The 144,179-nt window shown below is 45.1% G+C and overlaps 1 protein-coding gene across 1 annotated transcript; it reads right to left on the bottom strand.

The window, feature by feature from the left end:
* Nucleotides 1–41,184: 41,184 nt before the first annotated feature.
* Nucleotides 41,185–42,129, bottom strand: LOC122928243 (olfactory receptor 6C4-like). The gene has a single exon (XM_044280885.1). It carries the CDS (start codon nt 42,127–42,129, stop codon nt 41,185–41,187), a length of 945 nt encoding a protein of 314 aa, XP_044136820.1.
* Between the last annotated feature and the right edge of the window lie 102,050 nt (nt 42,130–144,179).

Raw genomic sequence — 144,179 nt, 5'->3', positions numbered from 1 at the left:
CCACCTGGATCTGAAATCTTTAGTAATTGCATGTAATAAAAAATTTTGCCGCTGAGTTATTCAACAAAATGTATTTGTACTGGGTGGGCCATTTATATGGATACACCTTAATAAAATGGGAATGGTTGGTGATATTAACTTCCTGTTTGTGGCACATTAGTATATGTGAGGGGGGGGACTTTTCAAGATGGGTGGTGACCATGGCGGCCATTTTGAAGTTGGCCATTTTGAATCCGACTTTTGTTTTTTCAATAGGAAGAGGGTCATGTGACACATCAAACTTATTGGGAATTTCACAAGGAAATCAATGGTGTGCTTGGTTTTAATGTAACTTTATTCTTTCAAGAGTTATTTACAAGTTTCTGACCACTTATAAAATGTGTTCAATGTGCTGCCCATTGTGTTGGATTGTCAATGCAACCTTCTTCTCCTACTCTTCACACACTGATGATGTCTTTCCCTCTTTATGCGCTGAAGCTGGCACGTTCCCTGAGTTTTTCCATCAAGATGGTGCACCACCACATTATGGGTGTCAGGTCCGAGCATTCCTAGATGAACAGTTTCCTGGAAAGTGGATTGGTCGTCGTGGGCCAGTTGAATGGCCCCCAAGGTCTCCCAATCTGACCCCCTTAGACTTTTATCTTTGGGGTCATCTGAAGGCAATTGTCTAGATAAGCTTGATGTGTCACATGACCCTCTTCCTATTGAAAAAACTAAAGTTGGATTCAAAATGGCCGACTTCAAAATGGCCGCCATGGTCACCAACCATCTTGAAAAGTTTCCCCCCTCACATATACTAATGTGCCACAAACAGGAAGTTAATATCACCAACCATTCCCATTTTATTAAGGTGTATCCATATAAATGGCCCACCCTGTATAGTGCCACCTGTTTTTTTTCTTTTCTTATTTCTTTGTCCTGCTCAGCAACAGTTATTGGAAGATGTGGAGAACTAACCTGCACAGAAAGGCTGATTGGGTCAAACTATGAGTAGGTGTCCAGGTTGTCCACAATAGAGACATTTTGTCTCAGGTTCAGAAAAACTATGCATTTGAATTCTTCAGTAAAGAACCGTTCTGATGCACAACTGTTTCATCCCTGCTTTCTGTACATCATAAGGCGTTGGCATCACAACAACGGGGATTCCGCTTTGCACAGTAAAACCATCAACAACAAGGGCACCTCGGCAGGTTGATCCCAAGAACCAGAGTGTTTCCCGAAGGGAAGAACTGGTCTGCCCTTCCCTTCATGAGGCCAGGGAGCTTCATAAAAAATGAGTACAACTACTAGTACACCTATGTGGTCACATCTGCACTCACACACACCCCTGCGCCATGCTGAATATTAGCGCGGCTTGTCTTGTGGTCGGTATTTATGGCACTCTGCATACAGTATGTAGCCCTGTTCAAATGTTCCTGACATTGCTCATGAAGTTGTGCTTGATCTGAATGGATAGCTGAATCAAACTTCCTAATGTCTCCAGAACTCCTGTGCAAACTAATTATTTAGCCAATTACTAAGTGCCAGATGAACTTACAACTTTATTTTTGTGTAATTTGTGTATCAGCATGTATCAGCATAAATTCTCTAAATTCCATGATTTAGTCTTCTCAAAGGAGCACCTCAGCTGATCGTCAGGTTGCTAAGAGTTGGACACCTACCAATCATGTATGATGACCCCTTTAACAGCCATGAAGATTCCTTCTTTTCAACCTTTGCTGGAAAATAACAGCAGTGCAATAATAATAATAATTCTTCCTGTTGGTTCTCTACTGACCATAACCAGAAGCAAGACCATGATAACTATCTGTGTGCCCTCTGCTGATCATTAGCAGAGGTATGGCCATGTGAGAGGCAGAAGGACATAAAGTTTTTAAGGTGCTGGTGAAGATCTGCAAAAAAGGTATGGAAGTGCACTTTTGTCAACTTCTGTGAGATTGTGCGTTTCCTTGTGCAGCAGCTGATAATGTTAGCTATAACATGACCAACAGATATGTCAGACATGTTCGATGTACTTCCCAGTGAACATCCAGGGCCATGTGTCCTTCGGGATCTGTTGATGCTGCTGAAAATGCAAGCGAGTTAAGCCAAGCTCAGCTGCCTCTATCTGTGAGCCAGGTATCTCCCTTCTGGCAGATTTTCTCCACAAAGCCAGAAGACAGAAGCATTGCACTGTGCAAGTTCTGCAAGAACAAAATAAGACATGGGCAGGCAAACACAACTTAGGCACCACAGCTCTATTGAAGCACATAAAGAGGCATTATCCCATTCCGTCGGCAAGCCTAAGTGGCAGCCAGCTACTGCAACAGGAGTCCCCCCATTTCCATTTGTGGCAGCCAGGGAACATCCATTGGAAGTATGGTGTCTTTCACAGTTTCATCATCCGTTTCTTCGTCTCAAGCTCAGACTCCCCTCCTTCTCCTTTGCTCCATTGTCAGCCATTGATAAATTAATGCATGGTCAGGAAACAATGGTACATGGCTAGTAGAGATGAGCGAATTTTTCAAAAATTGGATTCGGTCGATTCGCCAAATTTTGGTAAAAAATTTGCTTCAATCCGAATTTATTCACGGCAAATAACGTTAAAAAACTGCTTTTTCCGGGCTGCAGGTAGCCTTTATTTGGGTGTAGAATACTGTGCCTTTCAGTAACACGCATAGGGAGTCTGCTGTGGTAGTGAAATAATACTGTGAGTTAGTCTGACATGCAGATGACAGGCGTCGCTCTTAGAATCACTGCATACTTCACTGATTTGGGCAGTCGCGGAGCCAAAACTGACCAAATAACTGAAGTATCAACTCAGTCTTACAGGTCGATGTTAGCGTCAAGAAGAAGAGCAGTCCTTTTACACTCTCGCCAGCTGATGCCACATACGTGTCTACAGAACCTGTTCTATTAAACGCTTATCTAAGTAAAGCCCCCCTGACAGAGTAGAGAGGGAAATCCTGTGGTGCATGGAGATGGAGAGGGTCTCCGGATTCCCCCCGCACTATTTGGACGTCTCAGAAATGAACCGCTGCTCCTGGGAAGGTCATGGATCTTCCCGGTCATCCGGCATATATTCGCCACGCTGAAGGATTATTTTGAAAGTATATAGAAGCCACACGGGGCCCCATGCTGCAGATTTATCATGGAGACTTCATAGAGATTTTACCACATATAAGTACAGCGCTGAACGCTGAATAAATTTTGTTTTTTGACCGAAATATGTCACTAAAGATTTTATCACATATAACCGCAACAGTGAATGCTGAATAAATTTTGTTTTTCGACCGAAATGCATCACTAAAGATTTTACCACATATAACTGCATCGCTGAACGGTGATTTTTTTTTTTTTCGACCGAAATACGTCAATAAAGATTTTACCACATTTAACTACAGCGCTGAACGTTGAACAATAAATGCGTATATGTTTTTCCTTTTTGTAATGAAATAGGCCACTAAACTCTTTCACCACAAATAAATGCAACAGTGAAGTGCGTATATTTTTTCCTTTTTGTAGCGAAATGGGACACTGAACGATTTCACCACATATAACTGCAGAAGTGAAATGAGTATATATTTTTAGTTTTGTACTAAAATAGGCCACTAAACTCTATTACCACAAATAAATGCAACAGTGAAGTGCATATATATTTTTTTAGTTTTTGTACTGAACTAGGACAGTGAACGCTTTCACCACATATAATTGCAGAAGTGAAATGCGTATAAATTTTTCCTTTTTGTACTGAAATACGCCACTAAATTCTTTCTCCACAAATAAATGCAAAAGTGAAGTGCGTATATATATTTTTTCCTTTTTGTACTAAAAATAGGCCACTAAACTCTTTCAACACAAATAACTGCAGAAGTGAAATGCGTATATAGTTGTCTTTTTCCACAGATATAAGCCATACAATAACAAATTGCTGGAATGCCAGAGCTGTATAATGGCTATTTGGATCCCCAAATAATGTTTCCCTGCACTTGTAAATCACTTTTTTTTCACAATGAGGTTTTTCGAGCACTGTCCCTAGCGACTTCAGACGTTTCGCCCTGCACTAAGATGCTGTGAAATTATTCCTCACTATCGTTTTCCTGCAATTTGAATAATGTTTCCCTGCACTTGTAAATCGCTTTTTTTTCACAATGACGTTTTTCTAGCACTATCCCTAGCGACTTCAGACTTCTTTCCCTGCACTAAGATGCTATGAAATGATTCCTCTCTATCGTTTCCCTGCAATTTGAATAATGTTTACCTGCACTTATAAATCTCTTTTTTTTTTTTTGTATAACTCTCCCTAGCGCCTGAAACATCTGTCCCTGCAGTCAGAATGCAGGAAAATGTCTGAATCCAAGATTGCTGCTGTATTTATAGGGCTGTGATATCACAGGGCTGGTTGGCTGCATGCAGGCATGTCAATCTGGGTGATCCCGTCTTACCAGAGTTCCGTGCCCCATGTACTCAGTCCTCACATGTGTAGCTGTCATTTTAGGAAAATTGCGATTCGTTACCACGAAGTTCGAGGGAATTCGAATTCGTTGCGAATAAAATTTTTCCTGAAATTCTGAACTAATTCCCCTTGTCAGCTTTGTTTGGCTTATCTCTAATGGCCAGCAATACAATGATGTGCAAACTTAATTCCTACCTGGCCAAGTTTCTGGTGGTGCAGTCACTGCCATACCATGTTGTCAAGTCTGCTGCCTTTAGGTAGCTAATGATGTGCACTTAGTCTTGCTGGAAGATACCTCGCCACCATTATTTATCCAAAAAATCCATCCCTGTCTCTCTGCGATTCTCGCTGTGCAGCAAGGTTAATGCCACGTTGGACACCTGGAGCAGCTCTTAGAGTAACGGGCAGTACATGTGTTTCACGGCCCGCTAGGTCAATATTTTTTGTGGTAGTTGCGAGGCAATAGCGCGACAACAAGGACAGGTCCTTTTGACTCCCCCCAAGAATTAATTATCCTGGCCCCCACATCTGACACTTATCTGCCTCCTCCAGCTACTCCTCAATGGACATGCTCCCCTTCCCATATAATGACAACAGCTAAGATCCGGATCCCCAACAAACATCAGGAATATAGGATCCCTGGGACATTCACATGTTCTACATCTAATGTTGTTTATCTGATTCTCTGCACTAAATGTCCTGTTAGAGGCCTCTACGTTGGAGAAACAGGACAGAGACTCAATGCAAGGATGCGGTCCCACCGCTACACAATTAAAGAGAAGAAGCTACACTTTCCTGTGTCTAAGCATTTCTGTAGCCCAGGACACAATGTAGAACACATGAAAGTTCTCATATTAAAAGGTAACTTCAAATCCCAAAAAGCTAGAAGAATTTGGGAATACAAATTTATAACACTGCTTGACACTTTGAATACTGGACTGAATTTGTCCCCGGGATTTATGACACACTAGAAGATCTAAAGAGTCTTCTATAGACATAGTCGGGGCACCAGGTCTCTGAGATAACATCAATTTAGAGACCATAAAACTTTCACACCCCTTATCTGTAAGATAATTAAGGACTTATTCTCAAGATCTTTAATATGTTGTTCTGTTATTTATTTATTTTTTGTAGTACTCCTGATGAAGAGACTGGTGATGTCTCGAAAGCTCGCTATGTAACATCATTACTTCTATTTTTGTTAGCCATTAAAAGGTATCAAACCTGCAATACTCTTATTTTGTTTCTCTTAATGAGAGCACTAAACTGTCATCATATAGAAACCCAAAAAAGAAATCCCGTAGGGATACACATACATACACAAAATATGAAACTTTATTAAATAATTACATGCAAATAATTACAAAGACACATGATAAAAAGCAATAATCTAAATGGTAAAGCAGCAATACAGGCGGTGTTGCAAAATGGTAGCGCACACGCTGACCGGCATGGTATAAGGTCCCAAGATCCAAAATAAACTAGGCACAAATGCTATGAACAGCAGTGCCCAAAAAATAACTATGTACCAAAGGAAAAACCCTGGAATCCTATCTGATATTCCTGGGTGCTCTGTATAAAGAAACGTCCACACAAGATCTCGGCAGGCTACCAATAGTGGGCATACAGACAGCAGTCATCTAAGGGAAAATACCTGGGCTATGGTACAGAACAGGGATCCAACCTCCGGTCAGCTGTGAGCGCCCCCTGATGTACGTTTCGCTCCGCTTTCTCAAGGGGCGTATCTGTTTAATCACTCACCCACGTTATATATCCAGAGATTGATTACAGAACAAGGGCACCTGTGGATAGACCAATAGAATAGTCTCCCTTTGTCCTGGGCGGGGGGCCCCGCTGGCCGGAGGTGGTGCCTCGTCATCATGGTCATGTGATCGTGAGTGGACCACCCTCAATATTGCGTCATTGTTCGAGTCACAGCCATTCTCGCGATACTGTGCTCGGGGCGGTCTCACTCAACCTCGGTCACGTGATCCATATGTCAGTCAGAGACGCATAGTGCCAAAACCTTACTTCGAGATTCTAGTCTCGCAAGACCCCGCACATGGCATCATCGCTAGGCCGCGGTCACATGACCGTGACGGCTGCCACTTGGTCATATGATCACACCCAGGTCGTCTCATCCAAAGGGGAGACAAGATCTCAGTCACAAAGGTATGACTTATTCATACATGAACCAACCTCGAAGTGAGGTTTTGGTACTATGCGTCTCTGGCTGACGTATGGATCACGTGACCGAGGTTGCGTGAGACAGCCCCGAGCACAGTATCGCGAGAATGGCTGCGACTCGAATAATGACGCAATATTTAGGGTGGTCCACTCACGATCACATGACCATGATGACGAGGCACCCCCTCCGGACAGCGGGGCCCCCCAGGACAAAGGGAAACTATTCCATTGGTCCATCCACAGATGTAATCAATCTCTGGATACATAACGTGGGTGAGTGTTTAAACAGATACGCCCCTTGAGAAAGCTGAGCGAAACGTACATCAGGTTGCGCTTACAGCTGACCGGAGGTTGGATCCCTGTTCTGTACCATAGCCCAGGTATTTTCTGTTTTTCCCTGAGATGACTGCTGTCTGTATGCCCACTATTGGTAGCCTGCCGAGATCTTGTGTGGACGTTTCTTTATACAGAGCACCCTGAAATATGAGATAGGATTCCAGGGTTTTTCCTTTGGTACATAGATATATAATTTTTTGCCACTGCTGTTCATAGCGTTTGTGCCTAGTTTTTTTGGAATCTTGGGACCTTAGACCATGCCGGTCAGCGTGTGAGCTACCATTTTGCAACCCCGCCTGTATTGCTGCTTTACCATTTAGATTATTGCTTTTTATCATGTGTCTTTGTAATTATTTGTATGTAATTATTTTATAAAGTTTCATATTTTGTGTGTGTATGTATATCCCTACGGGATTTCTTTTTTGGGTTTCAACAGCAGCAGGGTACAGCATTGTTCCTACTACTTCTATTTCCTATCAAATGTGTCAAGTAAAGCCTTGTCGCACCGTGCTCGAGCTGATTGGCCTGAGCGATAGTAACCACACAGGCGAGCAGTTGCTAAAGTACATCAAGTAGTAAACATCCCACTGTCTGTCATTCTGACAACTCCAACTGGGCAATATGGTCCATGACAATAGGTACAGCATCGTGGCTACCCTGTACCTGGGGGAAATAACACATGCTCCCTGCATGCCGCATGTCATCAACCTTTTTGTGCAATGCTTTTTAAATAAGTACACTGGCTTGCATTTCAGCCATTCTTATGTGGTGAGGAACGCTCTGCTGGACAGCCGGTCACTAAACAGCTTAATCTGCAACATTCCATCTCTCTGGAATTTAACTTTGTACATACTCAAGCGTCTGTATGAGCAGCAGAAAGCCGTGAACAATTTTGTTGTGCACCAGACTGCCTTAGCAGCAGGGAGTATGTGTTGCTTTGAGGCCGTAAAGTTTGTCAGCACAGACAACTGTGGTATGTAAAATGACACCCGCTTCCCCATATATTTATCTTAGAACAGATGTAGACACTCATTCAGCAGGGGACGATGGTAGAAGAAGAACAGCTAATGCATTATGCTGTATGCTTTTGTTAGCTTTTGGGAACCCTCATGGAGGGACTGCTATGGAGGAGGAGAAGGAGGATGAAGAGCTGCCACTACAAGAGGAGAAGGAATCAGAGGCGGAGAAGCAAGAGTATGATGATGATGGCACTGACCAGGCACCCATAGGGGGCAGAGCCGGAAAAAAATGTCTCCTCGAGCACGCTGGCCAGAATGTCAAGCTGTATGCTCATTTGCTTACAAGTGTATCATTGACATCAAGCAGTCTGATGATTACTGGATCGCCATGGTTTTAAGACCTCACTATCAAATAAAAATGGGAGAATGTTTTCCTACCTCTGAAAGGGAGGACAAATTATGTTATTACCAGGAAACACTGTGTATGTAGCCTGCCGGAGCGCTCAGTGGGCAGATGCCTGCTACCAGCATGTCTGAAAGGGATGCCCCGTCCAACCTCCGCAGAGTCACCCCACTCTCATCACCACAAACAGCATAAGCAAAATCAGTAGTAGAAGTGGCAGCAGCCTGTTCAGTCTCCTCAACATGATGGAGTAATTATTCCACATGCCATGCCCGGCTGAAGCCAATCAGCAAGCTGAGAGTTCCCACCTTAATGCCCAGGTTCAGGCCTACCTGCAGTGCCCGGATCCGCAGGGGCAACACGTAAGGCTATGGGGGTAGTAGTAGAAGAGCAGTTAAAACAGTTAGAAGAACCTCCCTGGGCCGGCTGCAAGTGAAGGGGAAGACAGCACTAAATGCTCCAGGGCACTCTCTATTGCAGGGAACACCAGCCAAAGGAAGTTGAGGTGCCCTTGATGGAAATGGGTACGCTTATGGTGCTTTGGTGGCTGGCCCTGTCTTCGTGACGCCAGCACCATTAGGTGCAAAGATTGGTGGTGGAAAAGATGAGTAGTCAGTTGCAGTAAAACAGTTGAACCTTACTTGAATCACTTGTCTCCATGTAGTCAATACAGTTCATTTATAGGGCAAAGGTGATAATCCGAATAATATCCACTGCAATTCCTATAAGAGGCTTGACAATTGTACTTGTTCCTCACCTCTATTAACTTCCTTCTCTGAACTACACTCAGAAAATATTCACTTATCAACAACTTCCTCCTACTTCCTCTCTGTTATCTCTAAGTGATGCCAGCACCACCTAGGGGTGAAGGGTTGGAATGACACGCTAACAGTCTGTTATTGGAATATACAGGGTACATACAGCAATACATTACAATGTCAAATACATAAGTTTAAAGTGACCATGCATATCACTAAGTGGGGCACTGCATTCCCCACTGCTCTAACATAAGTCATCCTCGGCGTTGATCTTGCTGATGCTGTGGGTCTCTACTCCATCACCTGCAAAATATGACAACATGCGCCGCCAACACAAATATGCATACAATCACTGCTGAAAGGTACTATTATGGCACTTAGTTAACCTCATATAGGCAAAGAGTTATGCATAACAATACACATTATCAAACATTACATTTAACTTTTCTTTCATGGCGCAAGGGTGACATGGGGATTTGCATCTTCTGTGCTTGACGGTGTCAAAAATGGGCGTTGATTTTACAGTGGGGCAATATAGTCCATGACTTAGTGCTGAGACAAAGTCCATCCCTGATTTGGGGTATAAATATTTTTGCAATCCAAAGAAAAGTCTTTCTGGGCACATTACTTAAAGGGTTTCTGTCATCAAAAAAATGGGTATTAAGCTGGCTGATATTGGCGATGTGCTAATGTCAGCTGAACATAACTGTATTAGTGACATTGCACTGCCTGCCTCCGTTATTGAGAAAAACAAACTTTTATAATATGCTAATTATCCTCTTTGAGCGGGGGGGGGGGGGGGGCGCGTTGCTCTTGCATCTAGAGGCTCCATTCTCTCACCTCTTGATACTCCCTGCTAAAGTTGATTGACAGGGCCAGGCATCGTTGGTCTCCTCCAGCCCTGTAAATCCCATGCCTGCACCCTACCCGGCTGTCTTGACCTCCGGGGAGCACTGTGATATTTACTAAAAGGGACGGCGCAGGAGCGAGATTTACAGGGCTGGAGGAGACCAACGATATTTGGCCCTGTCAATCAACTTTAGCAGGAAGTGTCAAGAGGTGAGAGAAAGGAACCTCTAGGTGCAGGAGCAACGCCCCCCTGCTCCTAGAGGCTTGTTTGCATATTATAAAAGTACTTATTTATCAATAACGGAGACACGCAGGCAGATGTCACTAATACAGTTATGTTTAGCTGACATTAGCACATCGCTAATGTCAGCCAGCTTAATACCCATTTTTTGATGACAGAAACCCTTTAAAATTGTATAACATTCTTGATTTAAAGTCCCAGGAAACTTGAGAAGGGGGTAAAAGGAGATAAAATGGCGCAAACCAACGTAAAAAGTAGGATTAGCTGAAATAGGCAGAGTCAAAAAGAGAGTCCATTAGAAGGGTAGTAGGCTCAGAGGTGGACAGGGAACTGCCACTGAACAACAAGAAAGAGTCATTACTTAAAGGGGTTGTCCGGGTTCAGAGCTGAACCCGGACATACCCTTATTTTCACCCCGGCAGCCCCCCTGAGCCTGGCATCGGAGCATCTCATGCTCCGATGCGCTCCAGTGCCCTGCGCTAAATCGCGCAGGGCACAGGCTCTTTTGTTTTCAATAACACACTGCCGGGCGGTAACTTCCGCCCAGCAGTGTGTTCGGTGACGTCACCGGCTCTGAGGGGCGGGCTTTAGCTCTGCCCTAGCCATTTTACTGGCTAGGGCAGAGCCAAATCCCGCCCATCAGTGCCGGTGACGTCACCGGGGTTCCTGTCAGCCCCATGGAGAGCTGTCACTACCAGAGCTTTGAGACGTTCTCATAGCTCTGTTTCCACACCCCTGTGATGATGTCACTACTAGAGCTAGGAGGAGTTCTCTTCCCTGTTTCTCCGCCTCTGTGATGAGGTCTTTACTTTTGGTTTCCTTCCTCCCAGCTGTTCCTCCTGTGTTTGATTTCGCTGCCTTTAAATCACCCCTCCTCCTTTGTAGAGGTGCGGATTATACTCTTCATTTTGAGCTGTATCTCTCGCTTGAGTGTCTTCACCTGTGTTACTTCTCTTCACTGGATCTGTGTCCTGCTGATCCGAGTACTTCAGATATCGTCTGCTGACTTCGGATCTGTTTGCACTGCGGCTGCAGCACCTCAGTTAAGTGTACAGACATTGTGTTTATCTGTTCTTTGCTGACTGGATCCGAGGCGACCCCGGTTCCGTCCATATACTGAGCAGGGCACCGGTGGCCGTGCCCCTTCCACTATTGTAGGGGTTTCAGTGGTCTTCAGCCTCAGGTACGCGGGCATGTCTCGATCTACCATTCGGATCCGGACATGTGCATAGCAGCTTAGGGAGAGCTTTTAGGGTCTGGCAGGGGTCACCCTTATTCCTCCCTAGAGTGGGTCCGTCAGTTGTTTTTCTCTGTGTACACTCTTGTTGCTCATTTACAGCCGTGACAAGAGCCCCGGTACGTCACCGGAACTCTAAAAAATGCCTTTGCCCTGCGCGATCTAGCGCAGGGCAAAGGAGAGCATCAGAGCATGAACTGCTCCGATGCTCATGTCAGGGGGGCTGCCGGGGTGAAAATGGAGGGCTGTCCAGGTTCAGCTCTGAACCTGGACAACCCCTTTAACTAATGGGCCCCAGCTCCATACAGTCAATTCCCTTTAGTTTAGGGATATACATTGTTGGCCAGCCAGCCTACTTACTGATAGGAATCAGGTGAACTGGGGACATCCGTGTCCAAAGGGCTTCCTGAGTCCTATTCATCAGATCAGATGGTCATTAGTGATGAGCGGCAGGGGCAATATTCGAATTCGCGATATTTCGCGAATATTTTGGACGAATATTCGCCATATATTCGTGAATTCGCGAATTCATGATCTCCAGGCATTATTTTCTTGATTGCGAAAATTCGCATAAAATTTGCATACAAATTTTTCGCATAAAAATTCGCATGAACTGGTATTTCCACAAAAATCTAATATTCGCAATTACGAATATATTTTGCGATATTCGAAATATTCGCGAATTCTCGAAGTGCCGATATTCGCGATTAAAATTCGCAACTCGAATATTCGAGATCAACACTAATGGTCATTCAGAAAACACTTGCAGGATTGGGTTCCAGCCCAGAATGGGATAGTCTTACGCTTTCAATTTTCTGTTGCACAACCTCACGACGCATCCTCCTCATCTCCTCGTCCCAGGCTTTGAAGACAGTTGTGGGAGCAATATATTTCATCCAGGAATGTGGACGGGGGTTGCGGCCGCTGGTCTGGCTCGTGTGTCACAATGGCAGATTGCCAAACCACTAGCGACCCAGAAAACTGGGTTGTTTGTTGAAATCCAACCCGTGTAGACATGCGTGCTGTGGACCTCTGACCTCTGTTTTAGGTGTTCGGCAGTTGCGACAGTCCCCTCGGCTTCAGGCCTCGGTTCTTCCAGTCAAATCTCATTTCCAGGCAGGGGTCGGACCACACCGGTGGCATAGGAGCCTTGCTGTCTCTCTTCAGGGGTAAATTCTATCACTTTTCCCACCTGCAGATTATGCTGGTACTCGGGCAGGTATCCTCTCTTTACTGACTGTTTACAAAGAAATCCCAGCCAGACACTTGATCCCGGATGAAGCCAAAGCCTTTGATTTTGTCAAAGGTCAGGGCAATTCTCCACCTCCACTGCAGCGCCGGCAAGGAGTCCACCGGACAATCAATAATTTTTTTTGTTAGTTCCTCGTAGTACTTCTTTTTAATATGTACTTTCCGGTGACTCACCGTCCTCAGTTCTAGCATCAATCGCTGATGTGGCGAGTAAGTTGGCTCCACAGATGCGGCAGGCTGTCTCCGTATGGTGGCGGCTTGACACCTAGGGCCCTTAGTCTCGTGGTCCACTCTGCATTCTCACGGACCCGCTCCTCCTCGGACTGCTGGTTAGAGTCTGGGCGGCTTGCTCTCTTCAGGTGCGTGGGGATACGATCCGCCATGTTTGAATTCTCGTTGTCTCTTCCCCCGCAGCAGAGCGCCCCCTCATCCTCCCTCTCAGATGGGCTGGCATGCACAAATCTTTCAGGCCCTCCCCCTAGGTTCACCTGCATTATGGGGGCATCACAGCCATTTCCCACCTCACAGGGGGCGGTACAAGCTCCGGGAGGCATACTGTAAAGACTGTGGTGACACAGCAATATTTATCTTTTAAAGGGCCGACCACTGAATTTTCCTGCTTCTGAGGGGGTGTCACTAACTTTTTCCACAGTGATGGTACAGTAAAACAACAAGAAAGTTTTCAGGCGGCCATTTTAGATGCAATCTGAAAGTCTATTCAGTGACAGCAAGCAGTGGTAGTGGCACAAAAATATGCGATTTTCCAACTTTTGAAAATGAGATTTTGTAGTAGGGGTCTTGCAAAGTATCCTTATGTAATTTCAAGCTACATAAACACTTCATCAGCTCAATAAAGGTGTTTATATTTTCCACTGTTAATAAGAAGTTTAAGCACATTCAAAGTCTCTCTCATCAGACAGATATAATTCTGGGGTTCTATTCACACTAGGCGGAGAGGATTTTGATCCTGTTCATAACGCCAATTTTTAATGTGCTGCGACCGGATCCGCAGGGGCAACATGTGAGACTACGGTGGGCCGATGGGGGTAGTAGTAGTCTGTACTCAGGGTTAGCAGGGCCTGCCTTGGCCAGCGTGCAGTAAAGGGGAAGACAGCACTAAATCCACCGGGGCACTCTGTATTGCAGAGAACACCAGCCAGATGGAAATTTAGGTGCCCTTGTTGGTAATGGGTACGCTTAGGGTGCTTTGGTGGCTGGGCCCCTGTGTTTGTGATGCCAGCACCATTAGGTGCAAAGATTGGTGGTGGAAAAGATGAGGGGTCAGTTGTAGGAAAACATTTGTACTTTTACTTGAATCACTTGTCTCCAGGTAGTCAATACAGTTCATTTATAGGGCAAAGGTAAAAATCTGAATACTATCCACTGCAATCCCTATAACAGGCTTAGCAATTGTAGTTTGAGAAGTTTACTTCTCTCTATATCTGTCTATGCTTTGTCCACACTCTAGCACTCAGGTATTGAATATAATTACTCCCTCTGGTCAGTAGCAATCCAAAGAGCATCAGTCTTCTGCTCCATTCTTTGTGCAAGATGCTCACTGAAGAATTACGGTCCACAATGTCCGTAGAGTTATGTGGTAAAAGAGAATGTTGCGTACAGGCGCTTTTAGGCTTCTCCCAGGTCACTAGTGCTTGTGAAGTCCACTAGCTATATTCAGACGTAGACTCACTGGTCTGTGCTTTGCTGCTATGATACTGTTCTCTATACTCCCTTAATTTGATCAGGGCCAAGGGGTAAAAATAGCCGCTACATTGTGGACAAGACTTGCAGGGTACATACAGCAATACATTACAATGTCAAATACATAAGTTTAAAGTGCACGCGCATATCACTAAGTAGGACACTGTATACCTACGCTCTATCTAGTCTCTAGTGCCTACTATGTTCTCTGGCCTGGATTTCTGGGCAAGCAAAATGGAACAGTGGCCCAAACTGGCACAGCACACTCTCTTTCTTCTTTCTTGCCTAGCCTCTAGCATCATCATCTCACAGAGGGTTATTAGTCCCGTAGAGGGTGTGATGACATCCAAACGGACCAAGTTGTCTTTCGCCAGTGTCTAAAACATCATTTTTGTCAAAATGAATTATATCTGGATTAGGGAAGATTTTCATACTCCTCCGACTGAGGCCGATTAATTGATCTAGCCTCGCTGATGATGCCCGATCTAGCCACTATTGCTGTCTGCCTTACTGCCATCATGCCTGTCTACCTTCATGTCTTGCAAAACTGCTGCTGCTTCCTCCATAATGCCACTGCTACCTTCATGTCACTGCTGTGGCCTGCCTACCATCATGTTCTGTATGACTGCTGCCTTTGCCTCCATCATGCAACCGTTGCCATCATGCCACTGCTGTGGCCTGCCAAACATCATATTCTGTACGGATGCTGCTGCCTTCATTATGCCACTGCCATCTTAATGCCACTTCTGCTGCCACTCTACCATCATCTTCCGTAAAGCTGCTGCTGCCTCTATTATGCTGCTGCCACCTCAGCTACTACTCCTTGCTGCTAAACCCCTACTGCCGCCTCTATTAACAATATGTATTTGCCACTACTACCACCACTACTACCACTACTACTAGCCATAGACAATTTACAACAAACCAATTTTTCTTTTGACTATTAACACTTGTGCATCTTGTATTGGCAGGCATTTTGACCCTGTCAAAATTTTGGATGCTTGGTCCCCCAACAAGCCACTTTTTGTGTATCCCACAACAATGTGTGTGTTCAAACACCATTTACCTCCTACAAGGGAGACTAGAGAATGTTATATACCAATTTTTAGGGCAATTGGAACCACTTTGGTTCAACCTGAATCGATTTGGGTGTGACTCCGAACCAAACTTTTTAAACAATTTGGTGAACCTGAATTGAACTGAATTTCTACCACTTTGCTCATTTCTACTTGAGGACCATCAACCCATTATTGCATAATGCCGTACATGTACAGAGGACTCCTGTGGCGAGTCCACCCAATACGTAGCAGGTTCCAGCTCTATAATAAAGCAGGGACCCGGTTGCAATGACGGGGGATGTTGATTGCGCCAAACCCCATCATTTACAAAATAAGGATGGTTGGCACTCTAAAAACCCAGCAGAGTCAGAATTTTGGGAATCAGGGCACTCAAAGTTTCAGTAAAAAATAATATTTATTCCATCCTTAAAAGGGTTGTCCGTGTTCAGAGCTGAAGCGGGATATACTCATATTTTAACCCAGGTAGCACCCCTGATGTTAACATCGGAGCATCTCATGCAGGGCATGGGCTCTTTTGTTTACAACAACACACTGCCGAGCGGAAGCTTCCTCTCGGCAGTGTGTTCGGTGACGTCACCAAATCTGATGGGCGTTCTTAAGCGCTGCGCAAGCCATTTTACAGGCTAGCGCAGCGCTAAAGCCCGCCCATCCATGCCAGTGAAGTCACCAGGCTTCCTAGCAGCCCCATGGAGAGCCCGGTTTGTCACCGGAACTCCTGAAAATGCCTTTGCCCTGTGCGATTTAGCACAGGGCAAAGGAGAGCGTCGGAGCATGAACTGCTCCAATGCTCAAGTCAGGAGGACTGCCTGGGTGAAAATGGAGGAATGTCCGGGTTCAGCTCTGAACCCGGACAACCCCTTTAAGATGCACATATAGAAATCACTGCCAACATTTTGTGTCTGTCACGGAACTTGTTCACGGTCAAAACTGCATAGAGAAATGAGGTAGAAAGACGCCATCCTTCTACCTTATTTCTCTATGCTGTTTGGGCCATGAACGAGGTCTGTGACAGACTGAAACGTTGGCTGTGATTTCTATATGTGACTCTTAAGAATCACTGACACTGTGATGCAGAGAATGGATCCAAGAATAGTAAATGAAGAAGCTATTAGAGTTAGAAGATCAATTAGGCTAGTGTCTTGACAGACAAGCTTTAGAATTGGATCAATGTCACAAAAAAAATGCTGAATAACATTAGAACCACAAAATGGTAGGTTAAAGGTAAGAATAGTAGCTGGTAAAGTATCTGCAAAGCCACACAACCAAGAACCTGCAGCAAGGTACAGGATTACTCTATGGTTTATCACAGTAACATAATGTAAAGGTTGACATATTGCCACATACCTATCAAAAGACATAACTGCTAAGAGGAAGAAATCAATGGAACCTAATACAAAATAGAAATAACATTGGAAAACACAACCCCAATAGGAGATTGCACGGTTGCCAAATCCAACAATGGACAGAAATTTTGGTGCGGATTGTTGTAGTGACACATATTTCTACAATGGACAGGTTGGACACAAAGAAGTACATGGGAGTGTGGAGACTTGGATGATTTAATGTTAGAGCGACTATGAGAATATTTCCAGCCAAAGTGATCACGTAGGAGACTAGAAGTAGTGAGAAAATGAAGATCTGAAGAGATCTAGTATAATGTATTTCTATTAGAAGAAAACTTTTAGTAGTATTGAACATCTCATCAGGGTTTGGTTTTACAATGGTCACTGTCATAGTCTCCAGAAGAATGAAGTAGCTGTTATAATACGTGACTTATACCTGAAATATGAAATCATGAGTAAGCAACAAAAGGCATTGTATAAACATAATTATAAGAATGATCTATAAAGAAAGCCAACTTTCAACAAGGTCTCTGAAAAATGAGAGCTGAAATGTGGTTGCTGAAATCTAGTTGGAATCTGCACTTTTGTATTTTATTTTAAAAAATTTTTTTACGATTTTAAAACTAAGAAGAAATATAAATTTACAATTTCATCAATTACATCAAATGAGTGGTGATACATTAGAGGTATTACATATGAAATATTATAATGACACTAATAACTGACAACAATGTAGAGTAGGTGTCTTGAGACGGCTGCTCATCAAGGTTCATCAGCTATTGCATTCTTGTACAGTATAATTTGTAATAGCCACTACTGACATGGGAGATGGAAGTTCAAGGAAAACATTTTCATACATTTTTGTTGTGAAATTATACAATATTACTGGTGAACTATGTTCTTGATTAATTTAAACAAATGCACTTTGACTCACATTATCACATGGAAATGAAGCAAACTTGCAGCACAGTGGCGCAGTGGTTAGAACTGTTGCCATGCACTGAGCTTGAAGAGAAAAGGAGAGCACAGCTTCATAGGAAGGACTGTTTTTAAACCGTGGTAAGCTTGTGTGTTAGAGCTTCTCAATTGGAAGGGTTGCGCTGAGGGTGCAACACCCGATACAGGCCTGTATTATATTAATAGAGACTGGTGCTGCCAAGCTTCTCCTTCCAGACACGTTGTGCAAAGCTGTGGATATAATGAAGAAGAGAGCATGGGATACATTGGCAGCGCAACCTGGTAAATCCAGTTACATTGTCGTGTTTGAATATCCTTATTGAGGTTTCATCAGACCGAAAACAACAAATGTTGTTTTCTGAAACCATGGAGAAGGAGCCATGCTTCAGTCATTTGTAGGTGACCTCCAATTTTCTCCATTTTGACTTTGTCACTAGTGTTGAGCGAATCAAAGCATTCGAAGTGGTATTCAATCCGAAGTTTTGGAAAAATTTGATTTGCCGGAAAAGCTAAATTTTCTTGTGCATCGTGGCAAAAAATCAGATTTTTTTCTAAAATTGCTGCTGCATGTGTTACAAAGTGAAAGTAAGAATCCCGGGAATTAGAGATGTGACAAGCACTTATGTGGAAGGAACAGTGTTGTTACAAATACTTAAAAAAATAATATTGGTGAGGTAGAGTGTAAGAACAATGTGGTGTCTGATCTCAAAACTGTATATTAAAAACGCTGATGAGAAAGTAGCCTTAGTCTCAACAGGCAATCTAATATATTGCCGTGTTTATCTTGCTCACCTGCTGCAGCATTCATACTTAATTAGTTAATATATTTATATTTATTGCGAGTTAGACTCAGTCTTAACAGGCAGTCTAATATATTGGCGCGTTTATCTTGTTCACCTCCTGCACCATACATACCTAATCTGTTCTTTTATACATAGACTTACAGTGTGTCAGACTTAGTCTTAACAGGCGGTGTAATGTATAAGAAGAGTTGGTGGTAGGCCAGAATTGCTTTGACTAACAATCCAGCTGTACTGGAATGGTTGACTTGCTCTTTAACATCATCTCAGGTGACAACAGATACACACAGCCAAGAATTTGTGGCTTCCTCTGACACCTTGTTTACTTGGCATGGTGCAGGAACTGCCACTGTGTCCTCACCTGTCCTGAATCTGCCTCTTGCTTTTGTTGCTCCTTCTGCTAGCCAAGTAAGGTATGCCGCAGGCGCTGCTCCGCTTTTCAGTGAGGATGAGCTTTTTGCGGACAGTCAGCAATTACAGGCCAGAACAGACATGGAGGAAGGGTCCCCTGCAAACTCCTCTATTGATGATGACAGTTGGGTGGGAGCACATGTTTTGAGAGGTCAGGGACGTGCACATAAGACAGGTGAGGAACAAACCAATGTAGGCGACAATATTGTCGATCGCAAGAGGGAGCTGTGTGAAGAGCGGCATCATCATCATCAGTGGCAAGGGTGGCAGCATGCCCATAAGACAGCAAGTTCGAAGAGGGCCTGTGAGATAGCATGGTGGCATCATGCCCATCAGACAGCGGAATGGAAGAGTGCCTGTGAGACGGCAGCGTGAAAGCAGTGGGAGATCTGCAGCCAAATGCCTGAGGGGTTCTCTGTGTGCTACTCAGGAGACTACTAAGGAACCCACCAGCAGTGCATGGATTCATAAAGACAGTGGCAGTGTGGGAATATTTCATCAAGTCTATGGGGGATGATAGCGTGGCCGTATGCAGGATATGTGGGCAGAAGGTGAGGCATGGTCAAGGTGCTAATGTTGGCACGACGGCCCTGCGTCAACACATAGAGCATCATCATAAAGTGGCGTGGGAAAACTGTGCCACTCATTTAGTCTTACAGCCTGATGCATCTCCAGCAGTAAGAGCTCCCCAACGTCAGCAGAAGGAAGCTGTCTTTCCTACCCATCAACTTCTACATCATCTATAGCTCCTGCTGCTCCTCCTCTTCCTACTCCTCATCACTTGTTTTGTATGCTGTCATGTTTGTGTAGTGACAGCCGCATTGTCAGGATACGGCAGAGGGTATCCACGTTGTTAGACCCTCGCTATCGGTCAAAAATGGTTAGACCCTTGTTAGACCCTCGCTATCGGTCAACGCTATCGGTCAAAAATGGACTACTTCTGAGACTTGCTATGTAGTCGGTTGGTCGCCGTTTACGAACACCATCGCCTGTCCTCACACAGGTCTGACTCTACGCACACACTCCAATGCCATGACTGATGGTGGTTGGGGGGGCAGCACCAGTTCCATATGCAACAACTTCAGTTTGGAGTCTATAATAAGCAGTTTTCTTTAGCCGCCTACTTTAGAATCCTCCCAGCAACAGCAGCAGGAAATGCAGAAGAATCTCTACCAGCAGGTGGTGGCATACTTGGACTGCACCCTGTCACCCATGATCCAAGATCCCCTGGACTACAGGGCATAAAACCTTGAAATGTGGCCACAAGTGACCGAGCTTGTCATTGGCATGTTTTCCTGCCAGGCCAGTAGTGTGGCATCAGAGCGTGTTTTTAGTGCTGTGGGGGGCATAGTTACCCGTTAGAAAACTCGCCTTTCCTCTGAAAATATTCTGAGACTAACCTTCATAAAGATGAATCAGGCGTGGATCAACCAGGACTTCCAGACACCAGCGCCTGATGCAACAGAATAGATCATTCTGCCACTAATGCTCATACTGTAGTGTACTGGCACACTGGAATATTGTGCAAAATGGGCCATTACTTCTGGACACGTGCTGCTTCCACCATTCTGATGCTGCCACCCTCCTGATGTCACCCACCTGCTGTCTTTACTGCCATTCGTACAAAGGGAATTATTGGCCTACTGATATATACATGTGGATTTTTTTATTTTTTTTATGATATGCATGCCATGGGGCTTTTACACTGTTGATGTTGGGTTCTGCTACTACTGTGATCTGCCACTATCTTGTGCTGTATGCCACTGCTGTTGCCCCCTCCCTCTCTGTCATATGGCCACTATTGTCCCTGTTACTGCCACTGCTGTTGACCCCCATACCCACTCTATTATGGACCCACTATTGTCTGTGTTGACATCACAGGTTATATTTTTCTTTTCTTTTAAACTGTCAGAAGATCAGCAAAAAAATGAAAACAATTTAAAATAAAGGATCCTATATTTTGAGAATCCATAATCATAAGGCCTATTTCACACATCAGTGTTTTTTTTATCAGTATTTGATCAGAATTGGTAATCCAAAAGCAGGAGTTGATCCAATACACAGATGAGATGCAAATAATTCATTCCATTTTATCTCTGTTTTGGACCCACTCCTGTTTTTGGCTTACACATACTGATTAAAGATTAATGCAAAACACTGACCAAAGACTGACCTCCTGAAAGAGGCTTTATGGATGCTCAAAATACTGAACTGTTCTTTTTGTTTTTAGTTTTCTGTTCTTCTGACGGATTAGAAGAACAGAAAACTAAACAGTGATGTTAACACATTACTGCCAATGCCCCCCTTCCCCACTTTGTCATGAGGTCACTGCTTTCACTGTCTCTGCTATCTTCCCCACTCTGTTATGGGGCCACTACTGTCACTGCTGCTGCCACCATCCCCACTCTCTCATGGGGCCACTACCGATCCTGCCACCGTCCCCACTCTGTCACTGGGAGACTTTTGTCACAGTTACTGTCACTGCTGCTGCTGCCAATGCCCCCACACCGTCATGGGGCGACTACTGCTGCTGCCATCATCCCCACTCTGTCATAGGGCCACTATTGTCATGGTTTCTGCCACGGCTGCTGCTGCCACTATTCCCATCTAGTCATGGGACCACTTTTGTCATGGTTACTGCCACTGCTGCTGCTGTCACCCTCCCCACTTTGTCATGTGACCACTATTGTCACTGTTACTACCACTTGCTGCAGCCTCCCTTCCCACTCTCTCATGGGGCCTGTACTTGAATCTTAGGGGAAATGCATGGTTAAGTGCACAGAGATAAACTAGACCTGACACTAACAGTGACCTGTACTACTGATGCACAGCGATTCGACATGTGACCACTGTCACGGATGAGCCGCGAGAATATTGAACTGTCCTCCCAATATTATCAATATTACTCTGCCTTATTAAACAGTAATTATTTCCCTAGGCCCCAGAACCTACAATTTGATTATTCAGAGCGTCTTCTTCTGTTGTACCCAGAGAACAACATAGTCCTTTTGTTCAAGTCAGTCAATAGATGCCTAGCAGATAATGCAATTACAGCTGGCTTCCTATGGTTGACAAAAGAACTTCTCTTCCTGAAGAGATATCACAGCTAGGTGTGAAGACGGCACCTGGGGGGAGCCGATTGGTGTCGCTGCCATAAGCGTCTGTAAGATAACTTGATTCAGACGGCCGGCACCAAGGTTCCCAGATTGACACATGAGTCTGAGATATGATTTTTACCTTTTTAAGAGAGACCATGCATCTTACGGACGTAAAAATTACATCATCGTGTCACTCAGAATTCACTGGACGTTTACATAGGACAAACATAACTCTAAGATGTACCCAGGTAAAGTTATGGTGTTACCCCATCATAGAACCAGTTATAATAGTAATATTTGGTATCCCTGAACTCCATATTTTGTGGGGAATGTGAATATGTGCTTGTTACTTGTGTACAGCGGAGACATCCCGCGATATGGCACATGCCATATTTCAGAACTGACATTCACCTCAGGAATACAGCCTGCCCAGCAGGCGGACTCTCAATTCCCCGCCTTGATTCTAGGACCCTTTATAACACAGACCTAGCATCTGCTAAAGGAGTTCTCCACTTTTAACAACACCTAAAGAGGGCCTCAGCCAGAGAACCTGTGGGCTGAAGGCATATTACACTGGACAAAGGCTTCTTGGACTTGACCCCTGCAACGGACTATTTCCCCAACGGACATCTTTTCTGCGGAAACTAAGTATTTTCTTTCTTTTCTCTCTTTTTGTTTATTGGACTATACTCTCCTTGATTATTGTGTTAATAATTACTGTGCATCGTGATAATTTGTATTGTATATAGATATATAATAAATGACCTCCAAGTCATTTCTCTAGCCATATGCCTGTTTTCAAACACTGCAAAAACTTACCCTAGCCTCTCCGAAGGGAAAGCTACTCGATTGTGTTATCTAGATAGTTGGGTCCTTGCTCCCATAAATTGCAAGGTGGTGGCAGTTAAACTACCCTGTGTGTAGTTCCGGTCGCAGTTCGTCGCACGCTTACTTGCGGTCAATCGGAGGTCCACTCCCTGCGCTTTCAGCCTATCGACTGTACGGACTCAAGTTAGACTGTCGGTGTGCTGGAAGTGGCTGGGGGGCCTGTTTGCGGATTGACCACTAGGGGCGCTGTGACGGTTTCGTGACGTATTGTGGCCGCGGCGGTCGCAGTTCGTCACAACCACTATTGTCACTGTTACTCTCACTGCTGCAGCCCCCCTCCCCACTCTCTCATCGGGCCTGTACTCAAATCTTAGGGCACTGCATGGTTAAGTCCACAGTGATAAACTAGACCTGACACTAACAATGATCTGTACCACTGATGCACAGCGATTCGACAGCTAACAGATGGGATTAAAAAGCATGTGTTTGGACTGCCACAACATGCATTGAAATAATTTTTCTTCTCCACTTCTTTATTGGTGCTGCCTCCATTTCTTTATTTTATTCCACTAAGGTGACATTTGGACACAGCTCATGCAGGAGCACACACATTTTCTTTTGCATTACTGACAGGTGCTGTATGCTTTCCTTTTTTTTAACAGAAAGAATTAACTATGAATTTGGTTGCCCTGCACAGTGATGTAGACATTAATAAATTACAATTGCCTGTAATACTGACGGCACAGTACCTCCAGAACAGATTTAGTATGAATTTAGGTGCACTAGAACGTAATGCACATGGCGATATAATTCCACTGCACTCTCCCTGCAGTTTAAGTTTCAAGTCTTCACACTGAGATTGGGCCACTAACTGGGATGAATATGATTAGGCACAGTGGCCAGCATATACCTGATTTATTGCAATTCATGACAATTTAATTTGTAATGAATCAAATTTCTTGTTGAAGTTCGGCAAATCAATCAAATCAAATTTTTCAAACTTTGCTCATCACTATTTGTCACCCTCTTTTTTCACCTGGGATTAAACAGAACCTTTTCTAGAGTCATCACCTTTGCCTTGACTTTTTTGTTTTCTTCTCCGGGAAACATTCTGGTGATCCTGTAGATAATATGTTTTTCCCCAGTAAAACGAGCTGTATAAAATAAATTAACGTGACTCATAATACTTGAGAATAACTGATGTTCATGTAAGGTAAGTACAAGCTACATTTAAAACAAGAGCAAATCTAAACCTGCTGTATAAACAGAATAACCCTCACTCAAAGAGGTGTACGTTTAGAGAGGTGTAGTATATTTTGGGCAATAATTTCTTAAATATGTTGCTTCACATTTGCACATCTTTTGAGCCTGTTGCTGGTATGGCTCAGTCGGTGAATTATCCATCGAGAATAAAGCACAAGCATCCTAATGTCTGGGCCTGATGACCTCTCTCAATACAGTACAAGAAGTCTAAAAACTGTATTCTTGGTATATGGCTTGTGTCCTCAGTAAGCTTATAGTATCAGTTCCCTTCACTGTATATAACTTTGATATATCACCTGGGGATTTTCCTGCAAGCTAATAATTCCTCATGGGCCTTTATTCTTCAGGGTAATTGTGTATGCAATGAATTTTAAAAATAATTGTATTGGCAGTTTGTGTGGTAAAAGTACTGATAATAAAGAATGAAATGCCTATTGAAGAGAAAAATTATTTATCCCCCCCTTTTAGATGTTCCCTATTATTGGGCATTTGTTACACTGAATGGTTTCTAATGTTTAGGAAACACTAATGGCAGTTTTCTAAGTTCTACTGCTTAAACTGTCCTTCTCAAAGGAGATTTACCAGAAGGTTCTTCAAAGTACATTAAATGTTATAAACAGAGAGGACAAATTTTCATGAAATTTGTTTTAGCTCTGAATCACACAAAATGGTGTATCTTATAAAGCACTTATTAGTATGTAGGAGGCATGTGGAGTGGGGAGTGTAATGCTGCTAGCGGTGGCTGACCTTACCGCTCCCTAGTCTTCTTTCTGATGCCCAGTGTGCTGTGTCCTGACTGCATATAGTGTCAGAATGTAGTGCACATAGGGGTGCCCTATTATCTGACACTGTGCGATATCAGGTTGCAGTGCAGACTGAAAACCAGGGAGTGGTGAGTGCAAGAAGAGCATGCTGTCTGGAGCAGAAGGATGATGTAAGTTGTTTTATTTATTTTACTGTCTGATCTGAGGTCTGATGAAGATTGAGGGTCTGATTTGAGGTATAATAAGGATTGAGTGTCTGATTAGAGGGTCTGATTTGAGGTATGATAAGGATTGAGGGTCTGATTAGAGGGTCTGATCTGAAGTTTGAAGAAGATTGGGGGTCTGATTGGGGGGGTCTGATCTGAGGTCTGATAAAGATTGGGGGTCTAAACTAACGTCTGATGAAGGTTAGAGGTCTGATCTAAGGTCTGATGAAAATTGGGGGTTTTATTTGGAGATCTGATGAAGATTGAGCGTCAGATCTGATAAAAATTATTTTATTTCTTATTTTCCTCCTCTAAAACTTAGGTGCATCTTGTTATCATGTGCGCCTTATAAAATGAAAAAATTCTTGTATAACCATCTGAGATCTCCGATACTGCACTTAACTACTTTCAAACTCTTTAACACCAAGACAGCGCTAGTAATGTCAATTTGACGGCAACAACTTTGGTGAGCCAAACATTTAAGTGAGTGCATTCTGGATAAAGCACCATTCTTCCATTCTTGGATCTTGGGAGCTAGGTAATATGAAGATAAAAAAAGAAAAGGATATTTCTGGCTTGTTGAGGCTTCAGTGTTTTTGCTGACGTAATCAAATTTTGTGAAATCAGAAATAATCAAGAATGGATGAATAGCACTTTTGAAAAAATGTTTCTGTTCTTCAAGGGCTAATTTTATAGCCAGGATTTTCCTATCTGCAACCATCAACAACCACACAAGCGGAACATTAAAAAACTAATTGTGCATACTGGACCAATGGAAAGCATTGTTTGTGCTGGTGAATGAAGTAAGAGGTTGTACAATGGTAGAAAAAATCCTGATGTACTTCTTAAAGGGGTTTTATGAGATCTTTTATACTGATGACCTATCCTCTGGATAGGTCATCATTATCTGATCTCTGGTGACCCGACACCTGGGGCCCTGATGATCATCTGTTTAAGAAGGCAGCGGCGCTCCTGTGAGCTTTGCAACCTTCTCTCAGATTTTTCTAGGCCAGTGATGACACGTTCATCAGTCACATGACCTTTGAAGTGTATGGGGTTGAGCGTGATACCAAGCACAGCAGCAATACAATGTACGGTGCTGTGCTTTGTGAGCATGGAAAAGGCTCCGGAACTCACAGGAGAGCCAGTGCCTTCTCAAACAGCTGATCAGTGGAGGTGTTGGACCCCTACTGATCAGTTCCTATTGACTAGAGATGAGCGAAGTTGACAAGAAATTAAATTTTTAACAGCCACTTAGAAAGAAGTGCATCCGTCTAATGATGATGTCACCACTAGGGTTGAGCGTACCGAACTTTAGGGGTTTTTGTACCCAGATCCGAACCCGAACATTTTTGTAAAAGTTCGAGTTCAGTGTTCTGCAATTTAATGGCGATTTTTGAAAGGCTGCAGGGCAGCTAATCAACAAGCGTTTAATTAGTGTGCCCTTTGAATCCATCACAGCCATGCCTACTAATGGCATGGCTGTGATTGGCCAGTGCAGCATGTGACCCAGCCTCTATATAAGCTGGTGTCACGTAGTGCCGTATGTCACTCAGCTCTTACTAGTGTAGGGATAGGATGGGTTTTTGTGGGTGCAATGCAACATTTTTGTACCCTGCCCTGAACCCAGTGACACAGAAAAATAAGTTTTATCCGTCTGTTAGTTAGGTGGGCGTCGGTGGCCATTTTGTGCAAGTGCAGTGCACCAGCACTGCATATGTGCCAGGGACAATAATTTAATCCTGTTCTTTTAGTTCAGTGGGCAACATATACCAATTTTTTAAGTGCACCTGCACTGCATATGTTCCAGGAGAAGACAAAATAATATAGGGAATCGGTCTGTGAGTTCAGGGACCCAGGGGTGACATATTTACTTTTTTTCTGTAAAGTACTCGTGCGCTGTATATGTGAGTGTAATCAATTCTGTAAATTTATATGTTAGATTCTGGGGGACAAAAACATTTGTTTTTTGCTAAAAAGTACATTTGCGCCCTGCACTGCATTTGTGATGGTGAAAAAAAATCCGCTAAATCCATCTGTTTCATTGTGGGTGAAAAAAATCATATTTTTTTCTCATAAAGTACATTTGCGTCTTGCACTGCAAATCTGATAGTGAAATATAATTATTAAATCCATCTGTTTCACTGTGGGTGAAAAAAATTATATTTTATTTTGCCAGAAAGTACCTTTGCGGCCTGCACTGCAAATCTCATAGTGAAATAAAATCAGTAAATCCATCTGTTTCACTGTGGGTGAAAAAAAATCTTAATTTTTTTTTTTTATCAGAAGGTACCTTTGCGGCCTGCACTGCAAATCTGATAGTGAAATATAATCAGTGAATACAACTGGGACATTGTGGGTGAAAAAAAAAAACTGTGAAAGAAAGTCAGTTAAATCCATCTGTTTCACTGTAGGTGAAAAAAATAATATATATATTTTTTTGCCAGAAAGTACCTTTGAGGACTGCACTGTAAATCTGATAGTGCAATATAATCATTAAATACAACTTGGACATTGTGGGTGAAAAAAAAACACTTCTTTTTTGGCCACAAAGTACCTTTGCGGCCTGCGCTGCATATCTGACAGCCAGGCAAATAAATACAGTAAATCCATCTGTAGGATTGTGGGGTGACATTTCCACGGTTATCAGGCCATTCATTCACAAATGGCTCGGAGGGTGGGTTCCTGCACCAACATAGGCCAGGTACACAATTGTATAGCCAAGGAACATGTGCAATACTCCATTTTTACACCCAGGACATAGAAAGAAAAAGATAATTTATCTGTCTGTTTATTCTGTGGCTGTCCTTCCTACAGCAATTTTTTAGTGGGCGCAATGTAACATCTAAGATAAATATTAATAATTAAATACTTATTCTGTCTGTTAGTTAGGTGGGCGACAAACCAATTTTTGTGTGAAGTACACCTGCACCTGCATATGTGCCAGCGATAATAATATAGTTAATCCGTCTGTGAGTTCAGGGGTTGACATATTTGCATTGTTGGCTGTTTTATCCCCCTGCTCTGCATAGCAGACAGGGAAATAATTAAAAAAAAATTGTCTGTTACATTGTTGGGTGACATTAACCCATTTTTGCCTTTTAAAATCCGCTGCTCTGCATAGGTGACAGGGACCAAAATTTCAAAAAAAATTCTGTTCCATTGGTTAGTGACATTAACCCATTTTTGCCATTGAAAAACCCCTGCCCTCTATAGGTGACAGGAACCAAAATTTCTAAAAATCGTCTGAAACATTGGTGGGTGATATTAACCCATTTTTGCCGTTGAAAATCCTCTGCTATGCATAGGTGACAGGGACGGAAATTTCAAAAAATCATCTGTTCCATTGGTGGGTGACATTAACCCATTTTTTCAGTTGAAAAACCCCTGCTCTGCATTGCTGACAGGGAACAAAATTTAGTAAAAACGTCTGTTACTTCGGTGGGTGACCGCAAAAAATTAGGAGACCGTCAAATAAAGGATATGGCCTTGGTCGTGGTGCTGCTGATGTTGGTGTAGCTCCTGTTGCAGGGAGAGGTGGTTGATCTGTGCCAGCTACACGCACAATTGAAACACCTTCCTCAGGTGCGAGTAGGCGACAGAACCTTCAGTGTTATTTGGTAGGCCCGAATGCAGCTCTATGAATGGTGAGGCCAGAACAAGTATAGGCGATAGTAGATTGGGTTGCTGACAGTGCCTCCAGTTCTTTCACATTGTCTCCCAACTAGTCCCCTGCTGAAAGATCAGAGTTGGAACTTGCAGCCGATGTCCATCATTATTTACCTCACCCCCTTGCAAATCAGCCAAGCAGTCTGAGCCCCAAGTCATCAGAAGTCTCTTCTGCTTTTTGATGAATCTGCTAGCAGGGTTTCCCAGGGCCATCCACATAGCCCTGCTCCAGAAGTGGAAGAGATTGAGTGCACCGATGCCCAAACACTTATGTTTCAGGATGACTACATGGGAGGACCATCGCAGCACATCTCGGATGATGACGAAACACAGGTGCCAACTGCTGTGGCTTTCTGCAGTGTGCAGACCGACAAGGAGGGCAAGGGTGAAGACTGGAAGGAAGATGATTTGGAGAATGATGAGGTCCTCGACCCCACATGGAATCAAGGTCATGCGAGTGACCTGTATAGTACAGAGGAAGAGGCGGTGGTCGCACAGAGCCAACAGATCAGCAAAAGAGGGAGCAGGGTGCAAAAGCAGAGCTGCCGTCCCCTAGACAATACCCCTGCTACTGCCCACCGCACCAAGGGACCGAGCATACCAAAGCCAGCTCCAAGAAGTTCCCTGGTGTGGCAGTTCTTCAGACAATGTTCTGACGACAAGACACGAGTGGTTTGCACGCTTTGCAATCGGAGCCTGAAGCGAGGCATAAACGTTCTAAACCTGAGCACAACCTGTATGACCAGGCATCTAAGTCAAAGCACGAGCTGCAGTGGCGTAGACACTTCAAAAACCCAGAAAGGTCTCTGGCTCCTCCTGCTTCCTCTTCTACTGCAGTCTCGGCTTCTTCATCGCCCTCTAGAGTGACAGTGGCACCTGCCACCCCGCAAACAGAGGATGTGCCAGCAACGCCTCCACCTCGGTCACCAAGCATCTCCACAATGTCCCATGGAAGCATTCAGCTGTCTATCTCCCAAACACTGGAGCAAAAGAGAAAGTACCCCCCTACCCAACCCCGATCCCTGGGCCTGAATGCCAGCATTTCCAAATTCCTGGCCTTTGAAATGCTGTCATTCCATCTGGTGGACACGGACAGTTGTAAGAATCTGATAGCGGTGGCTGTCCCACAGTATGTTGTGCCCAGCCGCCACTACTCTTCCAGGCGAGCCATCCCTTCCCTGCACAACCAAGTGGGGGACAAAATCAGGTGTGCACTGCGCAATGCCATCTGTGGCAAGGTCCGACTAACTACGGATAAATGGACTAGTAAGCACGGTCAGGGACGTTATATCTTCCTAACAGCACACTGGGTAAATGCATCGGATAGCAGTTTAGCGCATGTCCTTCCCCCACCGAGGATTGTAGGGCGTTTCTCTTTGCATCCTGTTGCTTCCTGCTGCTCCTCCGCTTCCTCATCCTCTACCGCCTCCTCATCCTGTCAGCATAACACCTTCACCACCAACTTCAGCACAGCCAGGGGTAAATGACAGCAGGCAGTTTTGAAACTTATCTGTTTGGGGGACAAACCCCACACTGCGCAGGAGCTGTGGACGGGCATGCAACAACAGACCGATGAGTAGTTGGTGCCAGTGAGCCTCAAGCCCAGCCTGGGGGTGTGCGATAATGGGCGAAATCTTGTAGCAGCTCTGGGCCTAGCTGTTTTGACGCACATCCCTTGCCTGGCACATGTGCTGAATTTAATTTAATAACTTGTCCCACATTTCCACCCGATCAGATTTCAGCCATTGACCTCCCTTGGATGTGGTATCCCTTTCTCAGGCTCCCTCTCCAGCATGGAACCCTGATTCCTCATTACCCGTGATCACCATGGTAGGCGCATAAAAGAACACCGAAAGTTGATAGAGAAAATATCCAATTGGATCGTGGACATCACGGGGACTTGCGACATGGTAGAGCAGTATGTGTGCACACACCTACACGTACTGACTGATGGGTCTACTCTCTTCAACTTCTGGGTCTCCAAAGTGGGCACATAGCCTTAGCTTTCCCTTTACGCCTTGGAGCTGCTGGCCTGCCCTACAGCCAGTGTATTGTCTGAACATTTGTTTAGCATGGTAGAAGGGGGTTATCACAGACAAGTGCAGCCGCCTGTCCAATGTGGACAAGCTCACGTTCATTAAAATGAACCAGGCAGGGATCCCACAGAACTTCTTGTGCATATTTGACATGTATACTGGCCTCACCCAGCCATTGTTGTACTCCAGTGCACTTTCTATTTGTTTTATTTTTAATATTTCCCAATGTTTTGGGGTCTACCCAAATTTGAACCAAAAAACAAATAAAATAAAATAAAAAACAAAAAACAGTGTTGGCTACCTCCTCCTCATCCACCGCCGCTTCCACCTACACCGCCACGTCCACCGCCTCCTCAACCTTCTACTCCACATGGACCTCCTTCTCTTAGATCAAGATAATAATTTTCCTATTCACATTTGTTTGCAGAGCACTTTCCATGCTCTTAAACAATATTTTGCTGCCTTTTGCAGCCCTCTAGCCCTTTCCATGACTTTTTTAGAGCCATTTTAGTGCTCAAAAGGTCAGGTCCTCATTGACTTCAATGTGGTTCGTGTTCAAGTTCAGTTCAAGTTCGGGGTCCCAAACTCAAACTTTTTTGCGAAGTTTGACCAAACCTGTCGAACCCGAACTTCCAGGTGTCCGCTCAACTCTAGTCACCACATTATCACGCTTAGTGCAGAATCTGAGGAGGTCATCAGCATAAAAATTTAGTAAAACCTTTTTAATTCCATTGGTGGAGAAAACCCTAAAATTGTGGAATTCACACTTCTCGGCTTTTGCATAATGTTTGTGAGATTGCTTAAGATGTTTTTCAGATGCTTGTTTTACCCACAGATCTAAACTGGAATATCATTAATATATAGTACAACTGATGCATTTAAAAAGGCCAGGGAGATTTAATTTACAAAATTTTGGAAGGTATTAGGATAATTGCAGAGTTGCCAAATGATTGCAGAAGTAATGAATATGTGTCCATAGAACATGCAAAAAATGGTCTTGCTTTAAAACCCTTCTTTTGGGGGGTATTATCTCTCCTTGGGAAGAGAGCCTTAAATCGGCATGAGGAGGCTTAAAGGCCATACATGTTCCTCTGGAATTCTGGGAAGAAAGGGATGCAAATGAGCTCTTAACAAGCTCTGCCTCCAATGCCACCAGATGTAAGGCAGCTATCCTAGAAGTTAATGTTCGACCCTTTAGATAGGCCTTGAGACATGACTAGGATATTAAATAAGACAACACCTCATCTGCAAATAGCTGATGATCACCCCTCATCAGTGCAGAGCAGAGAGTACTGACTTAACTGGGCTCTCAGGTTCTTCTGTAGATGGTTTCTTAACATATAAGTTTTAGAGGCATCCAATTGTTAGTCATGCAGGGGTGTTGCAGTAACAGGAAAGAAATGAGAAGAGTCCATTTTATGAGTAGATTACATGAACCAGGGAAGGCCAAAAAGGATGTGGAATAAAGGAGACTGAGGATAGTCCATCAATATTAATATCCTGGAATACCTCTTTAAAGGGGATGTCCCACAAAAAATATTCTACAGTTTTCAAACCACCGCCTGAATCTGAATTATTTTGTAATTGCATGTACCATATTTTTCGCCGTATAAGACGCACTTTTTCTCCCCCCAAAATGGGGGGAAAATGCCCCTGCGTCTTATACGGCAAATGCTGTCAGTTTTACATCGCAAGAGCAAGCGGGGACTCGGGGAGGGACTGGGAGGAGGAGCTGGGGGCCGGCAATAGCGGCGGGGCGGTGCAGTCACTGTACTATAGCTCCGGTATACTAATATAATATGTCTTATTCAATTAATAGTTATTAAATATGCCTCTTTATGCCTAATAGTACCTTAAATCCTAAGCGCTTCAGTACAATGCAGGCCGGGCGGGCTGCAGCGTAACTCCCTGATGTCACGTGCCTGCGCCGCCTACTTTATGAATGAAGCAGGCGGCGCAGGCAAGTGACGTCAGTGAGTGACGCGCCGCGCCGGCCGCCCGGCCTGCCGGCATTGTACTGAAGCGGTTAGGATTTAATGTACTATTAGGAATAAAGGGGCATATTTAATAACTATTAATTGAATAAGACATATTATATTAGTATACTGGAGCAGCAGGGGATCTGTGGATGGCACAGTTATGGGCTGGGAGGGTCTGTGGATGACACATGTATAACAGTGCCATCCACAGATCCCCCCCTGTAACAGTGCCAGCCACAGATCCCCCCCTGTAACAGTGCAAGCCACAGATCCCCCATAACAGTGTCCGACATCCACAGATCCCCCATAACAGTGTCCGTCATCCACAGATCCCCCCATAACAGTGTCCGTCATCCACAGATCCCCCCATAACAGTGTCCGTCATCCACAGATCCCCCCATAACAGTGTCCGTCATCCACAGATCCCCCCATAACAGTGTCCGTCATCCACAGATCCCCCCATAACAGTGTCCGTCATCCACAGATCCCCCCATAACAGTGCCCGTCATCCACAGTTCCCCCCATAACAGTGTCCGTCATCCACAGATCCCCCCCATAACAGTGTCCATCATCCACAGATCCCCAGTAATAGTGCCATCCACAGACCACCATTAGTTCCAAACCCACCAAACACACAGCACACCTTTTGGTTAAAAATATTTTTTTTCTTATTTTCCTCCCCAAAAACCTAGGTGCGTCTTATAGGCCGGTGCGTCTTTTACGGCGAAAAATACCGTAATTAAAAATTTAGCCACTGAGTTATTCAATAAAATGTATTTGTATAGTGCTACCAGTTTTTTTTTCTTATTTCTTTGTCCTGCTCAGCAACAGTTATTGGAAGATGTGGAGAACTAACCTGCACAGGAAGGTTGATTGGGTCATGTTATGAGTAGATGTCCAGGTTGTCCACAATAGAGACATATTTGGATCAGGTTCAGAAACACTATGCATTTGAATTCTTCAGCAAGGACCGTTCTGATGCACAACTGTTTCATCACTGCTTTCTGTACATCATAAGGTGTTGGCATCACGACAACAGGGATTCTGCTTTGTATAGTAAAACCATCAACAACAAGGGCACCTCGGCAGGTTAATCCCAAGAAGCAGAGTGTTTCCCAAAGGGAAGAACTGGTCTGCCCTTCCCTTAATGAGGCCAGGGAGCTTCATAAAAAATTAGTACAACTACTAGTACACCTATGTGGTCACATCTGCACTCACACACACCCCTGCGCTATGCTGAATATTAGCACAGCTTATCTTGTGGTCGGTATTTATGGCACTCTGCATACAGTATGTAGCCCTGTTCAAATGTTCCTCACATTGCTCATGAAGTCGTGCTTGATCTGAATGGATAGCTGAATCAAACGCCCCAATGTCTACGGAACTCCTGTGCAAACTAATTCTTTAGCCAATTACTAAGTACCCGATGAAGTTACAACATGAGTGTTGTGTAATTTGTGTATTAGCAGCAATTCTCTGAAATTCCATGATTTAGTCTTCTACAGGCCTTGGTCACTAAGGACAGCTAATGGTAGATTCAGCAGACAGTGAGGGATCATGACAGTTCAAAAACCTAGCATCCAGAAAGATGGAGATTACAAGGCTAAAAGGAGCACCTCAGCTGATCGTCAGAGTTGGACACCTACCAATCATGTATGATGACCCATTTAACAGCCATGAAGATTCCTTCTTTTCAACCCTTGCTGGAAAATTACAGCAGTGCAATAATAATAATAATAATAATAATAATAATAATAATAATAATAATTCTGCCTGTTGGTTCTCTACTGACCATAACCAGCAGCAAGACCATGATAACTATCTGTGTGCCCCCTGCTGATCATTAGCAGAGGTATGGCCATGTGAGAGGCAGAAGGCCATAACATTTTCAAGGTGCTGGTAAAGATCTGCAAAAAAGGTATGGAAGTGCACTTTTGTCAACTTCTGTGAGATTGTGCGTTTCCTTGTGCAGCAGCTGATAATGTTAGCTAGAACATGACCAACATATATGTCAAACATGTTCGATGTACTTCCCAGTGAACATCCAGGGCCATGTGTCCTTCGGGATCTGTTGATGCTGCTGACACTGTGAGCGAGTTAAGCCAAGCTCAGCTGCCTCTATCTCTGAGCAAGTTACTCCCATCAGCCAGTTTTTCTCCAAAAAGCCAGAAGACAGAAGCATTGTACTGTGCAAGGTCAGCAAGAACAAAATAAGATATGGGCAGACAAACACAACCATAGGCACCACAGCTCTATTGAAACACATGAAGCGGCATCACCCATTCCGTCGGCAAGCCTACGTGGCAGCCAGCTACTGCAACAGGAGTCTTCCCTTTTCGGCAGCTAGGGCACATCCATGGGCAGTATGGTGTCTTTCACATTGTCATCATCCCTTTCTTCTTCTCCAGCTCAGACTTCCCTCCTCCTCCTTTGCCCCATTGTCAGCTATCAATAAAGTAATGCATGGTCAGGAAACAATGGTACATGGCCAGTAGAGATGAGCGAATTTTTCAAAAATTTGATTCAGCCGGTTCGACAATTTTTTTAAAAAAAATTCTCTTCTATCCGAATTACGTTAAAAAACAGATTTTTCAGGGCTGCAGAAAGCCTTTATAGGGGTGTAGAACACTGTGTCTTGCAGTAACATGCATAGGGAGTCTGCTGTGATAGTGAAATAATACTGTGAGTCAGTATGACATGCAGATGACAGGCGTCACTTTTAGACTCACTGCATACTTAACTTATTTGGGCAGTCACGGAGCCAAAACTGAGTAAATAACTGAAGTATCAACTCAGCCATACAGGTCGATATTAGCGTCAGCTGATTCTACATACGTGTCTACAGAATCTGTTCTATTAAATGCTTATACAAGTAGAGCTCCCCCCCCCCCCTTTCCCCCTGACAGAGTGGAGAGTTTGTCAGCCGTAAGTTTGTACACACTCCTGCTTTTGGGTGCCAAATCATAAGCCAATTCTGATGGGACCATACAGGCCTTACAGCTGCTACACAGACAGAATCCGTTGTGAGTCTCATTTTTCCTTCCTTCTGACAGATTAGAAGAAAGGTCAAATAAATGATGATGTCAGCCAGGTCAAAAGCCAAAATAATGGACCAGTCATAAAGTGGGGAGGGTGGAAACAGCATGAGAAGTACACAGAGTGGACCTATGACAAAGTGGTGAGGTTCAAGCAGCTTGAGAAGACCACAGAGTGGCCCAATGACAGGGTCTGGAGGTGGAAGCAGTGGTAGGCCAAAAAGTGGCACAATGACAGAGTTTGAAGTTGACAGCAGTATGAGGAGGACACCGAGTGGCACAATGACAGAGTCTTGAGGTAGCAGCAGTATAAGGAGGCCACCGAGTGGCACAATGACCGAGTCTGGAGGTGGCGGCAGCAGCATCAGGAAAAGGCCACCAAGTGGCACAATGACCGAGTCTGGAGTTGGCAGCAATATGAGGAGGTCACCGAGTGGCACAATGACCTAGTCTGGAGATGGCGGCAGCAGCATCAGGAGAAGGCCACCGAGTGGCACAATGACTGAGTTTGGAGTTGGCGAGTGGCACAATGACCCAGTCTGTAGGTGGCGTCAGCAGCAGCATCAGTAGACGTTCACCGAGTGGCACAATGGCTGAGTCTGGAGGTGGCGGCAGCCACAGCAGCATCAGGAGAAGGCCACTGAGTGGCACAATGACTGAGTCTGAAGTTGGCAGCAGCATAAGGATGCCACCGAGTGGGAAAACCTTTAGGAGTTCCCAGTCATCATGGATGAGAAGGAGGACATCCTGTTGTGCACGGAGATGGAGAGGGTCTTCGGATTCCCCCCGCACTATACGGATGTCCCGGAAATGAACCGCTGCTCTTGACAGCAGCTCCTGGGAAGGTCATGGAGCTTCCCGGTCATCCTGCATCTATTCGCCCCACTGAAGATTATTTTGAAAGTGTGTAGAAGCCACACAGAGCCCCCACGCTGCAGATTTATCATGGAGACATCATGGAGATTTTACCACATATTAGTACAGAGCTGAACGTTGAATCAATTTTTTTTTCTACCGAAATAGGTCACTAAAGATTTTTTCACATATAACGGCAACAATGAAGACTGAATACATTTCGTTTTTCGACCGAAATACGTCACAAAAGATTTTACCAGATATAACTGCAGCGCTTAACGGTGAATAAAATTTTATTTTCGACCAAAATACGTCAATAAAGATTTTACCACATATAACTGCAGCACTGAACGCTAAATAAAATTTGTTTTTCAACCAAAATATATCCCCAAAGGTTTTACCACATATAAGTGCAGCGTTGAAAGCTAAATACAATTTTTTTGTCAACCGGAATAAGTCAATAAAGATTTTACCACATATAACTGCAACACTGAACGCTGAATAAAAATAGTTTTTCAACCAAAATACGTCAATAAAGGTTTTACCACATATAACTGCAAAAGTGAACGCTGAATATATTTTGGTTTTCTACTGAAATAATAACTGCAGAAGTAAAATGCTTATATATATTTTTCATTTTGTACTGAAATAGGCCACTAAATTCTTTCACCACAAATAAATGCAACAGTGAAGTCCGTATATTTTTTTCCTTTTTGTACTGAAATAGGACACTGAACGCTTTCATCACATATAACTGCAGAAGTGAAATGCGTATATATTTTTCCTTTTTGTACTGAAATAGGCCACTAAACTCTTTTACCACAAATAAATGCAACAGTGAAGTGCGTATATTTTTTTCTTTTTAGTACTGAAATAGGTCACTTAAGTCTTTCACCACAAATAAATGCAATTTTTGTACTGAAATAGGACAGTGAATGCTTTCACTACGTATAACTGCAGAAATGAAATGCGTATATGTTTTTCCTTTTTCTTTTTACTAAAATAGGCCACTAAACTCTTTCACCACAAATAAATGCAGCAGTTAAGTGGATATATTTTTTTCCTTCTGGTACTGAAATAGGACACTGAACGTTTTCACTACATATAACTGCAGAAGTGAAATGCGTATATATTTTTCCTTTTTGTACTGAAATAGTCAACTAAACTGTCACCACAAATAAATGCAACAGTGAAGTGCGTATATTTTTTTACCTTTTTGTACTGAAATAGGACAGTGAATGCTTTCACTACATATAACTGCAGAAGTAAAAACGCGTATATATATTTTGCTTTGTACTGATATATGCCATCCTTTTTGTACTTAAATAGGCCACTAAACTCTTTCAACACAAATAACTGCAGAAATGAAATGTGTATATATTTTTATTTTCCACATACAGGTCCTTCTCAAAAAATTTGCATATTGTGATAAAGTTCATTATTTTCTGTAATGTACTGATAAACATTAGACTTTCATATATTTTAGATTCATTACACACAACTGAAGTAGTTCAAGCCTTTTATTGTTTTAATATTGATGATTTTGGCATACAGCTCATGAAAACCCAAATTTCCTATCTCAAAAAATTAGCATATTTCATCCGAATAATAAAAGAATAGTGTTTTTAATACAAAAAAAGTCAACCTTCAAATAATTATGTTCAGTTATGCACTCAATACTTGGTCGGAAATCCTTTTGCAGAAATGACTGCTTCAATGTGGCGTGGCATGGAGGCAATCAGCCTGTGGCACTGCTGAGGTGTTATGGAGGCCCAGGATGCTTCGATAGCGGCCTTAAGCTCATCCAGAGTGTTGGGTCTTGCGTCTCTCAACTTTCTCTTCCCAATATCCCACAGATTCTCTATGGGGTTCAGGTCAGGAGAGTTGGCAGGCAAATTGAGCACAGTAATACCATGGTCAGTAAACCATTTACCAGTGGTTTTGGCACTGTGAGCAGGTGCCAGGTCGTGCTGAAAAATGAAATCTTCATCTCCATAAAGCTTTTCAGCAGATGGAAGCATGAAGTGCTCCAAAATCTCCTGATAGCTAGCTGCATTGACCCTGCCCTTGATAAAACACAGTGGACCAACACCAGCAGCTGACATGGCACCCCAGACCATCACTGACTGTGGGTACTTGACACTGGACTTCAGGCATTTTGGCATTTCCCTCTCCCCAGTCTTCCTCCAGACTCTGGCACCTTGATTTCCGAATGACATGCAACAGTCCAGTGCTGCTTCTCTGTAGCCCAGGTCAGGCGCTTCTGCCGCTGTTTCTGGTTCAAAAGTGGCTTGACCTGGGGAATGCGGCACCTGTAGCCTGTTTCCCGCACACGCCTGTACACGGTGGCTCTGGATGTTTCTACTCCAGACTCAGTCCACTGCTTCTGCAGGTCCCCCAAGGTCTGGAATCGGTCCTTCTCCATAATCTTCCTCAGGGTCCGGTCACCTCTTCTCGTTGTGCAGCGTTTTCTGCCACACTTTTTCCTTCCCACAGACTTCCCACTGAGGTGCCTTGATACAGCACTCTGGGAACAGCCTATTCGTTCAGAAATGTCTTTCTGTGTCTTACCCTCTTGCTTGAGTGTGTCAATGATGGCCTTCTGGACAGCAGTCAGGTCGGCAGTCTTACCCATGATTGCGGTTTTGAGTAATGAACTAGGCTGGGAGTTTTTAAAAGCCTCAGGAATCTTTGCAGGTGTTTAGAGTTAATTAGTTGATTCAGATGATTAGGTTAATAGCTTGTTTAGAGAACCTTTTCATGATATGCTAATTTTTTTAGATAGGAATTTTGGGTTTTCATGAGCTGTATGCCAAAATCATCAATATTAAAACAATAAAAGGCTTGAACTACTTCAGTTGGTGTGTAATGAATCTAAAATATATGAAAGTCTAATGTTTATCAGTACATTAGAGAAAATAATGAACTTTATCACAATATGCTAATTTTTTTAGAAGGACCTGTATATAAGACACTAAAGGCTTTTCAACATAACACTTGCACCCCAATAACAAGAATAACTTTTCAGTATAACTGTCCCTTGTGCCTGAAATGTCTGTCCCTGCACTCAGAATGCTGGAATCTGCATGTCAATCTGGGTGATCCCACCTTCCCAGAGTTCCTTGTCCTATATCCTCAGTCCTCACACGTGTAGCCACCATTTTATGAAAAATTGTGCTTAGTTGCAAATTGAATTTTTCCTGAAATTCGGATCAAATTCCACTTGTCAGCTTCGATTCGCTCATCTCTATTGGCCAGCAATACAATGGTGTGCAAACATAATGCCTACCTGGCCAAGTTTCTGGTGGTGCAGTTGCTGCCATACCATTTAGTCAAGTCTTCTGCCTTTACGGAGGTAATGACTTGCAATTAGCCTTGCTGGAAGATACCACGCCACCATTATTTCTCCCAAAAATCCATCCTTGCCTCTCTGCAATTCTCGCTGTGCAGCAAGGTTAATGCCACATGGACACCTGGAGCAGCTCTTACAGCAACGGGCAGTACATGTCTTTCACGGCTCACTAGTTCAATTTTTTTTTGTGGTAGTTGTGAGGAAACACCGCAGCAACAAGGCGAGCAGTTGCTGAAGTACATCAAGTAGTAAACATCCCACTGGCTGTCATCCTGCAAACTCCAACTGGGCAAGGTGGTCCATGACAATGGGCACAGCATCGTGGTTACCCTGAACCTGGGGGAAATAACACATGCTCCCTGCAAGGCGCATGTCATCAACCTTGTCATGCAATGCTTTTAAATAAATATACTGTCTTGCACAAGGTGCTGTCAATGTCCAGGAGACTATCCTTGCATTTCAGCCATTCTTATCTGGCGAGAAACGCTCTGCTGGACAGCCTGGGGGTAGTAGTAGTCTGTACTCACGGTTAGCAGAGATTCCCTGGGCCGGCATGCAGTGAAGAGGAAGACAGCACTAAATCCTCTGGGGCACTCTTTATTGCAGGGAACACCAGCCAGATGGGCATTAAGGTGCCCTTGATGGTAATGGGTATGCTTAGGGTGCTTTGGTGGCTGGGCCCCTGTGTTCGTAACACCAGCACCGTTATGTGCAAAGATTGGTGATGGAAAAGATGAGGAGTCAGTTTTAGTAGAATAGTTGAACTTTTACTTGAATCACTTGTCTCCAGGCAGTCAATACAGTTCATTTATAGGGCAAAGGTGATAATCCGAATAATATCCACTCAATTACTATAAAAGGCTTGACAATTGTACTTTGAGGAGTTTCCTTCTCTCTGTATCTGTCTATGCTTTGTCCACACTCTAGGACTCAAGTATTGAATATAATTAAACCCTTTAAAATCCTTTTCACTCTAAAAGATATATATTGGTGTTCATGCACTCAAAAGCGTGCCGCCCGTGCCATGCATTGGCAACCGCCTGATCAAACAAACCGCACTATATTTAGCTGCAATTACTTTTAGAAAATTTTGTCAGGTATGAAAAGTAATAAAATTGTTTTCATATCAGTCATCAGAGGAAAATACTAGCTTCATCCACAAACTCCTCGTATGGCATGTTCTACTTGGTTGTTTCTCAATGTATAGATAAAAGGGTTCAACATTGGTGTTATAATAGTGTTCAGGACTACTGCAATTTTGTTGAATTCTACAGTAGATCCGCTAATGAAACGCAAACACATGAAAATAGAGCCTGAATAGAATATTAAAACAAGGATAAGGTGGGAAGAACAGGTGGAAAAAGTCTTCCATCGCTGCCCACCTGACCGTATTTTACAAATGGCTAAGATAATAAATGTATATGACACTGTGATACAGAGAAGGGATCCAAGAATAGTAAATGAAGAAGCTATGAGATTTAGAAGATCAATTAGGCTAGTGTCTTGACAGACAAGCTTTAGAAATGGATCAATGTCACAAAAAAAATGCTGAATAACATTAGAACCACAAAATGGTAGGTTAGAGGTAAGAATAGTAGTTGGTAAAGTATCTGCAAAGCCACACAACCAAGAACCTGCAGCAAGGTACAGGATTACTCTATGGTTCATCACAGTAACATAATGTAAAGGTTGACATATTGCCACATACCTATCAAAAGACATAACTGCTAAAAGGAAGAAATCAATAGAACCTAATACAAAATAGAAATAACATTGGAAAAAACAACCCCAATAGGAGATTACACGGTTGCCAAATCCAACAATGGACAGAAATTTTGGTGTGATTGTTGTAGTGACACATATTTCTACAATGGACAGGTTGGACACAAAGAAGTACATGGGAGTGTGGAGACTTGGACAATTTAATGCTAGAGCGACTATGAGAATATTTCCAGCCAAAGTGATCAAGTAGGAGACTAGAAGTAGTGAGAAAATGAAGATCTGAAGAGATCTAGTATAATGTATTTCTATTAGAAGAAAACTTTTAGTAGTATTGAACATCTCATCAGGGTTTGGTTTTACAATGGTCACTGTCATAGTCTCCAGAAGACTGAAGTAGCTGTTATAATACGTGCCTTATACCTGAAATATGAAATGTTGAATGAGCAACAAAAGACATTGTATAAACATAACAATAAGAACGATCTATGAAGAGAGACAACTTTCAACAGGGCCTCTGAAAAATGAGAGCTGGAATGTGGTTGCTGGAATCTAGTTGGTATCTGCATTTTTTTAATTTATTTTAAAATATTTATCTACGATTTTAAAACCAATAAGAACTATAAACTTACAATTTCATCAATTACATCAAATGAGTGGTGATACATTAGAGGTATTACATATGAAATATTATAATGACAATAATAACTGACAACAATGTAGAGTAGGTGTCTTGAGATGGCTGCTCATCAAGGTTCATCAGCTATTGCATTCTTGTACGGTATAATTTGTAATTTGTAATAGCCACTACTAACATGGGAGATGGAGATAAGTTTTCCTAATTTTCATACATTTTTGTTGTGAAATTGTACAATATTGGGCAGGTGTAAATTTGAAGAATATTACTGGTGAACTATGTTATTTATTAATTTAAACAAATGCACTTTGACTCACATTATCACATGGAAATGAAGCATACTTGCAGCACGGTGGCGCAGTGGTTAGAACTGTTGCCATGCACTGAGCTTGAAGAGAAAAGGAGAGCACAGCTTCATAGGAAGGACTGTTTTTAAATTGTGGTAAGCATGTGTGTTAGAGCTTCTCAACTGGAATGGTTGCTCCAGTTACATTGCAATGTTTGAATATCTTTATTGAGATTTCATCAGACCAAAAACAACAAATGTTTTCTGAAACCATGGAGAAGGAGCAATGCTTCAGTCATTTGTATGTGACCTCCAATTTTCTCCATCTTGACTTTGCCACTAGTGTTGAGTGTATCGAAGCATCCGAAGTGGAATTAAGTCTGAAGTTTTGGAAAAATTTGATTTGCTGGAAAATCCAAATTTTCTCACAGATCGTGGTAAAAAATCTGATTTTATTTTCTAAAATTGCTGCTTCACGTGTTTCAAAGTGAAAGTAAGAAGACCGGGAATTAGAGAGGTGACAAGCACTCATGTGCTAGGGACAATGTTGTTACAAATACTTAAAAAAAAGAATATTGTTGAGGTAGAGTGTAAGAACAATGCAAGGAGATCGTAGAGACAGTTTTTTGAGACTGTAAGAAGAGCACAAGGAGAGCATAGGGAGACTGCAGGGACAGTGCAGACTGAGTGGAATCATCCTATGCATCTTGTTCACTTGCTGCACCATTCATACTTAATCTGTTTTGTTATAAATACACTTACTGTGCGTAAGACTTAGGTTACTTTCACATCAGTTTTGTGCTGTTAGGTTTTGAGATCCGGCACAGGCTCTCAAAACCACAGCAAAATCCTTCAGTTTTGTCCCCATTGATTGTCAATGGGGACAAAACTGAACAAACCAGAATGGAGTGCACTAGAATGCATTTGGTTCTGGTTTGCTGCATTCCCATGCCGGGCACAAAATCACTGCAAGAAGCGTTTATGTGTGCGGCATAGGAAACTGAATAAGCCAGATTTGGCACCAAAAACCATGTAAGTGAATGGTGTTGGATCAATTTTTTTCGGACACAATAACCTCCCAGGCTGTGAGCTCTGCACTGCGATTAACCAGCGCTACAGAAGAACAAGGGCAGACTAATATAACTTTGTGACCGGAGATACCGGAGACGGAGTCGTGCCCGGGGATAATAGTAAGTGCAGTGAGATCCCCGGGCGCCGCTCTACATGTCTGTATACTTAGTTCACAGTGTAATAATCGGTGAAAGGTCCTCTTTAATACAATGAAAGTCAATGGTAGACCTGAACATCAAACCAGGCACCTGCTGCTCTCAAGAAGAGAGGGTGTCTGGATTACAAAAAAAGGTTAGAAATTGATGGAAACCCCATCAAAATGGTTTGGAAACAGCATTAAAAGGATGGCTGAATGCGTCTTGGACTCCTATAAACTATGACATACAATAGACAACCACACAAAGGCTATATGCCAAAAGCCAGTCATGGCATTGGAGTGTGTGCGTACAGTCAGACCTGTTTGAGGACAGGCGATGGTGCTTGTAGACAGCGACTAACCGACTGCCTAGCAAGTCTTTCCATATTTGCATTCCTGCCAAAAGCCAGGTGTGTGGAAGCCAACAATCTATTCATGAGACAGATAACAGTCAGCATACATTACAATGGTAGCCTTGTACACTATGAGACATTCCAAACCAGCTCTCATCTGACTGAGAGCCAGTAAATTTCAAAGTTGATTCACATCTGTTGGATGGCTTGGGTGGACCTGCGCACTTAGATCAATATCAGTAGGGTGACAAAAAGTTTTCTGATTGTCCTAACATAATATTCAATAACCTTTCTATACAGTTTTGTCCTGTAAAAACTAATTTGCATAAACACAGACATATGGGAAAGACATGCAAATGAGCTGAATCTGCCTTGTTTTTCAACTGAAAAAACATTTGCATGGAAAATTTGCGATCTACACTACTCATGAACAGTGCCATCTATGGATTCATAGTCCTGTCATAAGATTAGGAAACCAACCAGGAAAAAAGGATCCTGTATTTTGACCATCCATATGGCTTCTTTCACACATCAGTGTTTTGTATCAGTATTTGATCAGAATTGGTAATCCAAAAGCAGGAGTAGATCCAAAACACAGATGAGATGCAAATAATTCATTACGTATTATCTCTGTTTTGGACCCACTCCTGTTTTTGGCTTACACATACTGATTAAAGATTGATGCAAAACACTGACCACAGACTGACCTCCTGAAAGTGGCTTCATGGATGTTCAAAATACTGAACTGTTCTTTTTGTTTTTAGTTTTCTGTTCTTCTTAAAGATTAGAAGAACAGAAAAGTAAACTGCGATGTTAACACATTACTGCCAATGTTGCTGCCCCACACTGTCATGGGGTCACTGCTGTCACTTTCTCTGCCACCTTCCCCACTCTGTTATGGGGCCACTACTGTCATTGCTGCTGCCACCATCCCCACTTCTGTTATGGGGTTACTAATGCTGTCACCATCCCCACTCTGTCATGGGGCCACTACTGATGCTGCCACCGTCCCCACTCTGTCATGAGGCTGCTACTGCTGCTGCCACCGCCCCCACTCTGTCACTGGAAGACTTTTGTCACATATACTATCACTGCTGCTGCTGCCAATGCCCCCACCCTGTTATGGGACCACAACTGCTTCTGCCACCATCCCCACTCTGCAATAGGGTCACTATTGTTATGGTTTCTGCCACTACTGCCACTTTCCCCACCTAGTCATGGGACCACTTTTGTCACGGTTACTGCTACTGCTGCTGCTGCCACCCTCCCCACTTTGTCATGGGACCACTATTGTCACTGTTACTGCCACTGCTTCAGCCACCCTCCCCACTCTGTCATGGGGCCTTTACTTGAAACTTGGGGCACTGCATGGTTAAGTCCACAGTGATAAACTAGACCTGACACTAACAATGACCTGTACTACTGATGCACAGCGATTCAACAGCTAACAGAAGGGATTAAAAAGCATGTGTTTGGACTCCTACAACATGCATTGAAATAAAAAAAAAAATTCTTCTCCGCTACATTATTAGTGCTGCCTCCATTTCTTTATTTTGTTCCACAGGCAGTATTTGGACACAGCTCATGCAGGGGCACACACATTTTCTTTTGCTTTATTGAAGGGTGCTGTATGCTTTAGTTCTTTTTTTTTTTACAAACATGATTAACTATGAAACTGGTTGCCCTGCACAGTGATGTAGACATTGATAAATTACAACTGCCTGTAATACTGACAGCACAGTACCTACAGAACAGATTAATATGAATGTGGGTGCACTAGAATGGCAATATACTTCCCCTGCATTGTCCCTGCAGTTTAAGTTTCAAGCCTTCACACTGAGATTGGGCCACTAACTGGGATAAATATGATTAGGCAGAGTGGCCTGGGTATACCTGATTTATTGTGATTCATGACAATTGCAGCACGCCGACCTGCAGGGTATTGCGATGTGAGGTCACGGTTAATAGGCATACGAGGGTTGCTCTGGGTTACTCACAGTTTGTAGGGGGACCCTGGACAGGCATACAGCAGTGATGGAGAGGCTGGCACAGAAGTCCTCTGGGGCACTCTGTATGTAGGGACCAGGCCTGATGTTGGGTGAGGTGCCCTGGATGTTGCAGGTGTTTAATGTGCCTGGGGCAAGGTCCCTGTAAGATTCGTGACGCCAGTGCCTGTAACGGTGGCACACCGATTTATGGTAGTAATAAGTGAGGAACACGATGTTGAGGTGAACCAAACTTTCTTTACTGGAACAGTTAACTTTGTACAGTTTAAGTTCAGTTCCACTTGGCAGCAACAGTTTTAAGCAGGCTTACACAACAATGGCAGGTACAATGTTCTTTGCAAGATACTTAGAGGGTAAAAACAACACTCACAGACCAGGCTGCACTCTTCCTTAGAAATCCTGTGCACTATTCCTCAGAACTCCTGTCTGTCTCAATCCTAAGGCCCGTATGCCCTAATGCTGGCTTTATCCTTGGTAACAAACTTCCTCAGGTATATATCCCTTGCTTTAGGTTAATGATCCTTCTGCCCTTCAGCTTACTTGTCTGGCTGGAATACTCTTCTGCTCTGCTCTGGTGCCCTCTCACTTCTGTCTCTCCACAGACTAACTCCTCCCTGTCTGGGCCTAAATATATATATACTAGGGGCTCCCTATCTCCCTCTAGTGTCTACGATGCTGAACTACACCCTAATAGGCCTGCTACACACATCACAGGGAAGAATACACATAATTACATATTAAAATGCATTAAAATGGACTGAGAAATACACTGCCGCTGTCCCTCAGGAGTAGGAGAAACACGTGGCCCAATTGACCCTTGTGTAGTGCCCACATTTACCTAGTGGGACACTACACAATTTAATTTGTAATGAATAAAATTTCTTGTTGAAGTTCGGCAAATCGATGGAATCAAATTTTTCAAAACTTTGCTCGTCACTATTTGTCACCCTCTTTATTCACCTGAGATTAAACAGTACCTTTTTCTTGAGTCATCACCTTTGCCTTGACTTTGTTGTTTTCTTCTCTGGGAAACATTCTGGTGATCCTGTAGATTATATTTTTTTTCCCAATAAAACGAGTTGTATAAAATAAATTAATGTGAGAATAACTGATGTTCATGTAAGGTAAGCACAAGTTACATTTAAAACAAGAGCAAATCTAAACCTGCTGTATGAACAGAAAAACCCTTATAGTTTTGAAGTATTGTCTTGTAGAGGCATAATCATCTCAAAGTCCATGTACACAAAACAAAATGTAAGTAAGGTCTTCTCAAAGAGGTGTACGTTTGGAGAGGTGTTGTATATTTTGGGCAATAATTTCTTAAATATCTGGCTTCACATTTACACATCTTTTGAGCCTGTTGCTGGTATGGCTCAGTTAGTGTATTAAGCATTGAGAGAATAAAGCACAAGCATCCTAATGTCTGGGCCTGATGACCTCTCTCAATACAGTACAAGAAGTTCCACAGTAAGCTTATAGTATCAATTCCCTTCACTGTATATAACTTTGATATATCACCTGGGGATTTTCCTGCAAGCTAATGATTCCTCTTGGGCCTTTATTCTTCAGGGTAATTGTGTATGGAATAAATTAAAAAAAATATTGTATTGGCAGTTTGTGTTGTAAAAGAACTGATAATAAAGAATGAAATGCATATTGATGTGAAAAATTATTTATCCCCCCTTTTAGATGTTCCCTATTATTGGGCATTTGTTACACTGAATGGTTTCTAATGTTTAGGAATTACTAATGGCAGTTTTCTAAGTACTACTGCCTAAACTGTCCTTCTCAAAGGAGATTTACCAGAAGGTTCTTCAAAGTACATTATAATGTTAAAAACAGAGATGACCAAATTTAATGAAATTTGTTTCAGCTTTGAATTGCACAAAATGGTGTATCTTATAAAGCACTTATTAGTATGTAGTAGTAATGTGTAGTGGGGAGTGTAATGCTGCTAGCGGTGGTTGACCTTACCGCTCCCTAGTCTTCTTTCAGTTGCCCAGTGTGCTGTATCCTAACTGCATACAGTGTCAGAATGTAGTGCACATAGGGGTGCACTATTATCTGACACTTTGCGATATCAGGTTGCAGAGCAGTGCAGACAGAAAACCAGGGATTTGTGATTGCAAGAAGAGCATGCTGTCTGGAGCAAAAGGATGACGTAAGTTTTTTTAAATTTATTTTATTGTCTGATCTGAGGTCTGATGAAGATTGAGGGTCTGATTTGAGGTTTGGTAAGGATTGAGAGTCTAAATAAAGGGTCTGATCTGAAGTCTGAAGAAGAATTGGGGTCTGATTTGGGGGGGTCTGATCTGAGGTCTGATTAATACTGTTTTTTTTGGGGGGGGGGAGATCTGATGAAGATTGAGGTCCTGATTGAAGTTTTAATCTGGGATCTGATGAAGATTGGATGTCTGATCTGATGAAAAATATTTTGTTTTTCTTATTTTCCTCCTCTAAAACTTAGGTGCATCTTGTGATCATGTGCGTCTTATAAAGCGAAAAATACAGCAAATTCAGCCCTAATCGAAAGTGCCCCCCCTTGCCCTGAAAAGTCTTGCATAACATTCAGAGATCTCCAATACTATACGTAACTACTTCCAAACTCTTTAACACCAAGACAGCGCTAGTAATATCAATTTGACAGCAACAACTTTGGTGAGCCAAACACTCCAGTGTGTGCATTCTGGATAAAGCACCAGTCTGCCTTTCTTGGATCTTGGGAGCTAGGTAATATGAAAAGAGAAAAAAGAAAAGGATCTTCCTGGTTTGTCGAGTAGTGATGAGCGGCAGGGGCAATATTAGAATTCAAGATATTTTGCAAACATTTGGTAGAATATTCGTCATATATTTGCAAATTTGCATGGGTCACTATAGCTACATTTTTCAAGCTGCTAATAGTTTCCTGAGACTGGAGAAAATGGTTGGCACGGCAGAACATTACAATAGCTTTATATGCAGATAGAGTGCTCCAATATATTCGCGATGAAGAAATCGTCATTAATGATGCAAATATTTTGGCGCAATACGTGCAACTTCACATTTTAACAGGTCTGACTACATATTAGTGATTGGTTAACTAAGTATTGTCGTGAACTTGTGACATCACAGCACTATGTATGTATGTATGGACAGCAGAACACTGTATCACTATCTAATCTACACTGACTATCTCTAACTAACTATCTGTATTATATATATATATATATATATATATATATATATATATAAATATATAAGCTAACTAACTTGCTATCTCTATAGATCTGCAAAATACTGCATACAAGGGCTGCTGGGGAGGTTCTTATATACTAAAGGGGTAGGCAACTTTCCTATTAGTTGCTAGGGATGTTGCTAAGCTCAGACAAAGACATTGCAGCCTTCCAATTGGCCCACAAGCAAGAAGAGAGGTTACTGATGAAAAAAAAAATCTAGAATATTCGAAATTACAAATATATATCACTATATTCTAAATTTTCGCGAATTTTTTAAAAGACGATATTCACAATTAATATTCGCAATTCGAATATTCGTACCCAACACTATTGTCGAGGCCTCAGTGTTTTTGCTGAGGTAATCAAATTTTGTGATGTCAGAAAGAATCAAGAATGGATGAATAGCACTTTTGAAAAAATGTTTCATTCTTCAAGGGCTAATTTTATAGCCAGGATTTTCTGCAACCAACCATCTCCAACCATCAACAACCACACAAGCTGAGCATTAAAAAGCTCCTTGTGCACACTGGACTAATGGAAAGCATGCTTTGTGCTGGTGAATGGTTGTACAATGGTAGAAAAATTCCTGATGAACTTCTTGGATTGTCCTTAAAGGGGTCTTATAAAATATCTTATACCGATGACTAGAGATGAGCGAATTTCTCATAAATTAGATTCGTCCGGTTCGCCGAATTTTTCTAAAATATTTGCTTTGATCCAAATTTATTAACTGTGAATTACATTTAAAAAACTGCTATTTCAGGGCTGCAGAAAGCCTTTATAGGGGTGTAGAACACTGTGCCTTGCAGTAAAACGCATAGGGAGTCTGCTGTGGTAGTGAAATATTACTGTGAGTCAGTATGACATGCAGATGACAGGGGTTTTTCTTAGAATCACTTCACTTATTTGGGCAGTCACGGGGCCAAAACTGACCAAATAACTCAAGTATCAACTCAGCCTTACAGGTCCATGTTAGCGTCAAAAAGAAGCACACTCCTTTTACACCCTCGTCTGCTGATTCCACATATACAGTCATGTGAAAAAGTTAGGACACCCTTTGAAAGCATGTGGTTTTTTGTAACATTTTTAATAAAAGGTTATTTCATCTCCGTTTCAACAATACAGAGAGATTAAAGTAATCCAACTAAACAAAGAAAACTGAAGAAAAGTCTTTTCAAGATCTTCTGTAAATGTCATTCTACAAAAATGCCTATTCTAACTGAGGAAAAAGATAGGACACCCTTGCCCCTAATAGCGAGTGTTACCTCCTTTGGCTGAAATAACTGCAGTGAGACGGTTCTTGTAGCCATCTACCAGTCTTCGACATCGGTCTGAGGAAATTTTACCCCACTCCTCAATGCAGAACTTTTTCAGCTGTGAGATGTTTGAGGGGTTTCTTGCACGTACAGCCCTTTTCAAGTCACCCCACAGCATCTCAATGGGATTCAAATCTGGACTTTGACTTGGCCATTCCACTCTCCATTTCTTCTTTTTCAGCCAATCTTTGGTTGATTTACTAGTATGTTTTGGGTCATTGTCATGTTGCATGGTCCAGTTCCGCTTCAGCTTTAATTTTCTAACTGATGGTCTCACATGTTCTTCAAGCACCTTCTGATACACAGTAGAATTCATCGTGGATTCTATGATGGTGAGCTGACCAGGTCCTGCTGCAGCAAAGCAGCCCCAAACCATGACACTTCCACCTCCATGCTTCACAGTTGGTATGAGGTTCTTTTCTTGGAATGCTGTGTTTGGTTTACGCCAAACATGTCCTCTGCTGTTGTGTCCAAATAATTCAATTTTGGACTCATCTGTCCAAAGAACATTATTCCAGAAGTCCTGGTCTTTGTCAACTTTATCTCTGGCAAATGTCAGTCTGGCCTCGATGTTTCTCTTGGAAAGCAAAGGTTTCCTCCTTGCACACCTCCCATGCAAGTTAAACTTGTACAGTCTCTTTCTGATTGTAGAGGCATGTACTTCTACATCAACAGTAGCCAGAGCCTGCTGTAGTTCTCGAGATGACACTTTAGGGTTTTTGGAGACCTCTTTTAGCATCTTGCGGTCTGCTCTTGGGGTGAACTTGCTGGGGCGACCAGTCCTGGGCATGTTGGCAGTTGTTTTGAAAGCCCTCCACTTGTAGACTATCTTCCGGACAGTGGAATGGCTGATTTCAAAATCTTTTGAGATCTTTTTAAATCCCTTCCCAGACTCATAGGCTGCTACAATCTTTTTTCTGAAGTCCTCTGACAGCTCTTTTGCTCTCACCATGGTGCTCACTCTCACTTCAACAGTCAGGAGCACACCAAACTAAATGTCTGAGGTTTAAATAGGGCAAGCCTCATTCAACATGCAGAGTAACGATCTACTAATTATGTGCACCTGGTGTGATATACCTGTGTGAGATCTGAGCCAATTTAAGAGGGAATACATGTGAGGGTGTCCTATCTTTTTCCTCAGTTAGAATAGGCATTTTTGTAGAATGACATTTACAGAAGATCTTGAAAAGACTTTTCTTCAGTTTTCTTTGTTTAGTTGGATTACTTTAATCTCTCTGTATTGTTGAAACGGAGATGAAATAACCTTTTATTAAAAATGTTACAAAAAACCACATGCTTTCAAAGGGTGTCCTAATTTTTTCACATGACTGTATGTCTACAGAACCTGTTCTATTAAACGCTTATACAGCAGTAAGCTTGTGTTGATGTCACTGATTAATTTGCTCTTCCTCTGATCCGTCAGAACAATAACCCACAACAAACGGATCCTGTCTGTGGAACATGCGCCTTCACTCAGTCAGCCTTTGATCAATAATCTATCAGTTCTGCTAATGCAAAAAAAAACAGGAGTGGATCTAAAACAGAGATGACACGTGAATGGAATATTTGCATGTCTTCTGTGTTTTGTACCCACTCCTGCTTTTGGCTTCCAAATCATAAGCCAATTCTGATGGGACCATACAGGTCTTACAGCTTCTACACAGACAAGATCCATTGTGCGACTCATTTTTCTTTCCTTCTGACATATCAGAAGAAAGGTCAAATAAATGATGATGTCAGCCAGGCCGAAAGCCAAACTAGTAGACCAGTCATGAAGTGGGGAGGGTGGCGACAGCATGAGAAGTCCACAGAGTGGATCTATGACAGAGTGGTGAGGTTCATGCAGCATGAGGAGACCACAAAGTGCCCCAATGACATGGTCTGGAGGTGGAAGCAGTATGAGGAGGCATCCAAGTGGCACAATAACAGAGTCTGTAGTTGGCAGCAGCTGCATCAGGAGAAGACCACCGAGTGGCACAATGACAGAGTCTGATTTTGGCAGCAGTATGAGGAGGCCACCGAGTGGCACAATCACAGTGTCTGGAGATGGCAGCAGTATGAGGAGGCCACCAAGTGGCACAATGACAGAGTCTAGAGTTGGCGGCAGCGGCATCAGGAGAAAGCCACCGAGTGGCACAATGACAGAATCTGGAGTTGGCAGCATCAGGAGAAGGCCACTGAGTGGCACAGTGGCAGAGTCTGGAGGTGGCAGCAGTATGAGGAGGCCACCGAGTGGCACAATTACCTAGTCTGGAGGTGGCGGCAGCAGCAGCATCAGGAGAAGGTCATTAAATGGCACAATAACAGAGTTTGGCTTTGGCAGTAATATGAGGAGGCCACCAAGTGGCACAATAACAGAGTCTTGAGGTGGCAGCAGCATGAGGAGGCACCAAGTGGCACAATGACAGAGTCTGGAGTTGGCAGCAGCAGCATCAGGATAAAGCCACCGAGTAGCACAATGACATAGTCAGGAGTTGGTAGCATCAGGAGAAGTCCACTGAGTGGCACAATGATAGAGTCTGGAGGTGGCGACAGCATCATCATCAGAAGAATACCTCGGAGTGGCAAGGTGACATAGCATGGAGATGGCAGCATCAGCATTAGGAGGATACCACAGAGTGGCAAGGTAACATAGTCTGGAGCTGGCTGCAGCATCATCAGCATCAGGATACCACAGAGTTGCAAGGTGACATAGTGTGGATATGGCAGCAGCAGCATCAGGATACCACAGAGTTGCAAGGTGACATACCATAGTGTGGCGATGGCAACAGCAGAAGGATCAGGATACTAAAGAGTGACAAGGTGACATAGTGTGTATATGGCAGCAGCATCAGGATACCACAGAGTGGCAAGGTGACATAGTGTGCTGATGGCAGCAGGATCAGGATACCAAAGAGTGGCAAGGTGACATAGTGTGGATATGACAGCAGCACCATCAGGAGACTACAAAGTGACCCGGTGACAGAGTGGAGCGGTGGGTGGCAATACCAGTACCCACTGACGAAGGTGAATGAAAGAAGGAGCACAGGAAACCCTGGCTGATCCACGCCTGATCCATCTTGACAAAGGTCAGCCTCTCCACATTTTGGGTGGACAGGCTAGTTCTACTTGGGGTAACTATGGCCCCCGTCGCACTAAACACCCGCTCTGTTGGCACACTACTGGCCGGGCAGGCAAGCTTTTCCAGTACACACTCTGCTAGTTTCGGCCACAAATCCAGTTTGGCTGCCTAGTAGTCCAGCAGATCTTCAATGTGGGTTGGCAGAGTGCTGTCCAAGTTCAGGTCCTGCTCCAGATCTACCTGCTGCTGCTGGTGAGTAGTTTATTCACTATGCGAGTGAAGAAAGCTACTCATCAGCGACTGTAGACTCAGTCTGCTGCTGATGTTGCTGGTACTGCGCCTACCACCTCACCAGCAGCCATGGCAGTGGAACGTGAGCGAAGAGTGCCCCCCTGGTCAGACCTGCGAGAGGCTGGATGCTGGCGTAGATAGACAGGGGCCACCTTACTACATAGGATGTCTCTGTAGTAGTTCAGTTTGTCCTCCATCTTAGTGGGTGTACAAAAAGGCCCCCATTTTGGACCGGTAGCAAGAGTCCAAGGTGGAGAGCCAACAGTCATCCCTCTGCTGAATGGTGACAATTCGGCTGTCACTACGCAAGCAAGTGAGCATGTATCGGGCCATTTGTGCAAGTGAGGGACTCCCTGCCTCCATCACCACTGTATACTGCTACGGTATGTCTGTCTCTTTTGCCTCGTCTTCCTTATCGCCCTGTAGCTTTTCTGGCTGCTCCTGCGCCTCCTGTCCTGTCACCTTTGTAGAAAAACCACCCATTTCGCTACCCATTACTTGTGCTCTGATGTCCTCCTCCTCCTCCAGTTCAGCCCCCACACGGCTCATGTGGCCGTGAGATGTAGGCACCACGTCTCCAGACACCTGACCAGCCAGATTTACCAGCATCTGTTCCAGGACATGAAGCAGTGGAATGACGTCGTTCATCCCGTAGTCCTAACAACTGACAAATAATGTGGCATCCTCAAAGGGCCTGAGCAAAGGGCAGGTGTCACGCATGAGCTGCCACTGGCTGACATTGAAGTTACACAGGAGAGTCCTCCTATCCGCTTGGATCATCAAGAAATCGTTGATGGCCTTCCTCTGTTCGTATAGTCAGTCCAACATATGGAGGGTGGAAATACAACAGGTGGAAACGTCGCATATCAGCCTATGTTGGGGGATGCCGTTCTGCCACTGCAGCTCAACGAGGGTGTGCTTTGCGGCGTACGAGTGGCTGAAGTGCATGCAAAGTTTCCTGCCCATTTTTGGATGTCTTGCAGATGGGTGGAAGACTTCAGGAACCACTTGCCAACCAGATTGAACATGTGTGCCATGCAGGGCGCATGGCTCAGCCTTCCTTGATGCAGCGCTATCACCATGTTCTTCCCGTTTTCGGTCACCATGGTTCCGATTTTGAGTTGTCGCGGAGAAAGCCAGGATTAGATTGCTTGATGAATCACACGGACCAGTTCCTCTTCTGTGTGACTTTGTTCGCCAAGGCAAACCAAGTGCAGAACAGCGTGACACCGCCGTGCAATGCACATATGGTATGCTGGAGGGGCACTGTGACTTGTCCTTGCAGTTGAGGCTGAAGACATTGTGGAGGATCAGGAGGCAGAGGTGGACATTGTCGCTGGACCAACGGCGTGACAACGTGGAGGCGGAAGCGGCTGACCTGGCCAAGTTGCTGGTGTGGCTGTGCAGGGACCACATTCACCCAGTGGGCCATAAAGGACATGTATTGTCCATTACTATAGTTACAGCTCCACACGTCGGCGCTGCCGTGCACTTTTGCAAAAACCAACAGGCTCAAGGACTGGTCCCACCTTCTGTTCTACATATTTGTGAAGGGCTGGTACTGCTTTTTTCACAAAGAAATGACGGCTTAGGACTCTCCACCTCGGTTCTGCACAAGCCATCAGTTCTCTGAAAGGTGCAGAGTCCACCTCTTGGAAAAGGAGGGACTGCAGCACCAGCAACTTGGACAGGAGCACGTTCAACTTCTGCACTGTTGCAGATGCGGATGAGTGCACGCATACTGTTGTCTCTTGGCAATCGCTTTGGTGATCGATTGCTGATGGAATGACAAGGAGCAGGAGCATCAGGAACAGCAGATGATGGGAACAACAAACAGCTCCATTCGGCTAAGGTGGTGGAGCCTTGACTGCCTGAAATCGGGTGTGGCGTGCCACTGCGTGGTTGCTGCGGCAGGCTGGACCACCACATTGGATGCACGGTTCTCCCAGCCCACTTTATGGTGATGTTGCATATGTTGGCGCAGAGCCATGATGCCAACATTGGCACCCTGGCCACTCCTAACCTTCTGCCCACATATTCTACATATGGCCATGTTGGTTAATTTTACCCCCAACACTACATACTGAATGATGGCTACCGCTGCTGCTTCCATGAACCCATACACCACTCGTTTCCAGTCAGGTAGGCTGCTGCAAAGTGGGTGGTCTACCCCATGCCCGTTTGGCTCCCGACCTCCCACTGCTGCCACTTTGCTGACTCCTGGCCACGCTAGCGACTTGCTGGCTCAGCCGCTGCCTCATAGGCAAGCTGCCACCCTCTTCTCCTGATGATGGCGAAGCCCCTTCTTCTCCTGGCTCCCAAATGTGATCGGCTTCATCATCACCGAGTAGTGTCTTCATGTCACTGATGTCCTCCTCAACGGTCTCTGGGTCAGGAGCTCGCAACACCACCTTCCACTCCACTCTTCTCATCACTACTTGACCACCTAGCGGAGGAAGCGGCTCTTGTCCAGAGCAGTCTTTAACGTGGGGCAAAAGGGGTAGCTGCCCCAGGCCAAGTTGCTCCTGGGGGGTTCAAGGCAGCTGCCTCTTGAGCCACTGAACACAAATTATTTTTTGGCCCATAAGACGCATTTTTCCCCCAAAAGTGGGGGGGGGGGAATGCCCCTGCCTCTTATGGGGTGAATACTAATCAGCACTCCCATTATGGAAGCGCTGATTAGTACCAGAGGACCAGGAAGCGGTGAAAGCTCTGTACTCACCATTTCCTGGTTCTCAGCTGTCGGCTGTGTAGTGGCTGCGCACAGCGTGACCTCACACTTTGCGCAGCCTTCACAGCCGACAGCCGAGGACCAGCATGAAGAGAGAGAGCACTGGTGGTGAGGAACGGCGGCGTCCAGGAGCAGGAGAGGTAAGTTGTTTATTTATTATATTTGTGCAAATGGCTGGGGGCTGATACATGAGGCTGGGGGGCTGATACATGAGGTTGGCGGGCTGATACATGAGGCTGGGGGGCTGATACATGAGGCTGGGGGGCTGATACATGAGGCTGGGGGCTGATACATGAGGCTGGGGGGGCTGATACATGAGGCTGGGGGTCTGATATATGGCATTGGGGGCTGATATATGAGGCTGGGGGGCTGATATATGGCATTAAAGGGCTGATATATGGCATTGGGGGGCTGATATGAGGTCTGATTGAGGGTCTGAGTGGGGCTGTCAGCTGAGGTCTGATTAACATTTGGGGTCTGATTGGTGGTCTGACCTGAGGTGTAATGGAATTTTTTTTTTTTATTGTCCTCCTCTAAAACCTAGTGCGTCTTATGGGCTGGTGCGTTTTATAGGGCGAAAAATACGGTACTTGCTTGCTCCTCCTCCCGACTTCCCCTCCCCTTTTGTGTATGCCGTGCGCTGTGATGTCATGCGGAGGCACTGCAACGCTAGGATGAGACGATCCCTGATCATCTTCCTGAACTGTAGAGCAGTGCCCACTTCCAGCCCTGAGCATAGCTGCCCAGAGCACTGATCCTGAGCCTGCTGGAGTCTTCAGAACTGTAAGTATTTAAAGTAATTCACTGTAAGCTATATTATATATATTATATATTTTTTTCTTGTGTGTGTGTGTGTGTGCTGTGGTGGAGGGCGTGATTGCATGCTAGAGTGTGGGAAGGCGGGATCCAGTGGGCCCAAGTAAATTGCCCATGGTCCAATCAATATTAAAGATGCCGCTGAGCTCGTCCTTGCTGTATAGTGGAGTTGAGCTTGCAACATGCAATACTTCTATAGCTGAGGGAACAGCAAAGGACTGAGGCAGATTGATAAGAGGTGAGGGCACAGGCCTGCTCCCGGCCATGCCAACTAAGGGTTGTGTATGTCGAACCCACCGACTGATGGCTGGGGGTGTCTGATGTCACTTGGGATGAAGTGGATGACCGATTTAACCAATCAAGAACCGCTGGGATGCTGGTCAAGACACGACTGCTAAATGACACCGGGAGCTCAGGCCTCTCATTGCGACGCCCTCTTACTCTGCTGTGACCTCTGCCTGCACAAGAAACATTTAGGCCTCTGCCACTCCTCTGTGCATTGCCTGGCAGTTCTCTGTCTGACATACTTTTGGCTTAACTAAATAAATTAAAAGCTAATTAAAACACCCCTAAAAATGACGAATATAATTTTTTCTTTTTTATCAAAGACAGGCCACTAAACGATTTCACTACAAATACAGCAGAAGTTAACTGCGTATATATTTTTATTTTGTACTGAAATAGGAGACTAAATCGCTTTCACCACAAATAACTGCAACAGTGAAATGCGTATATATTTTTCTTTTTGTACTAATATAGGCCACTAAATGCTTTCACCACAAATAACTGCAACAGTGAAATGCGTATATATTTTTCTTTTTGTACTGAAATAGGCCATGTAGCATGTATAAAGTGCCTTTTGTGCTGTGGCATTAAAATAATTTTGATATCTCTAACTTTTTTAGTCCAACCAGACTGTTTGTTACTCTGTAATTCCTCTAGAGCCGTTCTATGGAGAAAGTAGGTTTAAAGAGCACACCAAATGCTTGAAATAACTTCTTTATTAACTTTAACTTTTCTTAATATATAACACTGCCGCCTCTGCAGCAGATAGTCCATGTAAAAAACACGTGTTGAATAAAGTATCACAAAATGGCGGTATGCATAATATGGTGGTTCAACTGTTCAATCTTGTTATTCAACATAAAATGTTGGATATTTTTTTCTCTTCAGTATCTATACTCTCACTTTAAGTTATTTAAGCACTTTATGATCTCTTTGAGGATTTTCCAGCATCTTTGGGGTCGGTTTTCTGGAACGTGATGAACGTCTTGGTTCATCTGCTTGGGCTATATTTGTTTTAGGCAAGACTAATGCTACATCAGACTCTTCTACCTCAGACAGGTTCCTTTGCTCTTCAACTTCTACTCTATCTATCTTTGCATCCTCTAATAGTGGCATGGTAATACTAGGCTTAGACATTTTACTTTAAATACTGTAACAATCAATGTGAATAATAAGATGCCTCACTTTAAATGCAATATTGACAAATGCAGAAATAAATGACTTTCGCTTTAAATGTAACAGCTATAAATGCAGGCAAGAAATGACTTTCACTTTAAATTCACAGTACTAGAAACTGTCCTTTGCTTAACTTTAAAGTCTTTTTTTCCTGAACACAAAAATGTCTCTTTATGCCAAAAGCTATGTGCAATGATAAGTCATAAAAGGAAAGCTCTGACCTTATTCTGAAGAGCAGGAACAAAAGTCAGTCTTAAAGGAGACTTGTCTTTTCTGGATATGTTGCCATGCTCTGTGCTGACTTGCGATACTATGTGCTGACTTGATATGCCCTGTGATGACTCACGATGCTCTGTGCAGACTTGTGATGCTCTGTGCTGACTTGTGATGCTCTGGGATGACTTGGGATGCTCTGGATGCCTTGGGATGCTCTGGGATGACTTGGAATGCTCTGGGATGACTTTGGATGCTCTGGGATGACTTGGGATACGCTGCTTGCAGGCTTTGGGCCTAGTGGCGGGAAACTAGCTGGCTGCAGTATGTATGTGGATAGCGGTGCAGGCACTCTAGCTCTGGACTTTGACCTCCCACCATACGTCTATTTCTCTCTGTAGGGATCGCAGGAGGGTTGGTGCTCTTTGCTGTTTTGCCTTTGCTGTTCTGCCACTTTAAGAGTCGTCTGCAGTTTGACTGATGGCCTCTGTGGTAGCTCCGCTGAGGTGTCTTTGCTTGCTCACTCAAGGAACAGTTGCTGTGCAGCGGTATATGCTGATGCTCCGCTGCTCTAATGCACTCTATACTGGAGAAGTTGAGGAGCACTATTGCTTCGCTTCTGAGGGTAATAGTTCCACTGTGTCAGGCGGAGCACTATGAAGTGCCTTTTGCATTGTGGCATTAGAAGAATTTTGATATTGCTAAGTTTTTTAGTCCAACCAGACTGTTACTCTGTAATTCCTCTAGCACCGTTGTATGGAAACAGTAGGTTTAAGAGCACACCAAACGCTTGAAATAACTTCTTTATTAACTTCAACTTTTCTTCATATATAACACTGCTGCCTCCGCAGCAGATACTCCATGTACAAAACACGTTTTGAATAAAGTATCACAAAATGGCGGTATGCATAAGAAGGTGGTTCAACTGTTTAATCTTGTCATACAACATACAATGGTGGATATAATTTTCTCCTCAGTATCTATACTCTCACTTTAACCACTTGAGCCCCTCTAGCTTAAACCCCCTTAATGACCAGACCACTTTTTACAATTCTGCACTACACTACTTTCACGGTTTATTGCTCGGTCATACAACTAACCACCCAAATGAATTTTACCTCCTTTTCTTCTCTCTAATAGAGCTTTCATTTGGTGGTATTTCATTGCTGCTGACATTTTAATTTTTTTTTATATTAATCGACATTGACCGAAACTTTTGCAAAAAAACAAAATTTTTCACTTTCAGTTGTAAATTATTTTCAATTAAAACTACATTTCTATATAAATTTTTCTCAAAATGTATTGTTCTACATGTCTTTGATAAAAAAAAAATGCAATAAGTGTATATTTATTGGTTTGGGTAAAAGTTATAGCGTTTACAAACTATGGTGCAAAAATGTGAATTTACGCACTTTGACTTTCTGAGCACTTGTCATGTTTCCTGAGGTTTTACAATGTGCAGACAGTAGAAACACCCCACAAATGACCCCATTTCGAAAAGTAGACACCCTAAGGTATTCGCTGATGGGCATAGTGAGTTCATGGAAGATTTTATTTTTTGTCACAAGTTAGCGGGAAATGATTATTTTTTTTATTTTTTTCTTCTTCTTACAAAGTCTCATATTCCACTAACTTGTGACAAAAAATAAAATTTTACATGAACTCACCATCCCCCTCACGGAATACCTTGGGGTGTCTTCTTTCCAAAATGGGGGCACTTATAGGGTATTTATACTGCCCGGGCATTTTAGGGGCCCTAAAGCGTGAGAAGTAGTTTGTAATCCAAATGCGTAAAAATGCACTGTGAAATCCTGAAAGTACTCATTGGAATTTGGGCCCCTTTGCGCATCTTGGCTGCAAAAAAGTGTCACACATGTGGTATCCAATGAGTACCTTTTAGGAGGGCATTTTTAGGCATTTGGATTCCAGAATTCTTATCACGCTTTAGGGCTCCTAAAATGCCAGGGCAGTATAAATACCCCACAAATGACCCCATTTTGGAAAGAAGACACCCCAAGGTATTCCGTGAGGGGCATGGCGAGTTCCTAGAATATTTCTTTTTTGGCACAAGTTAGCGGAAAATAATTTTGTAAAAGGAAAAAAAAACATTTTCCGCTAACTTGTACCAAAAAAAAAAAATATTATAGGAACTCGCCATGCCCCTCACGAAATACCTTGGGGTGTCTTCTTTCCAAAATGGGGTCACTTATGGGGTATTTATACTGCCCTGGCATTTTAGGGGCCCTAAAGTCTGGAATCTAAATGTCAAAAAAATTTAACGCATTTGGATTCCGTGAGGGGTATGGTGAGTTCATGTGAGATTTTATTTTTTGTCACAAGTTAGTGGAATATGAGACTTTATAAGAAAAAATAAATAATAAATTCCGCTAACTTGTTCCCAAAAAAAAAATTACTTCTATGAACTCGCCATGCCCCTCAAAAGTGATCTTTATAGCGCCGCAGCGATTTTACGGTGTTTTTGCAATGATCATAAAAATAAAATTTCTGTCACTGCGGTGGGGCGGACTGAACGCAAGTGTGCGCACAAGATCAGGCCTGATCAGGCGAACACTGCGTTTTTTGTAGAGCCTATAGAACATGTCCTATTCTTGTCCACAATTTTCTATATAGTTCTGGCAATGTGCGGATCTGCAAAATGTGGAAAGCACATTGCCGGTGTCCGTGTTGCGGATCCGTGGATCCACAGATCCATCCGTGGATCCACGGATCCACAAAACACATACGGACGTCTGAATGGAGCCTTGCAGGGCGGTGATCAATGACGGGGGGTGATAAGTGACAGGGGGGTGTAGTGTAGTGCAGTGTGGTGCTTGGTGCTACTTATTACAGAGCTGCCTGTGTCCTCTGGTGGTCGATCCAAGCAAAAAGGACCACCAGAGGACCAGGTAGCAGGTATATCAGACGCTGTTAACAAAACAGCGTCTGATATACCTTTCAGGGGTAAAAATCTCATCTACAGCCTGCCAGCGAATGATTGCCACTGGCAGGCTGTAGATCCACTGGTTTACCTTCGGTTACTATGAACGCGCGCTCCTGTGTGTGCGCGTTCACAGGAAATCTCACCTCTCGCGAGATGACGCGCCGGCACGTCTAGGAGGAATAACAGGGCCGCCACCAGGACACAATCCTGCGTGCGGCGGTCCTGGGATGGTTAAGTTATTTAAGCACTTTATGATCTCTCTGAGAGGTATATCTGAGGTTAACCAATAGTTCTACTTGCTCAACTTGATTTGCAGCTTGCTCTATACATTTGCTTTGTATGCAATTTGTATGCAATTTGTATGCAATTTGTAGATTGGAATTTGGTGGAACTGTAAGTAAACACACATATATATATATACAGTACAGACCAAAAGTTTGGACACACGTTCTCATTCAAAGAGTTTTCTTTTTTTTCATGACTATGAAAATTCTAGATTCACATTGAAGGCATCAAAACTATGAATTAACACATGTGGAATTATATACATAACAAAAAAGTGTGAAACAACAGAAAATATGTCATATTCTAGGTTCTTCAAAGTAGCCATATTTTGCTTTGATTACTGCTTTGCACACTCTTGGCATTCTCTTGATGAGCTTCAAGAGGTAGTCACCTGAAATGGTTTTCACTTCACAGGTGTGCCCTGTCAGGTTTAATAAGTGGGATTTCTTGCCTTATAAATGGGGTTGGGACCATCAGTTGCGTTGTGGAGAAGTCAGGTGGATACACAGCTGATAGTCCTACTGAATAGACTGTTAGAATTTGTATTATGGCAAGAAAAAAGCAGCTAAGTAAAGAAAAACGAGTGGCCATTATTACTTTAAGAAATGAAGGTCAGTCAGTCCGAAAAATTGGGAAAACTTTGAAAGTTTCCCCAAGTGCAGTCACAAAAACCATCAAGTGCTACAAAGAAACTGGATCACAGGCGGACCGCCCCAGGAAAGGAAGACCAAGAGTCACCTCTGCTGCGGAGGATAAGTTCATCCGAGTCACCAGCTTCAGAAATTTCAGGTTAACAGCAGCTCAGATTAGAGACCAGGTCAATGCCACACACAGTTCTAGCAGCAGACACATCTCTAGAACAACTGTTAAGAGGAGACTGTGTGAATCAGGCCTTCATGGTAGAATATCTGCTAGGAAACCACTGCTAAGGACAGGCAACAAGCAGAAGAGACTTGTTTGGGCTAAAGAACACAAGGAATGGACATTAGCCCAGTGGAAATCTGTGCTTTGGTCTGATGAGTCCAAATTTGAGATCTTTGGTTCCAACCACCGTGTCTTTGTGCGACGCAGAAAAGGTGAACAGATGGACTCTACATGCCTGGTTCCCACGTGAAGCATGGAGGAGGAGGTGTGATGGTGTTGGGGTGCTTTGCTGGTGACACTGTTGGGGATTTATTCAAAATTGAAGGCATACTGAACCAGCATGGCTACCACAGCATCTTGCAGCGGCATGCTATTCCATCCGGTTTGCGTTTAGTTGGACCATCATTTATTTTTCAACAGGACAATGACCCCAAACACACCTCCAGGCTGTGTAAGGGCTATTTGACCATGAAGGAGAGTGATGGGGTGCTGGACCAGATGACCTGGCCTCCACAGTCACCGGACCTGAACCCAATCGAGATGGTTTGGGGTGAGCTGGACCGCAGAGTGAAGGCAAAAGGGCCAACAAGTGCTAGGCATCTCTGGGAACTCCTTCAAGACTGTTGGAAGATCATTTCAGGTGACTACCTCTTGAAGCTCATCAAGAGAATGCCAAGAGTGTGCAAAGCAGTAATCAAAGCAAAAGGTGGCTACTTTGAAGAACCTAGAATATGACATATTTTCAGTTGTTTCACACTTTTTTGTTATGTATATAATTCCACATGTGTTAATTCATATTTTTGATGCCTTCAGTGTGAATCTACAATTTTCATAGTCATGGAAATAAAGAAAACTCTTTGAATGAGAAGGTGTGTCCAAACTTTTGGCCTGTACTGTATATATATATATATATATATATACAGTACAGGCCAAAAGTTTGGACACACCTATATAACTAGTTCAGTATACATTTCTAATCACAATACTAACAATAGGAATATTAAATACCTAATTTGGCCTCTTGCTTCCATAAAACACAGCTCTTAGTGGAATGAATGTCTGTTCAGCTCCTCTCCTCTGGTGTAACTAGGGGAATTTCCCACACAGGCTGTGTGTGAGGCTGGCTGTGATTGGTCTAGACTCCTTCTCAGTGTGAGGCTGGCTGTGATTGGTCTTACCTCCTGCTCAGTAACAACAGTTTAACTCTTTGCTTTCTGTTGTGTCTGCTTTGTCATTGAGCTTTCCTTACATCCATATAATGAATCCTAAAGGCATATTATCTTTTCTGCTTTGGTGAACACAATATATATCTGTTATATGGCACCCAAAACATGAAGTCACAGTAAATAACTCTGCTTTTGTCTTTAACATATAAACATAGAAACTGTATTAAGGTTATTGGCAGGTCTAACTGCATAAACATATAAGCTATGTTAGCAACCTAAGAAAAGGTCTTAGCTGTCCAGCTACAGGCCACTAAACGCTTTCACCACAGATAACTGCAACAGTGAAATGTGTATATATTTTTCCTTTTGTACTGAAATAGGCCAGTAATCGCTTTCACCACAAATAACTGCAACAGTAAAGTGCGCATATATTTTTCTTTCTGTACTGAAATAGGCCACTAAATGCTTTCACCACAAATAACTGCAAAAGTGAAGTGCATATATAATTTTCTTTTTGTACTAAAATTGGTCACTAAATGCTTTTAACACAAATAACTGCAACAATGAAGTGCGTATATATTTTTCTTTCTGTACAGAAATAGGCCACTAAACGCTTTCACCACAAATAACTTGTCGGGTTGTAATAATTCAATTAAGAATTATTAATTATGGTCATAAAAATAATTAACCATAAAAAAATTTTTATAAAATTTGTCATCAATTATTAAAATCATGACCTGGTGAATTGTAGACAACCTAATTGATGCAATTCACATCTGAGTCCGACTATTTCCTCAGATAAATAAGTTCTTTTTGACGTGAAGATGACGTTAATAATAAAACATGTAGTTCTGCATTATACAATAATACACAGGTATTATAAAAATATGCAGATTTATTGATTACAAGGTTATAAACATATATAAGTAAATAAACACAATGATACATGCAAATGAATATATATAGCCCCGAATAAACGCAAAGCGAATGAACGCCCGGTATTGTTGCTGTCCTAGACCAACTAAGCATATAAAACCAAAACTAGACTCAGAACAGCATGATTTAAATAAATACAAAAATCTTTTATTGGACATACATTTGTTAAAACATACATATCCATATATATATAAGCAGCACAAAGCCACACAGGATAATTCTTACAGGTCTGTTGTAAAATGTAGCAATGAATAATCCCAAGCTGTGCAGAGTATACTCAAACACAGCCCACAGTCAAAAAAGTAGTACAAAGTGCATAATGCTCAACGTAAACAAAGACCTAGGGAAAATAAACAATACAAGTGAATACAGACCAAGTAGTCCTGGATCCCTACACGTGTTTCGCGTTTGCTTCCTCAGGGGATACTGTTGGTGTGTGTCGACTGTTCATATATAGTTTGCAAATTGACCAAAATGAGGGTCACCTGGGCTGCAAGTAAAGACTAGGAACCGGAAGTGAGATGCGCTCCACGCTGGAACGCACCATCACCTCCGGTCCAGTCGGTGTCCGGACACTTGATACATTCCAAAATAGCTAGTGGGCCTGAACAATGCCACGTCTCATTATCTGTGGAGGACCTATATATCCTATCACTAGGTATAGAGAATGTGAGAGGAGGCGGCAAGAAGGAGGCCAGGGAAGACCGCTCCACAGAGCACCACACACAGGAACCGGATATCCGGTATGCGGTCCACCGCGGAATGCATCATCCGCATCACACCGACGCGGCCACCTCCCACATCCCAGCCCGACGTGATAGTAGGTCACATGGACACATTCGACGCATAGTGCGTTCCACACTGGAACGCAAGTAGTACTCCACTCTCTGGATCAATATGAAACCAGTTGAATATCTATTCCGTTCCAGACTAGGGCACAAACAATGAAAATTTATGGAGGTAAACTTATACAGATACTCAAGTATTAATAAATATACACTTCAGGGAAAACATCCCCGGATAAAATAATAAAGTGCATCAAATAATTCATTATATGTATAAAAAATATATATACTGTGAAACAAATATAAATTGATAAATCCTATATATCATATCGATCAAAACATTTAATGTTCATTTATAAGTTATAAGTTAAAATAAGTGACAAAGGAGCCCAAAAGGAGGTCAAATGGATCTTCGAGCTGAACACTGTCATGCCATATGGTCTAAATGAGGCCTTAAGTTTTTCGCCATTTTTGGGTTAGTCTAATAATGTCTGCTGTTTATTTCTCAGTGTATGAATTCCTCTGTAGGTCTAAGTGGTGTGTATCCCTTTGACCTTTTTAATACACAGTTTTGTGTTTTTAATATATTAAAAATGTTCTTTTCTGCGTTGATAGGTTATCTTTGGTCGTAATTCCTTGAGGCTGCTTTTGGCGTTATATGTATATATGATGGACAACAGCATCTGTGGAGGAGTGAATAACACGGTTCGCCGAGGAACTGTGCATAATAAGAAGTATCAGTAGGGAAACCACATAAATGGAGGATACAAAATGTTCTCACAATCACAGAAAATTAACGGAACGTGCAAGGACTCTGTTATATCTAATGGTGACAGTTACTAATTGATTCCATTTGAGTAGGGGTATATACGTGTAACATGTAGTATGAATTGGAATTATTTTAATTATATATATATGTCCATATTTATTTCACTTTCACTTTTATCACCTTCTCACCTATTATTTTATCACTTTTTATCACATTATCACTCTTTTGGCAAGCATCACCTTTCTTTCTCCTTTATTTCACTTTCTTTGTCACTTATTTTAACTTATAAATGAACATTAAATGTTTTGATCGATATGATATATAGGATTTATCAATTTATATTTGTTTCACAGTATATATATTTTTTATACATATAATGAATTATTTGATGCACTTTATTATTTTTTCCGGGGATGTTTTCCCTGAAGTGTATATTTATTAATACTTGAGTATCTGTATAAGTTTACCTCCATAAATTTACATCGTTTGTGCCCTAGTCTGGAACGGAATAGATATTCAACTGGTTTCATATTGATCCAGAGAGTGGAGTACTACTTGCGTTCCAGTGTGGAACGCACTATGCGTCGAATGTGTCCATGTGACCTACTATCACGTCGGGCTGGGATGTGGGAGGTGGCCGCGTCGGTGTGATGCGCATGATGCGTTCCGCGGTGGACCGCATACCGGATATCCGGTTCCTGTGTGTGGTGCTCTGTGGAGCGGTCTTCCCTGGCCTCCTTCTTGCCGCCTCCTCTCACATTCTCTATACCTAGTGATAGGATATATAGGTCCTCCACAGATAATGAGACGTGGCATTGTTCAGGCCCACTAGCTATTTTGGAATGTATCAAGTGTCCGGACACCGACTGGACTGGAGGTGATGGTGCGTTCCAGCGTGGAGCGCATCTCACCTCCGGTTCCTAGGCTTTACTTGCAGCCCAGGTGACCCTCATTTTGGTCAATTTGCAGACTATATATGAACAGTCGACACACACCAACAGTATCCCCTGAGGAAGCAAACGCGAAACACGTGTAGGGATCCAGGACTACTGGGTCTGTATTCACTTGTATTGTTTATTTTCCCTAGGTCTTTGTTTACGTTGAGCATTATGCACTTTGTACTACTTTTTTGACTGTGGGCTGTGTTTGAGTATACTCTGCACAGCTTGGGAATATTCATTGCTACATTTTACAACAGACCTGTAAGAATTATCCTGTGTGGCTTTGTGCTGCTTATATATATATGGATATGTATGTTTTAACAAATGTATGTCCAATAAAAGATTTTTGTATTTATTTAAATCATGCTGTTCTGAGTCTAGTTTTGGTTGAATATATATAGCGTTAATATAAAGCATTACAAGCTTAACAATATATGTGAGTTGAAATAACTTGTCACATTATAACCAAGCTATTATTAGGATTAGAGTTGAGCGGACACCTGGATGTTCGGGTTCGAGAAGTTCGGCCGAACTTCCCGAAAATGTTCGGGTTCGGTATCCGAACCCGATCCGAACTTCGTCCCGAACCCGAACCCCATTGAAGTCAATAGGGACCCGAACTTTTCGGCACTAAAAAGGCTGTAAAACAGCCCAGGAAAGGGCTAGAGGGCTGCAAAAGGCAGCAACATGTAGGTAAATCCCCTGCAAACAAATTTGAATAGGGAAATGAATTAAAATAAAAATTAAATAAATAAAAATTAACCAAAATCAATTGGACAGAGGTCCCATAGCAGAGAATCTGGCTTCACGTCACCCACCACTGGAACAGTCCATTCTCAGATATTTAGGCCCCGGCACCCAGGCAGAGGAGAGAGGTCCCGTAACAGAGAATCTGTCTTCATGTCAGCAGAGAATCAGTCTGCATGTCATAGCAGAGAATCAGGCTTCACGTCAGCCACCACTGCAACAGTCCATTGTCATAAATTTAGGCCCAGCACCCAGGCAGAGGAGAGAGGTCCCGTAACAGACAATCTGGCTTCATGTCAGCAGAGAATCAGTCTTCATGTCATAGCAGAGAATCAGTCTTCATGTCATAGCAGAGAATCAGGCTTCACGTCACCCACCACTGTAAGAGTCCATTTTCATGAATTTAGGCCCAGCACCCAGGCAGAGGAGAGAGGTCCCGTAACAGACAATCTGGCTTCATGTCAGCAGAGAATCAGTCTTCATATCATAGCAGAGAATCAGGCTTCACGTCACCCACCACTGTAAGAGTCCATTTTCATAAATTTAGGCCCAGCACCCAGGCAGAGGAGAGAGGTCCCGTAACAGACAATCTGGCTTCATGTCAGCAGAGAATCAGTCTTCATATCATAGCAGAGAATCAGGCTTCACGTCACCCACCACTGTAAGAGTTCATTTTCATAAATTTAGGCCCAGCACCCAGGCAGAGGAGAGAGGTCCCGTAACAGACAATCTGGCTTCATGTCAGCAGAGAATTAGTCTGCATGTCATAGCAGAGAATCAGGCTTCACGTCATAGCAGAGAATCAGGCTTCACGTCACCCACCACTGTAAGAGTCCATTTTCATAAATTTAGGCCCAGCACCCAGGCAGAGGAGAGAGGTCCCGTAACAGACGATCTGGCTTCATGTCAGCAGAGAATCAGTCTGCATGTCATAGCAGAGAATCAGGCTTCACGTCAGCCACCACTGCAACAGTCCATTGTCATAAATTTAGGCCTAGCACCCAGGCAGAGGAGAGAGGTCCCGTAACAGACAATCTGGCTTCATGTCAGCAGAGAATCAGTCTTCATGTCATAGCAGAGAATCAGTCTTCATGTCATAGCAGAGAATCAGGCTTCACGTCACCCACCACTGTAAAAGTCCATTTTCATAAATTTAGGCCCAGCACCCAGGCAGAGGAGAGAGGTCCCGTAACAGACAGTCTGGCTTCATGTCAGCAGAGAATCAGTCTGCATGTCATAGCAGAGAATCAGGCTTTACGTCAGCCACCACTGCAACAGTCCATTGTCATAAATTTAGGCCCAGCACCCAGGCAGAGGAGAGAGGTCCCGTAACAGACAATCTGGCTTCATGTCAGCAGAGAATTAGTCTGCATGTCATAGCAGAGAATCAGGCTTCACGTCAGCCACCACTGCAACAGTCCATTGTCATAAATTTAGGCCCAGCACACAGGCAGAGGAGAGAGGTCCCGTAACAGACAATCTGGCTTCATGTCAGCAGAGAATTAGTCTGCATGTCATAGCAGAGAATCAGGCTTCACGTCAGCCACCACTGCAACAGTCCATTGTCATAAATTTAGGCCTAGCACCCAGGCAGAGGAGAGAGGTCCCGTAACAGACAATCTGGCTTCATGTCAGCAGAGAATCAGTTTTCATGTCATAGCAGAGAATCAGTCTTCATGTCATAGCAGAGAATCAGGCTTCACGTCACCCACCACTGTAAGAGTCCATTTTCATAAATTTAGGCCCATCACCCAGGCAGAGGAGAGAGGTCCCGTAACAGACAATCTGGCTTCATGTCAGCAGAGAATCAGTCTGCATGTCATAGCAGAGAATCAGGCTTCACGTCAGCCACCACTGCAACAGTCCATTGTCATAAATTTAGGCCCAGCACCCAGGCAGAGGAGAGAGGTCCCGTAACAGACAATCTGGCTTCATGTCAGCAGAGAATTAGTCTGCATGTCATAGCAGAGAATCAGGCTTCACGTCAGCCACCACTGCAACAGTCCATTGTCATAAATTTAGGCCCAGCACCCAGGCAGAGGAGAGAGGTCCCGTAACAGACAATCTGGCTTCATGTCAGCAGAGAATTAGTCTGCATGTCATAGCAGAGAATCAGGCTTCACGTCAGCCACCACTGCAACAGTCCATTGTCATAAATTTAGGCCCAGCACCCAGGCAGAGGAGAGAGGTCCCATAACAGACAATCTGGCTTCATGTCAGCAGAGAATCAGTCTTCATGTCATAGCAGAGAATCAGTCTTCATGTCATAGCAGAGAATCAGGCTTCATGTCACCCACCACTGTAAGAGTCCATTTTCATAAATTTAGGCCCAGCACCCAGGCAGAGGAGAGAGGTCCCGTAACAGACAATCTGGCTTCATGTCAGCAGAGAATCAGTCTGCATGTCATAGCAGAGAATCAGGCTTCACGTCAGCCACCACTGCAACAGTCCATTGTCATAAATTTAGGCCCAGCACCCAGGCAGAGGAGAGAGGTCCCATAACAGACAATCTGGCTTCATGTCAGCAGAGAATAAGTCTTCATGTCATAGCAGAGAATCAGGATTCACGTCACCCACCACTGTAAGAGTCCATTTTCATAAATTTAGGCCCAGCACCCAGGCAGAGGAGAGAGGTCCCGTAACAGACAATCTGGCTTCATGTCAGCAGAGAATTAGTCTGCATGTCATAGCAGAGAATCAGGCTTCACGTCAGCCACCACTGCAACAGTCCATTGTCATAAATTTAGGCCCAGCACCCAGGCAGAGGAGAGAGGTCCCGTAACAGACAATCTGGCTTCATGTCAGCAGAGAATTAGTCTGCATGTCATAGCAGAGAATCAGGCTTCACGTCAGCCACCACTGCAACAGTCCATTGTCATAAATTTAGGCCTAGCACCCAGGCAGAGGAGAGAGGTCCCGTAACAGACAATCTGGCTTCGTGTCAGCAGAGAATCAGTCTTCATGTCATAGCAGAGAATCAGTCTTCATGTCATAGCAGAGAATCAGGCTTCACGTCACCCACCACTGTAAGAGTCCATTTTCATAAATTTAGGCCCAGCACCCAGGCAGAGGAGAGAGGTCCCGTAACAGAAAATCTGGCTTCATGTCAGCAGAGAATCAGTCTGCATGTCATAGCAGAGAATCAGGCTTCACGTCAGCCACCACTGCAACAGTCCATTGTCATAAATTTAGGCCCAGCACCCAGGCAGAGGAGAGAGGTCCCGTAACAGACAATCTGGCTTCATGTCAGCAGAGAATCAGTCTGCATGTCATAGCAGAGAATCAGGCTTCACGTCAGCCACCACTGCAACAGTCCATTGTCATAAATTTAGGCCCAGCACCCAGGCAGAGGAGAGAGGTCCCATAACAGACAATCTGGCTTCATGTCAGCAGAGAATCAGTCTTCATGTCATAGCAGAGAATCAGTCTTCATGTCATAGCAGAGAATCAGGCTTCACGTCACCCACCACTGTAAGAGTCCATTTTCATAAATTTAGGCCCAGCACCCAGGCAGAGGAGAGAGGTCCCGTAAAAGACAATCTGGCTTCATGTCAGCAGAGAATCAGTCTGCATGTCATAGCAGAGAATCAGGCTTCACGTCAGCCACCACTGCAACAGTCCATTGTCATAAATTTAGGCCCAGCACCCAGGCAGAGGAGAGAGGTCCCGTAACAGACAATCTGGTTACATGTCAGCAGAGAATTAGTCTGCATGTCATAGCAGAGAATCAGGCTTCATGTCAGCCACCACTGCAACAGTCCATTGTCATAAATTTAGGCCCAGCACCCAGGCAGAGGAGAGAGGTCCCGTAACAGACAATCTGGCTTCATGTCAGCAGAGAATCAGTCTTCATGTCATAGCAGAGAATCAGTCTTCATGTCATAGCAGAGAATCAGGCTTCACGTCACCCACCACTGTAAGAGTCCATTTTCATAAATTTAGGCCCAGCACCCAGGCAGAGGAGAGAGGTCCCGTAACAGACAATCTGGCTTCATGTCAGCAGAGAATTCGTCTGCATGTCATAGCAGAGAATCAGGCTTCACGTCAGCCACCACTGCAACAGTCCATTGTCATAAATTTAGGCCCAGCACCCAGGCAGAGGAGAGAGGTCCTGTAACAGACAATCTGGCTTCATGTCAGCAGAGAATTAGTCTGCATGTCATAGCAGAGAATCAGGCTTCACGTCAGCCACCACTGCAACAGTCCATTGTCATAAATTTAGGCCCAGCACCCAGGCAGAGGAGAGAGGTCCCGTAACAGACAATCTGGCTTCATGTCAGCAGAGAATCAGTCTTCATGTCATAGCAGAGAATCAGTCTTCATGTCATAGCAGAGAATCAGGCTTCACGTCAGCCACCACTGCAACAGTCCATTGTCATAAATTTAGGCCCAGCACCCAGGCAGAGGAGAGAGGTCCCGTAACAGACAATCTGGCTTCATGTCAGCAGAGAATTCGTCTGCATGTCATAGCAGAGAATCAGGCTTCACGTCAGCCACCACTGCAACAGTCCATTGTCATAAATTTAGGCCCAGCACCCAGGCAGAGGAGAGAGGTCCCGTAACAGACAATCTGGCTTCATGTCAGCAGAGAATTAGTCTGCATGTCATAGCAGAGAATCAGGCTTCACGTCAGCCACCACTGCAACAGTCCATTGTCATAAATTTAGGCCCAGCACCCAGGCAGAGGAGAGAGGTCCCGTAACAGACAATCTGGCTTCATGTCAGCAGAGAATCAGTCTTCATGTCATAGCAGAGAATCATTCTGCATGTCATAGCAGAGAATCAGGCTTCACGTCACCCACCACTGTAAGAGTCCATTTTCATAAATTTAGGCCCAGCACCCAGGCAGAGGAGAGAGGTCCCGTAACAGACAATCTGGCTTCATGTCAGCAGAGAATTAGTCTGCATGTCATAGCAGAGAATGAGGCTTCACGTCAGCCACCACTGCAACAGTCCATTGGCATATATTTAGGCCCAGCACACAGGCAGAGGAGAGAGGTCCCGTAACAGAGGATCTGGCTTCATGTCAGCAGAGAATCAGTCTGCATGTCATTGCAGAAAATCAGGCTTCACGTCATCCACCACTGCAACAGTCCATTGTCAGATATTTAGGCCCAGCACCCAGGCAGAGGAGAGAGGTCCCGTAACAGAGAATCTGTCTTCATGTCAGCAGAGAATTAGTCTGCATGTCAAAGCAGAGAATCAGGCTTCACGTCACCCAACATTGGAACAGTCCATTGGCATATATTTAGGCCCCGGCACCCAGAGAGGAGAGGTTCATTCAACTTTGGGTAGCCTCGCAATATAATGGTAAAATGAAAATAAAAATAGGATTGAATGAGGAAGTGCCCTGGAGTCCAATAATATATGGTTAAGGGGAGGTAGTTAATGTCTAATCTGGACAAGGGACGGGCAGGTCCTGTGGGATCCATGCTTGGTTCATTTTTATGAACGTCAGCTTGTCCACATTGGGTTTAGACAGGTGGCTGCGTTTGTCTGTAATGACGCCCCCTGCCGTGCTGAATACACGTTCAGACAAAACGCTGGCTGCCGGGCAGGCCAGCACCTCCAAGGCATAAACGGCTAGCTCTGGCCACGTGGACAATTTAGAGACCCAGAAGTTGAATGGGGCCGAACCATCAGTCAGTACGTGGAGGGGTGTGCACACGTACTGTTCCACCATGTTAGTGAAATGTTGCCTCCTGCTAACACGTTGCGTATCAGGTGGTGGTGCAGTTAGCTGTGGCGTGTTGACAAAAGTTTTCCACATCTCTGCCATGCTAACCCTGCCCTCAGAGGAGCTGGCCGTGACACAGCTGCCTTGGCGACTTCTAGCTCCTCTGCCTTGGCCTTGGGCTTCCACTTGTTCCCCTGTGACATTTGGGAATGCTCTCAGTAGCGCGTCTACCAACGTACGCGTGTACTCGCGCATCTTCCTATCACGCTCCAGTGCATGAAGTAAGGTGAGCACATTGTCTTTGTAGCGTGGATCCAGCAGGGTGGCAACCCAGTAGTCCGCACAGGTTAAAATGTGGGCAACTCTGCTGTCGTTGCGCAGGCACTGCAGCATGTAGTCGCTCATGTGTACCAGGCTGCCCAGGGGTAAGGACAAGCTGTCCTCTGTGGGAGGCGTATCGTCATCGTCCTGCCTTTCCCCCCAGCCACGCACCAGTGATGGACCCGAGCTGCATTGGGTGCCACCCCGCTGTGACCATGCTTCATCCTCATCCTCCTCCACCTCCTCCTCATCCTCGTCCTCCTCGTCCTCCAGTAGTGGGCCCTGTCTGGCCACATTTGTACCTGGCCTCTGCTGTTGCCAAAAACCTCCCTCTGAGTCACTTCGAAGAGACTGGCCTGAAAGTGCTAAAAATGACCCCTCTTCCTCCTCCTCCTCCTCCTGGGCCACCTCCTCTTCCATCATCGCCCTAAGTGTTTTCTCAAGGAGACATAGAAGTGGTATTGTAACGCTGATAACGGCGTCATCGCCACTGGCCATGTTGGTGGAGTACTCGAAACAGCGCAACAGGGCACACAGGTCTCGCATGGAGGCCCAGTCATTGGTGGTGAAGTGGTGCTGTTCTGTAGTGCGACTGACCCGTGCGTGCTGCAGCTGAAACTCCACTATGGCCTGCTGCTGCTCGCACAGTCTGTCCAGCATGTGCAAGGTGGAGTTCCACCTGGTGGGCATGTCGCATATGAGGCGGTGAGCGGGAAGGCCGAAGTTACGCTGTAGCGCAGACAGGCGAGCAGCAGCAGGATGTGAACGCCGGAAGCGCAAACAGACAGCCCGCACTTTATGCAGCAGCTCTGACATGTCGGGGTAGTTGTGAATGAACTTCTGCACCACCAAATTCAGCACATGCGCCAAGCAAGGGATGTGCGTCAAATTGGCTAGTCCCAGAGCTGCAACGAGATTTCGCCCATTATCGCACACCACTAGGCCGGGCTTGAGGTTCACCGGCAGCAACCACTCGTCGGTCTGTTGTTCTATACCCCGCCACAACTCCTGTGCGGTGTGGGGCCTGTCCCCCAAACATATGAGTTTCAGAATGGCCTGCTGACGTTTACCCCGGGCTGTGCTGAAGTTGGTGTTGAAGGTGTGTAGCTGACTGGATGAGCAGGTGGAAGAAGAGGAGGAGGAAGCCGAGAAGGAGGAGGTGGCAACAGGAGGCAAAGAATGTTGCCCTGCGATCCTTGGCGGCGGAAGGACGTGCGCTAAACAGCTCTCCGCCTGGGGCCCAGCTGCCACTACATTTACCCAGTGTGCAGTTAGGGAGATATAGCGTCCCTGGCCGTGCTTACTGGTCCACGTATCTGTGGTTAGGTGGACCTTGCTACAGATGGCGTTGCGCAGTGCACACTTGATTTTATCGGATACTTGGTTGTGCAGGGAAGGCACGGCTCTCTTGGAGAAGTAGTGGCGGCTGGGAACAACATACTGTGGGACAGCAAGCGACATGAGCTGTTTGAAGCTGTCTGTGTCCACCAGCCTAAATGACAGCATTTCATAGGCCAGTAGTTTAGAAATGCTGGCATTCAGGGCCAGGGATCGAGGGTGGCTAGGTGGGAATTTACGCTTTCTCTCAAATGTTTGTGAGATGGAGAGCTGAACGCTGCCGTGTGACATGGTTGAGACGCTTGGTGACGGAGGTGGTGGTGGTGTTGGTGGTACATCCCCTGTTTGCTGGGCGGCAGGTGCCAACGTTCCTCCAGAGGCGGAGGAAGAGGCCGAGGCGGCAGCAGCAGAAGAGGCTGAGGCGGCAGCAGCAGAAGAGGTAGCAGGGGGAGCCTGAGTGACTTCCTTGGTTTTAAGGTGTTTACTCCACTGCAGTTCATGCTTTGCATGCAGGTGCCTGGTCATGCAGGTTGTGCTCAGGTTCAGAACGTTAATGCCTCGCTTCAGGCTCTGATGGCACAGCGTGCAAACCACTCGGGTCTTGTCGTCAGCACATTGTTTGAAGAAGTGCCATGCCAGGGAACTCCTTGAAGCTGCCTTTGGGGTGCTCGGTCCCAGATGGCGGCAGTCAGTAGCAGGCGGAGTCTCTTGGCGGCGGGTGTTCTGCTTTTGCCCACTGCTTCCTCTTTTGCTACGCTGTTGGCTCGGTCTCACCACTGCCTCTTCCTCCGAACTGTGAAAGTCAGTGGCACGACCTTCATTCCATGTGGGGTCTAGGACCTCATCGTCCCCTGCATCGTCTTCCACCCAGTCTTGATCCCTGACCTCCTGTTCAGTCTGCACACTGCAGAAAGACGCAGCAGTTGGCACCTGTGTTTCGTAATCATCAGAGACATGCTGAGGTGGTATTCCCATGTCCTCATCATCAGGAAACATAAGTGGTTGTGCGTCAGTGCAGTCTATGTCTTCCACCGCTGGGGAAGGGCTAGGTGGATGCCCTTGGGAAACCCTGCCAGCAGAGTCTTCAAACAGCATAAGAGACTGCTGCATAACTTGAGGCTCAGACAGTTTCCCTGATATGCATGGGGGTGATGTAGCAGACTGATGGGGTTGGTTTTCAGGCGCCATCTGTGCGCTTTCTGCAGAAGACTGGGTGGGAGATAATGTGAACGTGCTGGATCCACTGTCGGCCACCCAATTGACTAATGCCTGTACCTGCTCAGGCCTTACCATCCTTAGAACGGCATTGGGCCCCACCATATATCGCTGTAAATTCTGGCGGCTACTGGGACCTGAGGTAGTTGGTACACTAGGACGTGTGGATGTGGCAGAACGGCCACGTCCTCTCCCAGCACCAGAGGGTCCACTAACACCACCACGACCATGTCAACGTCCGCGTCCCTTACTAGATGTTTTCCTCATTGTTATGGTTCACCACAACAACAAAAATATTATTTGGCCCAATGTATTGTATTCAAATTCAGCTGAATATAAATTTGAGGCCTAGTATTTAGGCGCTGGGTGACCGGTATGGATTTACTGACAGAATTAGACTTGGAAATGCACAGTAGCGTGTGTGTGAAGTTATTCTGAATGACCCTATGTGCACCTTGAATATTATATACCCTTTTAGGGATAGATTTCAAATAGCTCTGATATAGCAGAAACCACTAAATTATGAAATTGCTAAATTGGGAATTGTATTTCAACCCAGAACAAAAAATGTGCTTTGACGGACACTAAATAACTTTCCCAGCCACAACAGTACAGCGGTAACGACAGATTTAGCGGGATATAAATTTGAGGCCTAGTATTTAGGCGCTGGGTGACCGGTATGGATTTACTAACAGAATTAGACTTGGAAATGCACAGTAGCGTGTGTGTGAAGTTATTCTGAATGACCCTATGTGCACCTTGAATATTATATACCCTTTTAGGGATAGATTTCAAATAGCTCTGATATAGCAGAAACCACTAAATTATGAAATTGCTAAATTTGGAATTGTATTTCAACCCAGAACAAAAAATGTGCTTTGACGGACACTAAATAACTTGACCAGCCACAATAGTACAGCGGGATATAAATTTGAGGCCTAGTATTTAGGCGCTGGGTGACCGGTATGGATTTAGTGACAGAATTAGACTGGGATATGGCCAAAAAATAACCACACTATTGCTGGTTAAATGCACTTGGTGTGACAGCTTGACCAACCACACTACTGAGGGTTAAATGCACTTGGTGACGGGCGCAGCTTGCCCCTGATGTAGTATATGGCCAAAAAATGAACAGACTATTGCTGGTTAAATGCACTTGGTGTGACAGCTTGACCAACCACACTACTGAGGGTTAAATGCACTTGGTGACGGGCGCAGCTTGCCCCTGATGTAGTATATGGCCAAAAAATGAACAGACTATTGCTGGTTAAATGCACTTGGTGTGACAGCTTCACCCTGATGTAGGCTTTAGCCAAAAAACAACCACATCATTGAGGGTTAAATGCACTTGGTGACAGGCGCAGCTTGCCCCTGATGTAGTATATGGCCAAAAAATGAACAGACTATTGCTGGTTAAATGCACTTGGTGTCACAGCTTGACCAACCACACTACTGAGGGTTAAATGCACTTGGTGACGGGCGCAGCTTGCCCCTGATGTAGTATATGGCCAAAAAATGAACAGACTATTGCTGGTTAAATGCACTTGGTGTGACAGCTTCACCCTGATGTAGGCTTTAGCCAAAAAACAACCACACCATTGAGGGTTAAATGCACTTGGTGACAGGCGCAGCTTGCCCCTGATGTAGTATATGGCCAAAAAATAAACAGACTATTGCTGGTTAAATGCACTTGGTGTGACAGCTTCACCCTGATGTAAGCTTTAGCCAAAAAACAACCACACCATTGAGGGTTAAATGCACTTGGTCGCAGCTTGTGCTGGCGCACCACAAGACACAAAATGGCCGCCGATCACCCCAGAAAAAAGTGACTGACAAACGGTCTGGGCAGCATAAAAACAGTGAGCAATTGAATTTCAGCAGCTCAATGATGCACAGCTGCAGATCGATCGATTAATCAAGTCCTTTGGAGGAGTTAATCTGCCTAATTTCGCCCTACTGTCGCAGCCGCAACCTTTCCCTACGCTAATCAGAGCAGAGTGACGGGCGGCGCTATGTGACTCCAGCTTAAATAGAAGCTGGGTCACATGGTGCTCTGGCCAATCACAGCCATGCCAATAGTAGGCATGGCTGTGACGGCCTCTTGGGGCAAGTAGTATGACGCTTGTTGATTGGCTGCTTTGCAGCCTTTCAAAAAGCGCCAAGAAAGCGTCACAAAAGCGCCAAGAAAGCGACGAACACCGAACCCGAACCCGGACTTTTACGAAAATGTCCGGGTTCGGGTCCGTGTCACGGACACCCCAAAATTCGGTACGATCCCGAACTATACAGTTCGAGTTCGCTCATCCCTAGTTAGGATATCAAAATATAAACATAAGTGATATACATTACCTCTGTTCAGAGAAAGCCTCATGATATCAGGACGGGCATGTCTAATCCTAGGACATCAATATGGAATGCTAAATACATTCCACCCCCTCTAACCAACTATACATCACATGACTTCAGGCATGGGCAAATCCAATCAAGGATATAACTTAGAAGAGATAACTAAATGATTTTCCTATTTCATGACGTAAAGTCATAGTTTTATTAAAGACACGGAGGCGAGTATTGCTATCTCCTTCTTTACTTTCCACCAATAGCAGCAAAGAAGAAATTTACATAATCATAACAATAAAGGATCCACCCCTCTCAGATCCTATAATAAGCAGTGTCCTCTTAGTAACTTCCTCTTTCTTTGGAACCGAAACACCAACTTCATAACCGGAACTGGAACCGAAACCGGAAACTGGAACTGGACCCGAGAATGATAAACAACCGGTCCATCACGCCGTAGAACTCAAGCCAACATGGCTAACACCTCCGGAAACCGGGAGCAACGCAGAAGTCCATACTTCGTGGAACCTTCAACCTGAAACAAAGCAAATAATATAGCCAGTGTAAGAGGCAGGCAAAAATTGAACAAAAACCGACCCAGGAAACGGTCGTACATTATAAGGTCGCTGAAAACAGAACCATAAACAGTCAGCAATACAACTATGCAAGTATACGTAATAAATAACCAGAATCGACAATGTAAACAGTCCAACAAATTAAAACCACAAAAGGGCGGGCAGGAACAACCCAGGGCGGGCAATACTCGCCTCCGTGTCTTTAATAAAACTATGACTTTACGTCATGAAATAGGAAAATCATTTAGTTTTACCTCAAGACACGGAGGCTCATATTGCAAGTTCAAAGCTGATCAATAATCGACGAAAACACATGAGGGGGCGGACGAAAATAAAATTCTCTGAACGTTGCGGCCGTAGACCAGTCAGCCAAGCGCAAGATGTCCTCCAAACGAGCCCCCGAAACGGCCAGGGCAGTGGCAGCCGCGCCCCTGGCCGAATGAGCGGTAAAGACCGCCGTATCAATCCCAGACAGGGACATGACCCACTTCATCCAACGCGCCAACGTGGGACTAGACACCGGGCCAAAAGGATGGCGGATGGAGAGGAACAGTTGCGGAACGTCCGCAGAGCGGTGAGTCCTAGTACGCGACTCATACTCCCGCAAACAGGCTACCGGACAGAGCGCCGGGGAAGACGGGAAACAGGGATAAAAGACAGACCGAATATTAGTCTTAGTGCGCCGCGTAATGTTAAACGTGACGCCCTCGGGAGAAAAGGACCTAGCGTCATGATCCAAAGCCCTGACATCGGAAACCCTCTTACAAGAAATGAGACAAAAGAGGGTCAACAACTTGGCAGACAGTTGCCGGAGAGAAAGAGCCGCGTTCTCAGGCCACGCAGAGAGAAAAGAGAGGACCAGGGAAACGTCCCACGTAGTGGTGAAGCGAGGCCGAGGAGGCCGAGCCAAGCGCGATCCACGTAGCAGGCGTGACACCGAAGGGTGTTGACCCGCCGGAACGCCATCAAAACCCTGATGAGTCGAAGAAATCGCTGAACGGAACAAATTAATGGTCCGATAAGCCTTTCCCGCCTCAAAAAGGGATGTAAGGAACTGCAGCAAATGGGTCACAGGCGCCGAAACGGGATCAAGGTTCCGTTCCACGCACCAGCTAACCCAAGCTCCCCAAGCTGCCCGGTAAGATTTTCGGGTGCCGGGAGCCCAAGCGTTGTCCAGGAGGCGTCTAGTTGCCTCCGAAATGCCTGCGACCTCTCCGGGAGTCCGGAGATCCGGCACGCCAGGAGCTGAAGGGAGCCGTCGAGCAGCAGGGGGTGAGGAGCACCCAGAGGGCCCTGGAGGAGATCCGTCCGACCCGGAAGGAGGAGAGGCACGTCCGTCAGGAGTTCCAGGAGAACCGGGTACCATGCTTGAGTCCCCCAGAAGGGGATCACCACCACCAACTCCGCAACCTGACGACGAACCTGCAGCAGCATCCTCGGGATCATGGCGAAAGGAGGAAACGCGTATTGCAGAGCCGAAGACCAGTCCTGAAGGAACGCATCCACCGCCTCCGCCTCCGGATCCGGGCGCCAGCTGAAGAACCTGGGAAGGTGAGTATTGAGCCGTGACGCGAAGAGGTCCACGGCGCAAGGGCCCCAGGTATCCGAGATCGTGGAGAACATCTCCGGCGCTAGCCTCCAGTCGCTGCCGTCCGTGAAGCAGCGGGAACTCCGATCCGCCCGGACGTTGTGTAGACCCGGAAGGTACTCCGCCTGCACCATGATGTCCCTGGAGAGACAGTAGGACCAAAACTCCTTCGCCAGTCGCGCCAAGGTAGCCGACTGGGTGCCGCCCAGGTGATTGACATAGCGGACCGCCGACACATTGTCCATACGTAATCGGATGCAGGCATGCGCCATGCCATTGGAGAAACTGCGGATGGCAAACGAGCCCGCCAGGAGTTCCAGAGCGTTGATGTGAAGATGGCTCTCGGCCTCCGACCACCGACCCCCGGTGGAGACACCTTCGCAGTGGGCACCCCAGCCCAGGAGACTCGCGTCCGACTCTATCGTGAATTCCGGTTGAAATCCGAAGATCGCTCTGCCGTTCCAGGCTTCCAAGTTGTCTAACCACCAACGAAGTTCCTCCCGAGCCTCCTGATCCAGAACCACCATGTCCGCGAACGAGGCCCCGGAACGAAGGTGAGCAATCTTCAGGCGCTGAAGGGCCCGATAATGGAGGGGGGCTGGAAACACCGCCTGGATGGAGGAGGCCAACAGGCCAATAATGCGAGCCAGGTGACGCAGGGACAGGGACGACGCTGAAAGGGCATGTCTCAATTCCTTGCGGATCGTCCGCAATTTCTCTGACGGGAGACTGAGAGATTCCGCAACAGAGTCCACCGTGAAGCCCAGGAATTCCATCCGTCGAGACGGCGTGAGGCAGGACTTCTCGGGGTTCAGTAGAAAACCAAGAGCCGAAAGGAGGTCCGACGTCCATTGAAGGTGCCGAAGCAGGGCCGCCTGACATTGATGCATAATGAGGATGTCGTCCAGATAGATGACTAGACGTACACCCCGACTCCGCAGCCAGGCAACGACCGGACGCAGGAGCTTGGTAAAGCACCATGGCGCCGAAGAAAGGCCGAACGGGAGGCAAGTGAAGCGCCACACTTCGCCCTTCCACAAGAAGCGCAGGAGATCCCTGGACGAAGCGGCTATCGGGACCGTCAGATAGGCATCTTTGAGGTCCAGTTTCACCATCCAGTCCCCTGGGATCAGTAAGTCCCGAAGGAGGTGAATACCCTCCATCTTGAAGTGGCGGTAGCGCACCACGGAGTTCAGGGCCCGGAGATTTATAACCGGACGCATTTGCCCACCTTTCTTCTGAACTAGGAAGATGTTGCTGAGCACGCCCCTCGGGGCGGAAGGGGCACTCTCTATCGCCCTCTTTTGAAAAAGGGAAAACAGCTCTAAGTCCACGAGCTCTCTGTTTGGTGGGGCTAGGGGAAGTGGTGGGGGAGAAGGAATGAGGTTCGGTGAACCCGTGAGCTCTATGTGGAACCCCTGTACAGTGGTCAAAACCCACGGGTCTGATGTAATGCTGGACCAAACGTGGAAACAAAGACGGAGTCTGCCCCCTACACAAGGAACCAAAGAAGCCCCCACTGGGGGAAGACTTACCGAAGGACTTTCGGAAATTGGGATTTCCCCGGACAGACCTCGAACGCCATTGGCCGCCTCTGGCCGGAAAGAACGGAGGAGGATTCCTTTGGTCCTGGAAGGGCGGTCTTTGATTGAAGGAGCCTCTGCCCGAGCTGCGGGCCTGGAAACTGGAGCGGCCGGACAGACGGCCCCTACTACTGCCGGCCCTAGTGGAGACCCGTCCCTGAAAGACCCTTCTCATGGAGGACTGGGCCTTGTCCAGGGCGGTAAATGCCCCTACGTATCTGCTGAGGTCCTTAATAAAGGAATCCCCGAACAGCAGACCCTGAGCATCCCTTCCTGACTCAGTGAGTGCCAGGTTGGCCAATTTCGGGTCAATTTTAAACAAAATGGCTTTACGCCGTTCAATGGCCAGGGAGGAGTTTGTGCTGCCCGCGATACAAATGGCCCTCTGTATCCAGCCAGTAAGCTCCTCCGGATCTATCGGAGAGCCGTCCGCTCTGGCCGATTCGGCCATCTCAAAAATTTTGGCGAGGGGGCCAAAGATGTCAAGGAGTTTATCCTGACAACTCCTAATTGCGGAATCTAACCCCTTGCGGGGGTTCCAGCCGGTTTTAGCCAAGAACTGGGTCATCTTTGGATCCACAGATGGCGTATCACAGACCTTGTTGGGGATCAATGGTCTGGGGCATTCAGCTCGGAGCTTGCTGCGCGCCTCTTTGCTAAGAGGACGGCGCACCCAATGTTCCAGGTAATCGCTCACATGAGCCACTGGCAGCCACTCCGCCGACCTAGGGTGGTGGAGGGAATCAGGATCAAATAATGGGATGCCTGAGGGGTCCACCAGGGTAGAAACCGTGTTAGGGGCAGTGGCGGAGGCGCCCACGGACCCAGAGGTGGAAGGCCTAGGGCCAGCATCATCTGGAAATTCAGATTCCATCTCCCCTTCAGATTGGCCGCTTGCCTCCGCATAAGCCTCCATATCAGATTCTACATCCGAATCTATATCATCAGTTTGTGCTCTAGCACATTTCCACTTTCGCGTCCGTTCTGCCTGACGCGGCAAGGCTCTTTTGCGCGATCTAAGCGCGCTATCATGGGTGGCTTGAATCACACCAGTCAAGGTCTCCTGGGCAGGAGGTTCAATGGTAGGCTGCGGGTTAGTGAGTACAGGCAACTGAGTAGAGGGGCCAGGGGCATGGGCAGCTAGGGCCTGAGAGATGGTTTGGGATATCATAGAAGACATGGATCCCATTGCCTCAATAATAGCACTAGACACTGAGCGTTGTAGCTCCAGGGCCTGTGCACTAGTAGTTGGTAAGCTGGGATCCCCAGCAGATGGGGGGGATTAGGCCCAGCAGGAGAGCGGTCAGAAGACATATTAGGAGTTTATTTAAAGCTACTAAAGTGGCAGACAATCTAACTGGCAGATGCCTGATATATTAGGGGTCACTAAGACCGAGGAGGTGGGTACCTAAAGAGGGGTTAGTCACCCCAAGCGCCGCAGAGCAGGAGCCGAACCGGAGCCGAGCGACAGACGTGCACGGCAGAAAACTCCGAAATCCCGCGAGAGGACGGGCGGGAGTTCCCAAAATGGCCGCCGAGATCCCGCGAGATCTCGGAGCCGCGGGAAACCAAGCGCAAGCTGCCGCCGAAACCTAGAGCGCCGGGAACCAGCGGGGCGGAATCGGCGCAGAGGATGAAGGTAGGGAGGAAGGAGGAGAGGCGCAGAGCGCCTCCCAAGTAAAACGGAGCGAAAATTTGAATAAAAACGCGGTGGTTGAGGCAAGGATAGGATGGGGAAAAAAGGAGGGGGCACCCCCAAACGAAAAACCCAATAGGCGCAGGGGATTACAGGTGACAAGGAAGCAACTAGCCCAAAACTAGGGGAATGATAAAAACCTGGCAAAGGGCAGAGACTATGAATAATAGACAAGCCCTAAGCCACACAGGGTAATGAAATACAGGCATCATACATGCAAAAATACCACATGAAACACAGAATCAACTTATCTTTGGTGGAGCAGCAAAGAAAGAGGAAGTTACTAAGAGGACACTGCTTATTATAGGATCTGAGAGGGGTGGATCCTTTATTGTTATGATTATGTAAATTTCTTCTTTGCTGCTATTGGTGGAAAGTAAAGAAGGAGATAGCAATATGAGCCTCCGTGTCTTGAGGTAAAACTGTATCCTTCCGCCCCATCCTGGACTATTTTCACACATATAACTTTGGTAAGACTATTAAGACAAATAACAGGTATCTAGGATCATTGCTAGATCATATCTTAAATGCGAAGGACTTGAAATAAGTCTTTCCTGTGGGAATCCATCACTTAGCTTGGCGAAGAATGTTCTATCAATATATATATATATATATATATATATATATCTAAGCAATTATTTAATGCTTTGCTAGATTATGAGTCTTGATTCTTCTGCAGGTAGAATGAAGTCTCACAATATCCTAAGACTACATCTCATATATGGAGATGATCAATTAATTAATGTATTTATTCGCCAATCTAGATGGTATAATTTCACCCACACTATCAAATTAGTCTTAATAAAATGAAATATCATTTTCTGTGTCTCTTACCAAGTCCTAGTAGAAATCTCACTTCTGCTCCTAGGAAAGCTGGGTGGTCCATCATAGCGCATCTCACCATGGCTTTCATCTTGATAGACCCCTCTAAAGAGCTTAACTTCTCTTTCCTCTCTTTCTTGTGTGTCTCTGTGTATCTTTTCTCCCCCCTGTGTATGGTTTATGATCACAAACTTATCAGTTAGACACACCTTCCTAGTTTAGAACTTTCCAATCATAGTCAGATGGGTGTGACCATTGATAAAAATGTGACATCATAACCTTACCCAGAATGCACTGTTGCTACTGTTGTAATGTCACCTATTGATACCTAGGTGGCACTGATGTGTAAGCTATTTGCATCACAGTATAAAGGGTTAACTTATGTAAGTCTGAATAAAACCTATTCTATACATTTTGACCTTAAAAGCTTTAATTGAAAGCTATAGGGATTAATTCTGACACTTGTAGCAATTAGAGACAGACCTCTAGACGTCTCTCTGAATGTTTCTCACACTGTTTGTTTATGGATCATAAATTACTTCACTGGCCTTGTTTTCTCACAGAGATATCAGTACCTCCTCTTGTCACACCAAAAGCTGTAATTCATGGTTACAAAACACACATCTTCACAGACACTCTTTTAGAGACAAATATTCTCCTAATTAGAAATATATATAATATACTGGATACATGTCTTCATAACATATAACAATATAATATAAAGTAATATCTATATATTTATATATATATATATATATATATATATATATATATATATGTCCGACTGATTGTCTTATGCTAAGGACTAAGGCTCATTAAATTAATACATGAATATTATATATTTTGCTTAATTAATAAATGCCTAATTGTATAGGTAATTATCACCAGCTGCATAGAGCTTATCTTTATCTCCCGTCATAAATTTAAAAGTAGACAAGGAGGCCTCTTCTCAGACTGGTACATTTATGAGAAGAATAAAACTGAAGAGTAGAAACCTTTGTGCGACCTTACCGTGGACTACTCAAGATATACAAAATTGTAACTATAGTCGAGCATGGCTCTTAAAGGCAATGCACATTCATCTTGACTAGAATAAATTGGATATCAATACATTTACCTATGAAAAGGCACAACAAACTGCAGAAGTGAAGTGCGTATATATTTCTCTTTTAGTACTGAAATACGTCACTAAACGCTTTTACTGCAAATAACTGCAACAGTGAACTGCGCATATATCATTCTTTTTTTACTGAAATACGTCGCTAAATGCTTTTAACACATATAACTGCAGAAGTGAACTGAGAATATATTTTTCTTCTTGTACTGAAATACGCCACTAAACGCTTTCACCACAAATAACTGCAGAAGTGAACTGCGCATATATTTTTATTTTTGTACTAAAATACGCCACAAAACGCTTTCACCACATATAACTGCAGAAGTGAACTGAGAATATATTTTTCTTTTTCCACAGATATAAGCCACTAAAGGCTTTTGAACATAGCACTTGCACCCAAAGAACTAATTGCTGGAATGACAGATCTGTATAATGGGTATTTGGATCCCCAAATAATCTTTCCCTGTACTTGTAAATCACTTTTCTAGCACTGTCCCTAGCGCCTTCTGACATCTCTCCCTTCACTAAGATGCTGTAAAATGATTCCTCCCTATCCTTTCTTTGCACTTATAAATCGTTTTTTCAGTAGTTTTTTTTTTATAATTTGGCTTTTCCCATCGCTGTCCCCTAGTGCCTTCTCACGTCTGCCCTGCACTAGGAATGCAGGAAAATGTCTGAATCCAAGATGGCTGCCGTATTTATAGGGCTTTGACATCACAGGGCTGGCTGCTGATTGGGAAGGCGGGATCACCCAGATTGACATGCCTGCATGCAGCCAGTGTTCCTTACCCCATGTTTTCACACGTGCAGCAGCCATTTTAGCAAAAATGTGATTTGTTTCCACGAAGCGCAAGGAAATTCGCATTTGTTTGCAAATCGATTTTCTCCTGAAATTCCGATCGAATTCCACTTAATCAGCTTCGATTCGCTCATCTCTACTGATGACCTATCCTCTGGATAGATCATCATTATCTGATCACTGGGAGTCCGACACCCAGGGCCCTGACGATCAGCTGTTTAAGAAGGCAGCAGTGCTCCTGTGAGCTTTGCAGCCTTCTCTCAGATTTTTCTAGGTCAGTGGCGACACGTTCATCAGTCACATGGCCTTTGAAGTGAATGGGGCTGAGCGCGATACCAAGCACAGCCGCAATACAATGTACGCTGTGCTGTGCTTGGTGAGCATGGAAAAGGCTCCGGCACTCACAGGAGTAGAGATGTCCCGAACTATTCGCCGGTGAGCAGTTCCCGGCGAACATCGCTTGTTTGCGTTCGCCGCGGCGGGCGAACATATGCGATGTTCGGTCCGCCCCTATACGTCATCATTCAGCAAACTTTGACCCTGTACCTCACAGTCAGCAGACACATTCCAGCCAATCAGCATACCTTCCCTCCCAGACATTTCCACCTCCTATCAAAAATCAACGACAGCATCCATCTTAGATTCATTCTGAAGCTGCAGTGTTAGTTAGAGCAGGGAGAGTGCTGCTACTGCTGTTGAATTAATAGGGAAATCGTTAGCTAGGCCAGTGTTCTGTGTCCACTCCAGTTCTCAAAGACTCATCTGCTGTAAGGACAGCGTTCTGACAGCACCACAAAAAGCCCTTTTTAGGGCTAGTACATGAGTCTGCTTTTTTAAAGTTAATATATATATATATATATATATATGTATATATATTGCAGTTGCCTGCCCGTGTGTGTCAGGCCCACTGACTGTACTGTGTCCACTGCCAGTGCCCACCACTCATATCTGGTGGCACAGTACCTTGCAGATAAAACAGTAATACATTTTTTTCTCTGTAATATAATTGCAGTTACCTGCCATTGTGTATCAGGCCCACAGACTGTACTGTGCCCACTGCCCACCACTCATATCTGGTGGCACAGTACCTTGCACGCATAGTACCACTAATCTAAAAAAAAAAAAGATTAAAGGCAGAGGCAGGCCACCCACAGGGGCCATCGTGGTGCTGTGATTTCATTTGGCCCTAGAATAATGCCCAGTGTTCAGAGGCCACGTACCCTGAACTCGAAAAGTTCTGAGGACATAGTTGACTGGCTTACACAGGACACCCAATCTTCTACAGCTTCCGCTCAGAACCTTGACGCACCATGCTCCTCTAGCTCAGCTTCGGGCACCTCTCAAGTTACCACTCACCTGCCTGCCGCCACCACCAACACTAGCACCACAGCCGCTTCACTTGATCTGTCAGAGGAGTTATTTACACATCAGTTAGAAGAAAGTAGTGATGTGCAACCATTATTGCCAGAGGATTTAGATAGCAGGGATATGTCTCAGTCAGGCAGCATTACACACATGGACGTATGGTGGGATGATGATGACGTTGTACCTGCTGTTGCTTCCTTTGCTGAGTTGTCAGATACAAGTGAGGCGGTTGATGATGACGATGTGTCCGTGGATGTCACGTGGGTGCCCGCTCAAAGAGAAGAAGAATAGGGGGAAAGTTCAGATGGGGAGACAGAGAGGAGGAGGAGATGAGTTGGAAGCAAGGGGAGGTCATCGCAAGGAGCTAGTGGCACAATCAGACAGCATGTATCGGCACCCGGGGTCAGCCAGACAGCAGGCCAATCAACGCATGCTGTTGCCACCACCAAAATGCCGTCATTGCAAAGTTCAGCAGTGTGGCATTTTTTTTGTGTGTCTGCAACCTGTCCCAAAGGAAACTGAGTGGTGGGAAGTCCAACACCCACCTAGGTACAACTGCTTTGCGAAGGCACATGATCTCACATCACAAACGCCTATGGGATCAACACATGATGAGTACAAGCAGCACACAAACTAAAAGCCACCATGCTTCTCCAGGTCCAGCATCTTCAGCCATGTCAACCACTGCTGTCCTCCTTGCCCCCTCTCAACCACCCGCCACTCTGCCTCTCACCTTCAGCAGTTCCTGCTCATCTGCCCACAGTCAGGTGTCTGTCAAGGAAATGTTTGAGCGTAAGAAGCCAATGTCACCCCCTTGCCCGGCATCTGACAGCTGGCTTGTCGGAACTCTTAGCTCGCCAGCTTTTACCATACAAGCTGATGGAGTCTGAGGCTTTCAAAAAATTTGTAGCTATTGGGACACCGCAGTGGAAGGAACCCGGCCGAATTTTTTTTCACAAAAGGCAATCCCCAACTACCTCCTCTACTCCATCCTCTTCGCTAACCTCCTCGGCTGAGTCCTCTTCTGCTGATGCGTCTTGCTCCACATCAACTGCACCCCCCCAGCTCCCCAGGGGCAATTCCACATCAGTGTCACGCCGTCTTGGGGTTGACTTGCCTGAAAGCAGAGAGTCACACCGGACTAGCACAACTGTCCGCCCTGAATGCACAGGTGGATCAGTGGCTGACCCCGCACCAACTGGAGATCGGCAAAGTGGTGTGTGACAACGGAAGCAATTTGTTGGCGGCATTGAATTTGGGCAAGTTGACACATGTGCCGTGCATGGCACATGTGTTGAATCTGATCATACAACGCTTTGTGCATAAGTACCCAGGCTTACAGGACGTCCTCAAGCAGGCCAGGAAGGTGTGTGGCCATTCCAGGCGTTCCTACACGGCCATGGCGCACTTTTCCGATATTCAGCGGCGAAACAACATGCCAGTGAGGCGCTTGATTTGCGACAGCCCGACACGTTGGAATTCAACACTCCTAATGTTCAACCGCCTGCTCTAACAAAAAAAGCTGTCAACAAGTATTTGTATGACCGGGGTGCTAGGACAGCCTCTGCAGAGGACCTGCGGATACGCTGAAGGAGGAGTCTGAGGAAGAGGAGTCAGAGGAGGAATGTGGCTTTGAGGAGGAGGAGGAAGACCAACCACAGCAGGCATCCCAGGGTGCTCGTTGTTGTCACCTATCTGGTACCCGTGGTGTTGTACGTGGCTGGGGGGAAGAACAGACCTTCAATGAGATCAGTGAGGACGAGGAACAGGACATGAGTAGCTCGGCATACAACCTTGTGCAAATGGGGTCTTTCATGCTGTCATGCCTGTTGAGGGACCCTCGTATAAAAAGGCTGAAGGAGAACGACCTGTACTGGGAGGCCACGCTACTAGACCCCCGGTATAAGCAGAAAGTGGCTGAAATGTTACTGAATTCACAGAAGTCGGAAAGGATGCAGCAGTTCCAAAACAAGTTAAAAAGTATGCTTTACACAGCGTATAAGGGTGATGTCACAGCACAACGGGAATCTAACAGGGGAAGAGGTGAAAGTAATCCTCCTCCTACCACGACCACGCCGGCAAGGACAGGATGCTTTACAGACGTGTTGTTGATGGGTGGCATGCAGAGCTTTTTAAGTCCTACGCATCGCCACAGCCCTTCGGGGTCCACCCTCAGAGAACGACTCTACTAACAGTTAGCAGACTACCTTGCCTTAACTGCAGATATCGACACTCTGAGGAGCGATTAACCCCTTGACTACTGGGTGTGCAGGCTTGACCTGTGGCCTGAGCTATCCCAATTTGCAATAGAACTTCTAGCCTGCCCCGCTTCAAGTTTCCTGTCAGAAAGGGCCTTCAGCGCAGCAGGAGGTATTGTCACTGAGAAGAGAAGTCGCCTAGGTCAAAAAAGTCTAGATTACCTCACCTTTATTAAGATGAATGAGGCATGGATCCCGAAGGGACTGACAGTGGGGGATGCATTTGACTAAAAAAGGCCTGATGAGATGCCTTGGGCTAAAAATGGTGCATGCCGGATGACTTGCGTGACTTCTCCACCACCAACTAGGGTTCAAGCCGCAATGTTTTAGTGCACTTTCTGCCTGGAAAACATCAACTTTTTCCAGCCGCTGCTATAGCAGCGGCTGCAACAATACCTAGTTTTTCAGGCATGTGTACATGCCTAATTTTTATGGCCTCTGGTGCTGCACTGTGGCTGCAAAAACAAAACAAAAAAAAGGCACATACATGTGTCAATTCCCCTTCGTGATTGTTACCTTGTTGTGGTGAAGGGGCTTGCGTATCACAATGAAGCGACCACCTCTATGAGTGTGTTGGCAATGGCAATGTTGGCACACCCCAGATGATAAGGTCGTTGCTTCATTGTGAACAGACCAAAAGTGATCGGCTGGATAATTTTGCATAGAAAAAGCATAAATTTTCTTTGTGATCATCTAAGGTGATCATTAAAGCCTACTAGGCCAACAATGGGCCCACACTGCAGAATCATTGTTTTCTGGGTCACTTAACTGTCACTGAACTACCTCAGCACGACCATAGGCTTTGAAAAACCGCCAGCGCCTGCAATTGTCTGTATTATGTATGTATACCTCTTCTCATATGTACAGCGCTATGGAATGAATGGCGCTTTAACCACCTCAGCTCCTCTAGCTTAAACCCCCTTAATGATCAGACCACTTTTTACAATTCTGCACTACAATACTTTTACGGTTTATTGCTCGGTCATACAACTTACCACCCAAATGAATTTTTCCTCCTTTTCTTCTCACTAATAGAACTTTCATTTGGTGGTATTTCATTGCTGGTGCCATTTTTTCTTTTTTTTATGTTAACCGAAATTGATGGAAATTTTTGCAAAAAAATGACTTTTTTCACTCTCTGTTGTAAAATTTTTCAAATAAAACTACATTTCTATATAAATTTTTCTCTAAATTTATTGTTCTACATGTCTTTCATAAAAAAAAGATGCAATAAGTGTATATTTATTAGTTTGGGTAAAAGTTATAGCGTTTACAAACTATGTACAAACTATGGTGAAATTTTTTTATTGAAGCAGCTCTGACTTTCTGAGCACCTGTCATGTTTCCTGAGGCTCTACAATGCCCAGACAGTAGAAACACCCCAGAAATGACCCCATTTCGGAAAGTTGACACCCTAAGGTATTCGCTGATGGGCCTAGTGAGTTCATGGAAGTTTTTATTTTTTGTCACAAGTTAGCGGAAAATGATTTATTTATTTCTTACAAAGTCTCATATTCCACTAACTTGTGACAAAAAATAAAATTTTACATGAAGTCACCATACCCGTCATGGCATACCTTGGGGTGTCTTCTTTCCAAAATTGGGTCACATGTGGGGTATTTATACTGCCCTTGAATTTTAGGGGCCCCAAAGCTTGAGAAGTAGTTTGGAATCCAAATGCGTAAAAATGCCCTGTGAAATCCCAAAAGTACTCATTGGAATTTGGGCCCCTTTGCGCACCTAGGCTGCAAAAAAGTGTCACACGTTGTATCGCCGTACTCAGGAGAAGAAGGGCAATGTGTTTTGGGGTGTATTTTTACACATACCCATGCTGGGTGAGAGAAATATCTCTGTAAAAGACAACTTTTCCCATTTTTATATACAAAGTTGTCATTTTACAGAGATATTTCTCTCACCCAGCATGGGTGTATGTAAAAATACACCCCAAAACACATTGCCCTACTTCTCCTGAGTACGGCGATACTACATGTGTGCCATTGTATTTTTATACAAAGTTGTCATTTGACAGAGAAATTTCTCTCACCCAGCATTGGCATATGTAAAAAGACACCCCAAAACACATTTCCCTACTTCTACTGAGTACGGTGATACCACATGTGTGACACTTTTTTGCAGCCTAGGTGCGCAAAGGGACCCAAATTCCAATGAGTATCTTTTAGGAGGGCATTTTTAGACATTTGGATTCCAGACTTCTTCTCACGCTTTAGGGCCCCTAAAATTCCAGGGCAGTATAAATACCCCACATGTGACCCTATTTTGGAAAGAAGACACCCCAAGGCATTCCATGAGGGGCATGGCGAGTTCATAGAAGATTTTTTTTTGGCACAAGTTAGCAGAAATTGATTTTTTGTGTTTTTTCTCACAAAGTCTCCCTTTCCGCTAACTTGGGACAAAAAGTTCAATCTTTCATGAACTCAATATGCCCCTCAGCAAATACCTTGGGGTGTCTTCTTTCCAAAATGGGGTGTTTGTACTGCCCTGGCATTTGATGGTCTCCACAATTATTACATGTATGGCCAGCATTAGGAGTTTCTGCTATTCTCCTTATATTGAGTATACGGGTAATGAGATTTTTTTTTTTTCGTTCAGCCTCCGGGCTTAAAGAAAAAAATGAACGACACAGATTTCTTCATTCGCATCGATCAATGTGGATGAAAAAATCTCTGCCAGAAAATGTGCAAAAGAAAAAGGAGGGGAAAGGCATCTGCCAGGACATAGGATCTCCGCCCAACATCCAAATCCACTCAGCCCGTATGCCCTGGCAAACCCAATTTCTCCATTCACATTAATCGATGTGGATGAATAAATCATTGCCGGAATTTTTTTTATTTTTTTTTATATACAAAGTGTTTGCCAAAGCATATGAACACCGCACCTCAGCTCATAAGCCTTGGCAAACGTATCTTTTTTACTGCAGAGGAGAAATCTCGTCTTGCAGCGCCGCATACACCGACTTTTGTGTAATCTGACTGCAGCACAATGCTTCTGTCAGAATGGTCATCAATGCTGCAGCTGGTTGATCGGTTGGTCCACCTAGAAGGTAAAAAAACTAAACAAAAAAAAAAATCACGGCGCAACGCAAATAAATTTATTAACATTAACTTTATATAACATTTGAAACAGAACATTAACTTTTATAAACTTTATTGAACTTTTGGAACATTCACTTTTTAGCTTACCTGTGATTTTATTTTTTATCTTTATAGGACAAACCTCTCCTTCCCCATGGGACAATGTGCAAAGCGCAAATCGCCCAGAGATGTGGCGAAGTACATTATGCACTTTGTCCCAGGTGAAAGGAGAGGTTTGCAGCAGCTCTGTGTGAAAGGGCCCTAAGACCCCTGTGTGCCTGTCCTGTGTCACGCAATCCCTATACTAAGTGTACCTGTGTGTGGTACTTCCGGAAACACTCCCCTAAGCATAGGGCAGGGTGGTCAGGGCAGTCAGGACAGAAATAGCGGGTGTCACGCCTTATTCCACTCCTGCTACAGACACAATATATTTTTCGGGGTGGCGCTTGGTTTGAGGTACAAGCAACGACATTGGGGAAATGTTGCTCATGTAGACAGCTCACTACACTGGTGGTTGGGGCCACGGAACCTCCTGGATACAGGAGGTTCTCGATGATCTCTTCCTGAAATTTGATGAAGGATCCTGTTCTCCCAGCCTTACTGTAGAGAACAAAACTATTGTACATAGCCAATTGAATTAGGTATACAGACACCTTCTTATACCAGCGACTGGTCCTGCGGGAGAGTAAATAAGGAGCCAACATCTGGTCATTGAAGTCCACCCCTCCCATGAGCAAATTATAGTTGTGGACACAGAGAGGTTTTTCAATGACACTGGTTGCCCGTTCAATTTGGATTGTTGTGTCTGCGTGAATGGAGGAGAGCATGTAAACGTCACGCTTGTCTCTCCATTTCACCGCGAGCAGTTCTTTGTTACACAAGGCAGCCCCCCCCCCCCTTGCAAGACGGGTGGTAACAAGCCATTGGGGGAAGCGGGTGCCACAGCAGCCAATCTGTTCTAGAAACAAATGCCTGAAGAGTGTAGAAATTGTCCACAAAGGTGGTACCCCTTGCCAAATAAGGGTTACACCAAGTTCCAGACTGTCTTCCCACTGCTCCCCAGGTAGTCAGGGCAACCGACCGGCTCCAGGGTCTTATCTTTACCCTCAGAGACACGAAATTTGCACGTATAGCCTGTGGCCCTTTCACAGAGCTTATACAATTTGACCCCATACCGGGCACGCTTGCTTGGGATGTATTGTTTGAAGCCAAGGCGCCCAGTAAAATGTATCAGGGACTCGTCTATGCAGATGTTTTGCTCAGGGGTATACAAATCTGCAAATTTGGTGCTAAAGTAGTCTATGAGGGGCCGAATTTTGTGGAGCCGGTCAAATATAATGTGTTAAATGGGTTGTGATTCGGTGATCATTGGCTGGCAGGCTGGTGACGACCTTCTCCTGCGACTTTTCCCGACCCGCATGGCTATGCGCATCATCTCGCGTCTCGCGAGGTGACGCCCTGATGCGTCTACGAGGAATAACCCGGCCGCCCGCAGGACGCATCCCTGCGTTAGGTGGTCGGGAGGAGGTTAATAATAAATAATAATAATAACAGCAGCAGTAGTAGTAGTAGTTTTTTCCATGCTGTCAGAAGACAGCAGCATTGCAAATTCTGCAAGAGAAAAATAAGCTGTGGATAGTCAAAGGTCAAACATAAATATATACACCATGGCTCTATAGAAACACATTAAGCAGCATCCTGTGAGCAAACGGAGGTGTCCGCCAGCTACTGCAACAAGTTTTCTACTTCTCCAGGTCTCCTTTGCAGCAGTCCTCTCCTTTGCAGCATTCAGGTCATATATATATATGGGCAGTAATGTGTCTTTCACATCATCATCATCATCATCATCATCATCATCATCATCATCATCATCATCATCATCATCATCATCATCATCATCATCATCATCATCATCATCACTGTTTTCTTTTCCCAATCAGACTTTTCCTCCTCCTCTGCTCCATTGTCAATCATCGATAATGGAATGCAAAGCCAGGAAACAACTTTACATGCCCAGCAATCTGTTGGTGAGAAAACTTAATTTTCATCTGGCAAACTTGATGGAGGTGTAGTATCTGTCATACCATTTAGTAGTGTCTACTCCCTTTAAGGATCAGATGGTTCCTTGGAAGATACCTAGTTGGCATTATTTCTCCCAAAAAGCCCAAAAGCAGCAGGGCAGTGTTGTTCCCACTCTTTCCCTCCTATCATGTGTGTTAAGTTAAGCATTTCAATGCGGTGTTAAAGCTGATTGGCCTAGGCAACAGTAGCCACACAGCCGATCTGTTGCTAAAGTGCATAAAGCAGCAAACATCCCATTGGCTGTCTCCCTGCCAACTCCATCTAGACAAGGACAAGCGACAATGGCCATAACATAGTGGTCATGATAAACCTGGGCAATAGAACACATGCTCGCTGCATGGCACACGTAATTAATCTAGTCATGCAAAGATTTTTAAATCAGTACACTGGCTTGTGGAATGTGCTCAATATCCAGGAGACTGTCTTTCCCTGGACTTAATGGTCTGCCATTACACCACTTAATTCACAATGTTCCAACTTACTGGAATTCCATTTTCATAGGCTAGGCGCAGTGATGGCTTACCTCTGGCACTCTAGCTATGGTGAAACCATGACTCCCAGCATGCTCCATTCATTACTATGGAGTTCTGAGAATAGTCAAGTAAGGGGGCATCTTGGGAGTTGTAGTTTTACCAAAGCTTGAGTGCCGGAGGTTAGCCATCACAGGGCTAGGGCATCTGTACGAGCAGCGAAAAGCTGAAAATTATTTTGTTATACACCAGACTGTCAGCAGAGAGCATGTGTTGTTTTGAGGTCAGTCAGTGGCAGCTCGTCCAAGACGCCTGTTGCCACAAAATTTGTTGGTAGGATGTAAAGGGGGAATATTAATCACCAATATTATGCGAATATCGATAATTAATATTCCTAAATAGGAGGAGCCGTCTAGTGAAGACTCCGCCTTTTTATGCCTTTATATAACAATTACACAATATCTTCGCTATGCCTTACACTAATCACTATACTAGCTGCATGCGCCTTACTTACTACCGCTAACAAGTACACACTACACAAAGGGTACAAGTAACACAGTATTTATTACAATACACTACGCACGCAATACTGACAACACAACACTAAATATACAGTACTCAACTACACTACACGTTCCCAAATTCCACCCACAAACTAACTATACAATACACACATACAAGTAACATTAACAACCCACCCACCTGACTAATTATATTCCTAAGGTGTACGACGAGGATCTACGGTGGTCGTGCTGGGGTAAAGCAGACCACAAACCAATGCAGGGGTGATAACCAAGGGAATGGGGGTATGGCAGGGGTTAATCAGGGGAATCAGATATAACCAAGGGAATGAGGGTATGGCAGGGGTTAATCAGGGGAACCAAGGGAATGAGGGTATGGCAGGGGTTAATCAGGGGAACCAAGGGAATGAGGGTATGGCAGGGGTTAATCAGGGGAACCAAGGGAATGAGGGTATGGCAGGGGTTAATATAATAACCAGGGGAATGAGGGTATGGCAGGGGTTAATATAATGGGGGTATGGCAGGGGTTAATATCTTAATAGGGTTTCGTTGGTGGGATAGTGGGGGGTTAATTGGGTTTCGTTGGTGGGATAGTGGGGGGGTTAATAGCGATACTTAGGGTCCTGCTCGTTGTCCAGGGGGGCTCGTCAGTCCAGGGGATGATCCTTCAGGGAGGGTGGGCGGCCGGCTCTCTTCTTGAGCGCCGAATCGCGCTCTCCTTCTGAAGGGTATTGGCGGCAGGGGTCCGGTCCTTCTCCTAAGCGCAGGATGCGCTCTCCTCCTAGGTGGGGGCCCAGACCCTCACTAACTTCCTGAGTGCCGGGCCGCCGGATATTTAAACCCGGCCGCCCGCACTCCCGCGCTGCGCCGCCCACCAGGGGGTGCGCGCGCGCCCCCATCATCCACGTGGGGCGGCGCAGTGATATGACGTCACTGCGCCGGCCCGCACATCGGGGACGCGCTGCAGACAGGCGGGAGATCCTTTGATCTCCCGCCTGTAGCTCTCAGCATTCCGGACATCGCAATGGTAATTGCGATGCCGGAATGCACATAACAGAGGGAGCGGAGGTGTCTCCTCTCTCTCTATTATGTTTAATTATCTCCAGCAGGACTGCAGATAATTAGAACAAAAGGATTCAAATTCATTAGAATTTGAATCCTTTTGAGGTCACCAGAATGACCGGACCTTATCCGGTCATCCTGGCGCCTTTACTCAGAATACATCAATGTGAATGCTTGGGCCACATTCACATTGATGCATCTGGGTCCATGTAGGGGGGGGGGTTTAATATAATATACATGAGTATGGATGCTTGGGGCACATCCATACACATGTATATACACTAATATTAGGGACACAAGGCCCCTACATATATTATAAGGGGGCACAAGGCCCCTACATATATTATAAGGGGGCACAAGGCCCCTACATATATTATAAGGGGGCACAAGGCCCCTACATATATTATAAGGGGGCACAAGGCCCCTACATATATTATAAGGGGGCACAAGGCCCCTACATATATTATAAGGGGGCACAAGGCCCCTACATATATTATAAGGGGGCACAAGGCCCCTACATATATTATAAGGGGGCACAAGGCCCCTACATATATTATAAGGGGGCACAAGGCCCCTACATATATTATAAGGGGGCACAAGGCCCCTACATATATTATAAGGGGGCATAAATTTCCCACAGGGGCCACCATGAGCCCCTGGGGATCACCATGGGCAGATGTGCGCAGATGCTGGGCACATCTGCGCACATCATCCCATGGTGCGTTGGTTAATGTATGCATATATACCACACATGCCCGCACGTGTTTGCGGGCATGCATGGATATATATGCATCCGTCTCAACCCTTCCTCAACAATCCCCCTGTTGTCGGACTATATAATACGACAATATATTGGGGGAACGGGTTGAGATATTTGCCCCCCCTCAACCCCATCCTTGGTGGAAGTTCAGGAAGAACTGTAGTGCACACTGATCTTTAGGTACTTAGACATCCCTAATCCAGCTTCCTCCGACCTACCCTTCACCGTAACCTACTCCTCCGTCTACAGGATACACAGTCTTCTTCTTGACATCTTTCGGTTAACTGGCATTTCTTTATCAGTCTCTTAGTGTCGGCCACCCCCACTTTGGAGTGACCACACCCCCACAGTCTCTCGGTAATCCGATCTTCAGGTACGGCCCGCCTCCAAGGAATCTGGAGCGGGTTCACCCTTGCAGTCTTTAACTGGCCTTTCTTTTATCCGTCTCTTGGTGTCGGCCACCCCCACTTTGGAGTGACCACACCCCCACAGTCTCTCGGTAGTTCTGCCGATCTTCCGGTATGGCCCGCCTCCAAGGCATCTGGAGCGGGTTGATCCCTCATAGTCTCAGTCCCAACTTTCTTCTATCACAACTTTCCAACGTCTGTTTCCATCTTGACGGGTGCGGTTCTCCCGTGGACAGATTAATAGGTCTTTACAAGGCAGGTCAGACTCTTAAGCGGTGATGTCATAGTACCTAAATTCTACTGCGGAGAACACCTCCGCCACACTACACATCCAGCCCTTCCCTTAAGAACTTCACCGTTCCAGGGTTCAAGGTGGCAAATGAATGATGCCTGTCCCTATTGTGACCTAACCTTATCCCCATTCACACAAAATACATGTTACATCCCTCCCAACACCACCAAATTCCATTACATGTGTGTACCCATAGAGACTCATGCAACCTGGCATTCCTCTCTACCTCCAAAGACACAGGTAGGTCGTAGACCCCTGTGTCAATGGGAAACGACTATAGGATACAAATGTGTACAGTCAAATGATAGCTCACCGCAGTGCGTTGGGCGAGTTTTGGGCTGTCACACATTTGTACCTAGAGTGTCTATGGGTACACCATCGACCGACAAACAAAAATCAATAAATACAATGTGCTATGAGGTTTCAGGGTAGTACAAGTATACATCCCGAACCCTCATAGAAAACAATGTGTGTCCATACAATAATATTTGGCTACAGGAACAATGTTTGGTTATGTCCTGAGCCTCCTCCTCCGGATAGTTCTGTAAAGTTCTGTCTGGTTCTGGTGTATTTTGGTCAATAAGTCCCTTGACCCTCCGACTGTAGATGACGATCACCAGAACCAGAAGAAGTTTCACTGGGTGAAAGACCGGAATTAGACTTACCGGTAATTCTGTTTCCATGAGATCATCACGACGGCATACAAGGAGATTGACCCCTGACCTCTGTAGGGGCAGGAACAGAGAAAGGTTAAATACCCTCCTCCCACCACCAACACCAGTGTTTCCAAAATCACACAGAGCAACCCGGTGGTGGAGAACAGTAAAAACAAGAAAAAAGGTATTACTCTATACCTTCTAGAGACCTGGGTAGGTCAAATAATTTGAATCAAGGGAGGGAATAACGTGCCGTCGTGATGATCTCATGGAAACAGAATTACCGGTAAGTCTAATTCCGGTCTTTCCATAGCATCATCACGACGGCATACAAGGAGATATAAAAAATATATCAGTCAAGGGGGGGCTACAGCCTGGAGGACTTTCCGCCCAAAGGACAGATCAGATGATCTGGAAAGATCCAGGCGATAGTGCTTTATAAAGGTATGAATGCTGGACCAAGTGGCAGCACGACAGATTTCCTCCAGGGAAGCCCCAGCTCTCTCAGCCTGAGAGGAGGACATGGCCCGGGTGGAATGGGCCCTAATGTGGACTGGACATGTAAGATTTTGTAATTGATAACAAAAACTAATAGTTTCTTTGAGCCATCTGGCTATAGATGACCGGGAGGCTTTCTGGCCCTTAAGTCTTCCTCCGAAGAGAACTAGTAGGCTGTCCGACTTCCTAAACTTTTCCGTCACAGTGATATAGTTTAAGACTGCCCGTCTAACATCCAGAGAGTGAAATGTGGCTTCTTTGTCATTAGCAGGGTGTTGACAGAAGGAAGGTAGGGTAACTTCCTGGCTCCGATGAAAATTTGATACCACTTTGGGGAGAAAACCAGGATCCAGACGGAGAATTAATCTATCATCTAGAATACGGAGGTAGGGTTCCCTGATCGATAGGGCTTGCAATTCTCCTACTCTGCGGGCCGAAGTTATCGCAATCAAGAAGGCAGTTTTCAAGGACCATAATTTTATAGGACAGTCAGACATGGGTTCAAAGGGCGGTAAGGTAAGGCCTGTAAGAACGATGTTCAGATCCCAGGAAGGGACGCGAGCGGTGATCGTTGGGCGGAGCCTCGTCGCTGCCTTGATGAATCTTTTGATCCAACGATGACCGGCTATATCTTGGTCAAAAAAACAAGCCAGGGCTGAGATCTGGACCTTCAAGGTAGAGGGCCTAAGTCCCAGATCTAGACCTCGCTGTAGGAAGTCCAGTATTCTTTGGATGTTAGGTTTATGTAAATGTGGCGATTCATCCCCACTCCAAGAACAAAAACGTCTCCAGATCTTAAGGTAGATTGCTGACGTTACCTTCTTCCTGGAAGCTTTCAGAGTAGCAATAACTTCGTTTGATAGTCCCTGAAGTTTCAGGGTTTGGGACTCAGGATCCAAGCTGCTAATTTCAGAAACTGCGGGTTTGGGTGCAGAACTGGGCCCTGCTGGAGTAGGTCCTCCCGTACCGGAAGGGGCCATGGATCCTGTAGAGAAAGTCTCTGGAGAGATGAGAACCAACTTCTCTTTGGCCACAGGGGAGCGATCACAATCACCGTGGCCTTGTCCTGGAGAACTTTCTGCACCACCTTCGGGATTAGAGGAAGTGGAGGGAAGGCATAGCATAGATTCCAATGCCAACGGATGGCGAAGGCGTCTAATGTATGAGGCCTGTCCCTGGGGTTTAGGGAACAGAATGTTTCCACTTTTGAGTTGGCCCTGGTGGCGAACAGATCTACGTCGGGCAACCCCCATTTCCTTACCACTAACCTGAAGACTTCTGGACTTAGAGACCACTCTGTGTGATCGATCCTGTGGCGGCTGAGAAAATCTGCTTCTTGATTTAGTATCCCCCTCAGGTGAACTGCCGATACAGAGGCCACCTTCTGTTCTGCCCAGGCAAAGATCTTTGTTGCCAGCGCCTGAAGGGTTACGGACCGGGTTCCCCCCTGATGGGAGAGGTAGGCAATGGCTGTAGTGTTGTCCGATAGCACCTTTATATGATGATGACACAACATCTCCTCTGCCGCCCTCAATGCTTCCCAGACTGCTCTCAGCTCCCTGAAATTCGATGATTGGGATCTGATCGAATCTGGCCAAGTGCCCTGAAATATACGGTCCCCGACCTTTGCGCCCCAGCCGGACAGACTTGCGTCTGTTATCACCTGCAACTGGGGAGTCTTCTGCCAGGGATTTCCCCGGGATAGGTTCTCGTGGTTTTTCCACCAATTTAGGGACTGCAGAATCCGAGATGGAGGATTTACTTGGCGATCTAGAGAGGATTGGCACCTGTTCCAGACACTCAGTATCCAGGACTGAAGGGGTCTGAAGTGTATTTGACACCAGGGGACTGCCGGAATACAAGATGTCAGCAGACCCAGCATGCTCATCGCCTCTCTGATAGAGCAAGATCTTCTCTTTTGAAAGGACCTGACCTTTTGTTGGAGAACTGATATTTTGTCCCGAGGTAGGAACACTGCTTGCTTTCGGGAGTCCAGGATCATACCTAAGAAACGAACTTCCCTTGAGGGGGTGAGGACGGACTTTTCCTCGTTTACGATCCACCCCAGGTCGTCTAGGATGGAGAGAAAGACCTTCAGATTTGAATTGGTTTGGTTGCGACTTTCGCTGACCAGAAGGAAATCGTCCAAATAGGGGATTATCATGAGTCCCTGTCTTCGGGCGAAGGCAACCATCTCTACCACCACTTTGATAAATATTCTCGGGGCAGACGAAATCCCGAAGGGAAGGGCTCTGAACTGGTAGTGATGGACGTTTCCTGATATATCCTGGATTGCAAACCGGAGAAAACACTGGGAGCTGGCGTGAATGGGAATATGGTAATAAGCGTCTCGCAGGTCTATAGTGCACATGAAGACGTCTTTGCTTAATAGAGGGATTGTAGATGTTAGGGTCTCCATCCTGAATTTCTGATAACGGATGAACTTGTTTAGAGGTTTCAGGTTTATGATCGTCCGAAAGGTACCTTCTTTTTTTCTGATTAAAAATAAAGTTGAATAAAACCCCTTGCCTCTTTCTAGAGGTGGGACCGGAGAGATTACATTCATCTGAAGAAGTTTCTGGACTCCTTGCCAAAGGTTCGTTTGGAACCGTGTCAGAGAAAATTTGTTTGGGGGTCTTGAAGACCACTCTATCTGATAGCCTGTACCGACTACCTTGGAAATCCAGGGGTTCTGGGAGATGGATTCCCATGATCCCAGGAATCTTGAGAGTCTTCCCCCCACTCCGGCGTCATTGCTTATCTGAAGGTTTCTGCTGGAAGAAGGACTGACCTCTTCCTCTTCCTCCTTTTGGGTAACTCCAACGCCCTGATTTCCCTTTTCCCCTGTAGCTCCTTTCTTGACCCGAGGGGGGACGAAAAGGATACCGACGTTTGGAAGGGCGATCTTCCGGAAACCCCTTCTTCTTATCCGCGGCCTTCTCTAGGATCTTATCTAGCACCGGGCCAAACACGTATTCTCCGGAAAAGGGGATGGAGCAAAGCTTTAACTTAGATGTCTTATCCCCCGACCAACACTTCATCCAGAGGGCTCTCCTAGCTGCATTGGAGAGTGCTGCATCTCTGGCGGAGAACCGAACTGATTCGGCAGAGGCATCCGCCAGGAAAGCCGTGGCCGACTTTAAAAGGGGGAGAGACTCCAGAATCTGCTCCCTAGACGCTCTGTCTTTAATATGAGTTTCCAACTCTCCCAACCAAAGATACATGGACCGGGCGACTGAAGTAGCCGCAATATTGGTTTTAACGTTAAACATGGCCGCCTCCCAGGATTTCCTGAGGAGACTGTCCGCCTTACGATCCATTGAATCTTTGAGTTGGGAGGCATCCTCGAATGGAAGGGACGTCTTTTTGTTCACTTTGGCCACCTGTACATCAATCTTGGGAATTTCATTGAAAATTTTAGATTCCTCCGGATCAAATAGCAACCTATTTTTGAACGTTGCCGGGACTCCCAGTCGTTTTTCTGGGTCTGTCCACTCATCAAGGATCATATCCCTAATGCTTTCATTGATGGGAAACACACGGGTCTTCTTAACCCTCAGGCCCCCAAACATCTCCTCTTGTACCGAATGGGTACGTTGTACCTCCTCCACACCCATGGTCGACCTTCACAGTTAGAAGTGCTGGCGGCGGCTCAGCTCTGGGGGACCGCTCCGGTACCGACATGGTCGCCTCTTCCGAAAGGTAAGGGTTCCGCACAGTGGGGGACCGATCCTGGGAGCGTTTGTCCGGAGCAGGCCTCGGTTTTTAAATTAAGCTCCACGCTGCCGCCACTGACGTCACTTCCGGGTCGCCGGCCGTGACGTCAAACATATGCGCCCAATGCGCCGGCGCTCACCCAGCTGCCGCGATGATGCCGGAAGGGAGACTGCGCCAGGGAACAGGCCCCGAAAATCGGGACGAGGTAGAGCCCCACACCCCTGCCCAGCGTTAGTACTGGACCGCGGGAGGGCAGGGGGACGCCATGCAGGATGCCGGCGATTTCTTAAGGTATCCACGCTGAATTCCAAGCTTCATCTCCCTGCATACAGGGAGACCTTTCTCTGCCCTGTCCTCTGTAGGGACAGGAAACACTGGTGTTGGTGGTGGGAGGAGGGTATTTAACCTTTCTCTGTTCCTGCCCCTACAGAGGTCAGGGGTCAATCTCCTTGTATGCCGTCGTGATGATGCTATGGAAACAAGTGATATGCTCTTCCACTGGTGTCTGAACACCCTACCTTCAGAGGAGCGTGTCCTCTGCTACACATCCCTCTGCACCAACAGATAAGGATGGCCTCCCTACTAGGTTAGGATAACTGGAGTTCTGTGGACAAAGCACCATCTTGATGGCACCACATCCCTGTCCACTCATGTGTACCCAGGCTGACTTCCCCCTGTGATCCCATCTTGTGGAGGCCCGCAGAACCAACGGCATAGGCATGCCCCGGCTCCTCAGGACCCCACAACACAAGAACACAGTCCACACTCTGCTGCCAAACACTCTGCGTCCAATCCCTATCAGAGCTGTGCTACCTGCTCGGACTAGATTTAAGTGCGCAGCACAACATTACACCAATGTTGTCTGTCCGCCCCAGTCCCCAGCGCAACACAGCCCTACCGAAAACCTTGAGCACAACAGTGTTATCTGTATCGATCTGAGACCCTGGTTGCCCAGAATAATATCACATCATCCTTTGTGTGCTGCATGAAGAAGGTCCTTATGCCTTCTCCCGACCAGCAGGATTTCCCGTGTGATATTATCTGCTCGCGACCCTATACGTTCTCGATCCACAGTATAACACTGCTCCACTCCAAGGGGACACAGAATGAAACAAGACAGCAGATGGGACATTACAACACTACATAAATCAGCCTGGTGGAACACACTCATAGACCAGGACCACCATCAACATCAAAAAGAACGTTACAATGGACAACAAAAACACACAACATGGACATGTATAGGGAACAAACTGTGTAACAAATAGTACAGGGGTGTCAAATGTTGCCTAGCCTAGCTTGGCCACTCTGGCCCCTCAGCAGCTGATGATGCTGCCGAGAGGTAACCCCTTTATGGCGAAACTGACTAGACCCCGCTGCACGATTTGTTACCTGAATCCCATCACTGGACACATTGCAATTACTTGCACAAGGGCAATTCCTTGCAATGTGTCCTTTGTTCCCACACCTGAAGCACCTGATTGGGCTTTCTGTCCTGTGTGTTTTGCAGTGCTTCGCTATATGACCCAAGCCACCACAAGCAAAGCATTTGAGGTTTGCCCGGTGTGGCTTAGGTCCGTCCACACTGCAACCGCGCTCCCTGAATTGTTCCATCTTCAGGGAGGCACTTTTCATGATGTTTCTTTTCCCCAAAGTCAGGGAAAAATCTCTGTTAGTCTGGACAGGCTTGGTCTGGTGATTTGGCCTGTCACAGACTACTCTCCCCCCTATTTGCCCTGTATAGGGCAAAGTTTTGGGATATTCCGACCCTGACTTTATGGGAAAAGAAAGGGCCGGCACCAACTTGGTGATGACCTGTTGCATGCCAGTCATTATCTGGGAGCTTACAGCAACCTGAGCCTTCAATTTGGCTACCGTCACACTAGTAGAGGCAGTGCGCTCCTTGAAGGCCTTGACCTCAGTATAAGACTGAGTCAACTGAGCCTCAATTTCCTCCTTCTGCCTCTGCAGCTCTACTAATTGTGACTGTATCCGAGCCACCTGCGCATCTCGGTCAACAGTAGACTGCACATTCTCCGCCAGCTGTGCCCGCAATGCCGAAACCTGGTCGGAATTATTGGCACAGCACTGGCAGTGAACAGCCGGAGGAATTGTCTCTGTTGACTGAGACACCAGCGCCACTTCCTTTGGCTTAAAGATGCTAGCCTCAAACGTATGAACGAGTTTGGCTAGCATCCAAAGCCGTTTAGTGGCCTTATTCAACACCGTCCGTTTGTTAACACAAAGCTTGTCATAACTACAAGCCTGTGCCAACAAATCGGACCACAGCATTTCTGCTGACTTGTATGTGGTGGGGAGGATGGGATTGAACGTGCTGTGTCTGCTCAAGTGTTGCAGTGTGAGGAAGTCCATACTCACCGTTGGATGAGCGTCCATCTTCTCCTTGGGGCCGTACCTCTTTGTCCTCGCAGCTGCTTGGAAGAAGTCCATTTTCCCGGATCGCCTCTTCCCGACCAGCCTGACTTTGTACGCTGCTCCCACGAAGATGGATCTCTTCCAGTGACGTGTCCTCTTCTCCCTCGCAATCACTTGAGCGATGCAGTGACCGTGTAAAGCAAATAGCAAAATATTAATTCACAGAACAATTATAGATTCTCTGCTAAAGATTTTGATCTGCGCTTGGTGCTGTGAGGAAGAGTCGCGTTACCTGTGCGAATTATCAGGTCCTAGACGCTCAGACCGCTGAACACGTCTCTATTGCCTGACAATTCACAGGACAACCGACCTCTAGCCTCAAAACCAAACACAGATTTCAAAATCCAAGCAGTGGGCCTGGCTCGCCAATGTAAAGGGGGAATATTAATCACCAATATTATGCGAATATCGATAATTAATATTCCTAAATAGGAGGAGCCGTCTAGTGAAGACTCCGCCTTTTTATGCCTTTATATAACAATTACACAATATCTTCGCTATGCCTTACACTAATCACTATACTAGCTGCATGCGCCTTACTTACTACCGCTAACAAGTACACACTACACAAAGGGTACAAGTAACACAGTATTTATTACAATACACTACGCACGCAATACTGACAACACAACACTAAATATACAGTACTCAACTACACTACACGTTCCCAAATTCCACCCACAAACTAACTATACAATACACACATACAAGTAACATTAACAACCCACCCACCTGACTAATTCTATTCCTAAGGTGTACGACGAGGATCTACGGTGGTCGTGCTGGGGTAAAGCAGACCACAAACCAATGCAGGGGTGATAACCAAGGGAATGGGGGTATGGCAGGGGTTAATCAGGGGAATCAGATATAACCAAGGGAATGAGGGTATGGCAGGGGTTAATCAGGGGAACCAAGGGAATGAGGGTATGGCAGGGGTTAATATAATAACCAGGGGAATGAGGGTATGGCAGGGGTTAATATAATGGGGGTATGGCAGGGGTTAATATCTTAATAGGGTTTCGTTGGTGGGATAGTGGGGGGTTAATGGGGTTTCGTTGGTGGGATAGTGGGGGGGTTAATAGCAATACTTAGGCCCCTTTCACACGGGCGAGTTTTCCGTGCGGGTGCGATCCGTGCGGCGAACGTATGGCACCCGCACTAAATCCTGACCCATTCATTTCTATGGGGCTGTGCACATGAGCGATGTTTTTAACGCATCACTTGTGCGTTCAGTTGAAATCGCAGCATGCTCTATATTGTCCGATTTCAACGTGACGCAGGCCCCATAGAAATGAATGGGGTGTGTGAAAATCGGATGGCATCCGCAAGCAAGTACAGATGCCGTGCGATTTGCACGCATGGTTGCTAGGAGACCATCGGGATGGAGACCCGATCATTATTATTTTCCCTTATAACATGGTTATAAGGGAAAATAATAGCATTCTGAATACAGAATGCATAGTAAACCAGCGCTAGAGGGGTTAAAAAAAAATAATTTAACTCACCTTAGTCCACTTGCTCGCGAAGCCGGCATCTCCTTGTGTCTCCGCTGCTGATGAACAGGACCTGGGGTGAGCTACTCCATTAAATAGAGCTTAAGGACCTTCGATGACGTCACTCCGGTCATCACATGATCTTTTACCATGGTGAATCACCATGGTAAAAGATCATGTGAAGTACCATGTGATAACCGGAGTGACGTCATCGAAGGTCCTTAACTTGTATTTAATGGAGCAGCTCACCCCAGGTCCTGTTCATCAGCAGCGGAGACAGAAGGAGATGCCGGGCTTCGCGAGCAAGTGGACTAAGGTGAGTTAAATTATTTTTTATTTTTTTTAACCCCTCTAGCGCTGGTTTACTATGCATTCTGTATTCAGAATGCTATTATTTTCGCTTATAACCATGTTATAAGGGAAAATAATACAATCTTCAGAACATCAATCCCAAGCCCGAACTTCTATGAAGAAGTTCGGGTTTGGGTACCAAACATGCGCGATTTTTCTCACGCGAGTGCAAAACGCATGACAATGTTTTGCACTTGCGCAGAAAAAATCGCGCATTTTCCCGCAACGCACCCGGCTCTTATCCGGGCAAAAAAAATGACGCCCGTGTGAAAGAGGCCTTAGGGTCCTGCTCGTTGTCCAGGGGGGCTCGTCAGTCCAGGGGATGATCCTTCAGGGAGGGTGGGCGGCCGGCTCACTTCTTGAGCGCCGAATCGCGCTCTCCTTCTGAAGGGTATTGGCGGCAGGGGTCCGGTCCTTCTCCTAAGCGCAGGATGCGCTCTCCTCCTAGGTGGGGGCCCAGACCCTCACTAACTTCCTGAGTGCCGGGCATTTAAACCCGGCCGCCCGCACTCCCGCGCTGCGCCGCCCACCAGGGGGCGCGCGCGCGCCCCCATCATCCACGTGGGGCGGCGCAGTGATATGACGTCACTGCGCCGGCCCGCACATCGGGGACGCGCTGCAGACAGGCGGGAGATCCTTTGATTTCCCGCCTGTAGCTCTCAGCATTCCGGACATCGCAATGGTAATTGCGATGCCGGAATGCACATAACAGAGGGAGCGGAGGTGTCTCCTCTCTCTCTATTATGTTTAATTATCTCCAGCAGGGCTGCAGATAATTAGAACAAAAGGATTCAAATTCATTAGAATTTGAATCCTTTTGAGGCCACCAGAATGACCGGACCTTATCCGGTCATCCTGGCGCCTTTACTCAGAATACATCAATGTGAATGCTTGGGCCACATTCACATTGATGCATCTGGGTCCATGTAGGGGGGGTTTAATATAATATACATGAGTATGGATGCTTGGGGCACATCCATACACATGTATATACACTAATATTAGGGACATAAGGGGGCACAGATTATATAAGGGGGCACAAGGCCCCTACATATATTATAAGGGGGCACAAGGCCCCTACATATATTATAAGGGGGCACAAGGCCCCTACATATATTATAAGGGGGCACAAGGCCCCTACATATATTATAAGGGGGCACAAATTTCCCACAGGGGCCACCATGAGCCCCTGGGGATCACCATGGGCAGACGTGCGCAGATGCTGGGCACATCTGCGCACATCATCCCATGGTGCGTTGGTTAATGTATGCATATATACCATACATGCCCGCACGTGTTTGCGGGCATGCATGGATATATATGCATCCGTCTCAACCCTTCCTCAACATAGGACAACTGCAGCAAAAAAATCTTATCCCACTGATAAATATCTTAGAACAGATGCTCACACTCATGCAACAGGGGATGACAGCGGGTGAAAAACAGCTAACGCATCTTGCTACCTGCCCTGTAGGTGTTGTGGATTCACAAGGAGTAAGTTCTACGGGGAAGAGGATGAGCAGCTGTCACTGGAGGAGGAAGAGGAGTGGTGGCTTGTCAGGCATGCTGACCAGAATGTCAAGCTGTATGTCAAGCTGACAGGCATATCATTCATATGAATTACTTTATTACTAGTAAACACTGTGCACACAGCTTGCGGCAGCTTTTGGTTAGCAGACACCTTCCACCAGAGTGTCTGAATGGGAGATCCCTCTCCACCCCACAAAACAAAGAAAATTGGCACCTTACCTTGCCTAGCATGCCAGAATTGTTCATCTATTATAAAAGGAGACACTGTCACTCATCCAATGAAAGGGAACAATATCCCGATCAGAGGATTCTTTACATACAATACTGCTGGGGCTATTTACTTGCTCTAATGCCCTTGCGGCAAATGCTATATTGGAGAGACATCACGACCTGTCAGACTGAGAGTGAATGAACATAGGTCAAATATCAGAAAACCTCTGACAAAAGAGGGTTTAAAATGTGACACACAGGCTACTGATAAAAAAATCATTTGGTGAGACAGGAGTAGCCAGGCACTTCAGTGGGATGAAACAAGATGGATGGTAATGGAAGAGGTAACCAGTGTGAACAGGGACCAAATAGAAAAAAAGACTATAACAAAGAGAGATCTTTGTTTTTTTTTCTCTCTGGACACCATAGGTTCAAAAGGGTTAAATGAGAACTGCAATTTCAATGTATTCCATTGATGTATCTGTTAAAGACTCACATTTTATGTTTTTAAAAATATATGTATTACTATAAAAAATTACTATATAAAAAAATATATTGTTAGGGTGCATTCACATCCGTCAGAAGAAGAGAGAGAGATAAAAAAAACAAGATCCAGTAAAAAATCGGATCCTGTGCATCAGTTGTCATCCGTTTGAGCCATTTCCGTCTGCGATCTGTTTTTTATGCCACTTTCACACTAGTGTTTTTCTTTTCCAGTGTTGAGTTCCGTCACAGGAGCTCAATACCGGAAAAAAACTGATTTGTTTTATCCTAATACATTCTGAATGGAGAGCACTCCATTCAGTATGCATCAGTTCAATCCCTCTTAGGCCTCATGCACACGAGAGTATTTTTTCACTGTCCGCAAAACGGGGTTCTGTTGGTTCGTGATCCGTAACCGTTTTTTCGTCCGTGGGTCTTCCTTGATTTTTGGAGTATCCATGGACATGAAAAAAAGTCGTTTTGGTGTCCGCCTGGCCGTGCGGAGCCAAACGGATCCGTCCTGAATTACAATGCAAGTCAATGGGGACGGATCCGTTTGATGTTGACACAATATGGTGCAATTGCAAACGGATCCGTCCCCATTGACTTTCAAAGTAAAGTCTGGAGTCCCTTTATACCATCTGATCGGAGTTTTCTCCAATCCGATGGTATATTTTAACTTGAAGCGTCCCCATCTGTGGCCGTTGTGCCGTTTTCAGTTTTTTTTCGCGGACCCATTGACTTTCAATGGGTCCGTGGGAAAATGCACCGTTTTGCAGCCGAGACCGGGATCCGTGTATCCTGTCCGTCAAAAAAATATGACCTGTCCTATTTTTTTGACGGACAACGGTTCACGGACCCATTCAAGTCAATGGGTCCGTGAAAGAACACGGATGCACACAAGATTGGCATCCGTGTCCGTGATCTGTGGCCGTAGGTTACTTTCATACAGACGGATCCGAAGATCCGTCTGCATAAAAGCTTTTTCAGAGCTGAGTTTTCACTTCGTGAAAACTCAGATCCGACAGTATATTCTAACACAGAGGCGTTCCCATGGTGATGGGGACGCTTCTAGTTAGAATATACTACAAACTGTGTGCATGACTGCCCCTTGCTGCCTGGCAGCACCCGATCTCTTACAGGGGGCCGTGATCAGCACAATTAACCCCTCAGGTGCAGCACGTCTGTATGAAAGTAACCTACGGCCACGGATCACGGACACGGATGCCAATCTTGTGTGCATCCGTGTTCTTTCATGGACCCATTGACTTGAATGGGTCCGTGAACCGTTGTCCGTCAAAAAAATAGGACAGGTCCTATTTTTTTGACGGACAGGATACACGGATCACGGTCTCGGCTGCAAAACGGTGCATTTTCAGATTTTTCCACGGACCCATTGAAAGTCAATGGGTCCGCGAAAAAAAACAGAAAACGGCACAACGGCCACGGATGCACACAACGGTCGTGTGCATGAGGCCTTATGTTTTTTGGGCCGGAGAAAATACCGCAGCATGTTGCAGTTTTCCCTCCGGACAAAAATCCTGAACACTTGCAGGAATGCCGGATCCAGCATTAATTTCCATTTAAATGTATTAGTGCCAGATCTGGCATTAAGTGTTCCGCCAAAACGGATCCGGTTTTCCGGTCTGTGCATGCGCAGACCTTTAAAAATGTAAAAACAAATATATAGCGGATGCGGTCTTCCAGCTGACACTGGAGAGACGGATCCAGTATTTCAATGCATTTGTGAGACTGATCCGCATCCGTCTCATAAATACATTCATTTGCTTCCAGATTGCCGGATGACGGAACTGGCTGCCAGAATCCTCTGCCGCAAGTGTGAAAGAACATGGGAAAAAACTGCATGCACTACTTTTGTTTCCATCTAAAAAAACGTATCTCAGACGGAAATGGCTCAAATGGATGCAACAGAATCTAATTTTTTTAACTGGATCCTGTAAAAAAACGGATCCTATGCAATCCTATGCATAACTGATGCAACAGGATAAGTTTTTTTTACTGGAACCTGTTTTTTTTTCCTCTCTCTCTTCTCCTGATGAACCAGAAGAATGGAAAGCTAAACGGTGATGTGAATGCACCTTTAGGATCGGTTCACACTAGCATTATGGAGTCTGTTATGGCTTTCCGTTATAACAGGGTTATAGCTAGGGTTGAGCGAACCTGAACAGTAAAGTTCGGGTTCGTACTAAACTTTAAGATTTTTAGACCTTGGACCCGAACATTTTCGTAAAAGTTTGGGTTCAGTGTTCACCGCTTTCTTGGCGCTTTTTGAAAGTCTGCACAGCAGCCAATCAACAAGTATCATGCTATTTGCCCCAAGAGGCCATCACAGCCACGCCTACTAATGGAATGGCTGTGATTGGCCAGAGCAGCATGTGACCCAGGCTCTATATAAGCTTGAGTCACGTAGCGCTGCACGTTATTCTGCTGTTACAAGTGTAGGGAGAGGAGGCTGCTGGACTTGTGATTTCAGGGAGAGAATAGGAGAGAATCTAACTCAGCGATCTACAGACAAATAGTTGCGTGGGTGCAGGGCACTATCGTTTTACCCTGCCCTGAGCTCATTGACCAAAAATACTAACTTTTAGAATTTTTTGTCAGTTAGGTGGGTGGCGGCGGCCATTTTATGCATGCTCAGTGCACTAGCACTGCATCTGAGCTTTTGGGACATTGAAAATCACCATTTTTTGGGGGCAAACTACAACATCTATATTAGTCAGTGTGCAATTTAAGCTAGAAATACACCCAACATTTTCTGGGGTTTGAAAAACACACTCTTTTGACAAAAAACACTATTTTCAGGCTTTGCAGCATCAGCACGTGTGAAATTACAGGCTTATATACTGCTGACAAATTTAATTGTTAAACAAACAGTCGTTTGGGCTCCAAAAATTTAGTTGGCAGCCTTTGATGCAGATGTCATTGTGAGATACACCATTAATACATTTGGGTTATATTCAGAGATTTTAAATACCGCCATTTGGTGTACCAATATTGAATTCAGACCTACAGAGGTTCAGGCCCTGTGTACGTACAGGGGTTTGAATTAGGCATTTGAAATACAGCCATTTTGTGCAAAGAAATCTTTAATTGAGGCCTAGTCTGGTTCAGGCCGTGTGAGATACACCCTTTACATACTGTCGTTCTTTTTTACTAGTCATTAAACACCCATTTAGGGCAAGATCCTAAATTCAAAAAATATGAGGAGAGCGTCAAATAAGGGATGTGGCCCAGGTCATGGTGCTGCTGGTGGAGCTCCTGTTGCGGGGAGAGAACGTGGTCGATCTGTGCCAGTGCCATGAGCAGGACACTGGGTCAGTGGGGTTGCTATGCAGTGGGTCAGTTTATATATGTAATAGTTTGTGATGCCAGTTGCAGCTTGCGCAGGTACTGTAGCAGGGCCCTTTAAGATGTTATAGCTCATATACCAGGCGAGGAATGCCAGAGGGGGAATAATGTCTCTGTATAGTGTCAACGGTGTATCCTACCTTGGTACGGCTGGACTCCTGTATTCTGGATCACAAGCAACAAATTGAGTGTTGTTAATAGGAGTTTTGATGGAATAATTAAGATCCAGACAAGAGATATAGTCCAAATCGTTTTTACTTAATGGCAGCTTTAAATCCGTACAAGTTAACAGCAATAGTGTTGGGTCCCAGCAGGTTTTGGCAATATGTGGCAGGAATTTATATCTATTCTGCTTCTGGTACATACGCCTATAGATCTGGCAGGCAGGGGCGTAACTAGAAGTGACTGGGCCCCACAGCAAATTTTTGTATGGGCCCCCCCCCTTCCCCCAGAAAACTACTGATCGTTAAACAAAAACAAGCCCTCACATAGACCGAAATATAGAAAAGTAATTTTTTAAAGTACCGTAATTAAACCAAATAAAAACCATACAAGTTTAGTATCGTATTGAGCCGCAGAATAAAGACGGCATTTTTAGTGAACGCTGTGATGTGAAAACCTCAAAAATCTTGGCGGAAATGTGTGTGTTTTTGTTTTGTTTTGTTTTTTTAACCCACAAATATATTTTTTTCCTGCTTTCTGATACAAGACATGGTAAACTAATTGGCGGCATTTAAAAAATGCATCTTGTCCCACACAAAATAAGCCCTCATATAACTGTGAATGGAATAATAAAAAGGTTATGGCTAATGTACAAATGAAAATGGGGCCGGTCTTTAAGGGGTAAAAGGTATCAAACTACAATGATTTATATTGCTTGCTCTTTTTGAGAGCATCAGGGTTTTTGCGCATTTTACATACACAGCTCTGCTACATGCGCACACACACACAGCTCTGGGTGCCACATTATATATCACTGTGTTGCACATTTTACATACACAGCTCCGCTGTGCACATTATACATTCCTCTGTCTCATACAGCTCTGCTACATACACCACACACACTACTGTTCTGGATTCACACTATACACCTATCTTTGCTGCATTATACACATGAAGCACCCTCAGCTCTGCTACATGCACCCCACACACAGCTGCTCTGGGTAGGCAGACACACACAGCTCTGCTACATACACCACACACACTACTGTTCTGGATTCACACTATACACCTATCTTTGTCTGCATTATACACATGAAGCACCCTCAGCTCTGCTACATGCACCCCACACACACAGCTGCTCTGGGTAGGCAGACACACACAGCTATGCTACAAGCTCGCTGTACATCTTGTTTGCAGATTTGACTAAATCTGCAATGTGTGAATGAGGCCATACACATCATCCCTGCATTAACCCCTAAGTACCCGGAATTGTAAGTGCTAGGGTGCTAACCTCATGTGTTCAACAGTTCAAGCCAAAGTCAGGAGCAGATGAGGATCATAAAGGCGCTACCAGTCCACAGCCTGGCTCCTCCCACCCACATGACCGGTCACATGGTCATGACATCATCAAAGGTCCTGTAGCTTAGAAGGATCTACATTGAGCTGCAGGGCGCAGAGCCACTATGTCTGGTATACTGGGAAATGGGGGTGCAGAGCTGAGGCATCCCCATATGTTTAGCTCTGCAGGGATAGACAGGGCACGCTGCCGGGGGCCGGGCCCCTTGTCAGCCCGGGCCCCGAAGCAGCCGCTTCCCCTGCTTCCCTGGTAGTTACGCCACTGCTGGCAGGTATTAGTCTTCTGCTCAGTCTGTATTCTGCTTGGTATGGGCCTGACTAGCTGAGTAGGAATTTGGCTTCTCCTGGACTTGCGAAATGTACTCACAGCTTGGCTCACAGGGGATGCTTCTTCCTGGATGCTGGAGATGGCTGCTTCTCTGGTCGTCCAGCTGAGGTAGATGGATCCGGGCTTCAGCCGAGGTTGGATCCAGGGTTGAGATCCCTGATTCTGGGAGCTCCTATCAACACAACCTACCCCAACAGGGGTGGCTGGTACACTAACTAGACTTCCTGCTCCTCCTCATGATACAGGACATGGGAACGTCCCACTTCTGCTCATACATGGGAGCCTAGACTGGAATGGACTATTCCAGTCTAGATATACTTAACTGCTCTATAGACTGCCTATACATTGCCGCCACCTACTGGTGTAGATGAATAATTACAGCAATTTACATAAAACAGTCATAGGAAATCCAGATAATAGAAGATATACTGTCAGGTTACACAGAATGATAACACATTTACACTTTAACATCATGTAGCAGGTTGACAGAGTTTTAGTGACATACTCTGGGATGTTACACCAGCTACACGCACAAGTGAAACCCCTTCCTCAGGTGCGAGTAGGCGACAAAACCTGCAGCGGTATTTGGTCGGGCCTAATGCTGCTCTACGAATGGTGAGGCCAGAACAAGTACAGGCGATAGTAGATTGGGTCGCTGACAGTGGTTCCACTTCCTTCACATTGTCTCCCACCCAGTCTCCTGCTGAAAGACCACAGTTGGCATCTGCAGCCGATGTACATCAGACTTTCACCTCACCCCCTTGCAAATCAGCCAAGTAGTCTGAGCCCCAAGTCATGCAGCAGTCTCTTCTGCTTTTTGATGACTCTGTTAGCAGGGTTTCCCAGAGCCATCCACGTAGCCCTGCCCCAGAAGTGGAAGAGATTAAGTGCACCGATGCCCAACCACTTATTTTTCAAGATGAGTACATGGGAGGACCATAGCAGCACGTCTCGGATGATGACGAAACACAGGTGCCAACTGCTGGGGCTTTCGAAAGCGTGCATGTCACGGATGATCCGCGAGAATATTGAACTGTCCTCCCAATATTATCAATATTACTCTGCCTTATTGATCAGTAGGTCTATTAAACAGTAATTATTTCCCTAGGCCCCAGAACCTACAATTTGATTATTCAGAGCATCTCCTTCTGTCCTTCTGTTGTACCCAGAGAACAACATAGTCCTTTTGTTCAAGTCAGTCAATAGATGCCCAGCAGATAACGCAATTACAGCTGGCTTCCTCAGGTTGACAAAAGAACTTCACTTTCTGAAGAGATATCACAGCTAGGTGTGAAGACTGCACCTGGGGGGAGCCATATGGTGTCGCTGCCATAAGGGTCTGTAAGCTAGCTTGCTGCAGACAGGCCGGCACCAAGGTTTCCCAGATTGCAACATGAATCTGAGATATGATTTTTACCTTTTTAAGAGAGACCATGCATCTTACGGACGTAAAAATTACATCATCGTGTCACTCAGAATTCACTGGACGTTTACATCGGACAAACATAACTCTAAGATGTGCCCAGGTAAAGTTATGGTGTTACCCCATCATAGAACCAGTTATAATAGTAATATTTGGTATCCCTGAACTCCATATTTTGTGGGGAATGTGAATATGTGCTTGTTACTTGTGTACAGCGGAGACATCCCACGATATGGCACATGCCATATTTCAGAACTGACATTCACCTCAGGAATACAGCCTGCCCAGCAGACGGACTCTCAATTCCCCGCCTTGATTCTGGGATCCTTTATAACAAAGACCTAGAATCTGCTAAAGGAGTTCTCCACTTTTAACAACACCTGAACAGAACCTCAGCCAGAGAACGTGTGGGCTGAAGGCATATTACACTGGACAAAGGCTTCTTGGACTTTATCCCTGCAACGGACTATTTCACCAACGGACATCTTTTCTGCGGAAACTAAGTATTTTCTTTCTTTTCTCCCTTTTGTTTATTGGACTATACTTTCCTTGATTATTGTGTTATAATTACTGTGCATCGTGATATTTTTTATTGTATATAGATATATAATAAATGACCTCCAAGTCATTTCTCTAGCCATATGCCTGTTTTCAAACACTGCAAAAACTTACCCTAGCCTTTCCGAAGGGAAAGCTACTCGGTTGTGTTATCTAGATAGTGGGTTCCTTGCTCCCATAAATTGCAAGGTGGTGGCAGTTAAACTACCCTGTGTGTGGTTCCGGTCCAGTTTGTCACACGCTTACTTGCGGTCGGTCGGCGGTCCACTCCCTGCGCTTTCAGCCTATCGACTGTACGGACTCAAGTTAGACTGTCGGTGTGCTGAAAGTAGCTGGGAGGCCTGTTTGCGGATTGACCACTAGGGGCGCTGTGACGGTTTTGTGACGTATTGTGGCCGCGGCGGTCGCAGTTCGTCACAGTGCAGACTGACAAGGAAGTCAGGGGTGAAGACTGGGTGGAAGATGATGTGGAGGACGATGAGGTCCTCGACCCCACATGGAATCAAGGTCTTGCGAGTGACCGCAGTAGTTCGGAGGAAGAGGCGGTGGTCGCACAGATCCACCAGTACAGCAGAAGAGGGAACAGGGTGCAAAAGCGGAGCGGCCGTCCTCTAGACAGTACGCCTCCTGCTGCCCACCGCAGCAAGGGACCGAGCACACCAAAACCAGCTCCAAGGAGTTACCTGGCGTGGCAGTTCTTCAGACAATGTGCTGACGACAAGACACAAGTGGTTTGCACGCTGTGCAATCAGAGCCTGAAGCGAGGCATAAACGTCAGGGCCGTTATATCTCCATAACAGCACACTGGGTAAATGCAGTGGCGGCTGGGTCTGAGGGGTATAGCAGTTTGGTGCATGTCCTTCCACCACCGAGGATTGCAGGGTACTTCAGCTTGCCTCCTGTTGCTTCCTCCTCCTACTCCGCTTCCTCATCCTCTACCAGCTCCTCATCTGGTCAGCGTAACACCTTCACCACCAACTTCAGAACAGCCAGGGGTAAACGACAGCAGGCAGTTTTAAAACTTATATGTTTTGGGGAACAAACCACACACCACACAGGAGCTGTGGACGGGCCTTGAACATCAGACCGAAGATTGGTTTGTGCCAGTCAGCCTCAAGCCCGGCCTGGTCGTGTGCGATAATGGGCGAAATCTCGTAGCAGCTCTGGGACTAGCCGGTGAATTTGGTGGTGCAGATATTCCTTAAAAATTACCCTGACATGTCAGAGCTGCTGCATAAAGTGCGGGCCATCTGTGCGCGCTTTCGGCGTTCTCACCCTGCTGCTGCTCGCCTGTCAGCGCTGCAGCGTAACTTCGGCCTTTCCGCTCACCACCTCATATGCGACGTGCCCACAAGGTGGAACTCCACCTTGCACATGCTGGCCAGACTGTGCGAGCAGCAGCAGGCGATAGTGGAGTTTCAGCTGCAGCACGCACGGGTGAGTCGCTCGGTGGAACAGCACCACTTCACCACCAATGACTGGGTCTCCACGCGAGACCTGTGTTCCTTGTTGCGCTGTTTCGAGTACTCCACCAACATGGACAGTGCCGATAATGCCGTTCTCAGCGTTACTATCCCACTTCTATGCCTCCTTGAAAAAACGCTCCTGGCGATGATGTGGCACAGAAGGAGGAGGAAGAGGGATCATTTTGTAGAGTTTCCTGTCAGTCATTCCCAAGTGGCTCCGAGGGTGGGTTCCTGCACCCACAAACCCAAGGTACACAATTGTCCAGCCAGGGCACAGTTCTGGAGGATGAGGAGGTGGAGGATGAGGAGATGCAGGTGGAGGAACCATGTTGACAGCAGTGTGGCACCCAGACCAGCTCATGGCCATCATTGGTGCGTGGATGGGGGGATACAGAGGACACAGACGATACACCTCCCACAGAGGACAGCTTTTTGTTGCCTCTGGGCAGCCTTGCACACATGAGCTATTACATACTGCAGTATCTATGCAATGACCGCAGAGTTGCCCACATTCTAACTTGTGCTGATTACTGGGTGGCCACTCTGCTGGATCCCCGTTACAAGGACAACGTACCATCCTTAATTCCGTCACTGGAGCGTGATCGTAAGATGCGCGAGTACAAGCGCACGCTGGTAGACGCGCTGCTGGTGGCATTCCCACCTGACAGCGGGGGCACAGTGGAAGCAGAAGGCGAAGGCAGAGGACGAGGAAGAGGTCACCAACACAGCTGGGGCACCGCCAGCACCTCAGAAGGCAGGGTTAGCAAGGCCGACATGTGGAAAAGCTTTGTCAGCACGCCACAACAACCAGCACCACCAGCTGATATGGAACGTCTTAGCAGAAGGTAGCATTTCACCAACATGGTGGAGCAGTATGTGTGCACATGCCTACACGTACTGAATGAGGGGTCTGCCCCCTTCAACTTCTGGGTCTCCAAATTGGGCACATTACCTGAGCCTGCCCTTTACGCCTTGGAGGTGCTGGCCTGCCCTGCAGCCAGTGTATTATCTGAACGTGTGTTTAGCACGGCAGGGGGCGTCATCACAGACAAGCGCAGCCGCCTGTCCACAGCCAACGTGGACAAGCTCATGTTCATTAAAATGAACCAGGCTTGGATCCCACAAGACTTGTCTGTACCTTGTGCAGAACAGACATTTATACCACCATCAAACATACATTCTTGTACTCAAGTCAAGTGCAATGATTCTTTGTTTTATTTATTTTTATTTGTTGCAATATTTTGGGGGCTACCTACCCCAATAAAAAATAAATAAAAAAACATTGTTGGCTACCTCCTCCTCCTCCATTGCTGCCTTCACCGCCTCCTCAACCTCCGACTCTATATCCACCTCCTTCTCTGAGTTGTAGGTTAATAATTTGTAAGTTTTAGTTATTTTATTTTAAGTTATTTCCCTAGCCACATTTGTTTGCAGAGCATTTGCCATGCTCTTAAGAACATTCTACTGCCTTTTACCTCCCCCTAGCCTTTTCAAGGACAATTTATAGCCATTTTAATGCAAATTTTAGTGCCCTTAATTGGAAAAATGTGACATTTTACCATTTTTAGCGTATACAAACCACTGCTGAGCCAGGGTGACAGGGGCCTAAATCTCTAAAAATCCTCTGTTCTATTGCTGGGTGACATGAACCTCCTTTTTCTGTGAATGAACCCCTGCTCTGCATTGCTGACAGGGGCCTAAATCTCTCAAAATCCTCTATTATATTGCTGGGTGACATGAACCTCCTTTTGCCGTGAATGAACCCCTGCTCTGCATTGCTGACAGGGAACAAAATTTAGTGAAAACATCTGTTACTGATCGGAAGATGCGCGACTACAAGCGCACGCTGATGATAGCATTCCCACCTGACAGCAGGGGCACAGTGGAAGCACAAGGCGAAGGCAGAGGAGGAGGAAGAGGTCGCCAACGCAGCTGGAGAAAAACCAGCACCTGAGGAGGCAGAGTTAGCATGGCCAAAATGTGTAAAAGCCTTGTCAGCCTTGGAGGTGCTGACCTGCCCTGCGGCCAGTGCATAGTGTGGATTCGAACACATCTTGAGACTTTGTGAGGAATAGAGAACATTGTTTTAATCTCTGAGGGGGGTCAGGGAACGGTTAAGATCCTTTTCCCAGACACCCACTATGGCAGGTTTAGCGGCAGTCACGGGGGATTTCAATTGTTTATATATTGAAGAGATCAACCTCTGAGGTGGTTGTTTGGATCCAATTAGTTCTTCAAACCAAGAAGACTGAGGCGGACTAGGGGGGGAGTTGTTTATAGAAGACACTTCAGACACTATAAATTTATCTATGAAAGAGAGAGACAAAGACTCCTTTAGATTATCAAAAAGGAGCGGGAGGGGGGTGAAAACTCCTTCCTTGTCTCTAATTTCAGAGACAATTAGGTTGGAGTGTCTGATTTGGGGGCAACACGATTCTTTGAGATCTAAAGGTGCTAAGTCTATCACATCTTTAATGGACAGAAGTGGTGAAGGGGTGGTAAGAGCATTGTTTTGGGAAGAAAACCAGTCCCATATTGTCAATTGTCAACACCGTATTAGGGGGTTTTGAATTTGGTGGGATAAAGGAAGGGGTTTTCCAGCAAGTAATATAGCCCTGGGAGAGGAGGGAAGAAAATTGTTTTCCATGTGAACCCAGAGTTTATGGGGGGGGAGCTCTAATCCAATCCACTACTCTGCCTAGATGTATGGCCTTCATGTATAATTCAGGATCAGGAAGGTTGATACCTCCTAATTGTTTAGGTTTAGTAAGGTTGTCAAAGGAGATTCTGGGTCGACGTCCTTTCCATATAAACTTGCGAACTGCTTTGTTAAACCTATTAAAGAAGGACCTCGGAATTTTGATAGGGAGAGTCTGCATGACATACGTTAGTCTAGGCAAGATCAGGGCTGACACCATGTTTTTTCTGCCAAAGCATGATAGGTATGGGAGGTCCAACGAGTCCATCTGGGCAATGACCGAATGTAGAAGAGGAATACAATTCTGTTTATAAAGGTCTGCAGTATTAGGAGATATCTTTATGCCTAGATATGTTAACAGTTGTGTAGACCAGTTGAAAGGAGAGTGGAGCTTGAGAGACCTAATTGCTGAAGGGGGGAAACCTCTATGTAAGAGTTGTGATTTAGCAGGATTTACTTTGAAATTAGAAAGAGCACCAAATAAATCTGATATGGATAGTATGGAAGGGAGGGATTTTTTTGGATTGGTTGTGCAGATCAGTAGATCATCAGCAAAAGCTGCCAATTTAATTTCTTGACGGCCAACTTTAAGTCACATAATGTCCTTTTGTTGTCTCAGGGCCTGTAATAGCGTCTCCATAACCAATACAAATATAAGCGGGGAAAGGAGGCAGCCCTGTCTGGTGCCATTTTGTATACGAAAACTAGGGGATAGAGTGCCGTTAACTAACACTGATGCTGAGGAGGAGTGATACATAGCCTTAATCGCGTTAGAAAATTGGACAGGTATATTGAATTCAGCAAGCGTAAGATCAATATACTGCCAATCTATTCTATCGAACACCTTCTCGGCATCAGTACCCAGTAGGATTATGGGGATCTCTTTGAAGGAGGAGCAGTATAATGCATTTAGTATCTTCATAACATTATCTTTCCCCTCTCTCCCTTTAACAAACCCCACCTGGCCTGGGTGAATTAGGGAGGGGAGGAATTTTTGCAGTCTAGTAGCCAACATTTTAGCCAATAGTTTAAGGTCAGTGTTAAGCAAGGATATGGGACGATAATTTGAACACAGCGAAGGGTCTTTACCGGGTTTGGGTATGATAGTGATTGTAGCTCTGGACATGTCAGGCGATACAGGGGTGTTGTGTAAAGCATTATTGCAGATAGGAAGAAGATGGGGGAGTAGAACATCTGAGAAAGCTCTATAGTAGGCCAGAGGTAATCCGTCCGGGCCAGGGCTTTTCCCGATTGGAGAGGAGTTTAGTGCCTCCTGAATGTCTAATAAGGTAAATGGAGCAGCAAGCTTAGCACATTGACTTTCTGAGAGGGCTGGGAGGTGCAGTGAACTAAGAAAAGAGGAGATATTTTGCACTCTGTCCAACTCAGGGTTAGGAAGGGGAGCTGCGGGGAGATTATAAAGGGATTCATAATAAAGTTTGGACTGTTCTGCGATTTCTTCTGTTTTGAGTAGCATGGAGCCCATTGGAGAAGTTATATTTTGTACATAGCTTAACATTTTCCTACGTTTTATTCTTTGCATTTGGAATTTTGTTGCTTTATCGCCATGGGCAAATATTTTTTGCTGAGAGCTAAGAAAATATTTTGCGGAACGTTCATTTAGCAAATTTTTTAGCTCTGTTTTGAGCTTGATTAGTTCTGTTAAGTGAAGTTGCAGAAGGGATATTTTATGGGTCTTCTCTAATGTATTAATCTTAAGGAGTAGGGAGTTTATTTTCTTGTCAGACTCTCTTTTCAGATAGGAACAAAGGCTTATTAATTGACCTCTAATGTATGCTTTATGAGCATCCCAGAGGGTATTAGGGGAGATGTCAGAGGAATGATTAATAAGAAAGTATTCTTTTAGGAGAGACAGTATACTTTTTTTGTGAGTAGCATTACTCAAGATGGACTCGTTGAACCTCCAGCCACCCTTCTTACCCAATTCCTGAGGAGGACAGATGGAGCAAAAAACTGGTGAATGATCAGACAGCGTCATGGACCCTATTTTTGCTGAGGTGCAAAGTTGCAGATGGTCTTTTGATATCAGGATGTAGTCAATTCTGCTATATGAGTTGTTGGCTGCAGAGAAAAAAGAATAATCAATGCTGTTAGGATTAAGACATCTCCAAACATCTATAAGGCCAAGGTTATACAGTCTAGCCAGAGTAGCACGGATTGCCTTGGAGGGAAGAGCTGATTTTTTCGAGGACGTATCTATTAGGGGGTTAAAAGACATATTCATATCCCCAGCTAATATTAGGATACCTTCACTCTGCTTCTCTACTAGGGACAGAAGGTTTGCAATCCATCTAGTTTGGTCTGTATTGGGGGCGTAGGCATTAACAAAGGTGTATAATATTTGACAATTTTACCTTTTAGTATGATGTAACGACCCTCAGGGTCTTGAGTATGGCTTAGATAGGTGAAAGGGGTACCACGCCGAAAACCAATACTGACCCCTCTAGATGCCGCACCATCTGCTCCACAATGATACCATGTGGGATATTTGGAGAATGAGAGATCAGGGAAGTTATTTTGCTTAAAGTGCATTTCTTGTAGGCAAATTACTGTACTTTTTTCTTTCCAGAGAAGAGAGAAAATTTGGCTACGTTTAGAGGGAGATCTCAGCCTTTTTACATTATATGAAACAATTGTTAGATCGGACATGTCTTGGTTACTGTTCGGTAGCAAGCAAATCTAGATGTAGTGAGCGCTTTGGAGGCAGGAAACCCATCATAATAACATAGTAACATGGGGACAGAAACTTGGAACCACAATAAGTGGGATAGTAACATCATAGAGAGTCGCGTGAAAAGCAACTACGACTACAAAAGAGTGGGGGGAAAGTGAATCGAATTCATATGTAACCTGTTTCGAGGAGGGAACAGGCAAAGGAGTAATATAAAAATAAAAATCATTAGGAATGAGAACCTGGGTTAGAGGTTTAAGAAGTAGGTGGGATTACAGCGGAAGTAATAAAGTATTGAGGGGTACAGAGGAGAGTAATGTATATAAGGAGTCAGACAGGGTAATAAAAGAATAGGAGTAATGGGCAAAGACATAGGTAAAACCCATAAACTACATAACTTTAGCAAATATGCATGGTGGAAAGCTAGAGTGAGTAGCGAGGGTATATATACAGTTCCATCTTATCTGATGAGATTAGATGAAGGAAAAAATCGCAAAGATCTCATGGTTCTTCTTGGTTGAAGTGGGTCTTCTTAGGAGTAGTTAAGTCTTTGGACTTTTTGGATCTCTGTTTCTTCGGCGTTGTAGTGAGCTCCCATGACTGTAAAACAGGTAGAGCCGGTAACGCTGCGATGTCCTGCACTTTGTCCCAGCCAGTGCATAGTGTGAACGTGTGTTTAGCACGGCAGAGAGCATTATCACAGGCCACAGCCAATGTGGACAAGCTTACGTTTATTAAAATGAACCAGGCATGGATCCCACAGGACTTGTCCGTACCGTGTGCAGAATAGACATTTATACCAGCCTCAACCATCCATTCTTGTACTCAAGTGCACTTATTCTTATTTTGTTATACAGTATGTCCCAATATTTTGGTGGATACCCCCATTTAAAAATGAAAAATAACTCAAATCAGTGTTGGCTACCTATTCCTCCTTCACCGCCACGTCAACCTACACCGCCACATCCAACGCCTCCTCAACCTCCTACTCCTAGATCCAGATTGTTATTTTTTATTTTTCTGTATTTTATGTTATTTTAAGTCATTTCCCTATCCACAGTTGTTTGCAGAACCGTTGGCATGTTGTTAAGCACATTTTGATGTCTTTTGCAGCCCTCTAGCCCTTTCCAGAACTTTTTAGTGCCCAAAAGTTAGTGTCCCCTTTGACTCCAATGCCTTTTTATCAAGTTCGGCGGAACTCGTCGAACCCGAACATCCAGGTGTCCGCTCAACTCTAGTTATAACGGAACATAACGGAATCCATAGGATGGAATGCAAAATGGAATCCTTTAAAAGGCATTCCGTTTTGCTCCAGCCTAATAGAAGTCTATGGGAAAACATAACGGATCCGTCTGGGTCCCGTTATGCAAGACGGAAAACAAAGTTCTGTCGACAGGACTTTGTTTTCCTTCTTGCATAACGGGAACCAGATGGATCCCTTTTGATTCCCATAGACTTCTTTAAGGACAGAGAGCAAACGGAATGCCTTTTAAAGGCGTCCGTTTTGAATTCCGTCATAATGCAAGTCTATGGATCCGCCCTTCTGTCTTATGGATTCTGTTTTGTTCCGTTTTAAACCTGTTATAACAGAAAGCCATAACGGACTCCATAACGCTAGTGTGAACCCACCCTTACTGATCTATATAAACGTGCTATTTTTTCTGATATGTAACAACATGTTTAGTGCAGAAATGAATGTGTTAGGCCACTTTCACACCAGTGTTTTTGCTGGATCCATCATGGATCAGCAAAAATGCTTCCGTCATGATAATAGAACAGTCTGCATCCGTTATGAACGGATGCAGTTGTATTATCTTTAAAATAGCCATGATGGATCCGTCATGAACTCCATTGAAAGTCAGTGGGGGATGGATCAATTTTCTATTGTGTCTGAGAAAACGGATCTGTCCTCATTGACTCACATTGTGCTTGCTGAGCATTTACGTGCGTCAAAGGAACGCAACCAAACGGAATGTATTCTAGTGCATTCCGTTTCGTTCAGTTCAGTTTTGTCGCCATTGACAATGAATGGGCACAAAACATAAGCATTTTCCTCCTCAATTGAGATCCTATGATGGATCTCATTAGCGGAAATTGAAAACACTGGTGTGAAAGCAGCCTCATACTACCACTGCTTGTGTTTCTCATTAGGAATGAAGTAGGGCTTTGTATTCACGTTGAGGAGCACACAGAGTTTGCCTGAAGAAGGGGAACGCCCCCCCCCCCCCCCGAAATGTCGTGGTAGCACAGTCTTGTGCGTTGTCTGCCTTGGTGATGTGGACTTTTAAAACGTGGGCTTTGGTATATGTTGATTAGGGGGTCAATGGAAAGACATTATTACAGCTTCCATTTCAGTTCCATTGTAGTTGTATTATTCTTATCACTGAGCTCGCCCTAGTGGTGGCTGTAGGGAGTCAGGTAGCTTTGAAATAGAAGACAAGCGGGAGATTCATCAATGTATTTTTGTCTGTTTTCTGATGTAAATACATTGAGAAATATGGTTTGCAGAAGGAACACCATATTTTTAAAGCACCTGTTCCATTTTTTTTTTTACGTACAAGTTGAATAAAGTGGGTGAAGCCAAAGGCAACATTTAATTGCAATTGCAATATGTATTTAATAAAAATTACTTCCACAAAAAAAAATATAACTTGGGAAACTAGGTGAAGGGGGCCCGTACTGACTTTTGCTAAAGAGCTCTATGAGATGTTTGCACGCCATTGTGGGCAGGCATTCTGCCCCTCTGAAGGCATAATTTTGGGATGCTTGTTTCCTCAACAAGCCACTGTTTAATCCCGTAGCATTGTATATGTTTAAACACCATGTGCTTCTGATAAGGACCCATTTTTTCAAGATTAAAATATGAAGAAGCATAACACATGTGACGGCATGTTGTATTTTTAAACAACGTCGTCAAACATGCGTTTAACCAAATCTACATACTGTATGTCTGTGCCACTCTGACATTATTTGCTATTGCTGTCATTGCATTCAAGACCTTAGGAAGAGGGAGCGAAAATGCAAAAATGTATAAACAATTAACAAAAAGAGATAACATAATTTCCTAATATAAGTCCCAAGACAATAGAGGGTGTTATATACCAATTTGGCTCTAGTAAAATTGATTTGGGTCTAAACTAATCTTTTTGAAAAATTCTGCAAACCTGAAGTGAACCATACCTCATACTCATCTCTTAATATGTATGACTGGACCATTGTATATAAAAGCACTGTAATTAATTTATCATGCCTATGTCTTCATAGATTGTAAGCTCTTGCAGGCAGGTCTATCACTCCTCTTGATACTCATTTTAATACTTCATAAAATGTGATTTTGTCGGTCCAGGAACCCTCTATTTGTAAAGTGCTGTGGAATATTCTGTATGACCACTACATAAATACAGATTAATATTATTATTATTAGAGATGAGTGCATTTTTAAAAAATTTGATTCGCTGGTTCGCTGAATTTTTATGGAAAAATTTGGTTTGATCCGAATATAATCGCAGCGAATCGTGTTAAAAAACTGCTATTTCCTGGCTGCAGAGAACCTTTATAGTGGTGTAGAACACTGTGCCTTGCAGTAACACGCATAGGGAGTATGCTTTGGTAGTGAAATAATACTGTAAGTCCGTATGGCATGCAGATGACCTTCAGCACACAGATTCTACATATGGCCATGTTCACCTTCTCCAGCGGCTTAACAAAAAACTGCCACACCGCTGAATAGGTGATTTTGCCCCCACCACCACGCACTGACTTACTGCTACTGCCGCTGCCTCTATGAATCCCTGCACCGCTACTTCCCAGGCAGGTAGGCTCCTTCGAAGCGGGTGGTCTACCCCAGGCAAGTTTGGCTACCGAACTCCCACTGCTGCCACCCTGCTGACTCCCAGCAATGCTAGCGACTTGCTGGCTCAGCTGCTGCCTCACGGGCAAGCTGCCACCCTCTTCTCCTGATGATGATGAAGCCCCTTCATCACCCAGCTCCCCAATAGGGCTTTAGAACAGGTAACTGCACCGCTGAGCGGCAAATATATATTTTCTTTTAACGTTCATACACGTCACAAAAGGCTTTAGAACACATAACTGCACTGCTGAGCGGCAAATATATTTTTTCTTTTTCCGCTAATACACATCACAAAAGGTTTTAAAACAGATAACTGCACAGCTGAGCGGCAAATATATTTTTTCTTTTTCTGCTAATACATGGCACAAAAGGCTTTAGAACAGATACTTGCACTGCTGGGCGGCAAATATATTTTTCTTTTTCAGCTAATACACATCACAAAAGGCTTTAAAACATATATGGTAACTGCACCACTGACCAGCAAATATTTTTTGGGTTTGCCACTAATACATGGCAAAAATGCCTTTACAACAGATAACTGCTCCGCTGAGTGGGAAATATATATATTTTTTTCCGCTAATACACGTCACAAAAGACTTTACAACAAATAACTGCACCGCTAAGCGGCAAATATATTTTTTCTTTTTCCGCTAATACGTGTCACAAAAGGCTTTAGAACAGATAACTGCACCGCTAAGCGGCAAATATATTTTTTCTTTTAATGCTATTAAACGTCACAAAAGGCTTTAGAACAGATAACTTCACTGCTGACCGGCAAAAATATTTTTTCTTTTTACAGTAATACACGCCACAAAAGGCTTTAAAACATATACGGTAACTGCACCGCTGAGCGGCAAATATATTTTTGGTTTGCCACTAATACACAGCAAAAATGGCTTTAGAACAGATAACTGCACCGCTGAGCGGCAAATATATATTTTCTTTTAACGCTAATACACGTCACAGTAGGCTTTACAACAGATAACTGCACCGCCAAGCGGCAAATATATGATTTCTTCTTCCGCCAATACACGTCACAAAAGGCTTTAGAACACATAACTGCACCGCTGAGCGGCATATATATTTTTTCTTTTTACGCTAATACACATCACAAAAGGCTTTAGAACAGATAACTGCACCGCTGAGCGGCAAATATATTTTTTCTTTTAACGCTAATATATGTCACAAAAAGCTTTAGAACAGATAACTGCACCGCTCAACAGCAAATATATTTTTTCTTTTTCCGCTAATACATGTCACAAAAGGTTTTAGAACAGATAACTGCACCGCTGAGCTGCAAATATATATATATATATATATATTTTTTTTTTCCGCTAATACATGTCACAAAAGGCTTTAGAACAGATAACTGCACCGCTGAGCGGCAAATATATATACAGGTCCTTCTAAAAAAATTTGCATATTGTGATAAAGTTCATTATTTTCTGTAATGTACTGATAAACATTAGACTTCCATATATTTTAGATTCATTACACACAACTGAAGTAGTTCAAGCCTTTTATTTGTTTTAATATTGATGATTTTGGCATACAGCTCATGAAAACCCAAATTTCTTATCTAAAAAAATTTGCATATTTCATCCGACCAATAAAAGAAAAGTGTTTTTAATACAAAAAAAGTCAACCTTCAAATAATTATGTTCAGTTATGCACTCAATACTTGGTCGGGAATCCTTTTGCAGAAATGACTGCTTCAATGCGGCGTGGCATGGAGGCAATCAGCCTGTGGCACTGCTGAGGTGTTATGCAGGCCCAGGATGCTTCGATAGCGGCCTTAAGCTCATCCAGAGTGTTGGGTCTTGCGTCTCTTAACTTTCTCTTCCCAATATGCCACAGATTCTCTATGGGGTTCAGGTCAGGAGAGTTGGCAGGCCAATTGAGCACAGTAATACCATGGTCAGTAAACCATTTACCAGTGGTTTTGGCACTGTGAGCAGGTGCCAGGTCGTGCTGAAAAATGAAATCTTCATCTCCATAAAGCTTTTCAGCAGATGGAAGCATGAAGTGCTCCAAAATCTCCTGATAGCTAGCTGCATTGACCCTGCCCTTGATAAAACACAGTGGACCAACACCAGCAGCTGACATGGCACCCCAGACCATCACTGACTGTGGGTACTTGACACTGGACTTCAGGCATTTTGGCATTTCCCGCCCCAGGTCTTCCTCCAGACTCTGGCACCTTGATTTCCGAATGACATGCAAAATTTGCTTTCATCCGAAAAAAGTACTTTGGACCACTGAGCAACAGTCCAGTGCTGCTTCTCTGTAGCCCAGGTCAGGCGCTTCTGCCGCTGTTTCTGGTTCAAAAGTGGCTTGACCTGGGGAATGCGGCACCTGTAGCCCATTTCCTGCACACGCCTGTACACGGTGGCTCTGGATGTTTCTACTCCAGACTCAGTCCACTGCTTCCGCAGGTCCCCCAAGGTCTGGAATCGGTCCTTCTCCACAATCTTCCTCAGGGTCCGGTCACCTCTTCTCGTTGTGCAGCGTTTTCTGCCACACTTTTTCCTTCCCACAGACTTCCCACTGAGGTGCCTTGATACAGCACTCTGGGAACAGCCTATTCGTTCAGAAATTTCTTTCTGTGTCTTACCCTCTTGCTTGAGTGTGTCAATGATGGCCTTCTGGACAGCAGTCAGGTCGGCAGTCTCCCCATGATTGCGGTTTTGAGTAATGAACCAGGCTGGGAGTTTTTAAAAGCCTCAGGAATCTTTTGCAGGTGTTTAGAGTTAATTAGTTGATTCAGATGATTAGGTTAATAGCTCGTTTAGAGAACCTTTTCATGATATGCTAATTTTTTTAGATAGGAATTTGGGGTTTTCATGAGCTGTATGCCAAAATCATCAATATCAAAACAATAAAAGGCTCGAACTACTTCAGTTGGTGTGTAATGAATCTAAAATATATGAAAGTCCAATGTTTATTAGTACATTACAGAAAATAATGAACTTTATCACAGTATGCTAATTTTTTGAGAAGGACCTGTATATATTTTTTTCCGCTAATACACAACACAAAAGGCTGTTCCACAGATAACTGTACCGCTGAGCGGCAAATATAATTTTTCTTTTAATGCTATCACACGAGCACAAAAGGCTTTAGAACAGATTACTGCACCGCTGAGCGGCAAATATATTTTTTCTTTTAATGCTAATACAACTCACAAAAGGCTGTTCCACATATAACTGCACTGCTGGGCGGCAAATATATGTTTTCTTTTTCTGCTAATACAAATCACAAAAGACTTTATAACAAGTAACTGCACCGCTGAGCGGCATATATATTTTTTCTTTTTACGCTAATACACATCACAAAAGGCTTTAGAACAGATAACTGCACCGCTGAGCTGCAAATATATTTTTTCTTTTTCCGCTAATACATGTCACAAAAGGCTTTAGATCAGATAACTGCACCGATGAGCGGCAAATATATATTTTTATTTTAATGCTATTAAACGTCACAAAAGGCTTTAGAACAGATACAGTAACTTCACTGCTGACCGGCAAAAATATTTTTTCTTTTTACAGTAATACATGCCACACAAGGCTTTAAAACATATACGCTAACTGCTCTGCTGACCGGCAAATATATTTTTGGTTTGCCACTAATACACAGCAAAAATGGCTTTACAACAGATAACTGCACCGATGAGCGGCAAATATATATTTTCTTTTTATGCTAATACACATCACAAAAGGCTTTAGAACAGATAACTGTACAGCTGAGCAGCAAATATATTTTTTCTATTAACGCTATTACACGTTACAAAAGGCTTTAGATCAGATAACTGCACCGCTGAGCGGCAAATATATATATATATATTTTTCTGCTAATACACATCACAAAAGGCTTTTCCACAGATAACTGTACTGCTGAGCGGCAAATATATTTTTTCTTTTAACGCTATCACACGACACAAATGGCTTTAGAACAGATAACTGTACCGCTGAGCGGCAAATGTATTTTTTCTTTTTCCGCTAATACACATCACAAAAGGCTTTAGAACAGATAACTGTACCGCTGAGCGGCAAATATATTTTTTCTTTTAACACTAATACAAGTCACAAAAGGCTGTTCCACATATAACTGCACTGCTGAGCGGCAAATAATTTATTTTTATTTTTCTGCTAATACATGTCACAAAAGGCTTTAGAACAGATAACTGCAGGGCTCAGCGGCAAATAAGTACCACACTGTACCACATAAAAGGTTAGTATATAAAATGAGAATGCTCGGACTGGGAGAAAAAGTGATAGAAAAGAGAGGGTGGTTATTAATGGTACACACTCAGATTGGGTCACTGTCACTAGCGGAGTACATCAGGGGTCAGTATTGGGCCCAATTCTCTTCAATATATTTATTAACCCCTTAACACAGAACGCCGTTCATGTACGGTGGGGGATGCATTGCCATAATGCATTCCGCCATACATGCACGGTGGGAGGATCAGGCGGGGACCAGAACGGTGTGCGCCCGATCACTGCAGGGGTCTGGCAGTCTCTAGTAGCCGGGCCGCTGCTGTATCCGCCGGCATTGCTGTTTACAGCGATGCTGGCGGATTAACCCCTTCTATGCCGTGGTCCGAACTGACCGCGACATAGAAGTGGTTTGCAGCAGGTGAACCAGCGCATCGAGTCCCCGTGCTGCTGTGGCGGGGACCCGATGCGTGACAAGGCAGCCAGATGCTGTGCAGAGGCTGCCCAATGCCCTGCACAGCATCTGGACCTTCCTTCTACGGGTGCAGAGGAGATCCAAATGTATTGTAATGCATTGCAGAGAGGATCAAACTCCCAAAAATTTAATTTCCAGAGTATGACAGAAATAAAGTAAAAAAAAGTTAAAAAAATGTGTTTTGAATAAAAAATATTAAGTTTCAAGTAAAAAAAAACACTCCACTCCACTTTCCCCTGATTTTCTAAGAATAAAAAGACGCACATATTAGGTATCGCCGCGTCCGTAACGACCGGCTCTATAAATATATCACATGATCCACCCGTCCAATAGACACCATAAAAAATAAAAACAGTGTAAAAAAAAAAGCCATTTTTGTCACCTTACATCACTCAGTGGAACACCAAGCGGTCAAAAAGGCATATTCCCCCCAAAATAGTACCAATCTAACCGTCACCTCATTTCACAAAAAAAATGAGCCCCTACATAGGACAATCACCCCAAAAATAAAAAAAACTATGGCTCTCAGACTATGGAGACACTAAAACATGATTTTTTTTTTGTTTCAAAAATGCTTTTGTTGTGTTAAATGTAAAAAACAAAACAAAAAAGTATACATATTAGGAATCACCGCATCTTGCTCTATAAAAATACCACATGACCTAACCCCTCAGATGAACACCGTAAAAAAAATAAAAACAAGCTAAAAGCATGTAAAAAAGCCATTTTGTCACCTTACATCACAAAAAATGTAATAGCAAGCGATCAAAAAGTCAAATGCACCCAAAAACTTCATTGTGTAAAACTTGTGAAATCATTGTGTAAAACTTGCATAAATGAAAAAAAGTATACATATAAGTAGAGTTGAGAGAACACCTGGATGTTCGGGTTCGAGAAGTTCGGCCGAACATCCCGGAAATGTTCGGGTTCGGGATCCGAACCCGATCCGAACTTCGTCCCGAACCCGAACCCCATTGAAGTCAATGGGGACCCGAACTTTTCGGCACTAAAAAGGCTGTAAAACAGCCCAGGAAAGAGCTAGAGGGCTGCAAAAGGCAGCAACATGTAGGTAAATCCCCTGCAAACAAATGTGGATAGGGAAATTAATTAAAATAAAAATTAAATAAATAAAAATTAACCAAAATCAATTGGAGAGAGGTTCCATAGCAGAGAATCTGGCTTCCCGTCACCCACCACTGGAACAGTCCATTCTCAGATATTTAGGCCCCGGCACCCAGGCAGAGGAGAGAGGTCCCGTAACAGAGAATCTGTCTTCATGTCAGCAGAGAATTAGTCTGCATGTCATAGCAGAGAATGAGGCTTCACGTCAGCCACCACTGCAACAGTCCATTGGCATATATTTAGGCCCAGCACCCAGGCAGAGGAGGGAGGTCCCGTAACAGAGAATCTGTCTTCATGTCAGCAGAGAATTAGTCTGCATGTCATAGCAGAGAATGAGGCTTCACGTCAGCCACCACTGCAACAGTCCATTGGCATATATTTAGGCCCAGCACACACACAGGCAGAGGAGAGAGGTCCCGTAACAGAGAATCTGGCTTCATGTCAGCAGAGAATCAGTCTGCATGTCATAGCAGAGAATGAGGCTTCACGTCAGCCACCACTGCAACAGTCCATTGGCATATATTTAGGCCCAGCACACACACAGGCAGAGGAGAGAGGTCCCGTAACAGAGAATCTGGCTTCATGTCAGCAGAGAATCAGTCTGCATGTCATAGCAGAGAATGAGGCTTCACGTCAGCCACCACTGCAACAGTCCATTGGCATATATTTAGGCCCAGCACACACACAGGCAGAGGAGAGAGGTCCCGTAACAGAGAATCTGTCTTCATGTCAGCAGAGAATCAGTCTGCATGTCATAGCAGAGAATGAGGCTTCACGTCAGCCACCACTGCAACAGTCCATTGGCATATATTTAGGCCCAGCACCCAGGCAGAGGAGAGAGGTCCCGTAACAGAGAATCTGTCTTCATGTCAGCAGAGAATTAGTCTGCATGTCATAGCAGAGAATGAGGCTTCACGTCAGCCACCACTGCAACAGTCCATTGGCATATATTTAGGCCCAGCACCCAGGCAGAGGAGGGAGGTCCCGTAACAGAGAATCTGTCTTCATGTCAGCAGAGAATTAGTCTGCATGTCATAGCAGAGAATGAGGCTTCACGTCAGCCACCACTGCAACAGTCCATTGGCATATATTTAGGCCCAGCACACACACAGGCAGAGGAGAGAGGTCCCGTAACAGAGAATCTGGCTTCATGTCAGCAGAGAATCAGTCTGCATGTCATAGCAGAGAATGAGGCTTCACGTCAGCCACCACTGCAACAGTCCATTGGCATATATTTAGGCCCAGCACACACACAGGCAGAGGAGAGAGGTCCCGTAACAGAGGATCTGGCTTCATGTCAGCAGAGAATCAGTCTGCATGTCATAGCAGAGAATCAGGCTTCACGTCAGCCACCACTGCAACAGTCCATTGGCATATATTTAGGCCTAGCACACAGGCAGAGGAGAGAGGTCCCGTAACAGACAATCTGGCTTCATGTCAGCAGAGAATCAGTCTGCATGTCATAGCAGAGAATGAGGCTTCACGTCACCCACCACTGCAACAGTCCATTGGCATATATTTAGGCCTAGCACACAGGCAGAGCAGAGAGGTCCCGTAACAGACAATCTGGCTTCATGACAGCAGAAAATCAGTCTGCATGTCATAGCAGAGAATGAGGCTTCACGTCACCCACCACTGCAACAGTCCATTGGCATATATTTAGGCCTAGCACACAGGCAGAGCAGAGAGGTCCCGTAACAGACAATCTGGCTTCATGTCAGCAGAGAATCAGTCTGCATGTCATAGCAGAGAATCAGGCTTCACGTCAGCCACCACTGCAACAGTCCATTGTCATAAATTTAGGCCCAGCACCCAGGCAGAGGAGAGAGGTCCCGTAACAGACAATCTGGCTTCATGTCAGCAGAGAATTAGTCTGCATGTCATAGCAGAGAATCAGGCTTCATGTCAGCCACCACTGCAACAGTCCATTGGCATATATTTAGGCCTAGCACACAGGCAGAGGAGAGGTTCATTCAACTTTGGGTAGCCTCGCAATATAATGGTAAAATGAAAATAAAAATAGGATTGAATGAGGAAGTGCCCTGGAGTCCAATAATATATGGTTATGGGGAGGTAGTTAATGTCTAATCTGGACAAGGGACGGACAGGTCCTGTGGGATCCATGCCTGGTTCATTTTTATGAACGTCAGCTTGTCCACATTGGCTGTAGACAGGCGGCTGCGTTTGTCTGTAATGACGCCCCCTGCCGTGCTGAATACACGTTCAGACAAAACGCTGGCTGCCGGGCAGGCCAGCACCTCCAAGGCATAAAAGGCTAGCTCTGGCCACGTGGACAATTTAGAGACCCAGAAGTTGAATGGGGCCGAACCATCAGTCAGTACGTGGAGGGGTGTGCACACGTACTGTTCCACCATGTTAGTGAAATGTTGCCTCCTGCTAACACGTTGCGTATCAGGTGGTGGTGCAGTTAGCTGTGGCGTGTTGACAAAAGTTTTCCACATCTCTGCCATGCTAACCCTGCCCTCAGAGGAGCTGGCCGTGACACAGCTGCCTTGGCGACCTCTTGCTCCTCCTCTGCCTTGGCCTTGGGCTTCCACTTGTTCCCCTGTGACATTTGGGAATGCTCTCAGTAGCGCGTCTACCAACGTGCGCTTGTACTCGCGCATCTTCCTATCACGCTCCAGTGCAGGAAGTAAGGTGGGCACATTGTCTTTGTAGCGTGGATCCAGCAGGGTGGCAACCCAGTAGTCCGCACAGGTTAAAATGTGGGCAACTCTGCTGTCGTTGCGCAGGCACTGCAGCATGTAGTCGCTCATGTGTGCCAGGCTGCCCAGGGGTAAGGACAAGCTGTCCTCTGTGGGAGGCGTATCGTCATCGTCCTGCCTTTCCCCCCAGCCACGCACCAGTGATGGACCCGAGCTGCGTTGGGTGCCACCCCGCTGTGACCATGCTTCATCCTCATCCTCCTCCACCTCCTCCTCATCCTCGTCCTCCTCGTCCTCCAGTAGTGGGCCCTGGCTGGCCACATTTGTACCTGGCCTCTGCTGTTGCCAAAAACCTCCCTCTGAGTCACTTCGAAGAGACTGGCCTGAAAGTGCTAAAAATGACCCCTCTTCCTCCTCCTCCTCCTGGGCCACCTCCTCTTCCATCATCGCCCTAAGTGTTTTCTCAAGGAGACATAGAAGTGGTATTGTAACGCTGATAACGGTGTCATCGCCACTGGCCATGTTGGTGGAGTACTCGAAACAGCGCAACAGGGCACACAGGTCTCGCATGGAGGCCCAGTCATTGGTGGTGAAGTGGTGCTGTTCTGTAGTGCGACTGACCCGTGCGTGCTGCAGCTGAAACTCCACTATGGCCTGCTGCTGCTCGCACAGTCTGTCCAGCATGTGCAAGGTGGAGTTCCACCTGGTGGGCACGTCGCATATGAGGCGGTGAGCGGGAAGGCCGAAGTTACGCTGTAGCGCAGACAGGCGAGCAGCAGCAGGATGTGAACGCCGGAAGCGCGAACAGACGGCCCGCACTTTATGCAGCAGCTCTGACATGTCGGGGTAGTTGTGAATGAACTTCTGCACCACCAAATTCAGCACATGCGCCAAGCAAGGGATGTGCGTCAAATTGGCTAGTCCCAGAGCTGCAACGAGATTTCGCCCATTATTACACACCACCAGGCCGGGCTTGAGGCTCACCGGCAGCAACCACTCGTCGGTCTGTTGTTCAATACCCCGCCACAACTCCTGTGCGGTGTGGGGCCTGTCCCCCAAACATATGAGTTTCAGAATGGCCTGCTGACGTTTACCCCGGGCTGTGCTGAAGTTGGTGGTGAAGGTGTGTGGCTGACTGGATGAGCAGGTGGAAGAAGAGGAGGAGGAAGCCGAGAAGGAGGAGGTGGCAACAGGAGGCAAAGAATGTTGCCCTGCGATCCTTGGCGGCGGAAGGACGTGCGCCAAACAGCTCTCCGCCTGGGGCCCAGCTGCCACTACATTTACCCAGTGTGCAGTTAGGGAGATATAGCGTCCCTGGCCGTGCTTACTGGTCCACGTATCTGTGGTTAGGTGGACCTTGCTACAGATGGCGTTGCGCAGTGCACACTTGATTTTATCGGATACTTGGTTGTGCAGGGAAGGCACGGCTCTCTTGGAGAAGTAGTGCCGGCTGGGAACAACATACTGTGGGACAGCAAGCGACATGAGCTGTTTGAAGCTGTCTGTGTCCACCAGCCTAAATGACAGCATTTCATAGGCCAGTAGTTTAGAAATGCTGGCATTCAGGGCCAGGGATCGAGGGTGGCTAGGTGGGAATTTACGCTTTCTATCAAATGTTTGTGAGATGGAGAGCTGAACGCTGGCGTGTGACATGGTTGAGACGCTTGGTGACGGAGGTGGTGGTGGTGGTGGTGTTGGTGGTACATCCCCTGTTTGCTGGGCGGCAGGTGCCAACGTTCCTCCAGAGGCGGAGGAAGAGGCCGAGGCGGCAGCAGCAGAATAGGCCGAGGCGGCAGCAGCAGAAGAGGTAGCAGGGGGAGCCTGAGTGACTTCCTTGGTTTTAAGGTGTTTACTCCACTGCAGTTCATGCTTTGCATGCAGGTGCCTGGTCATGCAGGTTGTGCTCAGGTTCAGAACGTTAATGCCTCGCTTCAGGCTCTGATGGCACAGCGTGCAAACCACTCGGGTCTTGTCGTCAGCACATTGTTTGAAGAAGTGCCATGCCAGGGAACTCCTTGAAGCTGCCTTTGGGGTGCTCGGTCCCAGATGGCGGCGGTCAGTAGCAGGCGGAGTCTCTTGGCGGCGGGTGTTCTGCTTTTGCCCACTGCTCCCTCTTTTGCTACGCTGTTGGCTCGGTCTCACCACTGCCTCTTCCTCCGAACTGTGAAAGTCAGTGGCACGACCTTCATTCCATGTGGGGTCTAGGACCTCATCGTCCCCTGCATCGTCTTCCACCCAGTCTTGATCCCTGACCTCCTGTTCAGTCTGCACACTGCAGAAAGACGCAGCAGTTGGCACCTGTGTTTCGTCATCATCAGAGACATGCTGAGGTGGTATTCCCATGTCCTCATCATCAGGAAACATAAGTGGTTGTGCGTCAGTGCATTCTATGTCTTTCACCGCTGGGGAAGGGCTAGGTGGATGCCCTTGGGAAACCCTGCCAGCGGAGTCTTCAAACAGCATAAGAGACTGCTGCATAACTTGAGGCTGAGACAGTTTCCCTGGTATGCATGGGGGTGATGTGACAGACTGATGGGGTTGGTTTTCAGGCGCCATCTGTGCGCTTTCTGCAGAAGACTGGGTGGGAGATAATGTGAACGTGCTGGATCCACTGTCGGCCACCCAATTGACTAATGCCTGTACCTGCTCAGGCCTTACCATCCTTAGAACGGCATTGGGCCCCACCATATATCGCTGTAAATTCTGGCGGCTACTGGGACCTGAGGTAGTTGGTACACTAGGACGTGTGGATGTGGCAGAACGGCCACGTCCTCTCCCAGCACCAGAGGGTCCACTAACACCACCACGACCATGTCCACGTCCGCGTCCCTTACTAGATGTTTTTCTCATTGTTATGGTTCACCACAACAACAAATATATTATTTGGCCCAATGTATTGTATTCAAATTCAGCGGGATATAAATTTGAGGCCTAGTATTTAGGCGCTGGGTGACCGGTATGGATTTAGTGACAGAATTAGACTTGGAAATGCACAGAAGCGTGTGTGTGTGAAGTTATTCTGAATGACCCAATGTGCACCTTGAATATTATATACCCTTTTAGGGATAGATTTCAAATAGCTCTGATATAGCAGAAACCACTAAATTATGAAATTGCTAAATTGGGAATTGTATTTCAACCCAGAACAAAAAATGTGCTTTGACGGACACTAAATAACTTTCCCAGCCACAACAGGACAGCGTTAACGAGAGATTTAGCAGGATATAAATTTGAGGCCTAGTATTTAGGCGCTGGGTGACAGGTATGGGTTTAGTGACAGAATTAGACTTAGAAATACACAGTAGCGGGTGTGTGTGAAGTTATTCTGAATGACCCAATGTGCACCTTGAATATTATATACCCTTTTAGGGATAGATTTCAAATAGCTCTGATATAGCAGAAACCACTAAATTATGAAATTGCTAAATTGGGAATTGTATTTCAACCCAGAACAAAAAATGTGCTTTGACGGACACTAAATAACTCGCCCAGCTACAGCACTAAGGACAGATTTAGCTGGATATAAATTTGAGGCCTAGTATTTAGGCGCTGGGTGACAGGTATGGGTTTAGTGACAGAATTAGACTTGGAAATACACAGTAGCGGGTGTGTGTGAAGTTATTCTGAATGACCCAATGTGCACCTTGAATATTATATACCCTTTTAGGGATAGATTTCAAATAGCTCTGATATAGCAGAAACCACTAAATTATGAAATTGCTAAATTGGGAATTGTATTTCAACCCAGAACAAGAAATGTGCTTGAACGGACACTAAATAACTCGCCCAGCTACAGCACTAAGGACAGATTTAGCTGGATATAAATTTGAGGCCTAGTATTTAGGCGCTGGGTGACAGGTATGGGTTTAGTGACAGAATTAGACTTGGAAATGCACAGTAGCGGGTGTGTGAAGTTATTCTGAATGTCCCTATGTGCACCTTCAATATGATCTACCCTTTTAGGGATAGATTTCAAATAGCTCTGATATAGCAGAAACCACTAAATTATGAAATTGCTAAATTGGGAATTGTATTTCAACCCAGAACAAGAAATGTGCTTGAACGGACACTAAATAACTCGCCCAGCTACAGCACTAACGACAGATTTAGCTGGATATGAATTTGAGGCCTAGTATTTAGGCGCTGGGTGACAGGTATGGGTTTAGTGACAGAATTAGACTTGGAAATACACAGTAGCGGGTGTGTGTGAAGTTATTCTGAATGACCCAATGTGCACCTTGAATATTATATACCCTTTTAGGGATAGATTTCAAATAGCTCTGATATATCTCAGAAACCACTAAATTATGAAATTGCTAAATTGGGAATTGTATTTCAACCCAGAACAAGAAATGTGCTTGAACGGACACTAAATAACTCGCCCAGCTACAGCACTAAGGACAGATTTAGCTGGATATAAATTTGAGGCCTAGTATTTAGGCGCTGGGTGACAGGTATGGGTTTAGTGACAGAATTAGACTTGGAAATGCACAGTAGCGGGTGTGTGAAGTTATTCTGAATGTCCCTATGTGCACCTTCAATATGATCTACCCTTTTAGGGATAGATTTCAAATAGCTCTGATATAGCAGAAACCACTAAATTATGAAATTGCTAAATTGGGAATTGTATTTCAACCCAGAACAAGAAATGTGCTTGAACGGACACTAAATATCTCGCCCAGCTACAGCACTAAGGACAGATTTAGCTGGATATAAATTTGAGGCCTAGTATTTAGGCGCTGGGTGACAGGTATGGGTTTAGTGACAGAATTAGACTTGGAAATGCACAGTAGCGGGTGTGTGAAGTTATTCTGAATGTCCCTATGTGCACCTTCAATATGATCTACCCTTTTAGGGATAGATTTCAAATAGCTCTGATATAGCAGAAACCACTAAATTATGAAATTGCTAAATTGGGAATTGTATTTCAACCCAGAACAAGAAATGTGCTTGAACGGACACTAAATAACTCGCCCAGCTACAGCACTAACGACAGATTTAGCTGGATATGAATTTGAGGCCTAGTATTTAGGCGCTGGGTGACAGGTATGGGTTTAGTGACAGAATTAGACTTGGAAATGCACAGTAGCGGGTGTGTGAAGTTATTCTGAATGACCCTATGTGCACCTTGAATATTATATACCCTTTTAGGGATAGATTTCAAATAGCTCTGATACAGCAGAAACCACTAAATTTTTAAATTGCTAAATTGGGAATTGTATTTCAACCCAGAACAAAAAATGTGCTTTGACGGACACTAAATAACTTTCCCAGCCACAACAGGACAGCGGTAACGAGAGATTTAGCGGGATATAAATTTGAGGCCTAGTATTTAGGCGCTGGGTGACCGGTATGGATTTAGTGACAGAATTAGACTGGGATATGGCCAAAAAATAACCACACTATTGCTGGTTAAATGCACTTGGTGATGGGCGCAGCTTGCCCCTGATGTAGTATATGGCCAAAAAATGAACAGACTATTGCTGGTTAAATGCACTTGGTGTCACAGCTTGACCAACCACACTACTGAGGGTTAAATGCACTTGGTGACGGGCGCAGCTTGCCCCTGATGTAGTATATGGCCAAAAAATGAACAGACTATTGCTGGTTAAATGCACTTGGTGACGGGCGCAGCTTGCCCCTGATTTAGTATATGGCCAAAAAATGAACAGACTATTGCTGGTTAAATGCACTTGGTGTGATAGCTTGACCAACCACACTACTGAGGGTTAAATGCACTTGGTGACGGGCGCAGCTTGCCCCTGATGTAGTATATGGCCAAAAAATAAACAGACTATTGCTGGTTAAATGCACTTGGTGTGACAGCTTCACCCTGATGTAGGCTTTAGCCAAAAAACAAACGCACCATTGAGGGTTAAATGCACTTGGTGACAGGCGCAGCTTGCCCCTGATGTAGTATATGGCCAAAAAATAAACAGACTATTGCTGGTTAAATGCACTTGGTGTGACAGCTTCACCCTGATGTAGGCTTTAGCCAAAAAACAACCACACCATTGAGGGTTAAATGCACTTGGTCGCAGCTTGTGCTGGCGCACCACAAGACACAAAATGGCCGCCGATCACCCCAGAAAAATGTGACTGACAAACGGTCTGGGCAGCCTAAAAACAGTGAGCAATTGAGGATCAGCAGCTCAATGATCCACAGCTGCAGATCGATCAGTTAATCAAGTCCTTTGGAGGAGTTAATCTGCCTAATCTCGCCCTACTGTCGCAGCCGCAACCTCTCCCTACGCTAATCAGAGCAGAG

This window comes from Bufo gargarizans, chromosome 1 (genome assembly GCF_014858855.1).
Source record: "Bufo gargarizans isolate SCDJY-AF-19 chromosome 1, ASM1485885v1, whole genome shotgun sequence".
NCBI lineage: Eukaryota > Metazoa > Chordata > Amphibia > Anura > Bufonidae > Bufo > Bufo gargarizans.
The sequence above is the reverse complement of the archived record's forward strand: the minus strand, read 5'-3'. Positions and strand labels throughout refer to the sequence as shown.

Excerpts from the sequence above, each read along its gene's own strand:
- LOC122928243 (XM_044280885.1), bottom strand. The coding sequence starts at position 42,129 with ATGACAGTGACCATTGTAAAACCAAACCCTGATGAGATGTTCAATACT.